We start from the raw sequence: 144,179 nt of genomic DNA, 5'->3' as shown, positions 1-144,179 counted from the left end.
GGCTCAAGTAATTGGGTCCCTAGTACCTACAGGGGAGTCGCAAATTGAGTTCTGGATCCTGGCTTCAACTGACACAGCCATGACTATTGCAGGTGTCAGAGGAAGTGAGCCAGCAATAGAAGATCTATTTCTCTCTCTTTGTTTCTCTGTCATTCTAATAAAATAAATAATAACTTTAAAACAAGGTATATTACAACAGGGATGAAAATGTGTGTGTGTGTGTAAAATGGACATTGTATAGATTATATAAAGAAGGTTTTAAAGTGTGTCTTACTGAGCCTGGAGCCAACTCAATGGGATGTGAAAAATTTGCCAAAAGTAGGTTACTATTTTAATTATTCACATTTTTGTAATGATTTGATTATATTTGACTTAAATATCTACTAGTTTATAAACTATAAATGCCTATTATAATAAAAGTCACCACTGAATATGCACACAAATGTAGATTATATTCCATTAAAGAAGAAAAACTATGGCTTAATTTTTTAAACATTTATTTAAAAGACAGAGTAACACAGAGAGAGGGAATGAGAAAAAATGAGAGATTCCACCTGCTGATTCACAACCTAAATAGCCACAAAAACCATGGCAGGGCTAGGCCAAAGCCAGGAGTCAAGAACTCCATCCCAGTTCCCCACATGGGTGACCAGGGCCCAAGTCATTCTCTGCTACCTTCTCAACTGCGTAAGTAGGAGGGTGGATGGGAACTGGAATAGCCAGGACTCAAACCGGCTCTCTGATGTGGTGTACCAGTGTGCCAAGCAGTGGCTTGACCCTCTATGTTATCCCTGGTTTAATTTTTAATTCTACAAAGTTGAAAACACAAGTACATTCCTATGCCTCAAAAATCAATGAAACATTTAATATGAAATAAATTTTTAATACAGAGTTCAACCATGGCCTTTTAGGGTTGTACCAGAAATACTTATCAAAAAATAATGGGGCAAAATAACCTGACAGGAAAACTCAAAATATTCTATTTTTTCAATGTAGACTCATCAGAGCCAATGAGACAAACGTTTTCCTCCTTTTCTCAAGGTCAGAGCTGTGGTATCAGGTCCTGAAATTCTTGTTATCTCTTTATTTTTCATGAATCAGGAAAACATAAAAGAATTTCCCCCTAAAGTATAAGCTAAAAATTTCATATATATGTGTATAAAATTTCATGAAAATAGTTTTCCAGTTAGATTTTGCATGTCCGGTGGTAGGGTTTAATTCATAAAATTCCCTTATGTATTATATCCTTGGAGACTGTGAGATGAACGGGCTTGCAACTGTGCAACAGAACATTCTAGGTGCTGTGGGGGAAGCCCAAGAACAGAAAACACTGATAGCAAACTAACTTAGAAACACAAAATTTCTGCTCCCCTGAACCCCCCATATCCACAGGATGATGTGGGAAGAGGAAAGTTTTCCTACTCATGCAACATCTTCCCATCAAGGCAAGAATTCCCAAATTATGACACAGGGAGCTGACTTAGGATAGCGGAACATTTCTCTCTCTCCCTAGAGAAAGATAAAGAAACTAATCTTGAGTATAAACAAGTCTCTCCTGGATTTTTACTAACTTCAAATGTAAGTTCATCAAAGGGAGAAATAAATACTTAAATACCTTGTTTTTGTGTGGTGAGCAATTCCAAAACTAACTTTATGTACATCATAGACTTCAGCAAATATTCAAATATAATTGTCACAATGAAAGTGAAGTATTTCCTGATAAGATATGGAATTTAGAATACAAAAAGAAAACCATTAGAATAAATAATGCAGAGTTGGATAGTAATTAGGGGGATCAATGTGAATTCATGCTTTCTATACAGATAGATCTATGGACACATCAAACTACAGGTAGTCATAAAAGTGTGTAAAATTGGTGTTTTATGTGTCAAGGGATTTAATAATGTAATATCCCCATGTAAATGAGCAAAACCAATGTCTAAATATTTATTTCTAGATAAAATTCTTCTTTAGTTAATAGAAGATTCCTGGGTGATACAGTCAATTTCAGGAATAGGATAAGGAAATTACAAAATGAATCTTGTGCTTTGTTTTGAAACAGAAGGTTAAAAGGGTCCAAAGAATCATGGAAGAGATCAAAGGGACATGGACGTTAGCAAGGAAGACCTTTCACTGGCCAACCAGTGACAACTCAAGTATGCAACAAAATAATGGCAGCCATGGTTTTAAATTAAGAATTGGGCCGGCGCTGTGGCGCCAGCACACCGGATTCTAGTCCTGGTCGGGGCGCCGGATTCTGTCCTGGTTGCCCCTCTTCCAGGCCAGCTCTCTGCTATGGCCCGGGAGTGCAGTGGAGGATGGCCCAAGTGCTTGGGCCCTGCACCCCATGGGAGACCAGGAGAAGCACCTGGCTCCTGCCTTCGGACCAGTGCAGTGCACCGGCTGCAGCGCGCCAGCCATTGGAGGGTGAACCAATGGCAAAAGAAGACCTTTCTCTCTGTCTCTCTCTCTCACTGTCCACTCTGACTGTCAAAAAATAAAAAATAAATAAATAAACTAAGAATTAACCATTCTTTAGAGCATACATATGTGTGTATACTGACTGATGAATGAATAAATGTGACAAACAAAATGACAAATACAAGATAAAGAATAAGAAATAATGTATATGGAAAATTCAATGTTTGATAAAAACAAGTGGGTTAAAGTTTGAAAAGTAAAGAAAAAAATTAATAGATGCAAAGTATATCCCCATCCTTACTTATTAAATGTAATTAGAAAATACTGCCATTTCCATGTATAAAAGTTCTAGCCACTACCTTAAAAAGTCTTCAAACTGATATCATTATTAGTAGCAGAAGACAAAATTATGTCCTGCCTAATAACATACACTGAGAAGGATAAATCGCTGAGATTTTGAAAAATTACTACCTGAATTTAATGAAGAATCACTATGCAAATAACTTGGCATGTGCTTTTCCAGTGACTTAAGAAACACACAGATAACTAGTGAGAGATGTTGCTACAGAGCACAGGAAAATAAAAAGACTTGACCACTCAATAAAATGCATAATGCTAAATAAGAACAAAGACCAGGACTGTTAACAGACCCAGAGGACATCAGTAGGAGAACCACCTCTGTCTATGTGTTGTGTTAGGTATAATGGATTATATCACTTATCTATTAAAATTCTGTGATAATATTTTGATAAATAACTACAAATTCATATCTATACAATAAAGTTTTATGATTTGATGTTTCAATCCATGTGATGCTCTTATCTGGTTAAAGATAAAGACCAAATTTCAAAGACAAATTTGAACAAAAATTTCCCCCAATAATGGTACAGATGGATGGTCCAAAAGAATCTGACATGCTAAAACAGGTTTTTCTTTCTTTTTGTTTTTGACAGGTAGAGTTAGACAGTGAGAGAGAGAGAGAGAGAGAGAGACAAAGAGAAAGGTCTTTCTTCCATTGGTTCACCTCCCAGATGGCTGCTATGGCTGGCACTGCGCCGATCCGAAGCCAGGAGCCAGGTGATTCCTCCTAGTCTCCCATGCAGGTGCAGGTGCCCAAGCACTTGGGCTATCCTCCACTGCCCCCCTGGGCCACAGCAGAGAGCTGGACTTGAAGAGGAGCAACCAGGACTAGAACCCGGCACCCATATGGGATGCCAGCGCCGCAGGCAGAGGATTAACCAAGTGAGCCATGGCACTGGCCCACAACAATTTATATGGCTCTAATTATATATCATATATATATATATATATATATATATATTAATTTCACAGTCTCTGGTGATATATGTTGATAATTTTTTTAAAAGTGCTATAAAAAGTGTTCACTATAATATTTTAAAATGATTACATGCAGTTAATAGCTTCAACCCATAATATGCCAACCATAAAGCTACAGTAATATAAAAAAGTCAACTATTTTTAAAAGAATATGACAATTAGTCACATTATGATTACAAAAGTAATCACAATGCTTTGGCTCACTCTTTACTTAATAATATAATTGCTAAATATAATATAATTTCAGAACAGATAGGGTTGTGAAATCATTGTTAATTATGAAAGAATTCCTAGAGTTATTCTGTGTTTCACCATTATTTGTCAGACATGAATTTGAGATTCATAAGACTTTATTTTTAGCCCCTTATAAATGTTATTCAATATTTAAGGAGAAAACAGATTTCCTCATTATAATAAGGAAATTGAGAGAAATGCCATTTTTGTCAATACTAACTAGATAAAACATTGGCAAAGGTAGGAACCGGACGGAACTGGATGGAAATGGATGGAACTGGATGGAACAGTACAGAACACGATTGAACCAGATGGAACAGGTCAGAACTGGATGGAACTGGACAAAACCAGACAGAACTGGATGAAACTGGATGGAACAGAAAGGAACTGGACGGAACCAGATTAAACCAGACTGAATAGGATGGAACCGATGGAACCAGATGGAACTGAATGGAATAGGACAGAACAGGATGGAACAGGACAGAACAGGATGGAACAGGACGGAACAAGATGGAACCAGATGAAACTGGATGGAACAGAATGAAACTGGATGGAACCAGATAGGACAGGATGGAACTGGACAGAATTGGATGGAATCAGATGGATCCGGACTGAATAGGATGGAACCAGATGAATTGGACAAAACTGGATGGAATTAGAGTGAACAGGATGGAACTGGATGCAACCATATGGAACCAAATTGAACAAGATGGAACTGGATGGAATCAGACTTAACTGGATGGAATCAGGTGGATCTGGACTGAACAGGATGGAACCAGATGGAACTGGACAGAACTGGATTGAAAAGGATGGAACCAGATGGAACTGGACGAAACTGGATTGAAAGGGATAGAACCAGATGGAACTGGATGGAACTGGTCGGAACCAATTTAAACAGGATGGAAGCGGATGGAACTGGACAGAACAGGATGGAACTGGATGTAACAGGATGGAACCGGATGGAACCGGATTGAGCAGGATGGAACCTGGTAGAACTAGATGGAACAGGACAGAACTGGCCAGGACAGAATGGAACAGGACAGAACTGGACAGGACAGGATGGGACAGGAATAACCGGATGGAACAGCACAGAACTGGACAGGGCAGGATGGAACAGGACAGAACCGGATGGAACCAAATGGAACAGGATGGAACAGGACTGGCCCCCTGCACCCCGCAGGAAGCTCCCGGCTCCTGGCTTCAGCCTAGCCCAACCCTGGCCATTGTGGCCATCTGGGGAGTGGCTGGCAGATGGAGTTGTTCCTCTCTCCATTGCTCTGCCTTTCAGAAGAAATGAGTAAATCTTTAAAACACAATAAATAAAATAAAAGCGGAGCTGGAGCCAAAATGTGTGTCCATGGGAAGGGGCATGGCCTCCAGGCCAGCACCCTCCTTTGTCCTGGCTAATATTTCAGTCTGCAGCAGTTGGTGGACAGCTGCCGGGGACAGTGCTGCATGAGACCTGGCTTTGCTGGGGGTCAGCACTGGGCCCTGACCTTTTCCATGCTGGGTGTGGCGGTCTTGCAGAATCACCTTGTGATATAACACAAACACTCCTCCCCAAAGAGTCACCATCCATTTCTCAGACTACAGGTAATGCACTCATTCACTTACTGTAAGAAATGGGCAGGGGTTGGCGCTGTGCTTAGTATGCTGGGCCTCTGCCTACAGTGCCAGCATCCCATACGGCTGATGGTTTGAGTCCCAGCTGCTCCACTTCTGATGCAGCTTTCTGCCATGGTCTGGGAAAGCAGTGGAATATGACCCAAGTGTTTGGATCCCTGCATCCACCTGGGAGACCCAGAGGAAGCTTCCGGCTCCTGGCTTCCGATCAGCACAGCTCCGGCCGTTGTGGTCATCTCAGGAGTGAACCATCAGATGGAGGCTCGCTCTGTCTCTACCTCTCTCTGTAACTTTGCCTATCAAATAAATAAATAAAAGCTTAAAAAATAAATGGGCAAGGGTACACCAAAAAGCACCCAGTGGGGGCTAGATATGTTACTCCCTGACTATGTTGTATGACAGCAGGCCTACATCCTACTAATTATCACAATTACATATGTTGGTAACCCCTTTTCTTACCTCTGGCTCCTTGTAGGGAGTCTAAAAGGCAATCACCTAGGACAATGAGCCAAACCAAAGGGACCACAGAGCCTTTATTTACTTTACTTTACCTTGGAATGGTGTGATAATATAAAATCAGTGCTGGTCTCAGAATGTTTAACTTTTCCCCACAGAATGGGACCAGATGAGAGTTGGGTAGATTAGCTCCGACGGAGGAGTGAGTCAGGGTGAAGAAGTGTCTTAGCCAGGATCCCTTCAAGAGGAGATGAAACAGAAGTGTCTCAGCTGAGGGTTGCTGGTGAGGCAGCCTCAGGAGGGAGATGCCTGGCCTAGGATACAGCTATGCTCGTGAGCCCGGGGAGCCTGGGTCCCTGACAGCAACATCCTCCAGAGAATGCTAAGATCCTGGACTGGCATTCAGTCTTCTGTGGGTAAAGTAGGCTTCTCACATGTAGCCTGACAGCCAAACACTTCATAATTGTTATGACTCAGTCTAAAAGTTCATATGGGACTTCGGCCTGAAGCTTGGCAATTCGTGAAACAGCACCAGTCTCTCAGAGATCAATGTCTTCCGCTGTTTCCCTTGCAGATGTATTTCTCCCACAGTGACACAGAATTTCTAATCCTGAACGCACATTTGCAGAGATAGGGAGTAAATATTCCTCCAGGGACTACCGGATTTATGATGAATTTGGCCGCACATCTTTATATGGGCTTCAGAATTATGAATTCTCTCTATCGTAGAGATCGCCCTGTATCATTTCTATGCTGCAGGGTATACACAGCATCCTATGAAAGTACCACACCAAAGTTGTCAGTTCAGATTTACCAGCAGTAGACTAAATTGTAAGTCACATGGTTCGACAACAACTGTCATATCTGTTTTTTCATATTCAAATTGAAAACTAGTACCCCTTGACCAATAGTGCCATTATCCCCTCACCCATCAGCTCTTGGTAACCACCAGTCTGCTCTATATGGCTACGAGTTATACTTTTCTTTTAGAGTCCACATTTAAGTGATGTGTCTGGCTTATTTCCCTTCCTTTATTTTTCATAGGTTTTATTCATGTTTGTGCACATTCCTGTAACTGTTCTAGACCAAAGTATATGACTTGTGTACTAGTATCTATGATTGTTTCTTAGGGTTTTCAAGGGAGAAACCATAGACAAGCATTTATGATTTTCTAAAATGGGCTCAGTTGTTTAACTCCCTTTGCTTCCTTGTCCTAAAGCTAGCTATTTATATGGATGCAATATGACAGTGGTTTCTTCTTCCACAAAACTGTGTAAATGCTAATTTTTTGGATATTCTTCTATTGCACTGGAAGTAACATTGAGCTGTTGGTAACAATTATCCACAGCATTGCTACACATCTTATGATACAGCATTTTTCCTGAATTATTCTTTCAAGGACATTTCCATGCAAACAGACTTGGAGGATAAAGACAGTGTCTTCCTCAGAGCCAGAGAACAGACTTACTTACTTTCAGGATAGTAGAGGTATATGTCCCTTTGAGGATGCAGTCTGGGCTGGTTTTGGGGAAGTGCCTTATCTAATATTAAGTGTTCTGATCTCAAGCTTCCTCAGGTGAGAGACAAACCCACTCCTTAGGCAAAATCCATCTGTGGCTGCCTCTGCTTTGCTTTGATGGGACTTCAACAATGTTGTTTACACCACATAACAAATTACCTGAAAGGTAGTGTCTTAAAACAGTATGCATTTAGTAACCCACAATTTCTATGGATCAAAAGCATGGGCACAGCATAGCTCTTTCATTTGCTTAAGATCTCAAAAGCTGAAATCAAGGCGCTGGTCAGGGCTTACGCTCTTCTGGAGGTTGGACTGCACAAGAATATGTTTCCAAGATCATTTAGCTCAATGGCGGTTACTCTGGCTATCTGACTCAGGAACCTGAATATCACGAGCTGTCAATCACAGTGCACCTGCTATTGATGGTTTCTAAAGCCACCTGTAGTTCTGTGTCAATGAGGAACTATTGGAGCGAGCGCCATCACGGCTCTCCCTTCTTCTAACCCACAAGATGAATCTCCAGCTCCAATCGTCTGAGGCAGACTTTCCTAAGATGACAAAATCACAAGACCACGATCTTCATCATATAATGTAGCCTAATCATAAAGGACCATCCCATCACCTTTGTCATATTCCCCTACCACACTTGAGAAAACGGATTGTACAAACGCATGAATATCAACAAATGGATATTATTGTGGGAGAAAGGGGTCACATTGGGATTTTTCTGTCAGAGGGTGTATGGAGAACTAATGCAATGATTGAAACTTTTGGTGCTTATTGTGCTGTGAGTAGCAAAGTCCTATCTGACACAGAAGTCCAGTATCTTCTGCCAGCATCTAGGAGCCAGGAGCAGGGTATTCGTAGGCTTGCAAGCATGGTAAAGTCTCAGATGATCTACAGCTCTTAGCTGACTTTTCTAGTCTGATACTGGATATCTACAGGCTCCTGTGAGGCAGGGTTATAATACTCTGACTCATTTTCCTCTCTAATGTTATTGTCCAGAGAAGCGTCATAAACTGATCAGCACCTTCATTCACAATTAGAAACACTGGGGAATTTTGTACTTCTAACCACAAATATATGCAGTTGGCCACTAGTACTTAAAAACGTGGCTTTAATGTTTAAGCCAGTCAATCTGGACTATACTTACATTTCCAGTTTACTTAAATTGAATGTTTTTAGATCCTTAGAGTACAACCGAAATGAGTTGTGGGAAAGGCAATACACCAAAACTCAGCCATGAAGTTTATGGCTGGCGACCTGAACAAATATAACTGCTTTTTTCTAAACTTGACAGATCTGACATCATTTTTAAAGTTTAACAATGTATAATATCCTACGAGAACCTATAAAAATACACCATCAGGGTGATTTTGAAATGCATATTGCTTAAAGAAATGTGCTAAAATGGCTTATTTTTCCACAGACTACTTAATGATATGAGTTCAAAGAGCACTAGTTGAATAGCCCAAAAAACATCCATTATGCTGTTTATATATAATGTTACTAAATGATGAATGTGACAAGTGAAATTATAGCTGGTAAATAGAGAAGGAATGATGTATTTGTAAATTGTAAGGATGCTAAAACTAATGAAAGTCTGGTGAGGAACATAATTACATAAATACAAATGTACCCATTAATGTGTTTTGTGCATATTTTCAACAATTTACATACACATGCATATATCAATTAATTGAATATTCCAATTGCTTTTATACATAAATTATAAAGATAGGTAGTTGTAAAGATTCTAAAGATAAGCTTAGCTCTACTAGTTGTCTGGTCTATCTATTCACTGAAATTAATAATGCATATATTTAGGATAATTGTATTTGAAATGAGATGATTTTGCATGTGTAATCTGTTTTAACTAATCTTGCTCAGAATGGATGAAAATCCACCCAGATGTGAACTTTCCACTTCACCATATCAGAGTCATGCTAATGAGAAAAGCAGTTTGAAAACTGTTGATATGAGAATAATAATTTCACTGATTAGTAACTTAAATACAATTACAAAGATAGTCCTTAATATTCAAAATGATAAAAACCACAAATATTTTCTTAGAAATGGCAAGGCCAGGCCCACATGTTGTTTAGAAAAATGTGTTCGCAGTGGAGAAAGAGATACACAGCAGATAGCATTAAATATGGAATTTGAAGTCACTCCGGGTACAGTTATCATTTTCATCCACAAAGATATTTGCAATTAGGAAAAAAAGTACTAACAAAGTATTCCTGTTTTTTTTTTGTGGCTGTATGCAGGTATGAGTAACCATATGTAGTTTGAAAGCAGTTTGTGTCGTGTAATTATCATAAATGATCACTTGCTTAAGCAAACAACAGATAAAGTTGGATGCTATGCGGACAATGTAGCTGGGATATTCAAGATGTATATATAAAAATTCTGAATAATTAATTCTAGTTTCATTCAATTCTCCTCATGCATGTCCATTTTAATCTCCACAGACACATTCATTTTGTATTTCTGATGGACAAACCACCACAATTAGCAGCTGGTCACAGTTTAACTGAATCCCCCACTCAGGGTCCCAGGTGCTGCAGTTAAGGAGTTTGTAGTCCTATAGTCTTGTTGGCACTCAGGGTCTTCTTCCAGGTTCACCTGGCTGCTGATGGAATTCAATTCTGGCGGTGACAGGCCTGGGGCCCTCTTTCTTGGAGGCTCTCATAGCCTCTCTCACAACAGGCAAGCTTCCAGTCAGAAAAATCTCTTCTCAGGGAGAGCACACCTCTTCCCAGTGTTCACTGATGCAGTCCGGCCCGTCCTCACTATCTGTGTGTGTGTGCGGAGTAATATAATATCTACTAATTCAGAATCCTACTCTCAACTGGAAAGCCCTTTTCCACCTTGTCAGCAGAAGTGACCTCCATCCACCCACAGGTACCGTTCCCATTCAAGGGGCCGTGGGGTATCCAAAGCTGCGTCCATTACAATATGGAATTTGGCCATCTTAGAGTCATGCCCAGAACAGGTTTTATATTTCTGAGTAATAAGTAATCAGAAACATAACAGCTTCACGCCTGTTTGTTAGCCCGCAGTTGCTCCCGGTCAGGAGTTGAGCACAGTGTAGCTAAGCTCTCTGCTCAGGACCCACAAGGGTATGATCCAGCAGGAAACTGGGCTGTTTTCATCTGAGATGTACAGCCTTCTTCCAAGTTGCCTGGTTGTTGGCAGAATTCAGCTGCTGGTGGTTGTAGAATTGAGGTCCCTTCTTTCTTCCTGCCTACTCTGTCTACTTTGTCTTCTAGGGACTGGTTGCCATTTCATACCACATAGTCTTCTCTACAACAGGAAATAATTTTCTCCAGCAAAGATAGTAAGAGAATCACTCTGACTCCAGTTAAATTCTTCTGCCTTATTTTCGGAGCTCATCTGACTAAGTCAGGCGCACCTAGATTAAGCACTGCTTTGATTAAATAAAGTGAACTGTTTAGGGCAAATTCCTTCAGTCATAATGTAAGGTAACATAAGCACATCATACACACCAGTTCTATTCACATTCAAAGGGAGGAGATTGTATAGAACATGTATGCATACCAGGGAACTAGAATCTTAAAACTTGATTACTCATTAAATATAGCAGATTTTTAGTTTTCTTCTAATGCAGCATCATACATATAAATACATTCCTGAGTGTATGAACAAATAAAATGTAAAATAATTACTAGGTGATTATTTGGCTACTTAAAAATTTATAATTTTCACTTTTGTATTAATCAGTTTTTGTCACTGTAACTAAATGCCTGGCACAGCCTACTTATGAAGAAAGCAGGTTTATTTTGGCTTATGGTTCGTAGGTTCACATGCCAAGTTCAGGCCAGCCCAGGGGACTGGGTGTCTGGGAGGCTGGGTGATAAAGATGGTGGAGCACACGGGGCAGAAAGATCACAGAGTGAGCCAGGAAGCACACGGAGAGCAGCTGGGCTCCTCTCAGGTTTATACAATCAACTTTATTCAGGCTTATGTAATCAACACCTCCAGTGACATGAAGATTTGCCTGTAGGCCCTTCTCTTCCACATCACAATGAATCACATCTCTATCCCAGTGCCATTAGCTCATGATGTAAGGGAGTCATGTCTGCCTGAGTGGAGGACTGAAATCACATTCAAGCCATAGCAACCACACTTAAGTCATTCCAAACACTAATAATAACGGGGGGATGTGCGTATATACATGCATATGAAAAAGAAAATTAACTCTGAGGGATCTCTAGAAACAACATGAAAAATGCACATTTAAAAAGCATGCATCCAAATTTTTCTAACAAAATAATCTTATGCTTTAATTGTATTTCTCCTGTGCTTTTTGAAGTACTCTCATAAATATTAAAAATGGATGTCGAGGGAAGTTATGGGAAGGGGAAGCCATTGTAATCCATAAGCTGTATACTGGAAATTTATATTCATTAAATAAAAGTTAAAAAAAATGGATGGCACAAATACATAAGTAAATTAATTAAGATAATAATTTTGCATCTTAACCAATGAATATAAGGCAGATATGTTTTGCTTGTGTCATGGTTAAAATGCTATGGGAAAACTCAGATGATTAATGTTAGATATTCATTATTATTTAGAATTAATCTTATGTAAGTTATTACATTTGTATTACATTTTCATGTAAACTATTAAATTTTAAGCCAGACTATAACTTGAAGCAATAAGTTCTAAATCCTCAATTCCATAAAACAGGGAGCAAGAATTGGAAACATACAGGCGGACTTTCAACATCACAGGACTGAGAAGCAGCATGCGGACCAGAACAGCTCAGTAAAAGACAGGAAACGATCGCTCCCCTATCCAGCCCGAGTCAATCAACTCCAGAGTGAAGACAACACAAGGCAACCCTCAGAAGCAAGCATCCAACACCTTACCAGTCAGCACAGTGCTCAAGCTGCTTTGCAATGAGGGAGGATATTAGGCACAGACATTAAGACGCTCTCTGGAATGCCTCGCATCTCTTAGCTGAGAGCCTGAGTTCCATTCGCTGCATTGCTTGCAATTCTAGCTTTCTGCTAATGTGCGCACCCTGGTAGACAGCAAATGATGGCTCAAGGGACTATGTTCCTGCCACCCATGGGGGACACCTGGATTGAGTTTTAGGTTCCTAGCTTTACCTAGCACAGTCGTGGATATTACAGGCATTTTGAGATAGAGAGATCTTCCATCTTCAACCAAGCTTCATATATATAACTCTCTCTCACTCCCTCTCTATATAAAGTGAGACATAAAATATATTAACATTAAATATATTTTATATGTATATTACAAATACTATATAAATATATTATAAAATAAATTTAAATGCTCCAGTGTGTTGGCTTCTCTGAATATTTCTGGGGACTTAGGTGTTCATGTTGTCTAATGGTGTTTCCCATGAATGAACTCTTGCGATGCTTGGCTTCTACAGCCTTGGCATATAACTAAGTTATGAATGATAGAGTTGTCAGTCAACTTTGTTATTGTTATTACAGATTTAGTCAACCACTTCATTTTTCAACTTTTTTTCATGCACTTAGGTTCCGACACAATCATCAGTGTTCCAGGGAGTCAGCTGGTTGTAACTACAATGCTGGTTCCTGTATTGGAACTGTGTGCTTGCTAAACTCACTTGCTCCTGTCCTCAGCCCATGCAGAACTCCTGAGTTAGATTTCAAGAGGAAGAATCTTGAGATCACAAGACACTGAGAAGAAGTTCACAAAGTGACAAAGGAAGCATTGAAAAATACAGATGAGTGGATGCTCACATTACAGGTCTGGTCACTTTGTTTGGGATAAATTCTGCCTTTACCTGGGGTAACCTGGTGAGGTAAATCTTTCTCCGAGAAGGTATTTCTCAGGAAACACTGACACCCAAGGAGAACCACAAAATGCTTGCAATGAAGTTTTTTACATCTTAGTTTCCCAATACACTGTGAAACACTGGGTTGCCTGGGAGAAAGGACACAGCAGGCTTCAGGTTGCTTTTGTGTCAACGTAAAGGAAGGAGGAGTATAAGGTATTAATGAAACTGTGAAGGTAGCTTGGTAGATCTAGTAGCCTGTGTGTGTGATAGGGACAAAGAAGACGGGAATGTTTAAACAGAGTGAATTTTTGTGCGATGGAATGAGGAAGCAAGCCCTGAAAGCAGGCCAGCGAGTAGACCTGAAGTCACTGTTGTTGTTCAGCAACCCTATTACACATGTTCCAGCGCTCTCCCTGAGGGCAGCTTGGGGGATGCCCCCTACCCTGCACCAAGGGGGCTGGTAGGTCAGATAACGGACTGCTAATAATGTCCTGGGAGGATTTTCGGGAACTCCACATCCAGAAACCCCCCAGCCACAATCTCCCAAAAGAGAGAGGATGGAGAACAAATGGGTATCCCTACTCATGTCCATTATAAGTCCAGTGTGAATGCAGCCCCTTCCTGAGACGCCTATCCTATCAAGTGTTCTCTCTTCATTGAACTTTACTGCCTCACTTACCACCTCTCTCTAGCTCACGTCTGAATTCCTTCTTGCGTGAAGACAAGAAGCCCTGAGGAGCTGATCTCTGGTACTAAGGTGCCTTGGAGAAATCTAGTTTTCTTTTCCATCTATGTTACCTTAGGGATCAGTCACATCTACATGGGATGGGAGGGCAGTATTGTCTGCTCATTAATTTTTACTCGCCCTGAGCCATCTCTGGAACTCTGTTATAAGCTGGGACACAGGTAGTTCCTATGCACTCTTTCTTGACCTCAGTAAGAGCACGATGATAACAAGCTATGTACTAGTTCAATGTTGTTTTGTGCTTGGAATCTTGTCCAGTCCCTCAGAAAGAATGTGTTACTGAGTCACTGTCCCACGCAGGCTAAACAGATGGCCAGCCCTTTACTAAATGGTGTTTCAGACAGAGTGCAAAGTAGGGAAAAATTAGAATAAGTCCCTGGTCCTACAACCAGATGTTCACAGTCTTAGAACCAATGGGACAAGGAAGAAAAACAGTGAAAGCCAGGAATCGAGGTCAAAGCAGGTGAGCAGAAAGCACCTTGTCCACTTGTGGCTGTCAGCTGCTTTAAAGGCTCAGTGCAGAAGAGCAAGCACTGAGATGTTGAAGGTATTGAGATAAGGTGTGTCTGTGGTTTATCTAATTCAAACACGCTATGAGCATTTAGTATGCAGGCTATTAAATGAATGCATATTGTGATACATGGGTATATATTTTATTTTCAATGAAGCATGGAACTAATTCAAATACACTACTTCTCATTTTAGTTTCTGAAAAACACCTATAGGTATTAATAAATATGAGAACTTCTATGTTGTGCATATTTCAAAAACACATAGCATTGTTGTCATAAAATCCAAGTGTTGTAAGAATTGAAAAGTGTTAAAAATAATTTTGTCCCTATAAATTAACAGTTATGAGCAACAGATAAAGCAAGTTGCATTCAGGCGCTGTTAGCAGGTACAATGATCCATTTATATCTTTGTCTGTTTTACATTTTCTTTCAGAAGGAAATTATGTAAAGGTCACCACTGTTTGTGAAAGAAACAAAATTTTACTATTATGCTATTGTAAATCCAACAGAGTGCTCAAAAGTTAATTAAAATATTTACCCCCTGGGCTGCTAGCAAATCTTCTGCACACAGTAAAGGAAAAAAATCTTCTAGGATTTGTGTGATTGATTAATGTGTTGTGCATTTGTGTAATTGGTACAACCGGTAGCCAGGGAGGAAGAAATTAAACTGAAAAAAAAATATGATATACACTGATATTTTCCACTGTTTGACCTTTTTAACATTTAGTATCTGTAGTATTTTTAATAATGAGCAATTAAGCTTACTGTTAAAAGCATGAGGCAGAATGGCTGAGATTATGCTTTTTCTTTCAAAAATGTCTCCGTTGTGATTAATGATTAATGAATCTTTCTAATATCTTTCTTTTTTTTGAAGTAAGCCCTTTTACTTTTTTTTTTTTTTTTTAATTGAAATACAGAGTTACAGAGAGAGGTAGAGAAAGAGAGAGGTCTTCCATTTGCTGGTTCACTCCCCAATTGGCCTTAATGGCGAGAGCTGTGCCGATCCAAAGCCAGGAGCCAGGAGCTTCCCCTGGGTCTCCCACATGAGTGCACTTGGGCCATCTTCCACTGCTATCCCAGGCCATAGCAGAGAACTGGATGGGAAGAGGAACAGCTGGGACTAGAACCAGCATCCATATGGGATGCCGGCACTTCAGGCCAGGGCTTTAACCCGCTGTGTCACAGTGCCGGCCCCTCTAATATCTTATTTTCTAACATCTTTATTAATGTATATTTTCAGTTACTCTGCAAGGATTTTGGGGGAAACATTAACAGTAACTTTGAACTATTAGGTAAAATTGTGAGGACTCAGACATACAAAAGTAATATTGGTAAACATATGTTCACAAATATTTAAACTGTGGAAGTCCCTAGTGAGCAAGAGAAAATTGGCATTCATTCAGGGCAGAAGAGTGTTTGCAAAACAGAAAGTTTGAGCAAATACCTCACAAGTGAGCTAACAGTAAGAGCTAAAACAATTAGAACATAATGTAGAACAAGAACTGGATTTGTCAAGGAGCTGGCACTCAATTAATGCTATAGTTGAATGAAGGAAAGGGCTTATACACATCTTGAAGTTGGACTACTAAGTAGATGAAAAGAACCTAGGTTGATTCTAAGGGGATGGATGTTTGGTTGACATTTATTCATGATTCTTGTATAAAACTGCTCATAAACAAAAATACAAAGGGAAGGGTAAGTAAGACATTTATCAATGCAAACTGGTAGAAGTTGGGTTACAGTAGTGACAATGGAAAGAAGTCATTCACATCATTGGTTAAATTCATTCCAAAGTATTTAAATTTTCACTTTTAAAATATTCTAGAATCTAAGTTTACAAACTTTTATGAACAAAATTATTTCTTAAAAAATCAGAAGACCACTAAAACACAAAAGAAATATTCACAATAAATTGGTATATAAAGAATTATAAATGGAAAAAAATATAGATATATATTTTTGATCCAATTTTAAACTAGGTATAAAACATTGGAAAAATTACAAAGTAAATAGGAGTGCAAATACAAACTAACACCAAAATTTAAAGGTTTTCTTATAAATTAATAGTCTAATCTCACAGACTTCTCTCTAGCTATTTGCCCAAGAAAAATGAAAATATATATCAAAATAAAAATTTATATGCAAACATATATGGTGATTTCTTTTGAGGAATAGGCTTTTTTATGATTTGCTGAATATTTTGGCACATTCACTTCAAATATAGGCATTATATACACACACATCAATACTATTTTTTTTCCTGAAAACATAGTGTCACAGGGTGAGGGATTCACGACAATAATAATTTGGGAAAAGAAAAGTGTATTGTCATTTACACTGTAGGATTCAGTGAAGCAATGTTTACAGCTGAGTGCCAAACGATATGACATCCACATAATTATTACCCAGTCTCTATACATTAACTTCCACAAAAAAGAGAGAACATGTGGTATTTATCTTTCTGGATTTAGCTTCTTTCACTTAGCATAATGATCTCCAGTTGCATTAATTTTACTGCAAATGTCAGGCTTTTAATACTTTTTTTTACAGTTGAGTAATATTCCATAGTGTATATATGCTACATTTTCTTTTTTTAAAGATTTGTTTATTTATTTGAAAGAGTTAAAGAGAGAAACAGAGAGACAGAGATCTTCCATCTGCTGGTTTGCTCCCCAAATGGCCACAAAGTTCTGAGGTGGGCTGATCTGAACTCAGGAGCCAGGAGGTTCTTCTGGGTCTCCCATGTGGATGCAGGGGCCCAAACACTTGGGCCATCTTCTACTGCCTTCCCATGCCATAGCACAGAGCTGTATCGGAAATGGAGCAGCCAGAACTCAAACCAGAGACTACATGGGATATTAGCACTGCAGGAGGTGGCTATACCCACTATACCACAGCATCGGCCCCCACATTTTCTTTATAAAATCATCAGTTGAAGGACATCTAGTTGATTCCATATATTTGCTACTGTGAATTGAACATCTATAATTACAGGTGCAGGTAGCACTTTCATATGCTGATTTCATTTTCTCTGGAGTGCAATAGTTGAGTCATAATGGTAGATTCATTTTTAGTTTTCATAGAATCTTTATAATATTTTCTATAATAGTTATACAATTTTCATTCCCACCAACAGTGTATTGTTATGTTTTGATTTTTGGATAACAGCCATTCTAATTGGAATGAAATAACACTTTACTGTGTTTTTTACCAGTATTTCATGGATGGTTATTGACTATGAGCATTTTTCATGTGCCTGTTGACCATTTGTATTCTTCATATCTTTGCTCATTTATTATTGGATTGTTTTTGCTGTTGTTGAGTTTCTTGAGCTTCTTATAGTTCCTGGATATTAATCATTTATCAGATACATAGTTTGCAAATTCGTTAATCATTTCCTTTACTGCACAGAAGCTTCTTAGCTGCATGTAATCCCATTTGTCTATTTTCAGTTTTATTCCCTGTTGTCTGGTGTCATCTCTAAGAAGCCTTTGCCTAGGCCAATGTCTTACTGTGTGTCTCCTATACTTTGCTCTAGTACCTTGATGGTTGCAGGCCTTACAGTTAGATCTCAGATCCGTTGTGGGTTGACTTTTGTATCGGGTGTAAAGCACAGCTCTTGTTTCAAGCTTCTGCATGCAGAAACCCAATTTTCCCAACACCACTTGCGGGAGATTGTGCTTTCCCTAGGGAGTGATTGAAGCTTGCTTGTCAAAGCTTAGTTGGTTGTGTGGGTTAATTCCTAGGGCTCTACTCTGCTCCATTGGTCTAAATGTCTGCTTTTGTGCAGTACCAGAGTGTTCCAACACCAAACACACTTAACAACAAAATAAAAAAGAGAACTATGGGCCAACATAGGTGCCAAAATCATCAAAAACGTACTATCAAATCAAATCCAACACATCAAAAAGATCACCAACCCAGACCAAGTAGGATTTATCCTAGGGATGTTTCAACGTATGCAAACAAATAGACCCATTACAGCACATCAACAAAACGAAGGAGAAGAACCATGATTATCTCAATAGATTCAGTCAAAGCATTTGATAAAGCATAAAATCCTTTCATAACAAAAAAACTTTAAAAATTGGGTATAGAAGGAACATATCAACATAATACGTATATAAAAAACCTACAACAAGCATCATATTGGATGAAGGAAAGTTAGAAGCATTTCTACTAATATATGGAAATACACAAGGATGACATTTCTCACTACTATTATTCAATATAGTTCTGGAAACTTTATGCAAAACCATTAGGCTAGAAAAAGAAATCAAAGGAGTACAACTTGGAAAGCAGGAAGTCAGATTATCCCTGCAAACGGATGAAATAATCCTGTATATAGAGGAATCAAAACATTCCACTAAGAGAATATTTGAACTTAGAAGAGACTGGCAAAGTTGCAAGATATACATCAACATACAAAATCAATAGAATTCTTATATACCAACAACATTCTTTCTGAAAAGAATTTATAAGACCAAATTCATACTAGCCATGAAAATTATAAATATATATATATAAATATAAATTTTAAATACCTTGGAATGAATTTAACCAATGATGTGAAATATCCCAACTTCGAAAATTACAAAACATTGAGAAATAGAAGACACCACACATGGAGAAATACTTCATGTTTGTGGATTTGTAGAAACATTATCAAGGTGTCCATAGCACCAAAAGCAATTTAGAGATTCAGTGTGATAACAAAAATTGCAAGAGCAATCTTCATGGAAGTAGAAAAAAATGATCCTAAAATTCCTAAGGAAGCACAAAACCCCTGGATGGCAAGCAGTATTAAACAATAAAATACACAGCTACGGATATCACAATACCAGATTTTCAGACATACTGTTACATGTTTGGTTATAACATACTGTTATAACCAAAACAACCTGGCGTGGCACAAAAATAGACACATAGGCAAATAGAGAGAGAGGTTTGTACACAAATCGTAAACAATCCAAATGTCCTTAGCTATCATTTTCATCACTATGAAACAATGCTAAGAGTATGAGTAAACAGCATCATTATTAAGTTAAAATTCATATAAGCTGTTTTCAGATTTTGTCTATAAACAAAAGCAACTCATAACATTTTGTATCAAACTAAAAATTGTACTAAAATGTGGGATATGCAATAATTATTCCCTCAATAGCTTAATACAAGTTTAGCTTTTCATGAGGAATAGAGTAATTCAAAGCATTAATATAAAGGCCTTGTTCTTTAGAATTTTCTAGTGATCAAATTAATGAGAACCGCATGTCTTGCACTTAGAAATAACTCTTCACAAATGGAGGAAAATGAAAGGAAATGAAAAAGAAAAGCCAATATTTAATTTTACATGGTAAAATGAAGGTCAGTGGTGACTATGGATTTTACAAATTAGAGTTTACTGCAGCTTGGAACAGCACTATTAACAACACATAATGCCTACCTTTGCCCACGTTTTATCTAGTTAGTATTGACAAAAATGGCATTTCTCACAATTTCCTTATTACAGTGAGGAAATCTGTTTTCTTCTTAAATATTGAACAACTTTTATAAGGGGCTAAAAATAAAGTCTTATGAATCTCAAACTCATATCTGACAAATAATGGTGAAACACAGAATAACTCTAGGAATTCTTTCATAATTAACAATGATTTCACAACCCTATCTGTTGTGATATTCTATTTAGCAATTATATTATTATGTAAAGAGTGAACCAGAGCATTGTGATTACTTTTATAATCATAATGTGACTAATTGTCATACTCTTTTAAAAATAGTTGACTTTTTGATATTACTGTAGCTTTATGGATGGCATATTATGGGTTGAAGCTATTAACTACATGAAATCATTTTAAAAATCATGATGATCCATTTTAAATATTACTGATAATATTAAAGTGAGCACTTTTATAGCACTCTTTAAAAACCATCAATATAAATCACCAGAAACTTGAAATTAATATATATATATATATCAAATAGAACACTATATATATACATATATATAGTATATATATAGTGTATATATATAGGATGTATAGTTAGAGCCATGAAACCTATTGTAGCATGTCAGATTCTTTTGGACTATTCATCTGTACCCTTATTGGGGGAAATTTCTGTTCAAATTTGTCTTTGAAATATGGTATTTATCTATAGCCAGATAAGACCATCACATGGATTGAAACACTTATCAAATCATAAAACTTCATTTAGAGTATATGTGAAAGAAAATTCCCATCACTTTAATATAGGGTTAAATAATATTTTTCATGGGAAGAATTATCTGAAGGAGAAAATATACTGATTGATTTTCCAGGAATTCCAGTCCACTGAGAAAGGCACGACTGGGTTGAGAGAGAGATCAGTATTAATCCTGTTTTAATAAAGTGAGAGGAATTATAGCTCTGGAGTTAATAGAGGAAAAAAAGATTGAGAAGGTCAATTAGACAATTCTATTCATTGAGTTTATTTGAGGACCTTAAAATGAAGTCATTATAAAACTCTGTAACATTTCCTCGTGGATTTTGCTAACACATCTCTCCTAAATTTAAAAATAAATATGTCATTATGTGAGAGACTAAATTATCAATCAAGGATGACTTTCTAATTCTGTTTGGTCCATTACAAAGTGAGACTACATGGAAATGATAGAAATCATTAAAAACAATGTGTTTTAGTAAAATCAAATGCCTATAGAGATCAGGCAGCCAAATTAAAAGTGGAAATCTGGCCAAATAAAAGAGTAGAAAACGTTCAATAGCAGGGCCTGGGCCAGGCCTAATTCAGGAGTCCAGAATTCCAACTGGGTTTCCCAAAATGGGTGTCAGGGGGCCAAGCTTTTGGATCATCTTCCACTGATTTCCCAGCTCGTCAATAGGCTGCAGGATTGGAAGTGGGGAAGTGGCATTCAAACCTGTGTAAACAAGGGATGACGATGTCACAGGCACAACTTACCTGTTGTGCCACAACACTGGCCCCACTTTTTCCATAGAAAAATTGTGATAGAAACATAACTCTAAACAAAACATTTTAAGCTTTTGTTAACAATAAACCAACATTGCAATTATTATCTTATACAAATATAGCATAAAGAGGCATTTTGATTTATAACTATGGTACATTAAGAATGGTCCTATGATAAATAACATTTCCTTTTAATGTGTTAATAGATTAGTGCTCTATGCTAATATTCATTATTTTAATACTTTGTTGGCTCCTATAATAATCATAAACACTCTAACGCCAGAAATATTAATTTTATAATGTACTCAAGAAGCATTAACTATTATGCTAATTGAAATATAAGTTAATAGACACTCATTTATGATCAACTATAAACTTCGTAGATTTTTCGCACAATATACTACTGTCAGCATTACATTATTTACTATTTATTGATTGTGCAATTTATTTTCTGAGCTTGTGAACAAGAATTGCCTTCTTCTTTAGGTAGTTACATTTCAATTATCTAAATGGTTATGGTTGATCTACCAGAAAATATCTCCAGTCAACTCAGACATTATGTTTTTTTTTTTCCTCATTGATATGTCTTCTTAATTTTTTTTTAAATTTTTGAGATGTTCTAGAAGGGTAATCACATTACTGAATTGTCAAATTGTTACATAAGAACCAAATCTATGCATAATAAACCTGGCACAAGACTAGAAACGGGGTTTGTGTCACACAACACCATCTAACATACAGCATCTAAATCTCTACAATTTGCCATCAAACATTCTTACAATTAATCAATTCACTTACTTTGCAGACATAGAAATTGATGACTAAGGTGTTAAAAACAAAGCAACTTAATGCTGCATTAGTAAATATTTAAAACACTTCAGCATAAGACTTTTAAAAGATCGGAAGAACTCTAACGAAGTGTACAGATATTTCCCTAACCAGCTTCATCAGCTAAACCAACTGAATGTGAAAAAATTCTTTTGCAAAGGAGATGACATAGAGAGACAGAAACAGAGAGGGGACATATATATGCCTCATTCTTTTTAAATGAGCAATTCTTTGATAATCTGTGAGGACCCATTGTTAGATATATAAATTTAAGGAAGTCGAACACAAATGTCCAAGAACAGAGTGTTAATTTTGACTGGTCAAAAAAGGCTTAGAAGTTACCAATCAAATACTAATGTTCTAGTTCTCTCAACAAAATTATAAGATGCAAAAATGACTCTCAAATATCACTGGCTACTTGTAAAACATTCATATTCTAAATTATATTTAACATTGGTAATGAAAAGTACATTTGAAAGTATGAATAAAATTCCTCAAAAAGAGTGCCATAAACATTGGCTGATTAGCCCATGTTAATTAGCATAAGGGAAAATTGTGTGTGTGTGTGTATGGAATTTAGAAAGCCCTTCAAATAAATTTTTAATTCTGAACACAATTTCCCCCAAAGCATGGTTTTCTTCTACTTAACAAGAATAAAGGAATTTATAATTTTCTTTGAACTACATGCATATTTGTTGCTTATATTTCAAAGAGGAAAACACTTTTTAGTTTCCAAAGTGGTTTTAATTGGCAGTCACTTGATTTAGAAAAAGGAAAGTAGCCATTATCTCGTCTTTCTGTATCATTTTTTCAGTACATTTTACATTTTCCCTTGCTATTATTAGTGCTATATGTGAAGGTATTCATGGTGCACCTGCAACTAATATCGTTATTGCAATGTATAGTTTTGAATATTTTTGGTGTGCTTTTACTTTAAATTTTTATCACTTTTTAGTGAGTTTGTTATTTACATGAAAGAGAGTTAGAGAGAAAGAGGGAGCGAGACTGCTTCCACAAGCTGGTTCACTCCCTAAATGGCTACAGGGGCCAGGGCTTGGCCAGGTTGAAGCCAGGAGCCTAGCGCTCCAACTGGGTCTCCCCCATGGATACCAGGAGCCCAAGCCCTTGGCCATCTCCCACTGCTTTGCCAGCGGAATTCACTGGGAGCTGGATCATTAGTAGAGCAGCCAGGACTTGACCCAGAGCTCATGTGGGATGCCTGAAGTATGGGTGTCAGCTTAAGTCACTGCAACACAATGCCAGCCCTGGTAGCTTTAAAAATTAGCAAACTCTAGGAATCTACCACCTTGTCTGTAAGAACAGCTTTGGTTCATTCATTTTTGATTTGGTGATTATCAATACATAAATCAAGAAAAAATAAGCTATACAAATAATCCCATTTGAAACATATCTTAGTATTCTCTATATACTTTATGCCTCATAAAATAATTCATCAAAATTCAGGACTTTTCATTGCATAATTTGTGTGCTCTAAATTTAAAATAAAAGATGACTAAATTATTAAGTTGGACTTCAGTGAAATGAAAAACATCTGTTCTTAAGAAATCAGAAAAACTCAAGCTAACAAAGTAAAGAAACTACTTTCAAAGTACATATCTGATAAAGAACTTACATACAAAGTATCTAAAGAATTCTGAAATCAAGAAGCAAATGGATAAATAAACTGTTACATCCATTCAGTGGGGTGTGATTTACAGATAAAAAGAAATGAGCTGGTACTGGTGCTGTGGCATAGCAGGCTAAGCCTCTGCCTGCAGTGCCACCGTAATATATGGGCACCTGTTAGTGTCTTGGCTGCTCTTCTTCCCATCCAGCTCTCTGCTTATGGCCTGGGAAAGCAGTGGAGGATGGCCTTGGTGCTTGGATTCCCATACCTGTGTGGGAGATCTGGAAGAAGCTCCTGGCTTTAGGTTGGCCCAGCTCCAGCCTTTATGGCCATTTGGGGAGTGAACCAGCAGATGCAAGACCTTTCTCTCTGTCTTTCCTTCTCAAAGAAATTAATAAAATCTTTAAAAAAAAAAGAAAAGAAAGAAATGAGCTATAAAGCTACAAAAATACATGAAGGTAATTTAAATGCAAATTATTTAGTGAACAAAGCCAATCTCAAAAGCTTACATCCTGTAAAGAATGCAAGTATACCATATTCCAGAAAAGGCAAAACTATGGAGATGGGAATTTTTAGGCAGTGAAACCAACTTAAGGAACTCTGAAATTATAAATTTGCTGAAGTTCATTGGGTATACAAACCAGAGCATAATCAAATGTAAAGTATTATGAGTAGTATTTATGTTTCAACATTAGATAAACTCAGTTATCAATAACACATGCAACATACATCCCACACTCAAGGAAAATATTAGTAGTAGAGGGAACTCTGGGTGAGGGGAAGTGGTACTATATGGGAAATCTCTGCATTTTCTTTTTATTTTTTAACCTTCAAACTTTTCAGGGCTGGTGCTGTGACACAGTGGGTTAAAGCCCTGGCCTGAAGCGCCAGCATCCCATATGGGCACCAGTTCTAGTCCCCGTTGCTCCTCTTCCAATCCAGCTCTCTGCTATGGCCTGGGAAAGCAGTGGAGGATGGCCCAAGTCCTTGGGCCCTGCACCTGCATGGGAGACCCAGAAGAAGCTTCTGGCTTCTGGCTTCAGATGTGCAGCTCCGGCCATTGCGGCCATCTGGGGAGTGAAGCAGCAGATTGAAGACCTCTCTCTCTGTCTCTACCTCTCTCTGTAACTCTGTCTTGCAAATAAATAAAAATAAATCTTTAAAAAATTCTAACATTTCTAAGAAATAAAGTCTATCAATTTTGTTAAAACCTCCCCAAAGGGAAAAAGGTCAAGACTAATCCCTGATTTTATGTTCATTTTATCAATTTTATTGGTCCAATATTTAAAGTGCATTGCTGTTCACATTATCTATCAATCATAACTGACAGCATTGGAATTTAAGTCTTCATTACTTTGTTTACATTTTCTATTAGCCCTTAAGAATTTAGTTATGTTTGGGCAGGTGTGTGGAATGGTAGTTAATACATAATTGGTAACACTCAGCCCATGTTGAAGTGCCTGGATTCGAGTCCCTGCTCCACTCTTAATTCCAGCTGCCTGCTAATATGCACTCCAGGAGACAGCAGTGCTAGATTAATACTTGGGTCCCAGCCACCCACTTGGGAGACCTGGATTGAGTTCCTGTACTCTTGACTTTGTCTGAACCAGCCCAAGCTGTTGGAGGGATTTGATGAGTGAACCAGCAAATGGAAGCTTCCTCTCTTTCTCTCCTCTTCTCTCCATTGCCTCTCAATAAATTGTTTAAAAGTATTTTACTACATTTTTATCTTCTCATTTTATTTGTCTGGTGACTCCATTTAATGATCTTTTAGATTTTTCTTTTTTTTTTTTTTTTTTTGACAGGCGGAGTGGATAGTGAGAGAGAGAGACAGAGAGAAAGGTCTTCCTTTGCCGTTGGTTCACCCTCCAATGGCCGCTGCAACCAGCGCATCTCGCTGATCCGAAGCCAGGAGCCAGGTGCTTCTCCTGGTCTCCCATGGGGCGCAGGGCCCAAGGACTTGGGCCATCCTCCACTGCCTTCCCGGGCCATAGCAGAGAGCTGGCCTGGAAGAGGGGCAACCGGGATAGAATCCAGCGCCCCAACCGGGACTAGAACCTGGTTTGCTGGTGCCGCAAGGTGGAGGTTTAGCCTGTTAAGCCACGGCGCCGGCCAATCTTTTAGATTTTAATGACAGAAAAAAATGAAAAGTTTGATAAAAATAGTTGACTTGTTTTTCAGTTCTTTCTGAATCTCCACTCCCAAGGCATTCGCTTTAACATGCCTGATATAAGTGCTCAAGTTCACATTAACCTGATAGCGTGATGTATGATAGGAAATAACCACAGTCTCTGTCCATGACTTTAATATGTCACAAGCCGTAGAATCTGATCAGACTAAGTCCTGAGCTGGGAGTCATCTTTAATATATGACGTCATTTTTGTAAAAAAATTGGTTATTATTTCTTCGGTTACATCCTTCACAACTTAAAGGCTGTGCTTCAGCTGCATGTTAGTACAAAACAAACGATCACAAATGCAGATGGACACATACCCATCTTACCTTACAGTTTACAAATGAGCCTGGGCACGCTCAGCCAAGTTCTCCAGATTCAAGAAAACTGCGGCTAGATGGCAGCCAGCTCATCCTAAGCCCACAGGCTGTGTCACTGAATTCATCTCCTTGTGGGGATAGGAAGTTTTAGGTCCCTATTTTCTCCCTGGACATTGACCGAGGGCCACCACACTTACGTCTCAGGAGTTACCAGCACTTTTTTGTTTTTTCGTTTTGCCTTGTGGTCTTCTCTGTAATTATTCATGACTGGACTGCTTGCCTTTTCAGGATCAACAGGAAAATCTCCCTCCTGAATCTTGAAGACAGAGTCTTCAACTTCAAAACACAATCAAGGCAGTGGTGATCTCTCACCTTTGCCAGGAATGTGACCTCATCCGTTACTGTAGGTTGTGTCCAGCCCAGTAGATTTCACAGAATACAGATGCTTCTCAACTTACTTGGGGTTAATCTCAATACATCCACCTTAAGATGGAAATACTATAGATCAAAAGTGCTTTTAACATACTTAGCGATCACACACCGTAACATAGCAACACAGTGCCCTACTAAGTATCACAGTTTCCTCCCCTGATTGGCACGAGCTGCAGCTCACTGCTGCTCCCAGAACTTGGAGAGAGGATCTGCATATGAGCCTGGAAAATATCAGAATTCGGAAATAGAAACACAATCTCTACTAAGGGTACTGTTTCCCCACCATCCAGTTGAAAACTCCTAAATCCAAATCTTGATAAGTTAGAGGCCATGTTTTATTTTATACTTAGATAAACCTGAAATCCACTGTTCACATCAGAGCATTCCAATGGTTTTAAAAGCATATTCACTCTTTTCAAGGATGTGCTTATTTAGTATTTTAAATATTTTTTAAAATTCATCAAAATTTAAGTATCACCTTTTCAGTACTTCTCCTTTGGGAGGCAATAACTAAACACCGGGTTTAGTGATGATTTTATAACCGCGCACCAAATGCCAAAATCAAGTCTGATTGAATAACATATCTTCTAATGATCATGCAAATTGTTAACATCACAGTATTTATTGAGCTTATTTCTGCTTTTTATATGTAATTAAATCACTGTCATTATACATAATAAGCATATTAAAATATTGATATCAAAATAGTCTTAATTATTTCATATGGAAATTTTACTATCATTTTACTGGCGGTGCTTCCGTATTGGTGAGATGTAACTGTAAAAAACTGTTGGTGGTGCTTCTATGTCATCAGAAGATAAAACTGCAAGAAATTCAGTGATTTGCTTTGCTCTCCTGTTAGCTAAACCGCTTTTATAGCATAATGTTTTTCACTTTCAAGTCATTGTCATTTGTTACTATTGCCAGCTGGCAATATTTATTTTGGTGCATACATTCCTCAAATGGTTCCATTTTTTAGTTGATGCCATCACTTTATTTTTTAGCACATTCCTTTTAGACAATACTGTGGTATTGGATTTTTGAAATGTATTTTAACAGACTGCATGTCTCTGGGCTTCGGGGGTCACTGCCGACTCCTAGCACATTATCTCTGGGTGGTTTCCCTTCTGAGCCTGTCTCCTGGATCACATACCATCTAGCTTTGTTTCCTACATTGAATATTTGGTCAATAATAAAAAAGCAAAGCATATTATTTTTCTAGATTGTCTATTTACCACTATCTAATTCACAACTGAGAATAATTCTTGAACAAGAAGGGAAAAACCCTCATTTTGTGTAAATTTATCATTTTTAAAAAAGGCTTAAAAATCTCTGGACTTCTAATTCTAACGCTGGAGTTTCATAAGTTTTTTGGACTGAATGTCTTCTATCATGTGTTTATTTTTATAGTTAAAGTATTTTCTCTCAATTATCTCAGAATATCTCCTCACATAAATCTATGTTGGAATCTTTCCATTAAAAATCAGTAAATTAGTATTTACAACTTTTTTTTATTAACCACAATGTCTTCTTACCTATTCATGGCTTAATACTTTAAAAATTACATCTTTAAAAGATAATTTATTGAGTCACCATTTTTTATTTTCTAAAAGTTTAGAAATTGAATATTCATATATGAAAACATAATTTTTATATTCATTAAGATTTACTTTATTTACTGAAAGGCAGAGTAAAAGAGACAAAGGCAGAGAGAAAGACATTTTCCATCTACTGGTTCACTCCTCAAATAGGCAAAACAGGAATGGGCCAGACTGAAGTCAGGAGCCAGGAACTCCATCCTAGTCTCCTACATGGATAGCAGAAGTCCAAGGACCCAGGCCAACCTCCGTGCTGTTCCAGGCAGATCAGCAGGGAGCTGGATCAGCAGCAGAGCAGCCGAGACTCAAACTGGGGCTCAAATATGTGATGCCGCTGTTGAAAATGGCTGCTTAGAGCACTGCACCCAATGTCAGTCCTACTTTTCATTGTTTGATCATGTTCCATTTATAAAAGTCATTTCCATCACATCATTAAAGAAAAAATGAGTATATACAGTGTTCCATATTCTACATGTGTAAGTATTTGAGATATCAGAACAGTGATTTCTTTTCTTGAAATAATTGTCAGTTCTTTCCTCCTATATAGAGGCAGTGTTCGTATATGGCGGTTTTCATCATGGCGAACTGTGATATCATGGAAGAAGACAGAGATTGGGCTAACCAGAGGATGAAGACGAGCAAAGATCACACGGGCCTCAGCCACTCTGAGATGAGGGAACTGATGACGGTCCACACGCCCTAGAAGCCAAGTTTGAATTAGCAGCCTGGAGGGCACTAACATATGTGAAGTTTAGAGACCAGTGACGCGTTTAACCCAATGGGATCAGGGAAATCAAACCAGGGAGAATGAATGACAGTTAACTCTCTTCCAAAGGTCAGCATTAATCTAGGGATACTGTTTCACCTTAATCCACAACAAAATGTAATTCATACAGTTCTTACCTAAACCCAGAAACTCTTTCAAATAAAGAAGAATATAGAGATTATCCAATAAAATTAGCAGTTCTGTAAAAGCTCAAAAAGTGTTTTCAGTAAAGAATATAATAATTTTCATATTAAATCAACTTGTAATTTTATAATATTCTTAGCATTTCCAGCATTTTCTTAAATTTTAAATTCAATTTATTGAAGTGAAAGGATTGAGATGTACTCTTCTTCCAGTGATTATGTAAATAACTTATTTTTAAAAGAGAAAGAAGTATTAGAGAAATACAGAATTGATTCAAATCCCAATTCAGATTTTATAAATAACTGAACAAAGATTTTCAAGCAACCAAATTCATTTATTTATTCTTTTTCTATAAAAGACTGCCTCTCAAAATGAGCCGTATGAAATGGTATGTGATTATGTTTTAGGATTAACATATGCAAAAACAAAATTTATTTTTGCTTACTTATCTTTGCTTTCAAGCAACATATATATTTGTGAGGATTAAATGAAATGAAAAGCTGAAACATCACATTCATAATTAAGGTAACATTTTCTAGAACACAAAATAAAGATTCAGATATATGGTTCCTATGTTGTGACTAAGAACGGAGCTGTATTTCTGTTGATTCATTGAGTTTTAGAATTTATTGTATGTCACCCAGTGCTAGGCAATGTTCTAGGCGCTGATTTGAATTTGGTCTTTATTTTTAATTACATATATTTTCTTTGGTCTCCAAAATTTATGGCAGGACACAAAAATGCCATTACTTGATTTCAATGAAATAAAACATTCGACAGAAGCGTGAACCAGTAATGAGAGGAAAATCCCACTCTATATTACACAGGAAATGTATGACACATTTATTCAGCTTGATGAAAACGCTTACGGCAAATTTACACATTTCCTTAGCGTCTGCAAATTCAGCAGTTTCTATTTGACATCCTCTAATTTACAAAAAGAGTGTAGTCATGACAAAGAAATAAAATGAAGATTGTTCATTTTCAGATAGGAGAGCATATGTTACTGCTAACATGTCACTCAAAGTCACGTAATTACTATATCCAGCGAATCTGATCTTTTACTAAGATACTTTTCTATTCTCTATGTAGAAACAATTTTTAGAATTGTGTTTTTCTTTTTTACTATTTATCTGAAAGGCAAAGTTACAGAGAGACGAGGCAAAGAGAGAGAGAGAGGTCTTCCATGTGCTGGCTCACTCCCCAGATGGCCACAATAGCCAGAGCTGACCTGATTCAAAGCCAGGAGCCAGGAGCTTCCTCCAGGTCTCCCATGTGGGTACAGGAGCCCAAGCACTTGGGCCATCTTCTACTGCTTTCCCAGGCCATAGCAGAGAGCTGGATAGGAAGTGGAGCAGCTGAATCTCGAACTGGCATCCACATGGGATGTCGGCCCTGCAAGATGTGGCTTTACCTGCTACGCCACAGCTCCAGTCCCCAGAATTATGTTTTGATTCTCAATAAACTCTGTACTGTCATTGGCATAAACCAATTTGGATAATAATATATTTTATGAAACACAGTGTACATCATTCATAATGTAGAACAATTCTATTATTACAAATCAATTTGAGGTTCAAGATTCTAGAAGTTCTTTTTAAAATGCATCATCTAATTAAAGTTACAGTATTTTCAGATTACATTTCTGCCTTTCAAATAACATTATTTAAAAATTCACAGGGTGGATGGTGCAATGGCTCAGTAGATAACTCCTCCACCTGTGGTGCCCGCATCCCATATGGGCACCAGTTCTAGAAATGGCTGCTCCACTTCTGATCCAGCTCTCTGCTATGGCCTGGGAAAGCAGTAGAAGTGGCCAAGTCCTTGGGCCCCTGCACCCGTGTGGGAGACCAGGAGGAAGCACCTGGTTCCTGGCTTCTGATATGCACAGCTCAGGCCATTGCAGCCCTTTGGGGAGTGAACCAACAGAAAGAAGACCTTTCTCTCTGTCTCTCCCTCTCACTGTCTGTAACTCTACCACTCAAACAAAATAAACAAAAAATCTTAAAAAAAAAAAAAAAAACTCACAGAAGATATGATTAGAGAGCATGTAAAGCTGCCGCGTGCAGTGCTGGCATCCCATATGGGCGCCAGTTCGAGTTCCGGCTGCTGCACTTCTGATCCAGCTCTCTGCTATGGCCTGGGAAAGCAATAGAAGGTGGCCTAAGTCCTTGGGCCCCTGCACCCACGTGGGAGACCTGGAAGAAGCTCCTGGCTCCTGGCTTTGGATCAGCACAGCTCTAGCCATTTCAGCCAATTAGGGAGTGAACCAGTGGATGGTAGACCTCTGTCTCTCTGACTCTCCTTCTGACTTTCAAATAAATAAATCTTAAAGAAAAAAAGCTCATAAAGGACATGATTAGACATTTTTCAAAAAAAATATACAAAAGTCCACCAAGTGTATGAAAAGTTACTCATATCACTGACCAGAAAATTCAAATTAAAGCCACAATGAAATACCACAACTCCCATCTGTTAGGATGGCTATTATTTAAAACTAATAGATAACATTTACTGATAAGGATATGGGTAATTTAGAACACAGATATATTTGCTGAAAATACTGAATGGTGAAGAAAACCTTGTGGAAGTTCCTCAAAATATTAAACATAGAACTATGTTATCCTCAAGTAAACCTGCTTCTGGGTATATACCCAAAAGAACTGAAATTATAAGCTTAAGGCTAATGAAATCCAAAGTTTGTTAGAGCGTAATTCACAATAGCCAATTCATGGAAAATACCAAGAATAGATGAACAAATAAAAGAGTTATATATCAACATATATAATCATATATATCAACAAAAGAATATTATTTAGCCTAATCTTAAGAAATAGGGAAACTATTCCATTGACAACAATTTGGATGACCTAGATATTATGCTCCATAAAGTAAGTCGATCATAAGACAAATCCTGCATGATTCCTCTTATATGACTTATCTGATATATCAGATCCACAGAAGCAGAGAATAGGAAGGTGGTTGATAGGGTAAGGAGTACTGGAGACTGGGGATTTGATTTTTGAGGGGTACACAGTTTCTTTTCTGCAAGATGAAAACAGTTCTAGAGATATATTATACAGAACAGTACCCATAATTAACATCATACTTTTACCCACTTAAAATGTTAAGCATATAGTCCTGGCTGGTGCCGTGGCTTACTTGGCTAATCCTCCACCTGTGGCGCTGGCACCCCGGGTTCTAGTCCCAGTTGCTCCTCTTCCAGTCCAGCTCTCTGTTGTGGCCCGGGAGTGCAGTGGAGGATGGCCCAAGTGCTTGGGCCCTGCACCCATATGGGAGACCAGGAGGAAGCACCTGGCTCCTGGCTTTGGATCAGCCGGCTGTAGCAGCCATTAGGAGAGTGAACCAACGGAAGGAAGACCTTTCTCTCCTCTCTCTCACTGTCTATAACTCTGTCTCTCTCACTGTCTCCCTCTCCCTCTTCTCTCCTCTTTCACCTCTCTCTCCTCTCTGTGTAACTATGACTTTCAAATAAACAAATAAATCTTTAAAAATATTTATAGAGGGGCCATTTTTGTTTTGCAACAGGTTAAGACATCAGTGTGGGACACCAGCATCCCACATCAGAGTGCCAGTTCGAATCCTGGATGCATTTACATCAGATCCAGCTACCATCAAATACACCTAGAAAGGCAGTGTATGATGGTGCAAGTGCCTGGGCCCCTGCCACCCATGTGACAGACCCAGTGGAGTTCTTGGGCTCCTGACCTGGGTGCTCACTCTTGTGGCCATTTGGGCATTTGGGACAATGAACCAATGGATGAAGATTGTTATATTATCTCTCTCTCTCCCATTGAAATAATTTTTAAAAGTGTTTATAGACTTCCTTAAAACCCTTTTGTAAACTAATATAAGATATACAGCTTTTCTTTTCAAGCTGCTTTTACTCTATGATGCACTGAATTTATAACTAATACCCTGTAAAGATGATATCTCTCAACTCCTCCCAAATTGATCACCAAAACTTTGTAGATTTCATGATTTCATCTGGTCAGTTTCATAACACAACACTCTCTCCCTCTGTGTCCATAGCCCCCTTGTCTTCAGTCTATTCATTCTCTCTCTCTCTCTCTCTCTCCCTCCCTCCCGCTCTTTCTCTCCTCACCCTGTGCTCTCCTGTCTGTGGATGGCTCAGTTTCTTTTGTTATTATAACTTATAATAGTCTTCTAGGATTTTTACTAAAATGAATGAAATTTTGAATTTCCATTATACAAAAAATAATGGCCTATGATTTTGATGATATTATTCATTTTAAGACCTCTTGAAAGTCCTTATTCTTTTCTCATTTGTTTCAGCTCTTCAAAAATAAAAAAGTACGTAATCATTACTATGCTTTCATCAGTAAGAATTCTCATAGATTTCTAATAATAACCTTAATCAAATAGAGTATAAAATGCCCTAAGTTAATCTAAGTCTATTATCAGTAATAGAGTTAATGCTCTTGGATCAGAACTGAGGCTTCTGTTCAATCACATTATACAGTTGCACTGGACCCACACTCCTCAGGGCTGGTATTGAGCTACAGGCCAAGGTTACAAAGGACAGAACTGAGTCGGTCTAATCCTTTACTCTCATGGAAGACAGGCTGATGCTTCTCCTAGTCATTAGCCTCTCGAAGCTCAGAGCCAAAAGGCTAGGGCCTCATCCCCCAGTGTAAACCTACTCGGTCAGGTTCTTGGACCCAGAATAGCAGATACCCACCCTGCTTTGCATCTTCAGCTATTTAACCACAGCGTTTGCCTTAAAGTCAGTGCCTCAAGCCCACAACCATTCATTCAGTTCAGTGAATACAAGTCCACTGGGTGATCTTGTCAGATCCGGGCCTCCCCGTGCATCTGTGGTCCCTGTCAATGGGGTCAATGATTGTGTTGGCCATTTCTCAGGTTTGGGGGAGTGGGCAGAGCACTGGCTGGTGTGTTCTACCTCTCCTTCAGCTGTCTAACATCCACCCTCATGCTCATCTGGATTTGCACACCTTGCCAAGGAAGCAGAGCAGCAAAGTAAGAAGCAGCATGCGTGGTCTCTTTGGGCCTAGGCTCAGATTTGGACAATGGCATGTCTTATTTTTTTAAAAAAAAATTTATTTATTTATTTGAAGACAGAGTTACAGAGAGGCAGAGGCAGATGGAGACAGAGAGAGAGCCAGCGAGCGAGCGCTCCTCTATGTGCTGGTTCACTCCCCAAATGGCTGGAGCTGGGCCAGTCCAAAGCCAGGGCTAGGAGCTTCTTCAGGGTCACCCACATAAGTACAGGGACCCAAGCACTCGGGCCATTTTCCACTGCTTTCCCAGGCACATTAGCAGAAAGATGGATCAAAAGTGAGGCATCCCGGACTTGAACCGGCACCCAAATGGGATTCCAGCACTATAAACAGCAGCTTTACCTGCTACACCACAGTGCAGGCCCTGAACAATATCATTTTTAACAATTCATTTTACATCACAAGTCCAGCCTGCACTGAAGAGTTAGGGAAAGAGATGTCATCTTTTGGTTGAAGAAGATGATAAAGTTTCCCTGTTATATTATCTATCAAATAGCAGGAACAAAATAGCTTCTGTTAAATGAATGGCATTAATAACTATGAATGGCAGACTCCATTTCATTGTATGATAATAGTTTAAATTGCTCAACACATTTTATACATATATAATACTCTAAATGCTTATTTATTTTTATATAAGTTTTTAATACACAATGACATATGCCTCCAGGGTACAACATGACATTAAATACAAGTAGGAATAGACAATGTATACTGTTGAAATCAGGACAATCAATGTCTCCATCTCCCCGTCACCACTGATGGGGACCCTCCCTCCCAGTCATTCACAGAAATATTCAAAATCATTGTGACCATCAATCTCCCAATTGTGCTGTAGAGCTCTATCATCTAACTATATTTTTATAGGCCCCACTGTCTTCCCCAATCCTTACCGGTCCCTAGTAACCACTAGACTACACTCACATTGAACTTTCCTGGCTCCCACATGAGTTAGACTCTGTCTGACTTACTTTGCTTAATTTAATATACTCTAGTTCCATCCATTTTCTGCAAATGATAGAATATCATTCTTTTATATAGTTGAATAATACTCCATCATGTACATGAGTCAGACTATGTCTGACTTATTTCATTTAACATCTTCCAGTTCCATACATTTCCTGCAAATGATGTCATTCTTTTTTATGCTTGAATATTCTATTATTAAATTATTAATTAACTTGGCCAGCGCCGCGGCTCACTAGGCTAATCCTCTGCCTGCGGTGCTGGCACCCCCGGTTCTAGTCCCAGTTGGGGCGCCGGATTCTGTCCCGGTTGCTCCTCTTCCAGGCCAGCTCTCTGCTGTGGCCCAGGAGTGCAGTGAAGGATGGTCCAAGTGCATGGACCCTGCAACCCATGGGAGACCAGGATAAGCACCTGGCTCCTGGCTTCAGATCAGCGCAGCGCGCCGGACTTAGCGGCCATTTGAGGGGTGAACCAACAGGAGGAATACCTTTCTCTCTGTATCTCTCTCTCACTGTCTAACTCTGCCTGTCAAATAAAAAATTATTAATTAACTTAAATTGTGAGCAAGCCAATGACATATAATTAATTAGTCAGTATTCAGCAGTTCAAGGGGACACTTATAATGGAAAAAAAAATGTACAAATGATTCTTGCCTTCTGGTTCAAAAGACAACAAACAATAACAGAAAAAGAAAAATCAAATCACATATGTGCTACCTAAGCCAAACCCAAACTAATAGAACCAAGTTAAAAGGAAAACAATGGTGTAGATGAAACGTCTGTAATTAGTATTAAAAAATGCAGTGTCTCCAGGAATTGAAGGAGAACATTATAAAATTTTCAAGGGACAGTTCATTAAGATACAATTCATAAATAAAATTAAGCCATAAAATGAATGAACTAAACAAGTTGAACATCATAGTTGGGGATTTCCAGACCTATCCTCTCTTTAATTGACAATGCAAAAGTGACAAAGAAGAAAAACTATAAAACTTGATATTTCTCCCACTAAGAGTATGATTCACAATATAATTAGGGAAAACTGTACATCAGTATGAAAACACACGTCATTTAAAATATATATGGACATTTGTTAAGTGAGACTATGTTCTGAACAACAAAATGAAATCTACCATATTTGGAGACAAGTGTTGTGGTGTGGAGGGTGAAGCTGCCACCTGCAACATTGGCATCCCCTGTGGGCATGCCTGTTCAAGACCTGGCTGCTCCACTTCCAATCCAGCTTCCTTCCTAGTGTGCTTGAGAAGCGGAGAGGGTACACCTGGAGCAGAGGAGAGCTCGAGTCCTTGGGCCATTGCACACACATGGGAGAACCAGAGCAAGCTCCGAGCTTCTGGTCCAGCCCTGGCTACTGTGGCCAACTGGGAAGCGAACCAACGAATGAAAGATTTCTCTCCATGTCTCTCCCTCTCTCTAACTCTACCTTTCAAATAACTAAAATATTTTTTTTAGAAAAATAGACCATATCTTTAAGTGATTAAACTTATTCATGACATCTGACTCCAAAAATTGCTGAATCAAAATTAACAAGAAATTTCCATTTTAAATTTTGAAAATGACATATAATTCTACCAAATAGCATAATTTAATAAAAAAAGAAAAAAGAAAATATTTTGACGTGAAAATAATACAAGATATTGACTCATTGAAGCTGTTATCATAAAGAAACTTTGTAATATTTTATGTTACAAATATCAAAATATGTCAAATTTATGATCTAGATATTTTTCCAAAATACTTATGGAATAAAGGAGCAAATAAACCATAAAGTGATGCCTAGGATGTAGAGAAAAGGAAATATCCATACCTTGTTGGTAATACTGTAAATGAATAATGCTCTTTGAAAAACAATATGAGGGCCAGCACTGTGGCTCAGCTGGTTAATCCTCTGCCTGTGACACTGGCATCCCACATGGGATCAAGTTCAAATCCTGGCTGTTCTGCTTTTGATCCACCTCCCTGTTAATGTGTCTAGGAGAGCACCTAAGGGTGACTCAAATGCTTGGGCTCCTGCACCCATGTGGGAGACCCTGATGAAGCTCCTGGCTCGGCCCGGCCCAGTTGAGACCATCTGGGAGTGAACCAGCAGATGGAAGATCTCTTGATCTGCTCCCCCTCTTCTATAGTTCTGCTTTCAAATAAATAATTCATTTTTAAAAAAGAAAAATGTATGAAAATGCAACAACAGACAAAGAATAGAATTACCAACTGGCACAGCAATCCTGCTGCAGAATATATAACCAAATGAAAAATGAAACAAAGTAAGCATCTTCAAAGATGGCTACACTCTCATGTTCATTACAGCACTGTGCACAGTAGCCAAGGTCTGGAAACAACCCACATGTCCATCACAGATGAATGGCTAACTAATATGATTACACACACAGGCGTATTTTTCAGCCTTAAAAAACAGGAAATTCTGACATCATTTATGTTAAACATGGATTAATCTAGACAATAAGACAAAGAATGCACACTCTTTTGTGGGATCGAAAAATGTCGAGGTATGGACGTTTTGCTTAATGGTTAAGCCGTCAGTCACAGTCATCACTTCCCACGTCAGAGTTCTCAGTTTCAGTTCCCAGCTCTGGATCTTGATTCCAGTTTCCAGCTAATAGAATCAAAGCAGACTCTGGTAATGGCTCAAACAACTGTGTTTTTGCCACCCACATGCGAGACTGCTTCACAAATAAATTGATCTAAAAATCCAGAAACTAGTCCCTTTAAACAACAAATAAATAAAAATGGGCCGGCACCGTTGCTCAACAGGCTAATCCTCCGCCTTGCAGCGCCGGCACACCAGGTTCTAGTCCCGGTTGGGGCGCCAGATTCTGTCCCGGTTGCCCCTCTTCCAGGCCAGCTCTCTGCTATGGCCCCGGAGTGCAGTGGAGGATGGCCCAAGTGCTTGGGCCCTGCACCCCATGGGAGACCAGGAGAAGTACCTGGCTCCTGTCATCGGATTAGCGCGGTGCACCGGCCACAGCGCGCCGGCTGCAGCGGCCATTGGAGGGTGAACCAACGGCAAAGGAAGACCTTTCTCTCTGTCTCTCTCTCTCACTGTCCACTCTACCTGTCAAAAAAATAAAGAAAAAAATAAAATAAAAATAAAAATGTTAAACTCATTGAAGAAGAGAATTGAATGGCAGTTACCAGAGGCTGGGAGCAGGGGTGGGCAACAAGGAGTATAATGTTTGGTTGCACAAGAGGAATTAGTTCTGGTGTTTTGCACTGCAAGATGTCCATCATTAATAATGATGTGTTACGTTTCAAAACAACTGAATGACAGACTTATAAATGATTAATTCTTACATGAATGTGGTATAAGTTTAATTTGATCATTATACAACTGACACATTTACTGAAATGTTATATTTTAACTACTATAAAACATCATTATTTGTCAATCCAGGAGAAAATACAGCTATGGGAATATATATTCGTTCTTCAAAATTGAGTGTAGTAATCAGAAGTGGGAACACTTCTAAAATGATTCTTTGAGGTCATCATTATCTTTAAACTTAAATCAGATAAAGACACAAGAGTAAAAAATTATGGAATGAAATCTGTCATTAAAGTAGATATAAATATTTTTGTCAAAATACTAGCGAATCAAATCCTACCATGTACAAGACTAACTACATCTCAGTGCCACACTGTTTTATGCTAGAAATGCAAGAATATCTCAACATTTGCAAAACAATCAATGCTGTCCAACACACCAACTGATCAAATAGCAAAACCCATGAGCATATCAATTGATGTCCCAAAATAAATTGTCAAAATTCAACATTCAATCAAGCTGAAAGCTCTCAGCAACCTAGAATTAAAAGAGACCCTTGAAACATAAGAAATTCTTCCAGGGTGAGTATTTGCTGCACTTGTTAAGATGCTTCTTGAATGCCTGTATGCCATAGTAGAGTCTGTTTACAAGTGACAGCTCTGCTTCTGATTCCAACATCCTGCTACTGTGTAGCCTAAAATGCATCAGAGGGCGGGTCAAGTTTTTGGGTCCCTGCCATTCATGTGGGAGGAAAGGATGGAGCTCCAGACAACTAATTTAAACCTTGCCCAGCCACAGCTGTTGTAGGTATTTGGGGAGAAAACCAGTGGATTAATAATTTTGTCTCTATGTCTCTGTCTCTCTCAAATAAAATAAAAAAATATATTTTTAAAAGTGGCTATCTAAATTTATGGTCAACATTGTAGTTAAAGCTGAGCAATGATGTTTTATCCCTAAGGTCAGAAACCAAAGCAAACCTGTCCTCTCTCAGCACTCTTATTCAACCTTGATGGAAAAATTAGCTTGTGGGATGATAACTAAAGGAAAAAGTAGGACAGATTGGTTAGAAATAAAGCTGTCTCTGTCTGTGTATGACATGATTTTGGATGCAGAAATCCCTAAGGAATCACCAGATTCTTGGAAGGATTAGATGACTCCAGCAAGGCCATAAGACACAAAGGTAATATAATTCATATACACAAATTAACTGCTCTCCTATATTAGGGGTGTCCAACAAGTTTATGAAAATGTGTAATATGGGAAAACTATACATGGATTTCAAAATGTTTGCATAAAAATATACTTCTCTCTTAGATTTTCCCACAAACTTTGAAACACCCTTATATAACAGCAACAAGCAATTCAAATATGAAAGTAAAGATAAAACAACCACCTTCCAATATCACACATACACAAAGATAATTTTAAGTATAAATCTAGATCCCAATGGATTAGAACATTACTAATACTTTAGAAGTTTGTTTTGGAGTTACATACTCATTTGCTAGCAATGATAAGGTAAACATTGTTGATAGATTCAAATTAGAGTGTATTAATATTCTTATCTGTTACAAACTCAATAGTATCACTTTATTTCTTCAACCAAGGAAGTCTTACAGTTACAAATTTTATTTAATTGTACTTTACCCTTCCTTTCTCAAGTATTCTAATAATTATTTGAACCTGTATGGGTTTTCATTGTTACAGGGTATGTTATATGACTCTAAAAGAATCAATCAGGCACCACTGCTCACTAGGCTAATCCTCCACCTGCGGCGCCGGCATACCAGGTTCTATTCCCAGTTGGGGCGCCGGATTCTGTCTCAGTTTCCCCTCTTCCAGTCTAGCTCTCAGCTGTGGCCCGGGAGTGCAGTGGAGGATGGCCTAAGTGCTTGGGCCCTGCACCTGCATGGGAGACCAGGAGAAGCACCTGGCTCCTGGCTTCGGATCAGCGCGGTGCGCCGGCCGCAGCACACCGGCCGCAGTGGCCATTGGAGGGTGAACCAACCGCAAAGGAAGGCCTTTCTCTCTGTCTCTCTCTCTCACTGTCCACTCTGCCTGTCCAAAAAAAAAAAAAGAATCAATCAGGACGATTAGTTGAAAGCTGTTAAGCATCCAAAAGCAACAAGTGTAGGCAAAAGGAGAATATGTTGCTTGTAGAAATCAATCATGGCAAGGGCATTTGCACATCAAATTTGTCTCACTGAAATCAGAAACTCCTCACTTGGACTCATTCTTTTCATCTCTAATCCTTGCCTCTGTTCCTGTGTCCATCTCATTTTAGAGGATACTTTGCCACATTATTGTAGGCATGACTGCCAATGTACAGTAACCCTGCATATAACACTGTTGACATCACAAGAATGGACAGACATCTTTGCTTAGAAAGATGAGAAAAACAATGGAAAATACTTTGAAAGGATTTTATGAAATCTCCAAAACTAAAATGTAATCACTGTGTATACATGTTTTACATTCATTTATTCATTGAAAAGCATCAGCTGAGTTCCCGTCACATCCATTGCACTTTTGTTCTCTTCAGGGATAAAGCAGCTAATGAAGCCACGGTCCTTGATCTCATTAAAAACTCAGTGGAGAACAAAGACAATAAGCAAAATCAATGTCAGATTGTAACAAGTTATCATGAAAACAAAGCTAAAATGCATGAAAAATGGAGAGATATGATGTGTAGTCTGGGGTGGGCAGGGGAGGTTTCCTTGATAAGGTGACATTAAGAAAAGATTTGAAGGGAATTATAAACATATGGTTCCCCATATGGTTGGAGTGGGAAGAAACAGGACAATCTTTAGAGAACAAAAACCATTCCAATTTGTGCTGGGCAGATTTTAAAATCATAGATTGACGATGCCAATTTATTTTGCTTCTATGTTTTCTTGGCAATTGCCACTTTTATAATATCATGATCTTTTTATGTTCAAAATTATCCTTTGTATATGCAACCTAAAAGTTTTTAATTTTTTAAAAGTTCAAAATAACTACTAGTCAAATAACTGATATTCCACTTAAAAAACCATATAGAACACAATATTCATTTTATTTTTTTATGATTATCACAGAAATATTTTCTCATAGATAATAATAAAATCAAAAAAAGGACCACAATGACTTGGCATTATCCTTTTCACTATATCCTATCAACATTTCATTCAATTAAGAGGTATGTGCTGCTTTTTCATCTCTGTACTGGACACATTATAATCACAGACTTTTCTCATCCAATAGGGCATCAACGTCACTTAGATTTATTTCAGTTCCTTTGTGTGTATTTTGTAGACCCACGTATTTCATGAATTTGATATAAGTTGGGTGAAGATAGACAAACAAGGCTTCCTATAAAAGCAAACCATGGGTGGTAGCAGTGATGGCTCAAATAATTGGATTCCTGCCACTTGTGGGAGAATAGGATTGAGTTCACAGCTCCTGACCTTCCCCTGGGCTCAGCCAGGGCTTTCTTGGATATTTATGGAGTAACCAGCAGATGAGAACATTCTCTCTCTCTCTCTTTCATTTTTTGGTTCCTTAGCTAATATATAAAATAGGTAACATCAAATTTCATATCTATACTATGAAATTTTGAATCCACAGTTTTTACCATACAGAAGTTATTTTTGAATATTTTATTTGGAGAAGTACAGGAATACAGTAATACTTGTAATATTAATAATGCATGCCTACTTTTCATAATATATATTTCAGATTAACTTTATGATGATACCTCTGTACATGGATTTTAAAGAAATTTGCAGAAAATTAAATTTGTAATTAATTCCATTTTCCATGAATTTTTTTAAAGTACTCTTGTATGTTTTGACTTTTATAATTAAGCACAGCATTCTATACTAGTTTTTAGTTTGCTGCATAAATAGTTGTGAATGGATTCCTTTGCACCAAACTTTGTTGAGTGATCTTTCAGGGCCTGAAATGCTACCGTTTTGGTTGATCAAACTTCCATGTATCAATTAGAATGCTCAAATGTTCTCTATTTTTTATTATCGTGCTTGTAAACACTATGATCAGATAGATATAGTCCTCAGTACTTTCACTCCCTGTAACTGTGCCACTCAAAAAAATAAATAAACTTCGAAAAAAACAATTCACACTAGAAGAGTTACATCAAATTTATAATTAAAACTTCTATGAAATTATGATCGTTCAGTTGTATCTAATTTTTATTGTTGCATATTTTGTGTACTTATTTTGTTTTTGTAATACACTTACCACTGATTTATTACATTATTATTGAATGATTGCTAAAGTTTTCTTATTGAAACATTTCCAGCAATTTCTGTGAAATCATCCAATTTTTAAAATTTAATGATTCAAATGCTTTTTACATTGTTATGAGTAGTGGATATTCTTACCTGCTTCTTTAAATTTCATACCATTTTCTTCTTTTTCTCGCTAAAATGTGACAGAGGATTTTATATTCATCTTTTCAAATAAATAATTTTTAACTGTGTTGATCCTAAATTTAAGTACCATCTATGAAATTTGTCTTTGAAATTTGTATTTTCATATTCCCGCTCACTTTAGGGTTGTTTTATCGTTTCCTTACTTTCTTTTCTTTTTTAAACAATATTTATTTATTTATTTATTTGAGAAGCAGAGTTACAGAGAGGCAGAAGCAGACACAGAGACAGGTCTTCATCCACTGGTTCGCACCCTAAGCGGCTACAATGGTCAGAGCTGGGCCAGGCTGAAGCCAGGGGCCTGGAGCTTCTCCAGTGTATCCCACAGAAGCCCCAGGGCCACTTCTACTGCTTTCCCAGGCCACAGCCAAGAGCTCGATTTGAAGTGGGGCAGACGGGACTCTAGCTGGCACCTATGTTGGATGCGGGCACTGCAGGTGGCGGCTTTAACTGCTAGGCCACAGTTCCAGCCCCTCTTCTCTTTTTCCTGCATCTGAACTCAGTTCACTACTTTTTAGCATTTTTCTTATATTCACTTGCTAACCATTCTGCACTGGTTTGTTTTTACTCCATCCTGATTGTTTTGTATAATTTTATTATTTATTTCAACATTATATATCATATGTATATTATTTTCCAATATTATTATGCCCCATTTAAAACTCAAGCTTTTTTTTTTTTTTGGTTGTTGTTACAGAGATGGTCAAGAGAAGTGTCTGTTTCAAAAATATATCTTATTTCTAGCTTTTTTGTTGTTGTTTATTTCCTCTGGGGATTTTTTTTATGTTCTTGGAAACTCTGTTATGCATTTAAATGATATTTTATATCGTTCACAATATTACTTGCTATTTTATTGTAAGAGACTTTTAAGGCCTTCTAGTTCACAAATTGCTGGAAATAATAGCATTTTCTATTTATTTTTGCTCCATTACTTATGCCCTGTACCCCACAATTCTAACAGTAAGGCTTCATAAACTTTTCCATACATCATGTGCAACTGTTACATTTCCATATTTGGCTTACACAAACCTACAATTTATTTTTACGAGTGACAATATTTGCCCTTCTTGAAACCCTTCTCTTTTGTTGGCAGAAAAATATTTTATTCATCCCTGTTTTCTTGTTCCTTACACATACTCCTGCACCATCCATCTCTCCTAAACTCTAAATTTTGCAATTCTAGAGATCTTATTGCCAGAATTACCTTTTTTGCTCTTTGAAGTTCAATTTCTATTATAACTTAACAGTTTTACCATACTGAACTATCAACTAAAATCTTGCATTTCTAAATGCCAAGTGTAAATTTTTATTAGTGTATACCATTGGTGTCTTCAACATATCCTGTACACATTTCTAGTTAGTAAAGGTCATCACCAAAAACCTAGATGAAGACATCTATGCTTTTAGCACTTTACAGATAAACTCCAAGTAAGACAGTAGTCACTGAGAACAACCAGAAAAACAGATTTGAAACTGAAATACACGTAGGGACATCAGAATGCTAACTAGGGAGCAAGGGCACCAGATTCTTAGAACCTGAGGAGACGGGAAACAAAGTATCTAGTTCTATTTTTATCCTTAGGCTTTGGACTGGAAAACAATGCAGCAGAAAACACCTAGACTTAAACTTATGGATAAAAATGTTTGGAAAATCAAAAAAAAGCACAAAATATGAGGACGCTTCAGAAAATTCATAGAAAAGTGGAATAAAACTACAAGTTTATTTTGGTACAAAAAACTTTTTGAAATTTTTATGTACTTTTGATAATACACATTTCTATGAACTTTTTGAGGATTCTTTGTACACATGTATATATACAAATATTAATTTAAAAGGATATTTGAAGCAATAATAATGTCGGAGGAATCTAAAGTATGTACAGAACCAAATTCATGACAGTTTCTAGACCTCTGTGATTCAATTAAGATAATTGCTATTTTCCTGTATTACCTAAGGATAGACACATGTTCCGAAGTGTATCCACAGGCAGTGTTGCCACTGTGGGGCCACACAGAGGGCACTTGCACAAATCTAGACAGTACAGGCCAACTGTGACGGACTGTGGTCTCTCATGCAATGAAGAGATCAGCACACACGAGATGCATGAAGCCGCTGCTGGTATTATGTGGCATACTGCTGTACAGTAAATGTTTCTTAAATCAACAGAAGTAGTACGCTCTAAAGTACCAGTGCGAACTATAGTGAATACATAAGACAATGAAACAGTTGTGCATTAACACCATCAAGCATCACACACCGTGCCCACCTGTAGGCACAATAACGTTGTAGGACTGAAAGCTCAGCAGATTATTGACATCACCACAAACACTGAGGAAGATGTTGCCCTGTGACCTTTGGATGAGCAAGACATTGCTAGGTAACAGAAGCTGTTCGGTCCCATTATCGCAGGAGGCTGCCACTGTTTCTGTGGGCCATTATTGACAGAAATGTAGTTGTGCAGTAAAAGACTATACTTTCACTTTCACACATTTAACAATTTTAATGTATTTCAACTCTAAGTTATCTCATGAATTTTGGGCTGTTTTTCTATCAGTAATTAAGAAAAAATATTATCAGTTTTCCACTTTGTGAATTTGTCTCTTTCTCCTATATTTTGTCCTTTTATTTTGACTCATGATACAAATTCTGTAATTTTTTCTGGTACTGACATTAATGAGATATTCCTTCATCTTTAGTAATGAATTTTATTTGTAAGTATATTTATTTTACTGTGAGTACAGCTGAAAGAACATTTGGTGGACATCATACTTAAGTATAATACTTTTTAATCCTAGATATTCAAGTCTTCTTGCAAATATTTAGAATATTTCTTATTACCAGTGAAGGAAACTTCAGTAAACAGGTGATCTAGACAGTCAACTGGCTAACCCTTGCTGACCGCATAGTTTGTAAACTCAATTTAACTGAAACACAATCCTGCTCACGCTGTCATGTATTTTCTAAGACTGCTTTCATGCCTCCTCGTTAGATTTGTGCACTCATGATAGAATGTCTTCAAAGAATTCTAAAATAGCATTTGGTTCTTTACTGAAAATGTTTGTCAGCTGCCCTTCCAGACTGCAATATTTTTAAATAGAGGCATTAGTATTTTTATATTCAATGTAATTATTAATAATTCTACAATTTTACTGCAGGTTTAATAATTCTCCCATCTCTTCCGTGTGTTCTCTCTAAAATATTTGAACTAATAAAATGTTTTATTTGTCGTTTGTTTTCTATTTTCATGTTAGCTATATACTATTTCATATTCCTTCTGGGGTTTTATGTTATAAAATTCACAATTACTATATGAAAAATATTTTGCATTAGAAATAATGATTTTATAACTTGCTCTAAAATGTTAAGAAGTGCGGAACACTTTTGTTGTGTCTACATTCTGCCCATGTTTTATCCTATTTTATCTACTGTTTCAATTTTAAATTCATGTAAGTTCTTAGGCATTATTTTAATGTAACTTAAAGAGGGTTGATTGACACCTGTACACAAAGTGAGTTGTAATATAGGAAAACTCGAGTCTTTCAGAGGATTTCCTGGCACTTGCTTCACGCAAGACATTTTCACTTCATACTGAGCAGTAACAAGCCTGCCCTTGTCCAGAGGGAGACAAGATCTCTATATTCTAAGACTGCCCACTATAGGAGCAACTTGAAAAGATTGTTTGAAACAAAGAACAATCCGTGCCTCACTCACCAGGTCCACAGAAATGCAAGAAATCCACGGAGAACCATCTCTTGACGGAGTCTCAGCATTACCTGAGATCAAAACCTGACAAATATTTAAACAAAAGAGAAGTTCGTTAATACAGATGCAAAAACCTAAACAAATATTAACAAGCAGAAAGCTGACAGTATCTTAAAATGCTAATATATTATGACCAAATTGAATTTATCCAAGGAGTAAAGAGGTTTATCATGTAAAAAGCAAATAATATAATTTGTTCCATTAACAAAATAAATTAAAAATTTAAATTATAATTCTACTAAATGTAGGAGCAGCATTTATTAAATTCAGAACCAATTCATACAAGAATAAAGAACCAACAGTGAAGAGAAATTTTATAATCTGGTGAAATATATCTATATAAATTATCCCTAACACTTAGTAGTATTTTAATGTTCTATAAATTTATATGTATCTTGAGCAAGTAAAATAATTTGAACCATCAACTTGTAAATTACTAATATGTGACTCCAGTTGAATTATTATTCTAGTACCATCACCCTCCGCCCATTTTTTTGCTACCAACGCTTAAGTAAAAACTTCAGCACATTGCAAAGAACAAAAGGATTCTGGATTAGTCACTACCTTCCCACTATCCAAATATATAACTGGGAAGAAAAATGTTACCATCTCTAAGTTTAAAACTCAACACTTTTATAATGCAAATAATGTATATTCCTTATCAAGCTTTCAGATTTCTATAAGATTGCATATTAATAAGTCTATATAAATTTCTTGGGAATTTAAAGTGATATGAAATTATAATGTGATATTTTAATTTAATAAAGTCTCAGTAAACTAAAGAAAGATAAAGCCTTATATAACCAAAGTTTTTCCTTTGTAGATTTACTTTCTCCATTCATTTATATATTTTGATTATATATGTCATCTTAAACCTAGAAAATTGAAGGAAAGACAAAATCCCCACTATTACACAGTTTATACCCTCTAAGGGGGAGAGACATTCATTTAACAATTATCTAATGTTAACTGTGGTTGCCTTTAAAAATATATACTTAAAATGAAACCCCGGGACGGGGCCGTGGCTCACTTGGTTAATACTCTGCCTGTGGTACCAGCATCCCATATGGGCGCCAGGTTCTAGTCCTGGTTGCTCCTCTTCCAGTCCAGCTCTCTGCCGTGGCCCGGGAAGGCAGTGGAGGATGGCCCAAGTGCTTGGGCCCCTGCACCCGTATGGGAGACCAGGAGGAAGCACCTGGCTCCTGGCTTTGGATCGGCACAGCGCGCAGGCCTTAGCAGCCACTTGAGGAGTGAACCAACGGGAGGAAGACCTTTTTCTCTGTCTATATCTCTCTCACTGTCTAACTCTGCTTGTCAAATAAAAAAAAAAAAAAAAATGAAACCCCTACAGCAGGTTAATCCTCCTTCTGCGGCGCCAGCATCCCATATGGGTGCCTGTTCTAGGCCTGGCTGCTCCTCTTCCTATCCAGCTCTCTGCTGTGGCCTGGGAAAGCAGAAGATGGTCCAAGTGCTTGGGCTCCTGCACTTGTATGGGAAACTGGGAAGAAGCACCTGGCTCCTGGCTTCGGGTCGAAGCAGCTCTGGCCGTTGCAGCCATTTGGGGAATGAACCACCCGAAGCAAGACCTTTCTCTCTCTCTCTCTCTCTCTCTCTCTCTCTCTCTCTCTCTCTCTCTCTCACTGTCTGTAACTCTACCTCTCAAATAAATAAATAAAATCTTTTTTTCTTTAAAATAAAGAAACTCCTTGATTTGAGACATGCTAAAAATTAGTAACTCCTTTGGGACTACTGTAGTGTTAACCTACATTAGTGTTCAAAATCTTATATCTTGTGCACATACATACTTGGACTATTGTAATTATTGATTTTAATCAACAAAACATTTATATTTTAGTGTAATTTTGGTTTTCATGACAATAAATTAAATAGCAAATATCCAAAGGATATTGCAAGAGTTAGCTAGCAAAAGTCTATTAGCTGATTTAGTCTATACCTATAAAACAAATTTCATGAAGAAATATAAAATACAGGTAGAAAAAGTATAAACTTCCTTCATCATATAACATCTCATTTGCTCATCACTAGTGTCGGAAGCAGAAACATTGGAAAGACTGAAATGATACAGAATTAGGATAGAACATTTTAGGTGACACTTTTTTAGAGGACTTTTTACCTTAGGATATTATGAAAGTTACAAAAAGTTTTATTGAAAATAAGTGAAATTAAACTGTACACATATTGAGCAATCTCTCCTAAAAGGAAGGAAGAAATGACTCTTGTTCTTTGTAACTGCAGCATACTTCTGCCATGTGCTAGACATCTTTTTAAAAATTTTTCCTGGGGGGCTTGAGATCGTACATGTTTTTGATCTTGGAGTCCTGAGAGTCAAAGTGTCAAGATTCAAATTGTAGGGGCTCGGTCTTTGGCGCAGGTTCAGTATGTCATCCTTATGTGCTACCTGAAGCTCCGCTGCTTTTCAATATTTATAGAACATGGGGTAGCATACTACCTAAGGCAGCCAGTGTTACGGATTAAGCAGAACTCGCTCCTCAAACTCATTTGCTGTTTTAACCCCAAAGTCAGAAGTCAACAGTCAATGGACTAATGCTAAATGGTTGGTGGGTTTTGTGAAAATCTGACTTAATTACATCATCCGAGAGATGGGTCTGATGGGAGGTGTTTTGGTCATTGGTGGCCTGCCATGCCAGGGTAGGTGGTATAAAAGCACAGAGCGCTTCCTAGGTCTCTGCTCTCAGAAAGGCCATGTGACCATTCCTCTACACAAGCACTGTCACTGTCAGCCTCCTGCAGGCACTAGACTATCAGGGCTGTCTGATCTTGAACCGTGAACCTCCAAACCCTCTGAGGTTCTTGGGTTCAAGCAGTGAAAACAGAGTCAGTGTCTAGTAAGTATAATTTATAAGAAATGCTGGTTTTTGATGTGCTGATAACTAACATCTAAGTCTTTAGAATTCCTTTTTGTCATAATGAGAGTACATTTTCACTGGGATAAATTCCATGAAACTGAATCCTATAAACGAAGAGATATTTTAAGTCCTTCTCAATGGGAAGAGATAGATGTCCTTTGAGGCGTAACATGAAAATTAATTTCTTGTAACAGGATATCATAATCTCTTCTATTTAATTTATTAACCAGAACCTCCTGTGCAAACAGCAGTATTACAGACAAATGAAGCATGACAGGATGCATGATTAATTGCATCATCATCCCCTAGGGCTATTGAAAATAGAACCAGCTTAATTAGTCCTGGTAAAATTATAACTAGAAAAATAACTAAAATAAGTATAAATTTTAGAATTTATTTTTGGTATTCTGAAATCCAATACTCCTTCCTTACAAGCATTAGGAAATAAAATTAAAAGAAAAAAGGATGGTTCTATATAAAGATAATAAAATCATGTTACATCTATTCCCAAATGGATATTCTGCATATTTAGTCTGAATTGGAAAGTCAGAGAAATTTTTGTATTTGAAGTCTGTTTTCAAATAAATTTGAAAAAAAATGTATATTATATTTTCCATAGAAATTCAGAATGGTTTTCTTTATATTAAAGACTGAGAAGTTTTGCAATAAAGAAATGTGTTTAAGACAAGATTTTCTGACTGCAGTAGAGAGATGTTTCTCATGGGATCTGAGAGTAGGAAAATAGCACCACTCAGTGTGTCGGAGGCTGGGCTACTCTGCACTGTTCAGTCACTCAGATGGATCCCGATGGGAAGAAAAGTCCTTGATAACAGCAGAGTCTCTTTCTTATATCTTTGGTTTGTCTACCTCTAGGCTCCTGTCTGAGAGACACCGTTTGTGTATTGGATTTGGTGAACCTTCTGTTAAGAAAGCTGAAACCTGCCCTAAACAGCAGGTCTCCCAGAAACTGGAACAAAATAGAAGCCTACCAACGGTCAGATTTTATGAAAGGAGTATCTTGAATTCAGCATACTTGTTCTCAAGGTGGGTTTGCTGTTAGAATAACTTAAGAGTTTTCTGTTGTCATAGGAGAAAGCGAAAATATACAAATGGGATTTTATTTTTTATCAAACTAAAGAGCTTTTGCATAGCAAAAGAAACAGTCAACACAGTGAAGACAGCCTTCAGAATGAGAAAACATATTTGTAAACCATCTGACAAGAAGCTAATATCCGGAATATATAAGGCTCTCAGATCAACAGCATAAATATAGTAATATAATTTAAAACAGGGTAATATATCTAAACAGACATTTCTCAAAAGAAGAGAGAAAATTACTAGCAATTCAGGGAAAAATGCTCAGCATCACTAGTCATGAGGTAAATGCAAATCAAAACCACGAGCTGTCACCTCCCTCCAGTAATATTGGCTATTACCTAAGTGACAACAGATAACAAGAGTTGTGAGGATGTAGATAAAAGCAAACCCTTGCACAATGCTGGTTGGGATGTGAATTAGTTGAACCATTATGGAAAACAGATCGGAACTTCCTCAGGAAGTAAAAAGAGAACAATCATTTAATCTGCAGTGCCACTCCTGGGCTTCAAATCTAAGGAAAATGAAATCCACCTGTTGGAGACATTTGCATTCCCGTGTTTATTGCAGCCCTACTCACAAAAGCCTAGAAACGGAAACACCTTTAGTGTCCACCCACCAATGAATGGATATGGAAAAATGTGGTATGTGTACATAAGGGAATGCTACTCAGCCATGAATAGATGAAAACTTCATTTGCAACAACATGGATGGAACCGGAAGACATTGTGTTAAGGGAAATAATCCAAGAGCAGTAAGATAAATATTATGTTATCTCACTTGTATGTGAAGTTTAAAAAATACTGATCTCAGAAGTAAATAATATAATAATGGTGATAAGAAGCTGGGAAGGTAAGCAGGGATAGAGAGATTGGGAAAGGTTGATTGACAGACTAGGTTATAGCTAGATAGAAGAAAGAAGTTACAGGATACTGTTCTACAGGAAGGTGATCACAGATAATGTTCTATAGACTTCTGATTTTATATATATATATATATTGCATTATATATACTATTATATGTCTATATAGAGAGAGGGAGAGGGGAGAGGGAGAGAGAGAGAGAGTAAACAGGATTTGGGATGTTTTTACTATAAAAAATGATAAATGCTTGAAAGGAAAAGTATATGTACCCTGGTTGGATATTATATAATGTGTACCTTTATTGAAACATGATATAGTACCATAGAAATAAGAAAAACAATTATATGTCTGTTAAAATTTGTTTAAAGAAAGAAAAGGGAAAAACTATTCTACTCTAGAAGTCATCTGAAACCTTTCATCTCCTTTGGAAAACTGCCCTCAAATTGGTATTTTTTTTTAAAGTTCTCTTGGTGATTCTAATACCCAGTCACGGTTAAAGCCACTGTTCAAGTGTTTCATATTTAACTGAGCTGAAGCACCCTCCATAAATCTGTAGTTCTCTGCTTCTGTCATTTCCGTTCTCATTGCACACTTCATAATTTACTGTAGTCTCTGTTGAAATTCCCAAGGTATGAAATCTGAGTGACATGAATATTTTACTTCTCCCTGTTTACATGATTTTAATGTCTGCTTTTGAAAAATTGTTTATTTGTGTGCTTCCACACTAATTCATCTCTTAATTTGGCCAGTACATGGGTTGTTTTGGGTCAGAGGTTTCTGTGCAGCCAGGATTTGCATCTATTGGTGTTAGTCACCAGATGAAAGCAGAAAAGTAAAGCAAAGACAAAGAAGAGGAAGCCGGTCCCTCGCCATGTTTAAGGAACGGACAGTGAATCAGGAATTGACCATTCAGTAGGTCCTAAGTAAAGTAGCTATTCTTTGTGCTTTACACATTGCACACCTTGTTGTTAGAAACACTAGGTATTCCTTCAAAACACAGGTTTTCAAACAGTTATCTCTAGTAAGACCTAACGTTAACAAATATCACAACAGACGCATTCATTTAATCCCTTTCCAGCAAATAATCCAACACAATTTCAAAGTAATTCATCCTACATTTATCATAAGGCCAAGTTTAATTCTCTTTGAAGAGCCCGAGATTCACAACCTCCAGTTTTCCATCTTTTTTCTAGTTTTATTTTGAGCTCAACCTAGATACTATTATTAGTATTCTTCCATTTAGGAAATAAATGCTACACACTCAAGACTGACAGACAGACAACTCTTGATGCCATTTCTCAGGCGGTAAAGGTCAAAACACAGAAAACCTCTGTGCTGCTGTGACTTCGTATTGATGGTGGGCCACAGCATCCCCATCAGCCTGCATCGGTTTCCTGTCCTGCCAGGCTCAGCACAACCACTTGGTATGGTGATCCTGGTAAACCAGTTGGCACTTTAAAACCAAACACTTCTGCATAGTGGGATGTATGATGGGACTAGACTTTGACTATATCATTTTTTATTTTTAACATTTGAGTTTCTAAGTCAAAAATGCAATTAGATGGTGAAAGTCTAGTCCCATGAGTGCTAAAATACTATTGCAGTCTGTTTCGAGCTGGTGAGACCCACTAGGAGAACTCCTGAGACTCAATGTTAGACTATTTCCTCCTGTCTATGGGGTGCAGCATCATACAGTAGCATTTTACTCCTTTGGTAAGCACATACCTGAGCATTAAGGAAATATACGGTTTTATTAGTAGCTTTGTTGATGCAAAGTTTTCAACGTCTATACTCCATGTTGAACATAAAAAATTAACTTTTTTTTCTCCTTATAGTGAAGATACTTCCAATTCCAAATTCTCTGTATTTGGACATATGATTTTCCAAAACCACCATAAAAAAAGCAAAGGCTTTGTTTTCAGTACTGCTATTGTTATTTAAATATATGCTATATATATATAATATTTACTGTTTATATATATATAAATATATATATATATAAATATATATATATTTACTGTTTCATGACTACTTCAAGAACAGGACACAGTATTAGCAGATATAATATAAGAAAGCATGGGAAGTTCAAATAAAAGGGCTTTGAGAAGATCAAAACTAAACAGCAAAATTCAAGGACGCATTACTGCATCAGTCAGCTTATTTGGTACTGTAATGAAATACTGTGTCATCCTAGTTGATAATAGGAAAGATCAAGGCCGGCATTGTGTCCCTAGGTCTGGGGGGATGTACCCTTAGTAGAAATTCACGTGGGGCTCCTTAGCAGTTGTCCTCAGAGGACTGATAGAAATGCTCAGGTTTGGACCTACCCTCCCTCTCTGCTTCCTGCCTCATGGCCTTCCTCTGTGAACACCATGCTAACTGCCCTGGGCTTCCCACCAGGCCCCACCCCCTGAGGGCTGCACAGCTTCCTAATGAAGACACCCTGGAGAAGAACACAGGGTTTCTGTTGGACATGCAACAACAAAGCCACAGCACAAACTCCTTTAGGAATACACCACACCAAGTCACTCCTCTCTGTCATGTGTTTCTCTGTATTTAATGAACTAAAGCATTCACTTCATATTCACAGTCTTCTCAGAGATATTGCGTTGTCGAGCTTACTTCCAATGTTGTCTAATATTTTTGGAGGGTACACCTGCTAGATCAAGACTTTCAACTCTATTCCTCTTAAGGAGTATGTTGGCCTTGTCCATCTATATTTATGTGATAAAATATACTTGTTCAATTCAACACATACACATGCACAAACATACTATCAGTTCACAAAATTGACACTGAAAATGTCAGATTCTACAGATTAATTTTGTAAACTAAATGTTTAACAACCCTCTCTATTTCAACCAGTGGATGGATATTCTGATTTATTTTAGACTTCTCTCACATCTCTTATTATTTTCTCCTGAAAAGCCAAAACATGTTTTTTAAATGTATTTCTGAATCCCTCATATTTTGATGCTTTTCTAAAATATTTTTATTTAATTTATTTGAAAGAGAGATAGAGAGTGTCCTCAACCACTCTGCAACAGCTGGGACTGGGTCAGGCTGAAGCTAGGAGCTGGAAACTCAACTCTCTTCTCCCACGTGAGTGGCAGGGATCCACGTAGCTGAGCCATGCTTCTTCCTCTCCAGGTGTACAATAGCCGGAAGCACAGCTCAGTGTGGGATTCAGGAACTCCACGTGTCCTGAGTATCACCTTAATACCTGTGTCAAATGCCTTCCCCAAAAATGTATTTTTAGAACAACTTTTCTAATAGATTACTGGTAGACTATACATCTTACTATTCTAATACATTGATTTTATAATTCAATGCTAAAGTTCTCCTTTAATATAATAATATTCTATGCTTATTTTGTCTTTGATTCTAATTTCTGTGTTTATTTTGTTACATTGGATAGAAAATCCAATATAATTTTGAACTAAATTAATAGGCTTATTATCTTACTCAACTCAAATAATTAATGCTATTCAAAAACCCTAAGGCTGAGGTTTACAACTTTTTTTACATAACATTTACCAGATTTTAAAAGTTCAACTTTGTTACTAGTTTGCTTCACATTTTTATCATTAATAGATCTGAGTATTATCATTTTTAATCTATTGATATAATCATATCTTAATCTCTTTTTCTTTCCACTCTAAGTGTAGTCAGTTTTTAAACCAACCATGGGTTCATGGAATAAGCTCCTCGTTGGGAAGCAATGCATTGTTTTTATTATGTATGTATTACTGAATTCATTTTCTAAACTTCCTTGTTCAATCCCGGCTAGGGGCTTAGTGAACGTAAGTTACAGCCCATATCCACTGTTTCTTGATCTCCAGATAAGATGTTGTTGTAGACGTCACTGCATCCATCCCAAAGGATGCTATTTCCTGGCAGCCGGGACTGGCGAGTGGCTGTGTTCTTGTCAACCAGACATGGTTTATGGAAGTTCAACAGAAGAGGCTGAAAAGAACTTCCTTGTGATGGCAGAACTTCTTCCTTTTTCTGGCTTTAATGAACGAGACGACACGCGTGGATTCCAGAAACTGCGCTGCACTAATGCCTCGAACATCACAACAGAAATGCAGGTAGCATCTGAGATCCTTCACGTGCAGGAGATCGTTGTCAGCCTTCTAACGCCTGTCTTTGGACATCGTGTATGGATAAGATCAACTTTAGGACACTGGAATGTGGTCATCAAGTCAATAAACCCACCAGTCTAATTCAGTGCCTTATTAAAATAAGCCTTAGACAACACCAAATAGGTGCCTTCCTGGGTGTCTGTACGGGGCAGAGAATGGGAAATAAAATTTTCTTAGAGATAAGCAAGAGGAATTTAAGCTATCGAAACAGAGAAACACTAAAAGATTCAAACTCACAGGCAAAACTCCGTTCACATTTCTTTTATGTTCCTGGCTACAGCCACAAGGAGAGCTGTTTAACTCAACTCTAATACTTGCTAGTCTTCCAAAAGAACAGCAAGTGCCAAGAGTAAGAACATTTTATTTATGGCTAAAAACACATTAAAAATGGCATATTTCTCATTAATTAGTATGAAATAAAAGTGTTTTAAATTATTTATGTGGATAGAGAGAGAGTTGTTTCACATGGGGGAAAAAAAAGGAGGTGATGTGGCCACTATGGTACAGGAGGAAAAGCTGCCTCCTGACACTGGAATTTCGTATGAGCACCAGTTCCAGCTCTAGCTGCTCTACTTCTGCTTCAGCTCCCTCCTAATGTGCCTGAGAAGGCAGCAGAAGATGGTCCAAGTACTTAGGCCCCTGCCATCCACGTGGGAGACCCAGATGGAGTTCCAGGCTCCCAGCTTCAGCTTGGTGCAGGTATGGCCACTGCTGCCATTTGGAGAGTAAACCAGCAGGTTGAAGCGTGCTCTCTCTCGCTCTCGCTCTCTCCCTAACTCTGCTTTTCAAACAAATAAATCTTTTTTTTTTTTTTTTTAAAAAAAAGCAGTCATTTAAGAAGAAAAATGGTGGGTATACTTATATAGGACACAAAATACTAAAGTTTGACAACTGTAATGTCCACAAGAATTACACTAATTATTCACAAAGTATGTGCAGACCTGTGTGAGAATCTCAAATTTAAACTTTTGTTATAAACAAATTATGAATAACAGAAGGGTAGCATTTTAACACAAAGATATAATTTGTGTTGTGGCGTGAAAGAAAGAATAATTCTATTAGACATCAGCCAGGAAAGATATTGCAGGGATATCTTCTAATTTAGGCACCTACGTGAATGAGACAGTTATTTACATCTAGCCATGGGAAGGATGGGAAGGAAGTCATCTGAAGTAGCTATTAAGATTAAATAGTTTGGGCTGGCACTGTGGCTCACTAGGCTAATCCTCCGCCTGAGGCACCGGTAATCCAGGTTCTAGTCCCGGTTGGGGAGCCAGATTCTGTCCTGGTTGCTCCTCTTCCATTCCAGCTCTCTGCTGTGGCCAAGAAGGCAGTGGAGGATGGCCCAAGTGCTTGTGCCCTGCACCCGCATGGGAGACTAGGAGGAAGCACCTGGCTCACCAGCTGTAGCGGCCATTTGGGGGGAGAACCAACAGAAGGAAGACCTTTCTCTCTGTCTCTCTCTCTCACTAACTCTGCCTGTCAAAAAAAAAAAAAGATTAAATAGTTTGATTTTTGTCATTCCTTTGAGATTATTTTTGTGAAACTTCCTTCAAAACATGTTGTCCTTTGACCTATTAAGTACAAGGGTTTTTTTGAATATGTAGATTACAGGTTACAGGCGTTGTGTCCATCAAGACTTGAAGGAGCAGCAATGATGATATCCTATGCCTACTGTGTTGCTCCAGCAGCTGCCCCCCCTTTGCAAGGATTACACCTGCTCAGCCTGATGTGCAGGAAGACAGGAGTGTGCCCGGTGATGTCAGCAGCACTGTCCTATTTTAAAATCCAAATGAAGCAATCACAGGACCTGCTCAGTACAAAGCAGGGAGTGAGGCAGAGATGAGGCTAATGAGAGACTGGCAGGGAGCAGGCTGGGAGGCTGGAACAAGCTTGTTAAGCATGGCTCACATCCATGAAAAAAAGCAACCTTCCAGAAGTTCTAAAGCAAAAGCTATCTTTGTAAGCTCTAGCTCGCATCAGGAAGAAGTACGTGAGCCAAGCGCTCATATATCATGTATAGAGAGGAGTTCATTTTTTGTAGGCTAAAATTTTAATGATGAGATATAAATAGGACTTTGAAATGCTTCAGCAATCCACTTGAATTTTACCTGGAATTTTCAGTTTTATAATGCCTAATGCCTTCACTTTTATTTTCTCCTCTCAAATTTTTCCATTTAATGTCATTATCCAATGGAAAAGTAGAAATTCTTATGAAAATAGGTAAAATAGAGTAATTCTATTTGTAATTTATTATATTCCAATTGAAAATGTAAGTTTGTTACTTCTTTCAGTTTTCATTTCAGTTCCCATAGATAATTTATGCTTTAACATTCAGATCCTAAATTAAAATGTATGTTTCATTAGTTGTAGCTATCACATTTATTATAGTTTTTTGTATTTCTCATAACATGTAATATGGAAGGCTTTATTTGTCAAAATCTTTTTAATTTCATGCTCTATTCTTCAAATTTCTATCTAAAGAATCAATAAGCAAATATGTAATTGAATTCTTTGATATGCCCAGCTCCATCATCATTTATAAATACCAGTGCAGAGCCGCCCCCATTAAGATGAATGGGTTGGTAGAATGCTCATAATTAGGGCATTTGTGGCCTTCAAAATTAAAATCAGGTACACTGTGTATTGCTCTGTTTTTCTACGTACGATTTATTATTTGAACTTTAAATGTTCATCAATCCCAGTGAATATACAGTGGTAACTAAAACAACTTCTTGCTCATCCTCTTGGTTTATATAAAATAATAAATATTCAGTAAGACATATTTCAACAAGTGTTTATGTTAATCTTACAAAGAAATGAGATGGATTTTATGTTAAATATTATCTATCTGTCTCTATGCATACTAAATCATCTTTGTAAAATATATTGGGAAAATTGTCATGAACAAAATATTTCATGCAATACTACCAACCGCTATTCTACAAAATTCCAGGAAAGTGTGAAAGTTAAGAGATTTTATACTTTAGGGAAATTATGAATACTCTTGACAGGGGCAATTGTACTCTCTTATGTGATCCAAAATTATTTAAGTACATTTTATATCTTGTATGTTTGACATAGGTCCAAGATTTCAAATAAAAAGCCTTGATTATCATCTCTAAGAAATACTCAATAATTAACAAGATTCTATATTCAGTTAACAGATCAAGTGTTTCCTATATTCTTCATAAATTATCCATAAATTTTATGAAAATATATCCATAATATATACACACACACATATAAAATATTCTGGTGAATAATTTTACATGACACAGATATTTTTATCTCTTCCCTCTACCTTGGTTCTCACACCTTTTGTACATTTTTTGTTTCCCTTTGGGTCTCCCATTGATAGATCATTTTGGGACCCTCCTACAGGAAGTAGTTAGGGCAACAGTATATTCTATCTGTTTCTACACGTGCGTCTCTGATTCCTATTGCCAGCTGAGGGGTGGTTTCTGCAGGGGAAACAGACTAGTAATGCCAAAATATCAGTTCTAATCCTAATTAGCAGTTTTTGTCGAAATAGGCAACCCAAGTTTGCAGCTCAGTTTTCTAAATGTTTAAAGTGAATTTTATAATAGAATCACCTGTTCCCTGCAGTTACAGTGAATACTGAATTAATATATTAGATATAATTCTTTGAAAGTTGCCCAAAAAATTAATCATTTGTATAAGCATTAGCTATCCCTATATAATGTATATTAGCAGTTTTTAAAAAATGTATTACATCCAATAATATTTTAGACACCATCTATTCTAATATCTTTCTAGTGGAACATTTTTAAGTGAGAGCATGATAGATGACCATGCTGTATTTTCACTCCATTGAATGAGTCTGTGTCAGAGTTCTGACAGCCAATTGAGGAATTGGCCCTGAATCTTCACTATTTACTGATACACACGGATCTACGAGCAAGTTGCATTATGAGCCAAAAATATATTTGAGCCAACTATGAATGTGAAATATGCTGCTAACAGGTGTAACTAAACTTTGTCTCCTAAAACTGTTCTATTCTCCCATTGGAAGTTTCCAACATTTAACAAATATCTCACAGTACTTTTCTAAACTTCGGGATTAGAAAACATTTCTATTGAGTTAAATAATTATAGAGACTACCTTTGAGAAATAAAAAGGTGCTCTGAGGAGGACAGCAGTGGATGGAGATGTGACACACAGCAGACCTTTAACGCTTGCCTGTACAGAGCACACATTAGTCATCAGGAACCAAAGAGAACAACGCATCAGGAAAGCTCCTGAGACTCCAGCAGCTTGTTGTGCTGAGCTGCGCGCTCGTGGTGCTGCTCTGTCGCCTGTTACCCCTTTCGAACCGCATTTTCCAATCCAGCTGCATTTGCTGTATTAATGCATGTGGTTCTTGATTGACCTGTTTGCACTGTGCTCGCTGGCAGCTCTCGCCTGCACTCCACCCATTTGCCCGGCTGAGCTCTGCTACGCAGAATCTTGGGTGGCTTTGTGCACCCTCCCTCCACCTGCCCTGCACTCTCCTAGCAGGGCAATGGCCTAGTGTGGTGCCTTCCATCACCACCTCCTCCGTACCACCTGGCTCCTTTGCCGCACCCCAGAAGCTGTACTGCCTGTTTGTTCCGGGACATACTGCAACCATTTAGCTGCTCTGACACCTTAAGCAGGCCTAGTGATGAGGCAGAAGACAAATGGAGGCTGTAGAAGTAAACACCAAGGCAAATTTATAGAGTTAAGATCAGCCCTGGAGAGCTGAGACATCCATTCCACTCCGGATAAAAGTCAGTGGGTCGCTGATCCTGGCCTTCTCTGACCTGGTGTATTTCTAGCTTTATGTGGCTACTGAAATCACAGACATTTGCAGGTGTTTTGAGATAGGAAGGAGAACACAGTCCGATTTCATTTATTCAACCTCATCTATCCCTGATTTTGTATGTGTCATTTATTTTCACCACTTGCTTGTTGGCTTGGTACTAAAACAAAGTCCAGATACATTCAGCTAGGTCTGAGAAGTCGTTGTCACAAACCCTCACTTCTGGCCTTGAGGCACTGGCTTAATGCAAGCACTTCAACTCAGAAAGTTCGAGTGCTCAGACATCCCTTAGAGAAAAGGCAGTATGATTTACATTGCACAGAAAGCAGATGTTACTATACATAAATGCCACGTTTAATTCACTTAGTCTATAAAGTTTAGATAAGTATTTAACTTTTTTCACTACAGCCTAAGGGGAGAGTCATTTTTTAATAAGCAAGACTTCTCAGAGAATTTCTAATTTTCTGAGCTTATCTACCTAATAAAAAGCAATACCAGACCAACACCCTAGTGATTACTGATCTAATGAAGCTGTGTTTGGAAATAATCTCACTATCTATCACACTCACGGACATTCTTTATTCCTGTTGAGGGAAATCTCTCTTTGTGGTCTTTAGCGTAGTGATGGTGTTTTTGGCAGGTGAAACAATTTCTGAATGCAATGCTGCACCTGTCTAAATCAACTTTGTATGTCCTGGCAAGAGAACAGGCTTGTCTGAGGCATCAGACACATGTTTGTTGAATGCGAAAATAAATAAACAAGGTAACAATGAGACACACAATATATTGGAATCATCTACAACAGAGAATACAATTTTCTATTTAAAAGACTAAAGAGAAGAAAAGACAGAAAATATACTATTGAGTAGACAGATTATTTGCCATTTTAGTGGCCATTTTTGAGATATCGAGAAAATACTTAATATGTTTGGTTTCTAAACATGGTTATTTTGACTGTAATTAGAATGGCTATCAGAATATCTAAAATAAGCTGTAATCTGATGTTCTTCGTGGCATGCCTTCGTACCCCTTCATTTATTCTATTCATTTGTTGATACACATTTTATCTGTACTTCCTTTTGAATATAAAATACTGAAAAGAATTGAGAGCCATAATTTACAATAGTTTGTTTTCTCTTTAACATGCTATTTTAAATAATTAATAAACTTCCCTGAAACACCACTTAAACTGGCCTTTGGCAAATATGTAAGATTAATAATCAGTAGATGATTTCTCTATTCAGAGAATTTAATAGTTTTAGCAATATTACAATGTGGATATAATGAGAACACAACACTAAAAGCATGTTCTCTCTACCAAATATATCTATGAAATCATTATGTTGTGATTAATCATCTGGGATACTAGTTTAGCTTCTTTTGTTTAAATAGCTAAAATATGTAGTTAATTCAATATTTCTTGTTCTACACCTAAATATCTATATTTAGATATCACATACTAAATGATTTATTAAATATCTTGAATTTTGTTTCAAACATCCATGAAGATATTCAATATTATTATATGTGTTTTTAAGAACATGTATCTAAAATATTAGTTAGGAAATTTAACATAAACATGAAAATTATATTGGGGAAATCATGGTGTGCATTTTAGGGATGAACAATTGCATTTTTCTTATCTGAAGAGTTCATCTATGCTTATTTTTCTGAGCTATTTTTCCATTTGTGGGGTCATTGCTCCATGTCATTCCTCTCTATTTTTTGTGCATCAAGCCATATTGAAACTGACATATTGGATCTGGCATACACACAGTTCTGAAAACTGCTATTTTTAATCTCGACATCATCAGAAAGGATTTCCTCTGGCACTCCACCTCTGTACTGTTGCAAACTGGTTGATTTGGGGAAATGCACCTCACAGGGTCTATTTGAAACTGAAGGAAAACGAACATTCAAAGAAATTCAAATTATTTTTTCCCTCTGAACTTAAGCTTACCTGTTAATTTAGGTTCCCCTATATGAGCTTTCTCTCTCTCAAATTCTCTTTCAATTCCCCTTTTTTCTTCCTTTTGGTGAAAGTAATTTAAAAGAATAAATGAAAAAGCTCTTCATATATTAATATGCCTTCATAATTACCAATAAATGATTGTAAAATGTGTTTCTGAAAAGAACAAATGTCTCAATGTTTATGTATTTCTCTTATTTCCCAAGAACAAACCTTCATTCATTCCTTAGCAGATTTCACAGAGAAATGCAGTTATATATACATTTCCAAATATTTACTTAAGAAACGTCAAATTCAAAGGTTGTTGGCACATATAAAGTAAATTGCATTGGGACTTTAGTAATGTTTCATTTATCTTTCATCAATTATTGTAATTGTGTATGATAACTAATTTCCTAGAAATATATTTATTGTTTATATCAAAAGTAGAATGGAAATTTTAAAAATCATCTAAAAACCTATCAGTTAGCTACAGCCAAGGCATACCGGTCCCATTACATAAAGCATGCAGGCACCCACATACTCATACACACCTTCACTTGTAAACCCATCAAGACTTTTTCACTAAACTCTTTTATTACATAGTCCTGGAAAGCAGAAATAACCACCCTCTGTAGTCATCGGCAGTTCTAGAACACAATTTTGAAGATTATAGATTCTTGACTGCCAATGTAATTTGGCACCCAAATACCTCAAGTTTTTTAAACAAGACTGACATGCTAATATTTGAAATTCATTATAATTTTTGCTTGCAATATAAAAAATTCATTTTATGTATAGTCCCTAAATATTATACTATTAAATTCTATACATTTTAATGAAATATGAAATTAATTTTACTTTTCTTGCAAATGTGCTTTAAAATCATGTCCTCAACATGTCTAAAATGGCTTGTCTTTCTATACATTCATGAGTCAAAAATATGGATTATTCTGAACTGAATTTCAGAAAGGTCTTATCAGCTTTTAGGCTGAATGCACACCGAAACATTTTTCCAGAATATACAAAATTACTAACACTTGGCTTAACAGTCATATTTAATTCAAATACCTTCATTTAGGAAACAAGAATATGTCAGCAATTATCACCAGATCCCAGGGGAGATAAATGAAGGACTTTAACATATTTAAAAATATTTTTTCATTTGTCATTTTCAAAATAACTTGATGTTTCATTTCTAGCAACATGTAAAATGAGATATTCTAAGAAATCTGTACTACATAACACTTAGGAACGTTGCTTTAAATATAATAGTGTAAGAATGGAAATATAAACCAAAACTTGCAAAACTCTACCATAACTTAAACACTTCCTGAACGAAACCATGAAGACCAGGACAAATGTGTAAGCTCAAACTCGTTTAAGCAGCTCTTTCAGAACCTTGTATCTGGAAGAATATGGGAAGCTGATCCAATAGCAATTTATCATAGCATCATGGAGCCCACGGACTGCTCAAGAAAGCCTCTTAGGTCTTCCACTTACCCAACCTGCCAAAACACTCATTGATGGAGTCGAATTCTCCACATGGTTTAATGGTTTTTTCCTAACTGCTTCTCCATTGAGATATTCCCCAGTTCTCCACTGCTTTTGTAAGCAAACACTAACGCTGAGCTGAGGTGTGCCTCAGGTGGCAATATTCTGATGGGATTTCAGAGAGCTGAAGCTTCAAATGTGGCTGAGCTGCTCACTGCTACACAGTCAGTCACAGGGATTGCGTCCAGAAAGTCTCAGCTTATCCAAGGCCAACTTCTCCATCTCAAATGAATGATAAGCAAAGCAGACTTTTGGGTATCTCACTTAGACTTCAAGGCGGTTCATTTTCTGTGTTTAAAGAAAAAAGCCCATTGGACAGTTTTTATTGTGTGGTAAGATTTACACTTATTTTTCTTTACTTAATGCCTTACAGGGGTGGGGAACATCTGGCCTGTTTGCAGGATAAGACCAGCAAATCAATTGGTTTGGCCCTGACAGAGCAATTGTAGGCAGTACTTAAAATGCAGTAAAAGTCTAGCAGGTTAATTTTTAAGTTGATAACGTGGTAAGGCCTGAGAATGATTGCATCAATATCCAAATGGCTCTTGGCAAAAACAAAAACAAAAACAAAAAACTCCACACCCTTGAAGGAACAGTGTTTGGCCACTAAGATTTCTCTCTTCCTGCCCATTGGCTACACTGCTATGTGTCCTGGAGAATAAGTTCCTATGTTGGCAGACCGATATAGATGCAATACATCAGCGCTCCGAATACATCTCAAGGGATATAGAAGTTCCCATCAGAATAGTATAATTTGAGCAAACTGCCTAAGGAATATTTTCAAAACTTATAAAAATGTTGCCACCTATCAACTGTACATGAGAATTGGGCTTTGGGATAGAGCTTCTTCCCATTTTTAACTGACATTCTCACAAGGCATCGCTTTTGGCCATCAGTCAGCTCTCTATGGGATCCGTCAGCTGATACTCTCACTTTCCCCTGACAGCATTCTGCTTTTTATCTGCATTTGGTTGTTATGTTCCCTCATCTCTGTCTATGCAATTGGTGATTATATATGAATTATTATCCTGTGGAAAATTATATAGAAAGCATAGCCTAATCCCTAGTCCTAAAAAACAAAGATTCTTCTAGACAATATAAATCACTTCGTGATAACAACCATCCAACTTTAACTATAAACACAAGCTTGAAACAGGAGCAAGAACAAAGTTCACAGATTCAGAATGTCAGCTCAGAAATGAATTTAAATCTCAGTGCAGACAACTACTTGTCAGGTATGCGAGCCTAGGAAATAGATTTGGATTTGATTTAACATAATACACATCCTTAAGGGGCAACATACTGCTTGGGGTATAGTAATACCTCAGGAAGTTCGGTTTGCTTTTCCTTTCATTTTTTTTATTAGGCAGAGTTAAACAGTGAGAGAGAGAGAGAGAGAGAGAGAGAGAGAGAGAAAGGTCTTCCTTCTGTTGGTTAACCCCCAAAATGGCCACCATGGCCAGCGTTGCACTGATCCAAAGCCAGGAGCCAGGAGCCAGGTGCTTCCTCCTGGTCTCCCATGGGGTGCAGGGCCCAAGCACTTGGGCCATCCTCCACTGCCTTCCCAGGCCACAGCAGAGAGCTGGACTGGAAGAGGAGCAACCGGGACTAGAATCTGGTGCCCATACGGGATGCTGGTGCTGCAGGCGGGGGATTAACCAAGTAAGCCATGGCGCCGGCCTCTTTCATTTTTTTAATCAAGGTCTGTTACATAATATTTTTGTAAGTATCTTCATTTTATTTTTTGTATTTGTACTTGTTTGTCCTAAGTAAAATATTTTCCTTTTATTGCCAATTTTTGTCTATTAATCTAAAATGTCTATAAGTATTATTTCTGTTGATTTCATTAACTATTCTCTGAAGATCTAAGATTTTCACATACCATTGAAAATAATGCAACATGTTTTGTCTCTTTTCACATTTGCAGTTGGACTTAGTTTTTCTCATGCCACGTTTGACATCTTTGTCCTTATTAGCACCAAATAAGATGCTGTTTAACACAAAATGTATCTGGTACACATATAAAAATCAAAAGATTTTTATTTGATTATGGTGCATGTACCTCTAAGTGAAAAGAAAGAAATGATAATGGCCTATACAGTATAGGGATCAAATATTTGATAACTCCAAAGAGAATGCTTAACAAAAAGCCATTTTATAAAAATAATAGAAATTCTGAAACTTTTATTTGCTGTAAGATATATTATGGGCCGGCACCGCGGCTCAACAGGCTAATCCTCCACCTGTGACGCCGGCACACTGGGTTCTAGTCCCGGTCAGGGTGATGGAGTCTGTCCTGGTTGTTCCTCTTCCAGGCCAGCTCTCTGCTGTGGCCCGGAAAGGCAGTGGAGGATGGCCCAAGTGCTTGGGCCCTGCACCCCATGGGAGACCAGGAGAAGCACCTAGCTCCTGGCTTCAGATCAGCATGGTGCGCTGGCTGCAGCGCGCTGGCCGCGGTGGCCATTGGAGGGTGAACCAACGGGAAAGGAAGACCTTTCTGTCTCTCTCACTATCCACTCTGCCTGTCCAAAAAAAAAAAAAGCTATATTATGAAGTTTTATACTGGTGGTAATATATAAGCAAGGAATTAAATGCCTCATTTTCTAACTGTAGCAAAGCGAACTTTATTCCCACATTCTGTGCTTAAGATTAGAATGACATTTTATGACATTCAAAGGCCAGTTACATGTGGTCACGATGTATTTTAAGCCATCTACAAGGGCGTCTTCTTTAAAACACATTCCCTTTTGCCCTAATCAAAATATCCAGCACTTTTAAAAAACAACTTGCTTTGCTAACACCAGGCGCAGAGCTGTTCATGTTGGAAAGCGCTGCAGGGCCATACTCAATGCAACCTATTAAGCTAACAGCATTCAGAGGCTTTATCAGAAAAAATAATGTTATTAATCCATTATATTAGTTGATTACTGTGTATCTCAGAAGAGTGCAATTAATTCTCTTCACAAAGAACACGTTACACTAGAAAGCCTTTCATACTTATGAACCCAATTCAGAAGAACCTCCTCCTTCTACTGTTTCAATAATGGACCATTTTGCCTCTGTGCCCAGCAGTTATGTCTACCTAGCAGTGTTATCCACATTCATTTGACACAGAAGCTGTGCTGGTTCATGTTTCCTCAAAGCTCACGCTCACTGTAATATCCATCTTTGCATATTTATGTGTGTGTATCTATAACTGAAAGGACATTTTACTTATCCAATAGCTAATTATTTTAGAGTAACACTGTCGATGTCACCAGCAGTAAATGGTGCATTAATACATTTTACATCATTCCCATTATGTCTTCATTATACCTAGAAAACACCAAAGAATAATATCTTAAATACTAAAGTAGAAGCGTAACATTCACATTCCACACATCTGCCTTATTCCCTGTAGCTCATTTAATAATAAATTGATATAAAATTACATCTCCTACTGTATTGTTTTGGCTATCTGGCTCTGCACTTAGTTGCACCTTTATGTTTTTAATTTAATTATTTTAATTGTACGTATTACCTATGAGGCACAGTATGCTTACTCCACACAGATACCTGGTAAGTGAAGACCAAATCAGGTTAGTCAGCTTTCTATCCCCTTAAGCATTTTGTGAAACGCTTTGGTCAGCACTTGGCACTTGCTGTATCTATGGGATATGGCGTTTCTGACCTCCCCTTTGAAGCAGAAGTCGCTGTCTTCTGTATCCTGACATCGCTCTACTATTTACACTAAAGTTAAAATCTTAGAAAGTCATGCTCAAAGTACTTGGTGAAACTTTAATAGAAAGTTGTTCTATAAAAGAATTGGAGGAACCTCCAGGAACAGATGATCTGGCCAAAGGAAGAGACTGGAAGAGGAAGCAATGGGTGACTTCATTGAAGGAGGACAGCCAGGAACAGGTCAGGAGGACCACCCCCCCCACCCCGCCCCGCCCCGCCCCAGCACTGTCTGGTTGCTCTCCCGCTCCACACCTGCACTACCCATGACCACATCAGTCTGCTGGCTAGAGTGGCATGGCCTCGGAAGGGTGAAGCAGAAGGCCAAACTCCCAGAAGTGACAGCAAGAACGTGGACACAATCAGTGCCCATGCAGGGAGGAAACACTAGTTCATCTGTGGTCAGTTGGGTCATTCATACTGTACCCATGTATTTCATTATTTGGTGCCCCACAATAATATCAGTCAGATCATGTTTTTACAGAATGAAAATCCTTCCTGTTTCCAAAACTCAACCTGTACAGGTGGCCCCTGAAGTTTTCAACTTATCGATGGTGGGAGAGTGGCACCTATTCCCTCAAAACCGTATTCTGAATTCTGATCTCCCCCTGGGCCAGCAATGCTGAAGTGGCAGTGACTCCCAGCTACCCAGCACCCACGTGGTCATGAGTGCTCAGCTCACAGCCTACAGCGTTCTGGGCTGCTAAGTTACCATGCCGGGTAGGGTAATGTGCGGAGTTCACCTTTGACTCCGGATGCTTGCATTTTCAAACTCCAGCATGGGTATTGACATGTAACCTTGTGTTAGCTCAAGGACTTTCTGTACTCAAACGAGGTTCAACAAGGACTAAAACACTGACAATGGGGCCAACACACCTCAGGCACCAGTGACTTTTAAAAAACAATGCACCATGTACTGTGTTTGTGAGAAACACATGTAATTATTCTCCCTGAAGATTTCATTTTTAATTCAATATTTCCAATGAAATTTTAAATACGGTTGTAATAATAGTTATATTAACCGTATATGTTAACAAAACTTAAAATCTAAAAAAAAAACTTTGTGGCACAAATCTTTATTACATTTTTAGAAAATTGCATTAATAATGAGATGGGAAATTAAATGGATTAATTATCAGTGAAATTAATTAAAACATGCTTGTATTATAAGTTAGTATGTTCACCACAGTGATTGAATAAATATACTGTTACATAAAATTCTTATTCATATCTTTGATGTATATTCACAATAATATGTTACAAACAAGTATCTTCTCCTGTAACATGGTTACAGATATGGTAAAAGGCTACTACTGAAGAAAAATTTAGGATTACAATAGCAATAACAAGAGCAGAATATTTAAATTTGGTTTGTGGCTGCTAGCAGATGCTAAAGACATTTTGTTTTGAATTGTTTTATTTATTTTAGGAAAACATTTTACCTGACACTACTTGGCAGTAAGTAAATTGCCTGGAAAGATTCCAGGGCTAGCAGAAGCAACCAGGATAAATTATTCTGGACAAAAATGAGGGACACCTAATTAATTCGTCTGATTTTTTTTCATAATTCCAAGAAAAGCAAACCTACACCAAAAGCAAAGGAAAACAAACCAAAAAAAAAAAAAGGCTAGATTAGTAAATTATAAATGAATATCATTAGCAAAATGATACTTTACATTGTAAAGCAAATTTTCAGATATATCTTTAGGGAAAGTAATGTTATTGATGACACTAATAATGCGCTAACAAAAAAATGAGGAACTTAATTAATTGCAATCCGATCTATTTGGAGAGTATGTCACTTTTATCATACAAATCAATTTGCCTTGGATCCCAAAAGTACAAAATAAGAGAAATATTATTTTTGTGACATAAATATTTCTTCAATGTTTATTAAACAAATTATTCTCCTTAATATTGAGGATAAATTTTCATATTTAAATATATAAAACTGAGTACAACCTAACAACATAAAAATACAATAATGCAGATTTCAACTGAAACTCTTCAAAAACAAATATTACATAGTGAAATTAAGGTACTTTAGGATGCAAATTTGGATTATGTGCCATTGCCGATATAAATAGCATAAATTAAAATGATGTGAAAAGTATAGCCTAATTAGTAGATTTCTCACTGATTAACATTTCTTACTCTGTTCCATTTCTATATCAACCATTTGCTGGTTTTTTATTTAAATAAAAAATGTTCGTGAATGCAATTTAATACTTCATTTACTAAATGTCTATAAATTAAATCATAGCTTCAAAATATTAAAATAAAAATAAAAAATAAAAATAAAAATAAAAAAATAAAAATGATGGTTCCCTGGAAATATAATCCCAAATGAAACATCAAATACAAACTTGCTGAAGGTAAATAAATTTTATTATTGCTTTAGCTTGTTTCTAATTTGAAATGGTATTATTTACAAAAAGAAATGATTTTTCTGCTTAAACAGTATCTCTCATTTTAAAGAAAACAAAGGAACTAGCTAATACATTTTGCAATTGCAAGGTAGCAATAGGCATTTTGGCAAATTAAGTGTACACATATATAATGCAGGTATGGATTATGTATGGAAGGGCACTTTGAGCTATGTATTAATGAAAACGGAAAAAGTTTTCATGAGTCATCAAAAATACATGAGCGCTTTACACTAGGAAATAAGTAGATACCATGAAGTCAATAGCTCCATAAGAAAGAGTAGAGAGGGCAACAGGTTAAGCTGTAGCTTGCAGCGTCTGCACCGCATATGGACACCAGGTAGAGTCCACTTCCAATCCAGCTCCCTGCTAATAGTCCTAGGAAGGCAGCAGAGGATGACCCAAGTACTTGGGCACTCATGTGGGAGACAAGGAAGAAGCTCTTGGCTCCTGTCCTCAGCATGGCCCAACCCAGTTCCAGCCACTGCAGCCATCTAGGGAAGTGAACCAGCAGATGGAATCTCTCTCTGTGTCTGTCTCCCCTCCACCCCGCTCTCTGCCCCTTCTCTAACTCTGCCTTTCAAATAGATACATAAAATCTTAAAAAGTAGAGGTAATACATTGAGTTGGTGATAAAATTGTACATTACAATGTTTCTCTACATTTCTTTGAATTTGTACTCAAATCACTGAGTTACTTTCTTCAAAACAAATGCAAAAAAAAATTTAAGAGTTTTATTTGACTTATTGAAATTATCATAAATCTTAAATTTAAGTATGAAACATATATATACAACTGCAATGTGAAGAAAAATTTGGGGGAGATCCAAGATGACTAATCTCAGCCACAGAGAGATACCAGAAGAAAACAAAGGAAGGACCAGATGATCAGGAGACCAACTCAGAGAAATTCTCAGTAGACAGCCCACGGGATATAACTGGCTTCCAGCTGGAAATGGCCATTTTGCCAAGAAAAGGTGGAAAGAACACCCTGCGGCCCCCACCACAGGCAGCCTTAATGAGGGAGCACTGCACATTCTTCACAGACTGCATGTCCAATCTGGGGTTCTGGTAAGGGTCAAGCAACTACTTTGCTCTGCAAATGAAAGCCACAGTGACTCGCCCCCTTCCACCCACAAAAATGCCAGACTTTGTTTCTGTGGCACAGTTGCGGCTGAACTCTGGGCAAAGAAGGCAACCTTGCTGCTGTGAGAAGCACCAGAAACAGACAGAATTTACAGGGCAGAGAGAAGACCCCTGTGCCCTGTGACTTTGGGAGTTCGGGGGTAAAAGCCAGAGGGGTCAGAAAAATGCTGGTTGTGGCTCAGTTTGCGCGCTCTAACTCATTCTGAAAATAGATTCAGAGGTCTACGCACAATGAGGCTAGATCTCACAGTGGGGACAGTGGACACATTTCAGAGTGAGACAGTGTTCTGGACACTGTGGATATCTGGATGGGTCACTGTGCTGGCACCATTAGTTCATTCAAAGCAGGGAATCAGCTAGTTCACCCAGGCACAGAGAAAATCAGGGAATGAAAAAACACAGTGGCTATTCCAATATACCCTCCTCCATGAACTGTACCAGAGGGGCTCTGCCATGCCCATCTTGGGCATCACGTCTGACTATTGCGCTTCCCACAATCTGCGGTCAGAGCTCCTTGGAACCCCAGCACACACACATCTGAAGCTCACATGTAAAACAAAGGTGCTCCACCAAGTAAGTCTCTTAGGCAAAATTCCAAGAATAAAGCCCACAGGGAAAAAAAAATTATCCTGAAGAGAAGAAAACAAATGATGCCCCAGATGTGTACAAATCAACATAAAAACACCAGCAATGTGAACAAGGGAGGCAATAGGACCCCTCACAAGAAATTTATCTTAATTACGAAACCAGGGAAAGGTACAACAGAAAAGAGAACTACAGAGCAATACCCCTGATGAACACACACAAAAATTCTCAACAAAACTAGCAAATTGAACCCAAGAACACATCAAAAAGATCATTTCCTGACCTAGTGATGTTTATCCCAAGGGAGCACGAATGATTCAATGTACACATATCAATAAACCTGATCTATCCACATCAACTAAATGAAGGAAAAAATGCCTTTTATAATCTCAGTAGATGCAGAGAAATCATTTTATAAAGTGCAACACACTTTTATGGTTAAAAAAAAAAAAACTCTAACTGGGTTGCAGAAACAATATACCTCACAATAGAGCAATAAAATGGCAAACCCACAATCAGCATAATACTGCCCAGAGAAACACGGGAAGCATTTCAGTTAGGATCTGGAACCAGATAAGAATGTCCACTCTGACTATCATCATCCAGTATAGTTCTAGAAGTTTCAGCCAGAGACATTAGGCAAGAAAAGTAAATCAAATTGATATGAACTGCAAAAGAGCAAATGAAATTACCTCTGGTTATAGATGACAAATCTTTTATAAGATGAACCAAATGGCTCAGAGACTATTAGAACTCAAAAAATTCAGCAAAGTTGTAGGATATAATATCAACATATAAACATCAATTGCATTCTTATACAACATCTGTATTCTATCTGAGAAAGAACTTGTAAGATCAGTCCCATTCAAGAAGCTACAAAAAAATTAAATGTTTTGGGATAAATTTAACCAAGATTATAAAATATATTTATAATGAAAATTTAAAAAGTAGTGAAACAAATGGAAAAATATATAAAATATAAATGAACCTTCCTGGTTCATGGACTGCAAGAATTAATACCATCAAAATGTCCAAACTACCCAAAGAAATTCAGAGCTAACACTATCATAACAGAAATTATATTCCTCACAGAATTAGAAAAAAATTATAAAATTCATATTGAAACACAAAGGACTTGAGTAGCCAGAGCAAACTTAAGTAATAAAAAAGGTGGAGACATCACAATACCAGATTATAACACATACTAAAGAACTGTTGTGATCAGAATAGCCTGGTACTGACACAAAAATGGACACGGAAACAATGGAACAGAATAGAAACTCCAGAAATAAATATGTGCATGGACAACCAGCTGATATCTGACAAGTGAGATGGAACCATTTCCTGGAGAAAGAACAGTCTCTTACATAAACAGTGTTAGGAATTGGATTTCCACATGCACAAGTCTGAAACAAGACCCCTCCCTTACACAACTTACAAAATAAACTCACAACGGGTCAAAGACCTAAATGTAAGACCTGAAACCATCAATTTTCTGGAGGAAAACATAGAGGAAACACTGCAAGACACTCCTTAGGCAAAGACTTCTTGAATAAGACCCCAGAAGCATGGACAATAAAGACAAAGACAAATGGGATCACAGCAAGCTAACAGGCTTCTGTACAGCCAAGCAGTGAGGAGGAAACTGACAGAATGGAAGAAATTGTCAACTCTGCATCCAATAGGGATTAATATCCAGAAGGTACAAGTAGCTCAATAATTCCATTGTAACAAATATTCCAATTAAGAAATGAGCAAAGGGTACAAACAGGTATTTTTCAAAGATGAAATGCTAATGGCAGACAGGTACATGAAAATGCTCAGGATCACTAGGCATCAGAGAAATGCAAATGAAAACCACAATGAAGTTTTACTTCACCCTGGTTAGAATGGCTGCTATCCAAAAATCAAAAACCAGTGACAGCCTGGTTATGGAGAAAAAGATATACACAGTTGGTGGGAAATGAATATTGGTACAACCACTATGGAACACAGTGTGGAGTATCCTCAGATAGCTAAAAACAGACCAATAATGTGACCCAGCCATCCCAGCCTGAGAATATCTCCATATGAATGAGTTAGCTGCACTCCCGTGTTTATAGCATCTCAATGCAAAATAGCTAAGACATGGAATCAACCTAGATGTCCATCAACTGATGATCAGATAAAGAAAATGAAGTTTATGTATGTGATGGAATACTACTCACCCATGGATAATACAAAAACCATGGGAAACAGTGAGGAAATTGTCTAATGAATACCTCACTACCAATACCCAATGTGGAGACCCCATCCTTCTTGGTCTAAACGTTCCAGTCAATGCAATAACACCTGAATCCTATGTGGCAGCCCCAATATTTGCTGTGTTCTGAGGGATAAAGCTAGCTACTGCATTTCTGCTTGATCTTTACACTCCATCCCTTCCCAGGTAGACCCCAGACTCCTAGGGTCCTCTACTGGGGAGGTATTTCTTCAGATGGGTAAGATCACTTGGTTTAGAACAACTCAGTTGTGTAGGATCTAGGTGTTTCTAGGGGCCTGAGACAAAAGCAATAAACTGGAGAGGACAGCAGGGTGGGGAATGGAGAGGTTTGTGATACTTGAGGTACAGACAGTGGCAGGCCTTTAGAACAGGGAATGCTGTCATGACTGGAGGGTGGCTGTTGACTGATCTATGACAGCAGAAAGTTTGGAGTTTAGGAGTTCTGACTTCTCTTGCTTGTCCCTACCAAGTGTCCTCACCCTGCAGCGTGCATTCTGATGTGTCCGATAGGTTCAGCTGCAGCCTTGCAGCACATGAACAAGGCATCAAAACTCCAGGCTCAGTCCGAGGTTTTGTGCCAATGAACACTTCAACTGAGTAACTTAAATTGGCCAGGAAGACATAATCTGACTACTCAGTAGAGACAGATGCCAGAACTCAGTCTGAACTCAACTCTTGAAGCAGAAATAATTGGCTTTTAAAAGCAGGGGTGAGAAAGAGATCTCGCTCCCTTGGGTTTTCTTAAGTGACTCTCTCCAAAGGAAAATTCACTTTCTCTTATCTTTAGGATAGGAGGTAGGGGATTATTTTACAACCTGGAGTGAGCACCCTGCTCCTTGCAGATGTTGGGCTCCTATGCACCCACTCAGATTGGGAGAAAGGGCATTTCTTTCTTGATTATTACTTTTCAAAGGCTCTCAGGGACTTGGAAAGACCTTCCTGAGTTGTAAAATGGCAAGAGGTTTTAAAAAATTTACATCTCAAAGGAAAAAGAAGGGATTTACAATGACCCATTTTCTATAGCAAACACTCTAAGATCAAGAAGGTCAGGGGCTCAGAGTGAAGAAAGCAGTGCAAGTGGAAGTTAACCCAAGTGGAGGCAGATGGTGCGGTCCCTCTTGGTCATGTATTTTCATAGTGTTTTTCTTGTTTTTGTCTTATGTTAAAATGATGTTTTATGAGTCCAGGCAGTGTGCACCTGTTTTTGCCCATTATTCTATGATTGATTCTAAAATTAAATTAAATTAACTCCTTGCGTCAGGAATTTAGACCCAGTCTGTAGAATCGCTTCAAATGCTACTTGCGGCACACACTACATTTTGTAGATTATTGAGACTATGTTTACAGCTAATGTGCCCTTCTCCTAAGATGAATGTTCATGTTTCACTAACATTCAAAATTTTGTATTGCACATTAGTATTATTTCAGGACAAATCATCCCATAATGTAGCATTCCTACAGTCTACATAGTTCTAGGCTGCTGTAGAATTTTTTCTGCAGCATGGAAATTGGAATGATTCCAAAAACTTTCTATTCCGTTTGTACATAAACTATCCAGGCTTTTATTTGAATTGTACTGATTGTGTAAGTGTATTAGGGGACAATTAAGCTTCCTATTCAGGAATAGGTTTGAGATACAAATTGTTACCTTAAAACAGTTGAATCGCATAGAACTTTTCTGTTTTCTCTGTGGAGCGTTTTCTGTTAAAAGACAACATTATAAAACTTTAAAGATCATAATTGATGGAACAAAGACATAAACCTCAGCCATTCTGGCTCACTGCCTGAAAGACAGATAAATAATGGGATGCGTTCTTTGCCCTAGAATCTCAATTGGGTCTCACACCCTTTGGCCTTCACACCCCACCCCTGCATTCTTTCTCAGGTTCCCAAGGACCAACAATGCCACCTGAAACACCAGTTCTAGGCATTCAGCCCCACCTGCTGCTCCTATCCCCATCCCCATCCCTAGCCCTCCTAAAATATAAAAGGTTCCCGACCTTGGGATGGGGCCTTCTGACACATGTTCTATCAATGTGCACACCTGCCCTGGGTCACCCATCTCTATAAATTTATTTTCTCTGAATAAATTCGCCCTGGCTGTAGATTCCTATACTGCCTCCTCTCTATGCTGCATCTCTTTTCCTAATAATAGGCTTTGTTTTCAAGACTCAAAATGCCCCTACAGGTAAACAGTTCACATCTCCATTACTAGCACACATCACCTGCATAATTTTCAAAAATCAGTCTGTTTGTAAATTGAAATGTATTTTGTTGTCTTTCATTTTTGGAAGTGTTCGTATACATGAAAACATTATTTATTCTAGTTTAAAAACATACAATCTTTCATCACTACATATATAGCCATATTTCAATAATAAAATAAGCAGTTAAGATGATTTTATCTAGCTTCTTTGAAAAGTAAACTAAAAAACAATGTGGAAAGCTCTAAAAGAAGTCCCCATAAATTACAAAAGCAATCTAGAGTAAATAGTAAAACATTATTCAAACTGTCAGCCAAACAGCTGCTGTACTAATGAGTAAAGGAGAATTTGATGTACAGTACATCTGCATTTCTTTTTCTGATCATAATTCATTAGTGGATTTCAACCGCTGACACCAAAAGCTACTTTTTTAAACTGATAGATGCAGTTAAAATGAAAAATTAAAAAAAAAAACAAAGCTGAACCTAAGATGTCTCACAATAGTTCATACGACATTATGAAGTGGAATTAGCCAACCGTATCTGTTGAGTACTATTAGGTGTCTTTGTTTCCTGTTTTTAGGTCCTCTTTGCATTACTAACATAAAGTCTCTGTTTTAATCACTTGTAGAAACTGAGCAATTAAAATTGACTTTGGCAGTATAGACTACTTTTTAAATTTTATTTTTAATTGACAAATAAAAATTATATTTATGGTGCACAAAAAAAAAGAAATATTAACCATATAGTTGTTTAGAATTAAAAAGTTGCACAGGGTTTTATATACATAAGATGCTGTAATATTTATGTATGGGTGGACTTAATAAAATGTAGTATAGTCCTTTTGAAGCTATGTAATTATGTAATAATTACAGCAATTTTAGAAATAACTGTTCCTTTGTTACTTGGGTTTGGTTAATTGCATTTTAATATGTTAGTGCAGTGTTGTTGATGCTTCCTTCATCAGAAAGGCAATTATAACTCACCCATTTTATAACTTTTAAAAAATAACACAAGATATTATAGTTGTCTTTCAAGACTTTAGAATAGCTCACAGGGTAAAATACCATGAAATAACGACTGTTTTCAGCAACCCCAGGTGCGTGTCTTGGAACGCCGTCCTGACTGCACTGTGCCCTGGTGTCATTATCCCCCAAGTCCTCAGGTTCTTTACATCAGCTGTGTTGTACCTGTGTTGCTGAATGCACTTTACAAGAACAGTTATGTGCAGAGAGCACGCAGGAGTCTGCTACACACATTCTCTGAGATAGGGCCTCTGCCTGTGTTGCTAGTGCTATGTGAATGTTTGTTTGAAGGATGAATGTCCTTGTCAGTTTTGGAAGCTCTGACAAATATGACCACCATGAGATTCTCATTTCTCCCAGTCCAGAAGCCGCAAAGTCTGAGACAGGGCACCAGCATTCCCGGGTCCCGGGAGTGCCCTTCCTGGCCGCAGACAACTGCAATACTACACAAGTTCACCTGGTAGTAATGAAGTCGGAAAAGGCCCCTAAAATTTACCCTGAAATGTGGCCCCTTAAAGTTCCCTAGAAATGCTATCCCGGGTGCCACATGTGCTACTGGAATTTGGGGTGCCTTACGATTTCACCACGGGCTTATTACTAAATCCCTGATATTAATAAGCCCGAGAAGGTTCTTGCCTAATATTTAGAGAAGAATTCTAAATACCGGTACAGATAACGGAGGCAGCATGGTACATTTTAAGCTTTTATTTAGTAAGAAAGATGCATAAGAGAGTGAGAGCTTTATTTAGGGGAGAGAGGTGAATGGGAGTTCATACCGAACACCAGGAACCAGCCATGTGGATGAGCATCTAGGCCAGGAAGCCTAGAGCACATGGCCCGAAGGCCACGCACCCTGGAGGCGCGGGGCTACAGCAAGCCCCTTCCTAGCAAGAGGCCAGGGAAAAAGAGCAGGCTGGGCACACTGTGCCCCAGGCTTTTAACCCACTCCAAAGGGGAGTGGTCAATTAACCAGATTGGCTGGTGGGCACCTCAGTACGGCCAGGTAGGGGAATGAGGCCACACAAGGGCGTGGCAAAGGCATCAGGTAGGAGCATGAGGTTACACAGGGGTGTGGCAAAGGCGTGGTCTTCCAGTTCACAAATCTGATCAATTTTAACCTGTATGCCTGCCTACTTCATTCCCCCCTCAGAGACTCCAGACCTTAATCTTAAGGGGATGTTGATGGGCGTTGAGTCTCCATCTTCCGTAGCTACTTCCTGCTGATTCGGCGCGCAGACCCTGCCTGTTCTCGGTCTGGAAGTCTCTGCCTATCTCATCTAATGAGTTCACTTCGCGAGCTGGTTCTCTTTCAGTCACTGCCATCCTCAGTGTCTCCTGAATGGTCATCATTATTCTCAGAAGCTGCTGGGTTCTGCTGGGTTATTTTAGATATAAATGAAGGTCCATTGTCACTCTGGAGTGGCCATGGGAGTCCAAAGCATGGCACGAGGCCTTTTAACATGGCTTTAAGCACCTTGTGTGCTTTCTCCGTTTGGGTCAAAAAGGCCTCTATCCATCCTGTAACAATAACAATAAAGACTAGGAGGTACCTATAATTACTGATTGGGAGCATATTGGTAAAATCAACCTGCCAATCTACACCTGTTTGTTCCCTTCCCCTGCACAGGAGTCAACAGGGGAGGTGGCCTTACATGGGGAGGGTTATTCTGTAAACACAGTGGCCAAGAGCGAGTCATTTCCTTTATGACCGTATTTAGTCCCTTTCCTCCAAAAGCTCGGGAGACCAGTTGTACTAAGGTATCTCTTCCCAAGTGGGTAGAGTTGTGTATTTCCTTTATAATTTTCCATTGAGTGGCCATTGGTAGCATAATTCTATGATTTAGCATCCACCATCCATTTGTGTTTTTAGTATAGCCTCGCTGTTGGGCCCATTCATCTCAGGCTCCGTATAGTGTGGTTCCTTAACCACTTCCACAGATTGAGGTATAAGGGCCATTTCCAAACTTTCCTGTGTAGCTGCTCTATCTGCTAACGCATTTCCCTGGTTAATATAATTATCTCCCTTCTGATGTCCCTTGCAGTGGATCACGGCTGCTTCTAAAGTCTCCAGTACTTCCTGAAGTAGAGCCAGTGTCTCTTGCCCATATTTAACAGGGGTCAGTAAGCCTCTCTCTTTCCAGATTGCTGCGTGTGCATGTAACACAAGGAAAGCATATCTAGAATCCATCTATCTATCTATTGATCGATCTATCTATCTATATTAACTCGCTGACCTTTTCCCAGTTGTAAAGCCCTAGTCAATGCAATAAGCTCCGCCTTTTGGGCTAAAGTATCGTGTGGTAGTGCTTGGGCTTCTATTGTCTGCCTTTCTAACTCCTTCCTTATACAGCTGCTGCCATCAGTAACCCATTCGGCACCTGGATTTTCCAGGGTCCCGTCTCGTAGGTCTGGCCTGCTAGAGTACACCTGCCCACTTCAGTAAGAAGGAGCTCTGCTGTCCCATTAACCTCACCGTGGGCCCTCTCCCAGTCCTACAGTTTTTTACATTATACATAATTAAAACCTGCTTTCTCTAGAAAATACAAATCATTAGAAATGATTTGTATTAGAGAATTTAGCTCTACTTCAAATGAAATTTAAGACTAGTGATCTATGTATTTCCAACCAATTTAAATTAGGAATCTGCAAGGTTTTATTTCACTCTACTTTGTAACATGCATCACATGGTAAGGGTGCCAACTTTGAGAATCTTGATCTTTCGACTTCATGAGCTTCCTACCTGACATCTTGTCTTAAAATTTTATGACATTTTGAAAGCTTTTATCATGATAACATTCTGAATTGTTTTAAAGAAATAATGAAAATGCTTTTTAAAAATCTGCCAAGGACAATTTAGGACAGAATATTTTTGAAAAAAATTAGAAATACAGAATCCCTTCAATTACATATCTTTTTTACTTTGCTATGTCATATTTTTCCTAATGAATTCAAAATGTTAATCTACCTTCCTACAGAGATAGATTTAGGAACTCCCTGGATTATCAACTCTAAAATGGCATTTAAAATATATGAGTTTGAGATTTTTACATTATTATTGATGTTACCAAAGAAACTACATCCTGAAAAAATTACTACAGCAATTTTACTGTTTTTAAAAACAAGCAATAAAGAGAAATGAGGAATACTTTAAGTACCCTAAATTTCATTCTTGTGTACATGTTAACAGAGTTTAGCTCCTGTGAATTTTTATAACACGGAATAAACAACACAACAATGGCATAAATAACGGGTGGAATTTAAAAGTGGCAAGAGAAAATAAGGAAAATCAGGAGAAACAGAGTCAATCCACTAGAAATTACAGAACGTGGATTGGAATGGTTAGGATGTACGGCATGGCGGATCTACAGTTACTATAATAGAAAATGTCACTTTTGCCTTTCCTTTTCTGTGGCACTAACTCATTAAACCATGTATTTTACTGAAAAAAAAATTATTTGAAGGATCCTTACTCAGGATGCAATGATTAACCACTATCCTCAAAGGTTCCCATCCCAGAATGTGGGACCACCCACGTAGGACACATGGATGCCACTCTTGGCTTCTGAATGGCCCAGTCCTGGTCATTGTGGCTATTTAGAGAGTGAATCATTAGATGGAAGATCTATGTCTCTCCTACTCTTTCTGCTATAACTCTGCCTTCAAATAAGTAAATAAAAATCTTAAAAAAATAATTTGCAGAAAATAATTAGAAAAATAATTTGTAGAAAAACAAAAATAATTAAAATAAAATTAAAAATAATTTTGCAGTAAAGTTTTTAAATCCATGCATGATTGTTTCATAATGCATATTTTCATGATTTTCTTAGACCTCCTCATATATCCAATACTTTAGCCATATGACAAATACTAATGTTTTTTAAACTATATAAACATAGTATTTTCTATTTGTTTTAAAATTTGAATACTAGCAAAATAAATGAAGTCGGGATCAAGGTACAGAAGAAGACTGTTGTTTTAGGAACTCAAGATATCAAGGCAGTGCTGATAGTGTTAACCTGCATAAAGCCCGATGTTTACAGGGATTCATTGAAGAAAAATTAGTACTTAGACAGTAGTGGACTCTAAATGTAAGTAACCAAAAGAACAAAAATTAGAGCTAGAATTTGACCCCCACTTTCATTATAAAATCTCTAAAAAGCAAGAATTCACAAAGCAAAAGGAGAGATTCTGTCGACTCTCATTGTCTTTTGCAAAGAGATGATGTTGTATTAAGAATTAAGTGTTCTTTCTTGAATTTATCTGTGTAGGTTAATCATTATTTCAAACTTATTTACAGAAGAATCTATAAAAACAAATGGTACATCTGATATACCAGTATATAGTTATCAAAATTAACTTCTGTAATTTTCACATTTATATATGAAAAAGGAATTCTCCTTAGTACAGGCTGAAAGTATTGCCAGCAACCTTGCAAGGACAAAGGACAGAAGAATTTTAAAAATGGAAACCTAGATGTGTCACTTACAGATATTAAAAATTAGAAAATAATTGTGTGGTTAATAGGAAAAAAGTTTATAATTCACTACTTTGACAGGCAGAGTGGACAGTAGAGGGAGACAGAGAGAAAGGTCTTCCTTTTTGCCGTTGGTTCACCCTCCAATGGCCACTGCGGTAGGCGCGCTGCGGCCAGTGCATTGCGCTGTTCCGATGGCAGGAGCCAGGTGCTTATCCTGGTCTCCCATGGGGTGCAGGGCCCAAGCACTTGGGCCATCCTCCACTGCACTCCCTGGCCACAGCAGAGAGCTGGCCTGGAAGAGGGGCAACCGGGACAGGATCGGTGCCCCGACCGGGACTAGAACCCAGTGTGCCGGCGCCGCAAGGCGGAGGATTAGCCTGTTAAGCCACGGCGCCAGCTATAATTCACTACTTTTAAACTCAGCTTTATGACATAAAAATTTTGAAAACAAATATGATTATAGTCACAACAATGGAATAATGTAACACCCATGTACATTTCCTGAGAAAATAATTAAATACATCCATTTATGTAAATAGATAGATCATAGTAAAAAATTCTAGATTCAAAAAAGTCATACTCTAAGCACAGGAAGCAAAAAAAAAAGTCAATATATATGATTAATATGGAGAGAAAACAAAATAGAAAAGATATTTTTCAACAAAATGTATATTAAAAATTCAATATTCAATTTTGTTTTAAAACCTCACATGAATTCATCAAGCAAAACTGCTTGAGAATACTACCGCAAATAAAGGGCATAAATATTTTCAAAATGCATGTGTGACTATCAATAGATATTGATACATTCTTTATTTGTCATTAGAAAATTATGTAAATGCAGGTACAATAATTTAAATTTTAAAATCTACAAAACATATGATTTTCATATTGCTGAAGAAAAACAAAAGAAAATTATGTTTACAATTTTTCGTTTGATAGACCAGTCACACTTCTTTCTTAGCAATGACAAACCATTTCTTATGTCTTTTCAATTTGTATGAACATTAAATGTAACTAAAATATAACATGTTGAACACTCTTTCAAATATATATATTTATACAAAAGAAAAAGAAATCAAGAACATGAAGAAAAATTGTGATGTAAATGTAACACCCATGTTTTGCCAACAAAGGTGGAATGAATTTTCTACTAACAGAAAATATTTACAACAACCACAAAGCTCTGTGGTTTCAATAATAAAGACACCTGTAATACAATGACCTACACTCTATAGACCCAACAGTAATACACAGACCTTTAATTCTCCCTGTAAATGATAACACTGTCTCTCAGCGGCCTATTCAAGAAACAAACTAGAAAAAATGGGAAAAAAATAATCTTGATGTTTAAATTCTAGCAAACTACTAGCAGAATAAGTATTTCAGGGGCAAATTCTTAGAAAGAAAAGGAAAACTGAGATGAAGACAATACTTGGTTTCATTTCATCCACAACTTTTTTATGAATTCTGCATGACTGTGGAAAATCTTAAAAACTGAGCAAAGTTCATGTTAGTTCTATAGGTTTATGGGGACAAAACTAGAGTTCAGGACCCACTAAAGAAAAAGCACCTGGTAGACACCACAGAATTCTTGACTGGAAAGCAATAGAGCTTAACTTACGCTAAAACTAAAAACTAGCTTTGGATAAATTCATTCTGACTCAACTAAGTATATCCTATCTCTTCTTTAGTTGCTTTCTAAAATCAGATGAAACTATGACCTAGAATAATATAACCTCATCTCAGGTTTGAAATTATCTCTACATAAGATACATGTATATATATATCAGTGATGTTCTCCCCTGAATACCTAATAAAAATAATGGTTTGGAATGGTAAGCATTGATTAAAAAAATAGAAAACCAAACAATAAAAACCAATATATGAGTTATACTCAATGATTAACACAACTATGATTAATTATCCAATATAATAGAAAATAAAATTGAGAAATTGAGAAGAAATCTGTAAGTTATACAAAGAGTCAAATTCAACAGAAGCTAAAAACTCAGAAGACTGCTATAAGAATCTTATTAGACACAAAGATAAATTTACTGAAATGGAAGACAGATGAGGAAAAAAGTCTAGATTATCATGAAAATAATGAAAAATTTGAAAATGAAAGAGCTTCTGATGTATGTAAAATATGGTAAGTAGTGATAATATGGTTTATTGAAGTCCTAAAATCATGGAAGAATTAATTGAATAGAAAGCAATACTAAGATATAACAAATTTCATAAATTTTTTCCAAAACTGATGTCATGCCATAGTGTTTCTTGAAATCAATATTTTCAGCGAAAAGGGAATTAAATAGAAAACATATATAAATATACATTATTTCATTAAAAAGAATTCAAGATTAAAATTGTAAGAGAATATAGAAATATAAAGATAGAAGATCGATTTTCTTGTCCTCATGTATTCTGAACACAATTAACCAAATTACCTGGCATAGCATGAGCCCCAATATATTTTAAAGAATTGAGACCATATAAAGGAAGTTCTCTAAGCAGAATGAAAGCTAACTAGAAATATTTTTTTTTCTTTTAAGGTTAGGAAAACCTTGAATAGAAAAATTAGCAATATATCCAAAATAACCCAGAGGTGATGGAATGATTCAAGGAAAATTTTAAACATATAACATACTAAACATTTGAAACAAAAATAAATTTATAATCTGATACATTAGTCCTCCCTTAACTGAAAGGAATACATCTGTTCCATTCTCCATCCTTTCAGGCCTTCATTGGAGCCAGAACTGCAGATAGTACTAAACCCCACGAATGTCATGTCTGTTCCTATTCATCCGCACTGTAGTCTTAGGGACAATGGCATACATGCTTTCCTTCCTTATTCAGTTGACAAGTTTAACTTTTTCACTTAAAGGAAACCCTTTTACAGCATTGTGACTCTTGTACTTTGAGACTATTACTGAGTAAAATAATGGAAATGCTGATATCAATATAGATCTCACACTCAGTAAAATGTAAGATATTATACATAACTACATTTTTTTAAATTTGAAAATTTAGACAACAAAATGCATGACAACTGAAGCAAGAGGTATATTCTGTGTGCTTTTAAACCTAGATTCAAAGTAATGAAAACATTTTCCAAAAAAGGAAACTACGGAAGCAGATGTTTTCATTGAATTATTTCAAACATTCAAAGAATTTTCAGAGAAAAAAAATCCCTTCCAATACAGTTAATATTCTAAGGAAAAGAACAAGGAAAGAGCCGGCACTGCGGCTCAATAGGCTAATCCTCCACCTGCGTGCGGCGCCAGCACCTCGGATTCTAGACCCAGTCGGGGCGCCAGATTCTGTCCCGGTTGCCCCTCTTCCAGGCCAGCTCTCTGCTGTGGCCCAGGAAGGCAGTGGAGGATGGCCCAGGTCCTTGGGCCCTGCACCCACATGGGAGACCAGGAGAAGCACCTGGCTCCTGGCTTCAGGTCAGCTCAGTGCGCCGGCTGGAGTGGCCATTGCGGGGGTGAACCAAGGGAAAAGGAAGACCTTTCTCTCTGTCTCTCTCTCTCTCTCACTGTCCACTCTGTCTGTTAAAAAAAAAAAAAAAAAAAAAAAAAACAAGGAAAGAAGCAATCTAAATTATTTTTGTTAAGTCAATATAGCCTTAGTCTAAAATTGAGATAGCCATGCCAAGAGTAGTAATTCTTAGGGTTAGGTGTTTGGTGATGCCATCTCAAGGTGCCTAGATGAGAGCATAAGCTTTACTTCTGATTCCAGCGTCCTGCTAATGCACACCCTGGGAAGCAACAGGTGACGGATCAGGTACTTTGGTCCCCGCCATGCATGTGGGAGATGCAGGCTGAGTTCTGGACTCCCAGCTTCATTCTGGCCCAACTTCAGTTGATGTGGGCATTTTGGAGGTGAGCCAGCAGGCTGAAAATCTCTTTATGTCTCTGACTCCACTTTTCAATTAAAATGAAAATACATAAATGAATAAGCAAATAATTTAAGAATCATATACTTTTTTAAAACAATAGTTCTTCAAACAACCTCTCATAAACATTGACACATGCATAAGTCCTCTTAACTGATACAAAAAAAAAAAACACCAAAAATTTGGTGTTTCTTATGAAAACAGAAGTTTAGTTGGCATATATCAGGCTAAGCAGTCCAAGGTTACAGTGTTAGGAGATCTGGAGTATGATTAGGGTCGACTTTCGAGTGGACAGATGTCACTTTCTCCTCATGTTCAGATACATGGGAAGAGGCCACTGTGGAAGTATAATGAATTTTCAGGAAGTTTCTTAAAAGACACTACTCCCATTCACGAGGGCTCTACCCCATGACCTAATCACTTCCAGAAGTGCCCACCCCTAATATCATCACTTTGAGGGTTAGGGTTTCAACATAAGAACTTTCTGAGGTTAAAGGTATTCACCATCACACAAAGCAAATTAAGCAATATCTGAAAAAGAATATATTACAACCATATTTGGTGCATTTCTGGAATTCTTAAGGAATTCTAAAATTCAATGAAAATAACAAAATTAACAATAAAATTTAAAAATACAAAGTATGAAGAAACCTAATTTTAGAATAGATATTATGTACTGTTAAAATAAACAAATAAGAAGCTCCCAGCAAATTAAAAATAGAAAAGAACACACTTAACCTGGTTGAGGATTTCTGTAAAAATAACAGATGGAAAACATTTTCCTTTTTTTTTTTTTTGAAAAAAAAAAAAAAGAGGCAGAGAATAGAAAACAGAGTAATGAACAGAAGAGCTCTTATCTATTATTTCATTCCCCAAATGCCAAATGTGCCTGAGCCAGCACAGTCAGCCAGAAGCTGGGAATTCAGTTCAGGTTTCTCGTGTTGTTGGCACTGACTCAATTACTTGAGCTACCACCTGCTGTCTCTTGGAGTCGGCATTAGCAGGAAGCCAAAGCCAGGCACCAGATCTGGAAATCAAGACACCCTGGTTGGGGACACTAAGCCAAGTGTCCACTCCAAGACATCACTCTCACTGGTTACATTTTGAAAGATCACGGACAGCTAAGATACTGAAATATGTATCCCAATACCCTAGACTTCTTTAAGACACAATGGAGATCATAACCTATAAAAAATGTAAAACAATCCCAGTAGTGGTGAAAACTACTATAGGTTATAATTATAATAATTATTATGGTAAATAATAAAGATGAGAAGGAATAGTCCTAGAGGCAGTATCCTATAATGTCATCCTGATCCCCAATGTATAAAGGTAGACAAAGTTATGCACCACATAATCATATTTCAGTCACAGAGAGACCAGCACATGACAGAAGTCCCCTAAGATTATAATGAAACCAATTGTGTGAAGACACTGTACCTGTGATAACATCACATTACTCCCACATTTGTTGTACTGCTGGTGCAAACAAACCCACTACATTCCCAGTCATATAAACGTAAAGCAATGAAATTATGTACAGTAATAACAAGTGACTATGGAACAGGTTTATTTACTATAAAATACATAGGATCATTTTCTTAGCATCTAACCCTACTTGTATATATATTTCAATATATTGTATATATAATATTAATATATTACTGTGAAGCAATATGTTATGTCTCTGGCAGCAGGTTCACACATCGTGTGTTTTTCCTCTGCCCTTGATTCCATCATGAAGCCACCTTGAGCTATTGATCTACATTATGTAAGTTGATGTAAGTGCATTCTATGATGCATGCATAACAAGGAAACCACCTAACCACATAGTTCTCAACACCTAGCCCCATCATTAAGTTATGTATATACTATAAAACAACACTTAGAGTAAAACAAAATTTGAGTGGATTGTATTAAATCTTTTGCTCTTATAGGTGATATATTTTTATAAGTAGGAAGACTAAAAAATTAGCACAGAATATTTATTATAACCAATAAAAGATGTAAACATGTATGCTGGCTGTATGTTCAATATTTAACAGTATTTTTGTGTATCAGAAAAACAGAATAGAAAAGCAATGTCCAGACAACATTAAACATTTCAAATTAACTAGAAAGACTGCACAAAACACTGATTTACAATAAAGTATATATATTCACAAGGAATCAAAAAGAACCTTAAATATATTTTGTGAGAAACTGAAAACTATGGTAAAGAGTACGAGGATTCAACATTGCAAAGATACCAATATTGTCCAAATCAGCAAATAATTTGAAAATATGTTAGCAAAATTCCACCTGTTCTAAGAACTGTCAATGGGTTTCTTGAATGTCTATGGAGGAGGGATCCAAGATAGCTGAATAGGGTACAGCCAGACTGACTTCACCTGCTCTGGTATACGAAAAGAACTCAGGAAGAACCGTGTTTCCAGGGGTCTGACTGATGGAAATTTTCAACAGGGAAGTGAAAAATGAAGATCCAGGGTACAAGAAGAGAGAAGAGAGAAACATCACTGCAGAGAGCCACAATGCACAGCAAGCAGCCGACGGTGAGCCGCCATCTCACCACATCAAGCAAGGTAGGAAGAAATGGTGTGTCCTGCTGCTCGCAGTTTTCACTGAGAGAGATTTAAGAGTCATCTACTGACTTTTACCAGAACCTGGGGAGCAGACTGGTGTCTGACACCTGCTGGGCTTGGAGCAGGGCGGCCATTGATTCCCTCCCCTCCCCCACGCCTGTTGCGAACCAGAAGGTCGAGAAGCAGTCTCTGTTCCACTCCCGCCAGACTCCGAGTCACCCAGGAAAACATGTGGGGCAAGTGATAGACCCCCCTTCCTCCTGCAACTGTGTGATTTTGGGGGTGTTAGCCCCAAATTGTACTCACACACTCTACATGAGCCAGGGATATTCACCTGTGCTCCTGGGGGCTAACACCAGAAGCTGCCCATGAGAAGCCTGATGCCACCCTGGGAGAGCTGGGTAATGACCCCACTTTACCCTGCACACCAGGACTGTAGCAATTAGTTCTACATTTCTCAAAGCCACTGGAATCTACTCAGTGGACTGAGGGTAGAACCTACCTACATTCTACCTCTCTGGACGCATATCCTACAAAACATTCTCTTGTATACCTTTTAGTCATTTTGTACAACTGAAACAGGGTTCAGTTCACATCCCCTAGTCCCAGGACTGGGTCCATTAACAGGAAAGATACAGGGTTCAAAATAATGATTACAAGGGAACATAATGAAAGAGAATACAGATTGACTTAAAAATGAGGAAATCAATGAGTGACATGAATATAATATTACTAAGGGGAGAGAACTGATTAAGAAGAACCCAAGAAATATTTTGGAGATGAAATCTTTAATCAGTGAAATATATGTGTGTGTATGTGTGTGTGCATATATATATATATATTCTAATGAGTGCAGAAAAAAGCATCTATTTCATTATGAAAACCTTAAGCAAATTGGGTATAGAAAGAACATATAGAAGGAACATTCTCAGCACAATTGAGGCAATTCATGACAAACCCGCAGAAAGCATTTTAGTGAATGGGGATCACTTGAAAGTGTTTCCACTAAGATCCAGAACCACACAGAAATTCCCATTTTCATTGTTGCTATTCAATCAACTTCTGGAAGTTTTAGCTAGAGCCATTTGGCAAGAAAAATAAATCAAAGGGATTCAGATTAGAATGGAGGAAAGCAAATTATCCCTGTTTTCAGATGACCTGATTCTACATATAGGAAAACCAAAAGATTCTATTAAGACACTATCAGAATTCATAATAGAGCTTGGTAAAATAGCAAGATATAAAATTAACACACAAAATCAATAGCCTTTGTATACACATACATTGCCATAGCTGAGAAAAATTTATAAGATCAATACTTTCACAATAGCTACAGAAAAAAATTAACTACATTGAAATAAATTTAACCAAGGAGCTGAAGGCCTCTACAATGAAAATTATAAAATACTAAAGAAAGATAGCACAAAAAAGGAAAAATTTCACCTGTTCATGATTAGAATTAATTTAAACAAAATATTCAGACTACTGAAAGCGATTTAAATATTCATTGTGATCCCAACCAAAACACCGACATTCTTCTCAAATCTAGAATAAACATTGCTAAAATCCACATGAAAATATGAGACCTCAAATACTTAAAGCAATATTATACAACAAAAACAAATCCAGAGACATCCCAATATTAAGTTTCAAGGCATACTACAGGGCAGTTCTAATCAAAGTAGCCTGGTCTTGGCACAAAAACAGACATGTAGGCCAATGGAATAGAATAGAAACCCCAGAAATAAATCCACGCATCTATAAAAACTACCCTTTGGCAAAGAGCTAAAATCAATCCCTGCAGAAAGGACAGTCTCCTCAGCAAATGGCTTTGGGAAAACTGGATCTCCACACTTGATAGTATGAATCAAGACTCCTATCTTACAACAATCAACTCAAAATAGACCACGGATCTGAAAATACAAACTCATACCATCAAATTACTAGAAGAGACCATTGAGGATACTCTGTAAGACATTAGCATAGGCAAATACTTCTTGGAAATGACCCCAGAAGCACAGGCAAAGCCAAAACTAGACAAATGGGATTACACCTAACTGAGAAGCTTCTCCACTGCCAAAGAAACACTCACTAATGCAAAGAGGCAACTGACAGAATGGTAGAAAATATTTGCAAATTATACAGCTGTTGAGGCATTAATATCCAGCAGGTATAAAAAACAAGAAATTCAACAACAACAAAACAAACAATCCAATTAAGAAATTGGCAAAGGACTTGAAAATGCATTGTTCAAAAAAGGAAATTCAGATGGCCAACAGACACATGAAAAAGCATTCAGGACCACTAGCCAGCAAGGAAATGCAAATCAAAACCACAATGCGGTTTTTCCTTACTCCAATTAGAATGGCTCTGATACAGAAATCAATAAACAACAAACGATGCTTGAGGATGTCAGGAAAAAAGTACTATAATTCATTGTTTCTGGGAATGCAAATTTATAGTCAATGTGGAAGGTACTATGGAAATATCTCAGAAAGCAGAAAATATATATACAATATGACCTAGCAATGCTACTCCAGAGAATTTACCTAAGGGAAATGAAATCAGCATATGAAAGAATTATCTGTATCCTCACGTTTATTCAGCTCAATCCACAATAGCTAAGATATGGAATCAAGCCAGATGTGCATCAACTGATGACTAGATAAAAAAAATTATTGCATGGTACTCTATGGAATACTACTCAGCCATAAAAAGGAATGAAATCCTGTCTTTTGCAACAAAATGGTTGCATCTGGAAACCATTATACTTTGAAATAAGCCATTCCAAAAAAGACAGATACCATATATTTTCTCTGATTCAAGATAACTACTACAGTACCTAAAATGTAATGTATAGGCACGAAATTGACATTTATTTTGAGCTTCAATGATTGTTTACAGGCCTTATCTCTACTACCGAGGAACAATATTTTTTCTTCATACTATTTGTTGAACTCATTACTTAGTATGGGGTTAATTGTATGAGTATACATAAACTGAAAGTAGATCTTTGTAAAAATTAAAAGATGGGATAGGAGAGGAAGGTGGAGGAAGGGTGGGAAATATTACCATGTTCCTAAATCTATATACAGGAAATTTGTATACTTCAAGTAAAATTTTTAAAAAATAACATTTATTTTCTCAGGACAAGACTTTTGGAATAATCCAATCAGACAAAAGTAAAGAGAAAAGAACTTTAAACAATGAATAAAATCTATACAAAACATGGAATATCATTAAGTGACCAAATATTTGTATTATACATATTCTTGAAGGAGAAAATTAGGAAATAGTCAGTGAGTACCTGCTAAATGAAATAATACCTGAAAGTTTACCAAGTCTTAAAAGAAACATGTACATCCTGATATAAGAAGCTCAAAGAATCCCAAATAGACTCAACTAAAATATACATTCTCTGGTGCATATTGCTATCAAATTGTCAAAAGTTAAGGACAGGGAGAGATTACTAAAGTCAGTAAGAGAATAGCATCAAACTACTTATAAAAGAAAACCAATTAGATTAATATGAGACTTCTCAGCAGAAACCCTACAGATCAGAAGTGTTAAAAAGGAAAATAAAATTCCAACCAAGAATAGTATTATATTCAAGGGAAATATCTTTTAAAAATGAAGAAACAACATTTAAAAGTGAAGCAAAACATGAGAAAATTCACCACCACCAGACCAGCCTTATAAGAAATTTTAAAGGATCATGCTGCATTAGAAGTAAGCATCATGAAAACACATGATACCACCAAATTAACTAACAGAGTAGGTAGAATCAATATCCAATCAACAAAATGGCAGGTCTTCATTCAATTTATCAATACTAAACTTGAATGTAGATGGATTAAATTCACCAACCAAAAGACAGTTGGCTGAAAGGATAACAGATCAAGTCCTCACTCTATGCTACCTACAAGAAACTCCCTTCACAACAGATTCACACAGACTAAAAATGAATGAATGGCAAAAGATACACGAGGCAAAAAAGCCAAAAATGAGCAGGAGTAGCTATCCTGACATCAGATAAAATAGATTTTAAACCAAAAACTGTAAAAAGAGATAAAGAAAGACATTACAGTTTTATAGAAGGTTCAGTTTGGCAAAAAGACATAACAATCACAAATATATATGTACCAACACAAGGCTACCTAGATAAACACATAAAATAGTATATATCTGAAGGAAGAGATAGATTCTAATATAATAACAGTGGGTGACTTCAAGGCTTCAATGTTATTAACAGATCATCCAGACAGAAAATTAATAAAGATGTATCAAATTTAAAAGATACTATGGATAAAATGGACCTAACTGGCATAGGACGTTTCAACAGCTACAGAATACATATTCTTATTATCATCATATAGAACATTTTCTAGAACAGACCACATATTGGGCCACAATCAAGTCACAGCAAATTTAAAAAGATTGTTTTGGAAGGGGGAAGCCATTGTAACCCATAAGCTGTACTTTGGAAATTTATATTCATTAAATAAAAGTTTAAAAAAAAAAGATTGAAACCATAAAATGTACCTTCTCAGACCACAAAGGAATAAAACTAGAAATCGACAACATTCACGAATAATTGGAAATTAAACAAACTACTGAATGATACATGGTTAACTGAAAAAATTAAAATGGAAATCAAAAATTTTATAGAAATAAATGGAAATAAAAACACAAAATATCTAAATCTGTGGAATACAGCAAAAGCAGTATTAAGAGTGAAGTTTAAGCCGGCGCCGCGGCTCAGTAGGCTAATCCTCTACCTTGTGGCGCTGGTACACCGGGTTCTAGTCCCGGTCAGGGCTCCAGATTCTGTCTCGGTTGCCCCTCTTCCAGGCCAGCTCTCTGATATGGCCAGGGAGTGCAGTGGAGGATGGCCCAAGTCCTTGGGCCCAGCACCCGCATGGGAGACCAGGAGAAGCACCTGGCTCCTGCCTTCGGATCAGCGCAGCGCACTGGCCACAGCGTGCCGTCCGCGGCAGCCATTGGAGGGTGAACCAATGGCAAAGGAAGACCTATCTGTCTGTCTCTCTCACTGTCCACTCTGCCTGTCAAAAAAAAAAAAAAAAGAAAGAGTGAAGTTTAGGAGCCAGCACTGCGGTGCAGCTGGTTAAAGCCCAGGCCTGAAGTGCTGGCATCTCATATGGGCACCAGTTCTAGTCCCAGCTGCTCCTCTTCTGATCCAGCTCTCTGCTATGGCCTGGGAAAGCAATAGACGATGGCCCAAGTCCTTGGGACCCTGCACCCGTGTGGGAGACCTAGGAGAAGCTCCTGGCTCCTTGCTTTGGATCAGCACAGCTCTGGCCACTGCAGCTATTTGGGGAATGAACCAGTGGATTGAAGAACTCTCTCTCTGTCTCTACCTCTCACTTTAAATAAAATAATAAATTAAATCTTTAAAATAAAAAATACTGAAGTTTATAGCATTAAGTGCAAACATTAAAAAAAGAAATGTCTCAAATTGAAGATCTAATGATGCATCTCAAAGACATATAAACAAAAAACAAGTGCTAAATCATCAGGAGTTGAAAAATATGGATCAGAGTAGAAATAATTGAAATGGAAACTAAAAAAAAATACAGATCAACAAAACTGTCAGTTGAGAAAAGAAAATAAGATAAATATTTGCCAGACTAACAAAGAGAATGAGAAAAAACTCAAATAAATAAAATTAGAGATGAAAAAGGAGATAATATAAACTACAACACTAATATAAAGAACTTTATGCTACTAAACTGAAAAACCTTGAAAAACAGATAAATTTCTGGATTCAAATAAGCTACCAAGATTACATCAAGAAGATATAGACAATCTAAACAGACATATGGTTAGCATTAAGACTGAAACGATAATCAAAAGTCTTCCATCAAGGATAAGTCCACAACCTGATGGCTTTAATACTGAATTCTAAAAAACATTCAAAGAGGAAGTAACTCCCATACTTTAAAACTATACCAAATATTAAAGAGGATGGAACTCTTCCAAAATCTTTTTTTGTGGCCGATGTCACTTTGATATCAAAACTATAAAGACATGACAAAAGAAAACTACAAATCTATACTCTTACTAAACATAGATGCAAAGATTCTAATAAAAATACTAGCAAATCAAATATAAAACCATATCAAATAGATCATATAACACTATCAAGTGGGATTTATCCCAGAAATGCAAGGGTGGTTCAACATTTACAAATTAATAAACGTCAAAAATCACATCAATAGAATGAAAAGCAAAAAACATTTGCTCATAATAAATGTATAGAAAGCTGGTAGAATCAATAAACCAATTCAGTAAAATTACAGGATACAAAATAAAAACACAAAATTCAGTAGCTTTTTTAAATAATGATGAACTCACTGAAAGAGAAATCAAGAAAGAAATAACAATACTCTCTCTCTCTCTCTCTCTCTCTCTCTCAAATATTTAGAAACAAATTTAACCAAAGAAATTTAACCAATGAAAATTATCAGATTGTTGAAAAAAATCAACATCACACTGAAAATTGGGAAGATAGTCCCTGCTCATCATCTCAAAGAATCAATATAATTAAAATGTCTTTACCACCTAAAACAATATACAGATTCAATGTAATCCTTATCAAATTATCAATAACCTTTTTAAAAAAGATTTATTATTTATTTGAAAGACAGAGGTACATAGAAAGGTAAAGAAAGAGAGAGAGGTCTTCTATCCACTGGTCTACTCCCCAGATGGCCGCAATGGCTAGAGACACGCTGATTCGAAGCCAGGAGCCAGGAGCCTCTTCCAGGTCTCCCACATGGGTGCAAGAGCCCAGGGATTTGGACCATCTTCTATTGCTTTCCCAGGCCACTGCAGAGAGCTGGATCAGAAGAGGAGCAGCCAGGACTAGAACCAGCGCCCATATGGGATGCCAGCGCTTCAGGCCAGGGTGTCAATAACATTCTTTACAGAATTAGAAAAAGCAATAGTAAGAGTCATATAGACTCAGAAAAGATGCAGAATAGCCAAAGTGATACTGAGCAAGAAAAATCAAGCTGAAGGCATCACAATACCCGACTTCAAAAATACTACAAATCTATAGTAATTAAATCATCATGGTACTGGCACAAAAAACAATATAAAGATCAACTGAACAGAAGAGAGTGCTCAGAAATTGATCCACATACATAGAGACAACTGATTTTTGACTCAAGTGTTCAGATCACTTAGTGGGGTAAGAATAATCTCTTCAAAAAATGCTGATAGGAAAACTGAAATTTCTATATTTTAATGAAAGTAGAATCATACCTTTCACCATATGCAAAAATCAACCAAAGACCTAAATTTAAGACCTGAAACTATGAAGTTGCTGGAAGAATACATATGGGAAATACTCTAAGACAGTGGTGTAGGGAACTTCTTGTCCAAGACCCCCAAAGCACAGGCAACAAAAGCAAAATTAAACAAATGGGACAATATCAAACTCAGAAGCTTCTGCACAGAAGAAAGAAAATGATCAACAGAGTGAAGAGACATCCAACAGAATGTGAAAAAAAGTATTTGCAAGCTGTCCATGAAATAAAGAATTAATATCTAGAATATGTCAGTAACTTAAAAACAGAAATTCTGACAACAAAAACAACAGATCCAGCTAACAAATAGGCAAAGGGCCTCAATAGACAGTTCTCAAAAGTAAGAAATACAAAAGACCAAAAAAATAGGAGCAAAGCACTCAACAACACTAGCGTCTGGGAAACACAAATCAAAACCACAATGAGATAGCAACTCAGGACTATCAGACTGGCTAAAACGCAAAAGATAGCAATGCTGTTAAGGATGTGCAAAAAGGGGAACGCTTACACACTATTGGTGGGAATGTAAGTCAGTGTAGCCCCTGTGGAAAACAGTATGGAGAGCTCTTATACTAGAAATAAACTTGGCATATGATCCAGCAATCCCACTATTGACTATATACCCAAAATATATAAGTGTAATGTATCAAAGACATATCTGCAACATCATGTTTATAGTCACACTGTATATAACAGCCCAAACTTGGAATCAACCAAGGTTTCCATCATCAGAAGAATGGAGAAAGAAAATGTGGCAATATATATATACAATGGAATATTATTTAGCTTTAAAAAAAGAGTGAAATTCTACCACTGTAGTTAAATCATTGCAACTGGAGGACATCAATTGAGTAAAATAAGCTGGAGAAATTATTGGGAAAATGGTGCAGTTGTATCTATGGCGCGATCTACACCTTGACACCATCCTAGGCTCTACCCTCCGCCGCCACTGCTGGAAGCCAGGTGGCCACATGGCCATGTTCTTTATATGTGGAAACTAAAATTTTAAAAAAATTAGAAAAAAAGATTTTTGTCTGTTTCTGCAAATAAAATTTTGTAAAACTTGGTTTTATACATTTGTGAAATCAATGGTTAAGAATGTTATGCTACTACACTTTTAATGATCTGTGATTATTTTAAAATTTACTGTACCTAGGTTAAATGGGCATTTCTGTTTCAATTATTGCTTATATCTGCTGTCTACAATCCCACAAAACTAGGGTCTTTCTTGCTTTTTAGTTGTTGAACTTCTTACTTAGTGAAGCATTAAGCCTATTTTACTGTAATGTAAATTTAAAAGATATTATCTCATAAACTAAAACAAAGAAAGGGAGATGGAGCTGTGGAGCAGGAAGGAGAGAGAAAAGGAATATGATTATGTTTTTAGAATTGTATCTATGAGGGGCTGGCGCCATGGCACAGTAGGTTAATCCTCTGCCTGAGGTGCCAGCATCCCATGTGTGTGCCGGTTCTAGTCCTGGCTGCTCCTCTTCCAGTCCAGCTCTCTGCTGTGGCTTGGGAAAGCAGTAGAAGATGGCCCAAGTCCTGGAGCCCCTGCACCCACGTGGGAGACCAGGAAGAAGCTCCTGGCTCCTGGCTTCAGACCGGCACAGCTCCAGCTGTTGCGGCCATTTAGGGAGTGAACCAGCAGAAGGAAGACCTTTCTCTGTCTCTTCCTCTGTCTGTAACTCTACCTCTCAAATAAATAAATAAAACCTTAAAAAAAATAAATTATATCTATGAACTATATTGAATCTGCTAAAAAGCTAATTAAAAATTAAAATAACATTACAAAGAAAATGCATATGGAGCTAAGAAGTTACAAAAACAAGAAATTATGGCAAAAAAGAGGGAATTAATATAGCCACTTATCAAAGCACCTGATAAAGCTATGGAAATTAAGAAAATGTGTTTTTGTTTTGTTCTGGTAAGGCTAGGTGGGACAGAATAGTTAATAAATACACCCACTGCAGACATGTGGAATCAAGTTATTCCAAAGATGATACAGCAGAAAATTAAGGAAAGTTTCTCAAATGGCCAATAAATTAGTGAAAATGATTCATTTTTAGTAAAATGTGAATCAAAACCAAAACAAATTAAAATTATGTAACCTTTAAAAAAGCTAAAATAAACATAGGTAGATTGGTAGATAGAGGATGGGGAAGGCATAGGGAGGGAGGAAAGGAGGGAAGAGACCAAACTAAACATATCAAGGGTGGACAAATTTGGCTTCTCAAAATTGTTAGTGTGTCTAATTTTTATAAACATTTTGCATGAGTGTGTATATGTTTCTATTATTAACAATGATTCCCATAGTTGCCATTAGATGACTTATAATTTCATACTATTTATGAATCTGTAACAATATAATTCCTTTACCTTTAGTCCCTTTTGGGTTCTTTTGAAGTAATCTTCTACTGCTAGAGTAGTGAAGATATTTTCTTCTATTATTGTCTAAATTATCTTACAGTTTTGCTTTTACATGTCAGTAAGTTATCCAAATTTACAATATAATCCATATAGTAATAAAATTAATAAAGGACATAATGCCTGGTTGAATCTAAGAAATCTGTAAATCCATTTGTACAAATCTCAGAAGGAGGTAAAGCCATGTGTAGTGTTAGCCTTCAGAGTGGTAGTTATCTCTGTGTTGAATACAGGACTCTGTAGTTCAACACAGGCATTACAGGGTGCTTAGTCACTTGTTTGAAAATATATTGCACTGCTTGTTCTAGGTGATGGTTACATGAGAGCACTGTCACTTTGTTAAAATCGTGGAGTTTTATTTCTACCATTTATGCGTGTTTTAGTTCTACACGAAAGTCTAAATAAAAGTAAAATGAGGGAGCTATCGCTTCAACCTGACAGCTTGGGCACTTGTGTTTATTTCCTCATTATTCCTAGCGGCAGTTAGAGCAGCACTGAAAGGGGTCTCAAGCCTCTTCAATAAAGGAAGTCTTTCAGAGGCCATGACTTTATAATACACTTGTTTGTTTAGTTTAGCAGTCATCATAAACTCTAAGTGACTTAAATAAAGTATGGAATTATTTATCTGTTACTTAGACCCTGGCCGTTAGCTGTTTAATGAAATGACCTTGGAATGAGACGAATGTAACTCACTGCTCTGCTCTCCCTGCAGCATGGCCCTCACACTCCAGATCCAAGATGTGGCTCCACTGAGAGAAGAATCCAGCCTCATATTTATATGTCAAGCATCGACTAAGTGTGTAACAGTTATGCACTATCTGTTTTTTTCACCAATTATAAAATGATATTTATGACTGTATTGGCAGATGCTACATGGCCCAGGGAAGAAAAATAATTTGTGTCACAGTTATTAAATAAAAATACATTTATGAAACATATAACAAAATGAAAAAAAAAAATGAAGACAAGACCAAAGCTCTATCTTTTCTGACTCAGACTTCACAGCAATTCCAGTTAACCTTATTGACCAGAACCCATTCATGCAACCATAAAAGGCTGCAAGGAAAGTAGAATAGGCTGCCTTGTAGCTGAGCAGAGATAAAGGAGGGGCCTGCGCTGTGGCATAGATTAAGCCTCCTCCTGCAGCGCCAGCATCCCATATAGGTGTCGGTTTAAGTCCCAGTTGCTCCACTTCCAATCCAGCTCTCTACTAATGGCCTGGGAGAGCAGTGGAAGATGGCTCTAGTGCTTGTGTCCCTGCACCCATGTGAGAGGCCTAGAAGAAGCTCCTGGATCCTGGCTTCAGATCAGCCCAGCTCCAGCCACTGTGACCATTTGGGGAGTGAATGAGCAGATGGAAGACCTTTCTCTCTGTCTCTCCCTCTGTCTATAACTCTGCCTCTCAAATATTTTTTTTAAAAAAAGGGAAGAATGATACTTGATAAGCAACTGACAGTAGGGAAGCCTCCCTAGTCTGTTTGAGAAATAGTATATAGAGATATAATGCAGAGTGGAGGAATACTGAGCTAAAACAATTTCTAGAGCTTGACATCAAAGGGAGAACCTAATCACCCTGCAGAGCCCAGGAGAGCTCATGTCTTATAAATATGTGACACAGTAGGTGGTAAAAATACAACCTAGGATTTAAATGGAAGATTTCGGTATGATAGGTATTATATTAAACAGTCAATCCTTCACTGTTTCTATCTCATTTCACAAAGCTGCCCACTAAACATTCATTTTGTCAAAGGAACTGAATGAACTGGACCTATCAAACCAGAATAGTGTCCATACTGGTTCTCCCACAGCCTTCTGTATTTTATTACAAGCTGCAAGATGAGTAAGAGTGACTTCCCATCTCTCCAGAACAGTATGTGGACATGTATCAGCCAAACAGCACAAGCCACTTGCTCTGATCTCTCACTTGGTCTTCAGATCCCAACCATCCCTGCTGGTTTTATTTCTATCTTCATTTCTCACGTCATGTAAGTGTCTTTAGTGCCCTCTTCTTTTCTAAGTTCAGGGTCCCATGTTGGCCCCTTCCAGTTCCCACTCTACCATTAAACCACTGTGTCATATCTGATCACATCACTTCACTTGCTTGGAAATTCTAGTGTCTTCCAAATCACTTAACGTGCTATTTTCATAGTTTGCATGGCTCAACGAGCTTGGACACTGAAACTTTTTCAATATTATCACTTCAAGGTACTTACTCATTTTACCCTACTACTACTTCACCTGAAAACCCACTCTTTTTTGATCCATATTAGCATTTGGTGAAATCAATAGACAATATAATATCCACCTGCAAAGATATGCAGTGTGCCTGAAATGTTGGCTGCTGGGTCTTAGTCCACCCTTACAGGATGGACTGGGTCCAAGGAAAGGTAAGTGCGCCGCTCGCCCGTTCCCCAGCCTCCCGATCCTGGAGACAATCAGAGGCAGCGGGGAGCCAAGTCTAGCAAGGACTCATTTACCTTCTGCATAATAGTACCTTTTATAGCACAAAACTGCAGAGTCATTGGGGCAGGGCTAAGGGCCAACCAATCACTTAAAAAATCACCTTATGGGGGGATTTCTATAGGACTAGCCATATGTCTATACACTTGTTACTAGTTTTGTTACCTCCCCTGATGTTGCGCAGCCAATTAGTTTTAGTGGTAAACAACTTTGGATTCCGCCCATCTTACTTCCTCTGGGCGCCACTCTTGGCACATTTCCAGTACATAGTACAGTATTATTAAATATCATCATCATGCTGCGTATTCTTTTTTATAAGGGAAGATATCTGTGACCATCAGATGCCTGGGTTGCCCTGCCTTATGGTGTAGGGAATACTATACATCGTAGCACTTAGCAAATTTGTCATCTCTTCATCAAATGGTAGGTTCCGGACCACTAAGTTAAGCTTACCTGTATAAAACTTATATCCTTACTTGACTTGTGGCCTTTAGTTTATATTTAATTAATACTCATTAACCAGCACAATCTGACACAAGTCTTACTACAATGGAAAAACTCTCTCTTCTCTATAAGGCCGGTATCTGCAGTTTGCCATCCAGTTCCGCTACGAGTATCTGTGTTCCTAGGAAGTGGGTGCAGCACTGTGGCAGAGTGGGTAAAGCCGCCGCCCACAGTGCCTACAGTGCTGGCAGCCCATATGGGTACTGGTTCAAGTCCTGGATGTTTCACTTCCAATCCAGCTCTCTGCTACGGCCTGGGAAAGCAGTAGAAGATGGCCCAAGTCCTTGGGCCCCTGCACCCACATGGGAGACCCAGAAGAAGCTCCTGGCTCCTGGCTTCAGATCGGCACAACTCTGGGTTGCAGCCATCTGGGGATTGAACTAGCGGATCAAAGATATTCTCTCTCCCCCTCTCTCTCGCTCTTTCATTTTCTCTCTCTCTCTTTCTCTCTATCTCTCTCTCTGCCTCAGCCTCTCTATAACTCTGCCTTTCAAATAAATAAATCAATCTTGGGGGAAAAAAACTTCATAATTCCATGGAACTAAGTGAATGGACCTAGGGTAGGTTTTGAATGTTTAACATGCCAACAATAAGACACTGCTGATCATTCCCTCAAGTTATTCGTAAACACAAGAAAAATAAAAACAGATAGATGTTTGTTCAGACCAAGTACATAATGTGCACACTCGAAACTGGAGAAATCGCTGCCGGGTGACTTTAAGGTCTCACCCAGGATATCATTTGTTCCCACAGGGCTCTAAGACAGGATTGCCTTCCACAGTCCCAAGAATAAATTTATTTAACAGCCAGTATTAAAACAACTCCAAATATTTTATAGGTTTGCTTTTTGCTTCCCCTGGGCTACTGTTGTGTAAGTAAATGACCCATTTCCAATAGGGCAAGTAAAAAAAAAAAACAAAAAACACTTGATATATGTATTTTGTAATATTCATTTTGTTTTAAAGGAGAATTTCTTCCATGTTTCCAACTTAAACTCAAACATTAATTTAAAAGATTTTGAGTCTAATAATGTCAGATATGATTAGTATACAATTTTTCTTCTGATCTACCGTCTGGAGTTTTCTGCTCATTCAAATGAAGCAAGGCATGATAGATGTTGCATTATCACTAATTGTATTCATATTGTATAAAGCTCATCTGATTATTTATTCATTTATCCAACAAATACTTGTGGGGAATCTCTGTATTCTGACCACTCTGGTAAGTGCAAGGCATAGACTATTTTTTTTTTTAGCAGTCCCTGAATTGATAGGGCTACTTGCTGATTTTTTACAGATAGAATACTGCATGAATAATCATTCTACTTGCTCTGCACCAACTGCTATTAAACTTTGCCACCTCTAGATGTACAAATTTATAGCAAACTATCAGGCAATAACACCCAATTAGACATTATTAATCTAAAAATGATTACCAGGTGAGCTGCATTAAAACTATTGTAACAATAGGAGTATATTTTTATTCATTATAAGTAAGCAAATGGATAACATGATTTCTTAAGATATGAAAAATTTAACAAATATATTTTATCTATAGAAAAAATGCATTTAAAAAGCTACAGAAAATATTCTTTGTTTAAATATTGCTTTCAACTAACAAATGGCTTTATGATTTAATGAAAATATTTTGGGTATCGCATCATAGGCCCAAGAATACACCTATCAGTAAACAAATCAGTATTACTAATATTCTCAATGAGGACCACATATGAACACTTGACATGCAACACTACTCTTTTGCAGATGCATTGCTCTATTTGATTCTGTTAGGAGAGGCACTTCTTTGGCTTATGGGTTAGAGCGTTAGGCTGCGAGCATCCTATATTGGCCTGATAGGGCTTGATGCTAGGCTCCTGACTACAGGTTCCTGACGATATGCACTGTGGGTGGCAGCAGAGATGGCTCTAGTTGGGTTCCTTCTACCAATGTGGGAGACCTGGATTGAGTTCTCTGAGTCCCAGCATTAGCCTGGCCCGGTTGCTGCCATTATTAGAGATTGAAGGAGTGAACTAACAGGTGGAGGATCTCTGACTCTGTATCCCTGTATCTTAAAAAAAAAATAAAAACTAAAATTTTGTTAGAAACTGAGTGAGCCATTCAGATATTACAGATTAAGCACCTGAGACACCACTAATATCCTATTGTTTTTTAATAGACTGATAATGCATATTGCTAATAAAATTTCATTATAGTTTTATCAGAAACCTTCATAAAATTGGAGTCTGCACTGTGGTGCAGCAGGTAAGAGCTGCTACCTGCAAAGCTGGCGTCCCATATCAGCGCCCATTTGTGTCTCAGCTGCTGTACTTCCAATCCAGCTGCCTGCTAAGGGCCTGGGGAAAGCAAACAAAAGATGACTCTAGTGTTTGGGCCCCTGCCATTCCCATGGAAGACGAACAAGAAGCTCCAGGCTCCTGGCTTCTGCCTGGCTGAGCCCTAGCTGTTATGGTCATTTGGGAAGTGAACCAGCAGGTAGATCATCTGTCTGCTTCTTCCTCTCTCTCTGTAATTCTGCCTTTCAAATAAATAAATAAGTCTAAAGAAAGAAAGAAACATGGAGAAAATAGAGCAGCTCACATATCTTCAAAAAAATTGGAACACATGAATAAGATCGAGTCCCCAGGAAATAGGTTGAGTCCCAGATACCAGTGGTATCTATTACAAAAATGCCACTTAATTCTTTATGTCCATTCGCTTGGATTTTAACCTATAAAATGGAGAAAATAGATCATGTCTTCATAATCTTGATTAAATTCAGTGATAAATTTACATAAAGCATGTATGCAGGGAAAACTTCATATTAGATCCTCATTGTGTTTAAAATTGAGCATAAAATTATATTTTTCTGAGTGTGGTAGCATAATATTTACTAATAAAGTAATTTGACAAATGAGAAAAATAGCTACAAAAACACTATAAAATCCTGATAATTATCTAGAATGATGCTGCAAACTCAAAAGTGTTTATATTATTTATCTCCTAAATGTGAAATTGAATTATTCCTTGGATTCAATTAAGTTGTATATTTTAACCAGCAGCTAACATTGTGAAATAAACATACTAAGCAAAATTCTATCACCTATTTTTATATGAAACTTAAAATGTGTATACTTTTTTTGCTTTGTACCGAAGGAAAACGGGGCCTTTGACTTTTGCAAGAAAACCAATTATGTAGCTAAAATTATACTGCGAATACACATCACAGATAAACATAACAATGAATTTGTCCAAAACTGTTATTTTTCCATACTCTTAAAGAAAATCCAATTTACATTTTAATGACATTTTCTACAACTACCATATGCCTATATATTTTAATATTATAATATATGTCTTGCTCTGTGTGTAAAGTAAGTACTTTTATTTGTATTTTATCAATTCTACTTACATTTTATAGGTTGTCCTTTGTATGTAAAGATGGAATTATAAAATGGACATCAATTGGTCAACCATATGTTATTGTTTTGTCAGTAACATAGAACGTTTTGCCCTGGGCAATCTTAATTCATACATCCAAATCCTTTTATGAAAAAATAGTATACCTTTTTGAGATATGAAGATTTATAAGACTATGACTAGATAAAATGCATTGTTATTTAACTAGATTTTTATATCTGAACAGAGAACAATTTAAAAAGATAATAGTTACAGTAAGTAGATTACTCAGAACTTTAACTTATAATAGAGCTATATTAACTCCCAATTGTTGAAAAGTAATTGCCATTTGTAGTTGGTTTTTTTTATGACAGTTTACCTCACGAAGAACAAATATGACTCACAGACAATTTTTATTAGGTCTTATGTTTCCTGCTGTCCTATGGTACTCTGGAGGCTTAGCACACGGGGCTAATTGCACATATTAAATAACAGAAAAAGCTTTGATTTGAAATAATCCTCTGTCAAAGTGTCAAAGCTATTATAACTAATTTGTCCATTATTTAGCAGACAATTGAGCCTTACTAAGTACAGAAGAGGTAAATATGAATTATACCCAGAACTAAAGACACTGCAGAACTAAAAACATAGGAGCAAAATTGGCATGTCTATACATGTACCTAATTATCTAGTTCTAACTACTCATAAAAATCCTATATATTTATACCAATGATTAAGTAATTAAATGTTCTGTACAGATAAGGAACAATATGCAAAGGATTGCCATTGATGGAAACAAATAAAAAATGCAAGTAAGATTGGAGAGTTAAAACAGCATTATGTTAAGAAATGAAAATTTTGGGCAGGCTCTACGGCTCACTAGGCTAATCCTCCACCTGTGGCGCCAGCACTCCGGGTTCTAGTCCTGGTTGGGGCGCCAGATTCTGTCCCGGTTGGTCTTCTTCCAGTCCAGCTGTCTGCTGTGGTCCAGGAAGGCAATGGAGGATGGCCCAAGTGCTTGGGCCCTGCACCCACATGGGAGACCCGGGGGAAGCACCTGGCTCCTGGCTTCGGATCTGCGCAGCACTCCAGCCATAGCAACCAAATGGGGGGTAAACCAATGGAAGGAAGACCTTTCTCTCTGTCCCTCTCTCTCACTGTCTAACTCTGCCTGTCAAAAAAAAAAAAAAAAAAAAAAGAAAAAACAATTTGGATTTCTTCCGAGTCCCAGTCACAAATCAGAATTCAATAAAGTCTGAGAGAACATATAACAGATATGAAGAATGACCTCTGTTACTTGAAACAAAACCTTATTTCAACCGGCGCCGTGGCTTAACAGGCTAATCCTCTGCCTTGTGGCGCCGGCACACAGGGTTCTAGTCCCGGTTGCTCCTCTTCCAGTCCAGCTCTCTGCTATGGCCCAGGAAGGCAGTGGAGGATGGCCCAAGTGCTTGGGCCCTGCACCCGCATGGGAGACCAGGAGAAGCACCTGGCTCCTGGCATTGGATCAGCGTGATGCGCCAGCCGCAGCGGCCATTGGAGGGTGAACCAATGGCAAAAAGGAAGACCTTTCTCTTTGTCTCTCTCTCACTATCCACTCTGCTTGTCAAAAAAAACCAAAAAAACAAAAAACCCTTATTTCAAGTAAATGTATGGTTTTATTCAAATTATAAACATTTGAAAAAATACTCAGTGAGCAAATTCCAATTGCTTACGTAGTTTAAATTAAAATTCATAACAGAGTTTACTAAAAAGGCAAACAGGATCAAGTAATACAATTGCCTAAAATCAAGATTGAGAAAATGTATTTGGTTGGAAATGTTTTTCAGAACCATACTATACATTCAACACATGTAGTAGAAAGTGTGGTTATTTGAGAGAATAAAGTAAACACTGCCTAACAGAACTTACCTTCTACTACAAAAAATACTAAAGCAAATTAATAATCTAACAGCAGGAAGTGATCAACACAGATACAAGAAGAAAGGAAGACATTTAAATATCTTTCATGGATGTTTTGAATGTCGTTTTCCATTCTATAATTCATACAGCAACTTTAGATATTTTGAGAATGTTCTTATTTTTATTAGAAACATTTCACTTCAAACATTGATAAAGCTATTTGTCATTGAAAGAAATATTTTGTGTAATTCTTAACCAGTTATTATTTTTCTATTACTTAATCTTCAACTTATGGGATTATTTCCCAAGCTGATTGATGAACAGCAAAAAAATATTTATTTGGAAAACATATACAGTGATAAAATATACCTAACATACACTAACCATTTTTAAATGTGTGGTTCCATGACAGTCATATGCTGATGTTGTTTTGCAACATCAACACATTCCTCTGCAGAATTTTCTTATCTGTTGGGAACTCTGCATCCATTAAGTAACTCATTTCCACTCTCCCAGCCCTTAGCAGTAGTAACTATCCTCTCTGTCCCTATGAGTCCAGTTATTTTTTTTACAGTATGTAAGTTGAACGGTGTAATGTATATTTTGAGTAACCAGCTTGTTTCTCTTAATATAATGTAGTCAATTACACTCATAATAATCATAATGTACTTTGTTTTTAACAATGGGAGCCGGCGCTGTGGTGCAGTGGGTTAAAGTCCTGGCCTGAAGCGATGGCATCCCATATGGGTGCCGGTTCTAGTCCTGGCTGCTCCTCTTCTGATCCAGCTCTCTGCTGTGGCCTGGGAAAGCAGTAGATGGCCCAAGTGCTTGGGCCTTTGTACCTATGTGGGAGACCAGGAGGAAGCACCTGGCTCCTGGCTTCGGATCTGCGCAGCTCCGACTGTTACAGTCATTTGGGGAGTGAACCATCAGATGGAAGACCTCTCTCTGTAACTCTTTCAAATAAAATAAATAAATAAATATTTAAAAAGAATGAATATTGTTAAATGTCTATATTTAGAACTACATTTAGAATTCTATATACATAAATATCTTATTTATCTTTGGATACAGGTACCACGTTTTGATTATTCATTGATCCATAATCGGAAAGGCAGATGGGTTTCTTTTGATTATTGTGAATCACTGCTATGAAAATGGATATACAAATATCTGTTCAAGTTGTTGTTTCCAGTGGCTTGGGGTATACTTCCATAACTGGAAATGCTGGGTGCGTTATGTGGTAATCTACGTTTACTTTTTCGAGAAACTGCCACATAGATTGCCATAGTAGCTGTACAGTTTTACATTCCTATAAGCAATGTCAAAGGTCGCAATTTTTCTACATTTTTGCCAGCATGTTATTTTTTGTTTGTGTGTGTATGCATCTTGCTTTATTTTTTAAGCTGCTATTTTGTGTTTCTCAGATGATTAGTGATATTGAGTATATTTGATGTACTTGTTTGCCAAGATTTTAACTTCTTTGTAGAAAAGCCTATTTTAATTCTTAGCTTACCCCTCCAGCTTAGCAAGATATAATTAAGAAGTAAAATTACATACATTTACAATAGACAATGTTGTGATTAATTAAATCAAGCTAACATATATCCTATTATCTTGCATGCTTTTTTGTGGTGAGGAAATTTAAGATCTAGTATTCTGACAAATTTCAATTAAAGAATATAGTTAAATGTCACTTCATGACAAGGTATGAGAAATGAGTCATTAGTTAACTTTAATATTGTACAAGCGCTGCAACATAATCTTAAGGACCTATTGTTGTGTATGTGGTCTGTCTTTGAAGTGTTATAATGTGGCTTATGAGTGTACATTATAATTATAGTCACCATTGCCATACAATAAGAAAATCTCTAGTAAATGGGCCTACTTATTAATTTGGACATTTTCATTGGTTTGTTAGTTTTTCAGGCTGTTGAATTGTAGTTCTTCACTTTTCTTGAATATTAATCCCATATCAATTAAATAATTTGCTAATACTTTTCCCAATGTGTAGGTTTCTTTTTCATTCTGTTAACAGCATCTTTCATTTGCAATTTTTTTTTTTACATTGAAATATAGTTTTCAGTAGTTTTTGGTCAATGACATTGATAAAATCTTGATGGAGAGATTTAGAGAACTCCTGTTTTTGGCAGTAAGAGCTCTCATTAGATTTGAATTTACTTTTTTTGAGAAGTATCTTATTTGTTGTTTGCTGAATCCACCTTTTGGGGAGACTCTTCCTTTTCTCAGAATTTTCTCGACTACACATTATAGGGGTCAGTAAAGAGTCTTCCTGGGAGGTGTACAGTTGTCTCCCCCTGTGTAAAATCAGTGTAAACCTTGGATTGTGAATGTTGTGTTTCTAAGTCTGCCTTTCCCAAAATTGTTGAGAGGAATTTTGAAAGAGTGCCTAGAATGTAAAAAGCAAACAATCATTGTCTCCTTTCCATCATTTTCACTGAGACTGTATAACTGTATTATCCTTAAGAAGTTGAAAATGGGATAACAGGCTGTTTTCCTATCTCGCATCAGTCAACATTCTGCAATCTTATTTCTTGTTTCAAGACAGAATTCCTACAATGTACATAAGCCGAACTCCATTTAAATACCAGCATGCTGTGATACTTCAGCAAGATGAACTATAACAAAAAGCAATAAAAGTATGATGAGGACAGGCACTTCTCATAGAAAATTCTAATCTTTATACTGTAGTCATGGGTGAGAAAGAAATTTTCTAGCTCTTTTGCAACTTTGGCTAAATTTATGGCAAGTAGATCTGAAATTGTAAATGTCAAAAATTTAATAGGTATCATTGAGAACATACAAGAGTAACGAAAAAATGAATAAAACCAACCTGTGAAACGAGATGCATTATTTTCATTTTAAAATTGTGGTGTCCTGATAAATATAAAACCAGATGTAAAAACCCAAGAAAACACTGACATGATGTTTATAAAAGTCGCTGCACATGAAATATTGGACTTTTCTATTTGTAATTCCTCTGTGTTCCTATGAGGTTTCTCATTATGCTTCTATTGCCATTCAAGCAGCCAACTAACCTCACTTATTAGGTGCTTTGTCCACAAAAATTCCCTCTGCTTTAAATTTAATTACCTTTTCCTTTTCCAATCCCAAAGACACAAGCTTTACAAAATAAGGGCAAATCACTATCTGTGTGAAGTTGAAAGCATATATTTGACACAGAATAATGAATACATGTATTTCATTAAAGCATTATCTTAGTTATCAAAAATAAATAAAAAGAAAAGCAGCTCAATCAAAACATCAAAGTTAGCATTGGATAGCTTCCTTACCCCAAGAAAGAAATCTAGGGAAGTACTTGCAGATGTGAAACTGTGTAAATGCATCAGGAGTTTTAAGAACACATTCAGCATGAAACATTTTATTTCATGCAAAGTGGTAAAGACTCATGGCTACATTTTTATAAAAATAGTGGTGTCAGGATACTAATTAGGAATCCAAACACTTATAAGTACATGGGACCCCTAAATATTTTTCTATGCAACACATCATTTTGAGAGTAACTCTGGGTCAATTTGAGGTCATTTTGCAGCCTACTGCAGCCCTCTATGAAAAAGAGTTTTTTGTCTTATTTATTTAAATAAAGGGAACAGATTTCATGTATTTCACATGTATAGCTTTAAGAATATAATGATGCTTCCCACCATTCCACCTTTATTCTTTTTATTTTTATTTTTATTTTTATTTTTATTTTTGACAGGCAGAGTGGACAGTAGAGGGAGACATAGAGAAAGGTCTTCCTTTGCCGTTGGTCCACCCTCCAATGGCCGCCGCGGTAGGCGCGTTGTGGTGGGTGCACCGCGCTGATCTGATGGCAGGAGCCAGGTGCTTCTCCTGGTCTCCCATGGGGTGCAGGGCCCAAGCACTTGGGCCATCCTCCACTGTACTCCCGGGCCACAGCAGAGAGCTGGCCTGGAACAGGGGCAACCGGGACAGTATCAGTGCCCCGACCGGGACTAGAACCCTGTGCTGGCGCCGCAAGGCAGAGGATTAGTCTAGTGAGCCGTGGCGCCGGCCTTTTCTTTTAATTTTTATGATGACACACTACAAACAGTAATCAAATCTCATGATGTCAGTTTCACTCATTTATATGTTACTTTTTTGTACTCTCTTAATTAGTTAACATGAATCAGAGAAAACATATGATATTTGTCTTTTGGGGACTGCTTTATTTCCCTAAGCATAATGATATCCAATTTCATTCATTTTGTTACGAAAGGCAGGATTTCACTGTTTTTATAGCTGAGTAGTATTCCATTGTGTATATACAGAAATTACTTTATGCACAAAGTTGTTCTCAGAATATTTACAGAGGCACCATAATTTTTCTGAAAAAATAATTTATGTATCTTCACAATGTGAATTATATAATTTGATTTTAATACTAAAGCTACCTGTAATAAATTTTTTGAAATTTGTTGATGTTAGCAAAAACACTTAGAGAATTAATACATAAAATGTTTCAATTTTTTTTCAAGCAACAGTTCTGACTTCAGTATACAGAATCGTGTGTTCATATATGGAACAATGAAACAGCAAGTAAGCTCTTATGGGAGTCAGTCGTGAGAGACTGGATGTGTGTTAGCACAGAGGGGGAGAAAAAGACTACACTGGTAAACTGCTCAGCAGTGAGAACTGATGTGGTGTTGTATCTGCTAAAGGTGTCGAAAAGGGACAAAATAATGGAAACTTTCCAAACCAGCTTTCAGAACTTGCTGGGCAATGGTGTTTGGTTCATTGCAAGGACTTCATGAGAAAACTTTTTATGAGAAGGAAACTGATTAAGTTGGTAAATTGGAACTGAAGATCATCATAGCTATTTATCCCCGATATGGTCATGATCATCACGTGGGAAGATTTATTTAAAAAAAAATCTGATTTAATATTTACTGCAATAGACCTCAATTATCAGTAATTTTAATAAATTTACAAATGATATAATCGTTATGAAACTTTGAAAAATATCTAATATCTAAATATCTGAATTAAAAGTTGTATCATTATAAATTTTCCAATATATTATGCATTAAAATCTATCAAAATACAGTAAGAAGTAATACAAGCATGAAGGATTTACAGTTTATCTAACAAACAACTCTTAAGTCTATACCCAGCATTTTAATTAATATGTTAATTTTTGTCAATAGAGGAATTCTGTCAGAGTATTTCAAACTATTTTCCTCCATTGTTAATGTTGAATATCATGATTAATTTTACATGAATATATCTCTGCACAGAGATGTCTTTCTTCTCTGGCATTAATCTTTGTTTTTTTTCCACTCCAAATCTAATTTTCCTATAATCATTATTCATCAATGTCTGAATTATTTACACATATTTCAGAAGGTTCAAGATGGCTGAACAGTGAGAAGCCTCATTGATGTCACACTAAAAATACTATAAAAGTTAAGGGAGGACAATGTCCCCAGGGACTGATTTGAGAAATCCCAGTGGAACATGGATGGGATTGAAAAGAGACTCCGTGGAGCAGCCAGGAGTGAGGACAGACACAGCACTGCCTGCCAAGCTGCCAGCCGCTCCCGCACCTGTAGACAGGCTGCTGGCTGTGTAGCACCGAACTGCCAGGTAGTGGCGAGCCGGCTGCTGTGTCCACTGTCACTGGTTGCTTTAATTGAGGGAGAACTCCATAGTCCCCACTGGCTTCCCGACTGACCTGGGAGCTGATGGGTGTCTAGGCAACTACTTTGCTGTGTGAAAAAGAGGTTACATTCCCTGCCTCTCCCCATCCACCAAAGCACCAGACTTAACTTGCTGTGGTAGAGATGGAGCTGAGCTCCATCCTGTGTTTAGGAACCCTGGGCAGTTCTGCCAGTGCTGGAGGTCACCGGGGCTGGCACCTTGCAGGATGGAGAACAGAGCCCTGGCCCCTGACTGTGGGAGTTCTGCACACAGTCCAAGAACTGAGGGGCCCAGGATTGTGCTGGGTTCCGGTGCACTCAGTATGTCTGACGAGGCACACAGAGCTCCCTGCAGACGGGGGACAGATCTCATGGAAGGGTGGGAGGACACACTGAGGAGTGGATCAGTGCCCTGCACAGTACCCACACCAGCATGGGTAAGGTGGACTGGCACAGTGAGCTTGCTACAGGATGGGAAACAGCCGATTCGACCTGGATAGAGAAGGGCTTGTGAACAGACTACTGGCTCCAATTTCCCCTCCCCGCACTGACTCCAGCCAAGGGTTAGCCACTACGCCCATTTTGGGTCCTACTCTGGACGTTTGTGCCAACCACAAACCATGGTCAGAGCTCTCTGGCCTCACCTAGCACAAACCATTGGAACTTAAGCCTTGGGCATAGTACTAAGCCCCAGAGGCACTGACCCAGGAAGAAATTCTTCAATTAAAAAAAAAAAAAAAAAGTCTTCCAGAGGATACAGAAACAAGGGGTTCTCCAGATGTGTAAAAGTCAGTGTAGAAATAATAAAAAAAAATAAAATAAAATAACCTGAACAAGTCAGGCAAAATGACTCCCCCAAAGGAAAATGAAGAAGGGGGAGGTTGAGGGAATGTCTGAAAGATAATTTTAAAAAATGATTATAAGTTTACTCAAAAACAGAGAAACAAGGAAATCAGCACATGTCAGGGATAAGAATTTCTGAAAACAGAGATACTGAAGAAAACTCTAACAGAAATTTTAGAAATGAAATATTCAATAAGTCAAATACAAAATGAAGCAGAACGGCTTAACAATAGAGTTGGAAAAAATACGTAATCCAGAAGAGAAGTTTTTTTGATATATCTCATTCAGACAAAAAAAGAAGAAATAGAAAGAATCAAAACAGTGTTCACGATCTATAGGATATCATCAACAAATCAAATCCACAAGGCTTAGGCATTCCAAAGGAAATAAAAAGAATGACTTACAAAATCCATTCTATGAAATAATAGCAGAAAATCCCCCCGATCTGGAGACAGATGTGGATATCCAAACAGAGGAAGCACATAGAACCCCAAATAGGCATGATCAGAAAAAAAAAATCCTTACCATGACACATTAGAGTGAAACTTTCAAAAGTAAAATGTAAAAACAATATCCTGGCCAGCGCCGTGGCTCACTAGGCTAATCCTCTGCCTGCGGCACTGGCGCACCAGGTTCTAATCCCGGTCGGGGCGCTGGATTCTGTCCCTGTTGCTCCTCTTCCAGTCCAGCTCTCTGCTCTGCACCAGGAAGGCAGTGGAGGATGGCCCAAGTCATTGGGCCCTGCACCTGCATGGGAGACCAGGAGGAAGCACCTGGCTCCTGGCTTTGGATCAGTACGGTGCGCCGGCCGCAGTGGCCTTTAGAGGGTGAACCAACAGAAAAGGAAGACCTTTCTGTCTGTCTGTCTGTCTCTCTCTCTCTTACTGTCTACTCTGCCTGTCAAAAAAAACAAAAAAAAAAAAACAAAAAAAAAAAACAAAAACAAACAAACAAAAAAACAGTATCCTAAAATGGACAAGAGAGAAATGCCAGGTGATTTTTAAAGAAACTGCCATCAGACTAACAGCAGATTTCTCAACAGAAACCTTACAGGCCAGTAGAGAATGAGGAGATACGGTCTAAATCCTATAAACAACAACAACAACAAATCCAACCCAGAAAATTTTTGTACTGAGCAAAGCTTACATTCATAAATGAAAGTGAAATAAAGACCTCTCAGGACAAGCAAAAATGGAAAGAATTCGTCGCCACCCACCCAAGTACAAATGATAAACCAGGAAGCATTACAAAGAAACAGAGGCAGGCAGTCAGCATCCAGGAAGAATGTGAAGGCAGAAAACCTCCTAGTAAAAAACAAAGGAGATTCAAAACAAAGAATAGGATTATTTATGGAAAAATGAGTCATTACTTATGGATCATAACCTAGGACTGAATTCTCCAATGAAAAGATGCAGACTAGCTGGGTTTTTAGGATAAAAGAAGACAAGCCACATCTAGATGCTGTCTGCAAGAAACATATCTCATCAATAAAGATAGAGACTGGAAGTGAAAGGATGGAAAAACGGTATTTCATGCCAAGGGAAGTTAACAGCAAGCAGAGAAGTCACAATATTCTTATCTGACAAATGAGACTTTGAGACAAAAACTGTCAAATGACAAAAAAAAAAAAAAAAGGTTATGTAATGATTAAGGGATCAATTCAACAAGAAGATGTGACTATAATCAATGTATATGCACCCATTGCAGGGTACCCAGCTTTGTAAAACAAATGCTAATGTACATAGAGAGATAAACTCCAGCATAATATCCAAGGGGGAGTTCAACATCCCATTTTTATCAATGGACCAATCAACCAAAGAATTAAGAAAGAAATGGGGCTAATCTACATTACCAAGTGAACCCAACTGGTATCTAATAAACCTTTCATCTCACACATGCAGAATACACATTTTTTCATTAGTGCATGGAACATCCTCTTCCTGAGGCTAGACCATATGCAAGGCCATAAAACAAATCTCAACAAATCAACAAAATCCAATAAGTTATTCTTATTTGTCCCATTCAATAGTGATCTATACTTTGGGACAAAATTACATATACCTGTTTGGATGAAGTACTTTTTTTTATTTTTTCCTGGCACATGCATGTATGTGATTTATCTTGTTAACTACAAAATAATAGAAAATTGATGCTATGAAAAACTTATATGGCAATATTTCTGGATCAAGTATAACTCAAATGACAAAACTTCTAAAAGTCTATGTCATTTTTCATGATTTTCATCAATACACATTGGCAATGCAAATTCATCATCAAATATTAAATCAAATAAAATTACAGTGCTAACTCTAAAACCCACATTTTACAAATATCCCACTGCTGTTTATGAGGCACTAAGGAATCAATCTTGGTAGCACCACCATAAATGCAACTTCAGAGGAGCGGAGTCATAAATTACCTTCATCACATTTATGAGGCTAAACAAAGAGTGGATAGGATTTGTGGAGGCTTGACATTATATGATAAGAATTTCCTCTTTAATCTATAATGAAGTATATTAAAGGAGAAATAAAGTGTTTTGTTAAATTTCACTTCAAATAGAAACAAAAATCTGTCATAGGAAATAAATTTCTCAATCTATAATCCAATTTCATTATCTCTAAAACAATATTGGAAAATTATACTAATTTAAGGATGAAAACCTTAAAAATATTGCACTTAACATTTAGAAACATGCTGTATCACTCCATTGATTTAAACTTCAGTTTATGGCACCTATCATCTAATATCATCTTATTAGAAATTCCTAATTATTTGTTGCTAATTTATTTTGAAATAATGTTAACTGTGTTGTTATTTAAAAAGGGATTTTAGAATATCTGTTTTTTTTTCGAGATTTATTTATTTGAAAGGAAGAGTTATAGAGCGAGAAAGAGAGACAGAGAGAGAGAAAGTGACAGGGAGGGCGGGAGGGAGAGAGAGATTGTATATCTGCTGGGTCCCTCCCCAGATGGCCAAAACCAGGGGAGAAGACCTCGATCCAGGTCTCCCACATGAGTGACAGGCAGGCTGGGCCATCCTCTGCTGGTGTCCCAGGCACATTAACAGGAAGCTGGGTACGCAGTGAAACAGTCAGGTCTCAAACTGGCGCTCCTAGGGGATGCTGGCATTGCAGGTGGAGGCTTAGCCCACAATGCTGGCCCTATTCTCATCACGTTTTTAGGCTATGAAGACTGAATTTAATTTCTTGTATGCACTTATTTAATTTTTTGTACACTGTCACAAGATTAACTTCCTTCAGTTCTTAAGTGTTCTGGTTGATTTTCTTGTAAAACTATCACAACTTCTGGAAGCAATGGTACGTTTCTAAATTCTCTCACATATGTGTGTGTTTGTGTGTGTAGAAATACACACATACATATTGTTATTCCATTTTTCTTTAAGTGAGAGAACAGTGTCCAATAAGATTAATACACATTGCCTTGTATGTGACTTTGTAATGTTATTCTGGTTATTAATTGCTGCATAACACATCACCCTAAAACTTAGCGGTTCAATAAATAATTTCATGGCTTCAACAGTCTGCGTGTGTCTGGATTGGAATCTGTAATGTGATTGCAGTCAGACCTCAAATGGCAAGTGCTAGACTGCAGGTGGGGCTAGCTGGGTCTGCCTCCTGGCCCGTGGCCTTTGCATGTGGTCTATCACGGGCTAGATTAGGCTCCCTCCAGGCCTGGCATCATCTGTGTTGAGATTGTTCGCTTCACTTGAAGGCTTCCAGACCAAACACCACTGGGAACAAGGCAGGTTTTTATCGCTTTTCATGACGGGGATAGAAAAGCCAGATTGTGTCACTGGCTCTATTCTACTTGCTGACCAATGTAACATTCATTCTCACCTGTGGGAAGGAACCTATACGTAACTTTGATGAGATGGTTGTCACATAACTGATAGCCACATTTCAGAAACTCTTCTAGCTTTTGTGTAAGAGTTTCTGCTGTTTTCTTTGAAGACTCTTTACGCTTCTGAAGAAATACCGATTTTAAAGTTCATCTTTATGTTTAATTGGAATTGAATTTTTTTTTTCATTTTTGACAGCATCCATCAATTTTACCAATAAGTTACTTTCATTAAAAAAATATCTATGGCCAACCACGCATCAGCCTCCAAGCCAGCTGCTAGGAATACAGAACCATGTGAACGAGAGAGATGCAGTGACCCCTGGTCTCACCTGCTGTCCCAGACCATGAGCCTTGGGCTAGACAGAGTGATGCTTGACTGAGAGTCAGGTTTGACTGAGCAGGTTTCTCTCAGACTCAGTTTTTTTTTTTTTTTTTTTTTTTTTTTTCAGTTTTCTCTTTCCCCTGACCTCAAGCCCCCAGACCCCACTCTCCCTATGGAAATGGCCATGCAGTACCACTGACCCATGGTTCACCCATGCACTCCCTGCCCCAGTCTATCTCCCTCAGTTGCAGTGGATTGATTCCTTCTACTCTATTTCTGTACTAGATCCCATAGTTTCAATCTACTTAAAGAATCTGCTCCTCCAATTAATTCCAATCTTTCCAAGAATATAAAATTTTCTCTCCTCCAGGATCCTTCATAGCAGAATAGAAATATAATATCACATCCCCAACTTCTAGATAAAATTCTAAAACTTGGGACATTCCATTTCCTGCCATGATTCTCTTTACAGCAAAATGCTTTGAAAGTCTTTACTAAACTCTAGGCGTTGACCTCCTTTGAACACATCCCCTTTAGGTCTGTAGATGCCTGCATTTTCCATCACAATTTTGTGCCAGTGAGCTGAATACAATATTTTTCTTAGTCCTTGCTTTAACTTAGTGATCACCTAAAGTATCTTCCTTCACAATTTTAAATGCAGCAAAATAGATTCATTTCTTGTGAACTTAATTGTTTCATCATCTACTAAAAATGTAGGATTTTTAAATTTGTTGACGTACATTCTACAAATTATTTTCTATACAATTTGATTATCAGGGAAAAATTATACTTAAGCATAAATACACTCAAGGGAAAACATTTTTATTTGTAAACCAAAACACAGTTAATATTTTTCCCTATTTTTAGAATTCTCTCCTAGCTTTCTGTAGTTAGATATATTTATGCAACAGTCTGCAGGAGAAACTTTACACCCAGGTTCATCATTTTCTCTATTTCTCAAGGAAAGCAGATCGCACACTTATTTAAGCATTCAAATGCTGCATAAGCAGAAGCATGCATGAGACTACAAGCTTGACTGTTGTGTTTTCTTTCTCAGTTGTGTGATGTTGTTGTCAGAACTTGCTGTTGCAAAAAAGATCGCATCATAAAATCAATTAGGAAGCTTTCTGTCAATATTTCCAATCATGCATAGTTTCACTAATGTGGGGATTGCCTGTTCTTAAAGATTTCCTAGGACATTTCAATATTGCTTCATGGCAGGGAACAAAAGGATGAGGGCTGGTCCCATAATTCATTCTCTCCTTTATCAGGGAAATCCAGAGAAAGCAAGACAGAGGAGCCAGTCAAATCCACGTGGCAGAAGCTAATGGCGTATCTCCAGGAAAATGAAGGTAACCTCATTTACTCTTGGGAACATCTTATTTGCTCTTTTAATTTGAATATTTTGAAAGAGCTCAGAATCTATGGACTTATGGGAGGTGGCTCTTCTAAATTTTAATGAAAGCAGTATAATTGCAGTAAAAACAGGAGGTGTTTCCTAAGTGAGATAGATCCCCAGGAATTGCACACACACAGACACACACACGCAAAGATTTCAAAAACTTCATGGAAACTAGAATTAAAAGATGTTTACTTTAGTGTAAATTTTTTTGAAATTAATTCATAATTTTTTTTTATTTATTTATTTTATTTATTTATTTTTTTTTATTTTTGACAGGCAGAGTGGACAGTGAGAGAGAGACAGAGAAAGGTCTTCCTTTTGCCGTTGGTTCACCCTCCAATGGCCGCGGCGGTAGCGTGCTGCGGCCGGCGCACCGCGCTGTTCCGATGGCAGGAGCCAGATGCTTATCCTGGTCTCCCATGGGGTGCAGGGCCCAATAACTTGGGCCATCCTCCACTGCACTCCCTGGCCACAGCAGAGAGCTGGCCTGGAAGAGGGGCAACCGGGACAGGATCGGTGCCCCGACCGGGACTAGAACCCAGTGTGCCGGCGCCGCAAGGCGGAGGATTAGCCTGTTGAGCCACGGCGCCGGCCTAATTCATAATTTTTGCATAACACATATTTTCATGAGCTGTTTTGAAATCTTTTAAAAGTACTCATGAAATCATAGGCCCCTAAAGAATTTACTCTGTGCTTACCACACTCAAGGATAATGTCTCATATAACCACATTCTAAGAATGAAGATCAGAAGTTTTATGATTAATATGTTACTAACATTTAATCTATTAACTCACAAAATTCACTCTATAGCCATAGGAAGCACTTGAGACGTTTTTGATGTTAGTAAAATCAAACCTTATTCATGGCCGATGCCATGGCTCAATAGGCTAATCTTCCGCCTGTGGCGCCAACACCCTGGGTTCTAGTCTCATTTGGGGTGCCGGGTACTACTCCTGATAGGTCCTCTTTCAGTCCAGCTCTCTGCTGTGGCCCGGGAGTGCAGTGGAGGATGGCCCAAGTGCTTGGGCCCTGTACCCACATGAGAGACCAGGAGGAAGCACCCAGCTCCTGGCTTTGGATCGCGTGCAGCGCTGGCCGTAGCGGCCATCAGGGAAGTGAACCAACAGAAGGAAGACCTTTCTCTCTGTCTCACTGTCTATAACTCTCTCTCTGTCTCTCTATTTCACTAACTCTGCTTGGCAAAAAATTAAAAAAAAAATTAAGGAGCACAAAACTCTAAAATTTAGGATGCTCCACCCAGTCATAAATTTCAGGAAAAAAAAAAAACAGTTTTACATAGGAATTTCCATGATGAAGCAAGAAAATTGCTAAATTATATTTTAGTGCTTGCTTAATACGTGTCTGCTTAATACTCCGTGTGATGTGATAAAGCAGGAAACAGGTTGAAGCTGGTCCAATACATAAAGAAAAATGACTGTCTTGAGAAACAAACAAGAAACACTTGTGCATCTTTTAAAGCAGGACAGAAGTAGCTTTTTTTTTTTTTTTTTTTTTTTTTTGACAGGCAGAGTGGACAGTGAGAGAGAGAGACAGAGAGAAAGGTCTTCCTTTACCGTTGGTTCACCCTCCAATGGCTGCCGTGGCCGGTGCACCGCACTGATCCAAAGCCAGGAGCCAGGTGCTTCTCCTGGTCTCCCATGTGAGTGCAGGGCCCAAGCACTTGGGCCATCCTCCACTGCCTTCCCAGGCCACAGCAGAGAGCTGGCCTGGAAGAGGAGCAACCGGGACAGAATCCGACGCCCCGACCGGGACTAGAACCCTGGGGTGCCAGTGCCACAGGTGGAAGATTAGCTTATTGAGCTGCGGCACCGGCCGGAAGTAGCTCTTTTTTAATGAAACACATTTTTGCTTGGAAACGTCCATGAAAACCCAACTATGGTGTTTCTAGCTTGAGTAACTGGTGACCATTTTCTGAACAATGAGTGAAGTGAGCCTGTCATTTCAAGGAAACAACTGGTGATATGTGTTTCCAATGATAAAATTCAAGGCTTGAAGATGACAGAATTTTTGGAATCTTGAATCGACCACTGTGGCTTTGGCAGACTTCAAAACTTAAGGACTTGTCAGAAAAGACAAGTAATGATATTAAATCTGTATAACAGCATATATCAATATTGGGGGTATTTGAAAAACTCAGCCACTCATTTACCAGTTTAACATATGCTCTCTTCTTTCCACTTGTTTCATCTTTTTTTTTTCTTTTTCAATTCCTCCTTCTGTCTTCCTTAAGTGATTTTTCTCATTAGCCATTTGATTTCCTCTGTTGCATGCTTATTACATCATGTTGCATGTAATTTTCCACACCAGAATATATATCCCTAATTTATGCTACAGCACTCAATCATTTGAAGTGCAAGTACTTACCCTCTGACTCTTTGGGCTATTTTTGCAAAACTTGTTCCATCTCCAGGAGTATTATATATAAAATACGGTATAGATTAAATAGAGAATACATAGATACATATAATCTCTATGATAAACAATATTGCAGACACTGAGTTTTCAGAGCATGCAATGCGGATTTAAATTTAACAATTAGGGAAACCATTTAATTTAGAAATGTAAGAAACAATTTATTCCAAAAGAAAAATGCTTTCATGCTTTGACAATATAATGCTAATAATTCCTTATTTAGTGTTTACATCTTGCTTATCTAAGGAACAAAAAATAATTGTAATTTGGTAGAAATAAGGAAATGTCAATAACTGAGATAAATAAGATGTAAATCTGACAGCGAGTTGAAGTGATAAGAAGGTAGAGGGTTAAATTAGAATGATATATGTATTTCAAGCAGAAGTGATTAATGATACTTAATGAGCTTAATGCACTAAGAAATATCAATCTAAACAAGGATGAACTACAATGCTGCGGAATTTTCAGGAAAGAAGAGATAATTGGAACTGGAAAATGTGTAAATCTTTTAATCTTCATTTTTACTGCTATGCACTGCTTCAATTAGGAAAATCAACTCATAGCATCAGAAGATAATAGTCAAAGCTTTGAAAATGAATATTAGTAAAATCAAAAGAGAACTGATCAAAAGAAAATTACCTCTAGTAGTGGAGCTGGAAATAGGGAAGCAGTGGGAGATTGTTATTTTGTCTTTTGCTAGTGATTGTAAAAATATCTTGTATTTGCATTATTTTTCTGTTGGTACTATAACAAGTAATGCTAAATTCCAGGGCTTTAGAAAACACACATTTGTCATCATCTACATCTGCAGTTTAAAAGGTAGAACTTTCTTAACCAAAGCCCAGCTGTCAAAGTGACTGCTCTCCCAGGGATTCAAGGGAGAACTTGCTCCTCTCCCTTTTCCACCTTCCGAAGTTGCCCAGGTTCCTGGTTCAGGGGCCCCTTTCTCAACTTTTCAAACACAAAACGGTTGCACCTCGCTGAATGTCTGCAGTCCTAGCTGGCTGTGACCCTTCTCTGCCTTCCTGTTCCACTTTTAAAATCCAACTTAACACAATGCAGTCACCTGCACAATGCAAATACTCTCTGTATTTTAAAGCCGGCTCCTTGGTAACTAGAGTTCCCTTTGCCAAGTAACCCGACTTCCTTCGATGATTCCGCCATTCTGCCTACCTCAGTATTAAAACCAACGTGAATTTTAAAATCGTGCTATCAAAATCATTTGCTTAGATTACTAAAAAATTACACATAACTATTTTCAGATTATCCCACCACTTATTTACATTTGCTCTGCAAATTACCTATGTTAAAAATCACTTCTTGTTATCTCAAGTTTCTGAGCCCAAATCCATCCCTAATGAGCAAGAATTTGATGATAGATTTTGGTCATCCAGGTTTTAACAAGTACCTGAGTAATTTTACTGCATAAGAAAATTAGAGATCTACCAGATAGTGCACTGAAAGTTAAGCAAACTACATGGGCTGCAGAATGTAAGAGGTACTAGAATAAGAGCTAACTTGTAATGCTCATTCTACATTGGCTGAGGAACATAAGAGGTACTAGAGTAAGAACTAGAATTATTTGTTCTTAGACAACTCAAAGTATAGGTGGTCAGCAATTTACCCAATACCAAGCTAATATTTCCAAGAAGAATATAAGAAAGATCTCCGCGAGTGAGATCCCAGTGGAAAGAACAGGTCATCAAAGAAGGAGGTACCTTTCTCTGAAGGGAGGAGGGAACTTTCACTTTGACTATGACCTTGTCTAAATATGATCAGAGTCGGTGAACTTGGAAGGCTTCCATAGCTTTGGCAACTCATGACAAGAGCCTCGGGTGCTTACTGATGACATAAATAAGAGTGTCAATTTGTTAAGTCAACAACAGGAGTCACAGTGCACCTACTCCTCATGTAGAATCTCTGTCCTTAATGTGCTGTACATTGTGATTTAATGCTATAACTAGTACTCAAACAGTATTTTTCACTTTGTGTTGCTATGTGGGTGCAAACTGTTGAAATCTTTACTTAATATATACTAAACTGATCTTCTGTATATAAAGAGAATTGAAAATGAATCTTGATGTTAAGGGAAGGGGAGAGGGAGCGGGAAAGGGGAGGGTTGCCAGTGGGAGGGAAGTTATGGAGGGGGAAGCCATTGTAATCCATAAGCTGTACTTTGGAAATTTATATTCATTAAATAAAAGTTTAAAAAAAAAGATTTAATTTTCCATGAACTTTGTGAAGTACTCTCTTAGCAGGTATAAAAAGATATTTGGAAAAATGTACATGTGGAAAGAGAAAACAGTCCTTATTTATGTTAAGAAAATAAAAGGTTTGCACAAAAACAAAAAATAAATAAAAGAAAAGAATGGAAAATCACATAAAGGATTGTTTTTAGATGTTGAATGAATGAATGCTGAATTATGAAATAACTGAAAAAGAAAAGTGAAACAGCACAAACAGGAGACTCTCAGGAAATATGCAGATAAGAGAAAGATAAATTTGATTATATAGATGCAATTGATCTTAATATAAATTAATAAGACACAAATTTGTTCTGAAAATTATGGGTCCTTTTTAACATTCAGAATATACACTTTAGATGGTAAATATACACTACCAAGTTGCATTTATGTGAAACACAAAATATGTATAAATATATATATATATTTTTTAATTTATAGAAGGGAGATTGTGGAAATCTGAACTGTGATATTTGTGTTCCCACTGTTCATGCATGTGAAGTCTGGCCACAGTAACTATACTTAATGAACACTCATTAATCACCCAGTGGTAGACACAAGCAGTAACGCAGACCACGTGGGAGGAATTGCGAAGTGACTCTGAGAACCGCCCTGAAAATTTTAAGTCCTCGGAGCTGATGCAAGATATCATAAAGTCACAAAAAAAGCTAAAAGTCAGGTTTTAAAAGGATTCGTAAATGAAATGTGTTTCCTCACTGATACTTTTGAGACTCCTAAGCTCTTACTAAGAGGGGCTCCCTGTATCTCTGGTGCAGAGCTTATAACAGCTTTGAACTGCAGAATCTGAGCCTAGGTCTCATGGCTCCTTCTGCATTATTTTCTGCTTATGGGCAGGGATTATGCCATCCACGTTTAAATGACTCTACAGCCCAGGAGAGTCCTCGGAGTTTACTAGATGCTGAATAACGGTCTGGTGTGTGTGAGAGGGTGTGAGCGTGTGTGTGTGTAACTGAAATAAAGGGCAGAGTGGCTGGCCATTAAAAGCTCGTTTCTAAAATGACTTCTGAAAAAATAAAGTTCATTTATCCACAAGGCATCTGCTGTGTTCTTGTTACTGGTTTGATTAGTGGTCATTATGCCCACTGCAGAATACTGTGAATTAACTGAAGGCATAAGTTAATAATTATATAAATGCAAGAGGAGTATTTCCTTCATGAAACCATTGTTTGCAAAAACATTAAAAAGTTTTATTTAATATGTGCATTGAAGGGAACAGAATCATTTTAATGGTAAAGACTCATGTTAAAGAAAACAATATATTGCTAATTAGGATTTGCAGAAATAAGCCTAATCCTGTAAATATAATTCCAAAGAAGCAAAAATTAGAACACTCGGGATTTATAAAAATGGTTATCAGAAATTCATGGCACTAATAATCTATGGAAACGATTTTTATGAAACTAATGAATTGCTAAAGAATAATATTTATGCTAAATATTTATATATTTAAATTTATAAAACACTAAATAATAAGAGACATGTTGAGAGATTTATGTTGCATTTTATTTTTTTAAAGATTTATTTAGTTGAAAGTGTTATAGTGAGAGAGGGAGAAAAGGCGATATCTTCCATCCTCTGGTTTATTCCCCAAGTGGTTGCAATAGCCAGGGCTGATGATCCAGACCAAAGCCAGGAGCAACTTGGTCTGCCACATGGGTGTCAGTGGCACAAGCATTAGGCCAACTTCCGCTACTTCCTCCAGACCTGAGGCACAGGCATCCCATATGGGTGTCAATTCAAGTCTTAGCTGCTCTACTTCCAATTAAGCTCCCTGCTTATTTGCCTGGGAAAACAGCAGAGGATGGCCCAAGTACATGGGCCCCTACACCCAAGTGGGAGACCCAGAAGCTCCTGGCTCCTGGCTTCAGACTGGTCCAACTCTAGCCATTGCAGCCATTTGGGGAGTGAACCAGCCATGGAAGATCTCTTCCTCTCTGTCTCTACCCCACACTCCCACCCTCACTCTATAACCCTACCTTTCAAATAAATAAATAAAACTTTAAAAAAAAACTCTAAACTGTACAGCCATAGAATAGGAAGACATGTTAGGAATACTCAACTATAGTATCTATCAGTGTTTAGTTGTTTATTAAATATGCATTCAGAGTCACTATAAAATGTTAGGAAAACATTCAGCCACTGCCAATGAATGAAATTACATTAGCTAAAGCAAATGGTATCCACAAGGACCAAAAATTAAAATATGAAACTGAGAAAACTTAGGAAAATCAATGAAATACACAAGGGTGCCTCAAAATTTTCATGAAAAAGAAATCGAACGATAAGTTTATTTTGGTACAATTTTTGAAATGTATGCATGTAAGGATTCCCCAAAAAGCTCACAGGAATTATGTATTATGGAAAAAACCCATACCAGAGTTCACAAAACTTTTACAACAAAATAAACATCTCTTAATTTCATTTGTCCATGAGCTTTCTGAGATACTCTTGTATTTAACAGGCTGTTTGACCAGAGGCTGGGGTGAGCATGGGGAGTGAGGAGATTCAGTGAGGAGACGTGACACTGTCTCAGTACTAGGTGCACACTTAAATTGCTGCTGGTTGGTTTGGGTATGGGACTGGTTTTCCCAAGGTAGTCTGCTATTTTTAGATACGTTATTTTTAAGTCATTGAGAATTGTGTGTCTCTTCCATTTATCTCTTATCCTGCCACAGTGACACAGTGTTCAGATGGTAATGTCATTGTGTAAAATAGTCTGGATTTCTAAGTCACCAAGAACACGATGGTCCTATTAACTCCTCAAATCCTGCATGAGCCGGGAATAAATCTGTACTAAAACCATGCTTATGAACATATATGGGAAAATGTTAATAAACATCATTAAATATTAACCCACTGAGGTGGATTCTGGTTGTACATTCTTGGTTTTAACACTGGGGATCATTCCAAGGTATTCACAGCATTACAGGAAACAAACAAACAAAGCAAATAAAAGCTTATATGAAAGATGAAGAAAATTAATTTGACTGCAACTCGAAAATCACAATTCAGAAAGCAGCCTCGCGGGGCTGGTGGCATGGTACAGCAAGTTAAGTGCTGCCAGCCACCACAGCATCAAATACCTCAAAGCACCAGCTTAAGTCCCAGCTGCTCCAGTGCCAATCTAGCTCCCTGTTAATAAGCCTGGTAAAGTATCAGAAGGTGGCCCAAGTACTTGGGCCCGTGTCACCCAGGAGACCAAGTGGAGCTTCAGGCTCTAGACCTTGGCCTGGCCCAGCCATGGCTGTAGCAGCCATTTGGGAAGTGATCAGCAGATCAAAGATTCTCCAACTTATATTCATTCATTCATTCACCCTCTCTCCTATCCCTCCCCCATTACTCTCTCCAAGTAAATCTTCCAAAATATTATATAATAATAAATCTTTCAAAATATTATAAATAAATAAAAAACAGCCTGGAATCATATTAGAAACAATGGGGAGATTCCTCTTACAATTTAACCTATTTGTGAAAACCTCTTGCAAACCATCTGATCAACAATGAAATATTGATTAATGGCAGCATCCAATATAGGGAGAGAAGCAGAGACACCCACTGTTTTCTACACTTTAATGGAGGCTCTACCCAGTATGATGGACCAAGAAAAAAATCACTGTCACAAAAGTTTAAAGAAAGAAATATTTCCAGATAATACAATTAGATAACACCTAATAAAAACACATAAACAAGCTTCACAGAATAAATATATTACTTATGAGTAGAATCAGATAAACAGTCAGCAAAAATAATATATTTGTAGATATTATCAATAAACAAACAAAATACCTCAAAATGCTGTTTGCAAAAGGATTAGAAGCCATTAAAAGCCTAGAAATACTTCATTTGTTTATTTATGAACGATGCAGATAGACAAAGAAAGGCAGAGAGAAAATTCTTCCAGCCCACTTCCAAATGCACACAGTGGCCAGGACTGGGATGGGCCAAGGCTGGAAATGAGAACTCAAATCAGGCCTATCACATGGGTGGTAAGAAACAAATACTCCAACCTTTACTAGTGTCTCCTAGGGTTTGCATTGGCAGGGAGCTGAAGTCAGGAACTGGAGCCAGGTTTCAAACTTGGGTAGTGCTATATGGGATGTGAGCATCTTAATCACTATGCTAAACATCTGCCCTACAAAAGCTTAGGAGAGAGCGAAGGAGGACACCAAATGGCACAACAATTAAATCAGGACACACAGATATGTTTATTAGTGGAAAACTGTAGCCGTTCCCAAAGTTATCTACAGAGTCAACACAACCCAAAGCTTTTAGTTTTAAAATAAAAAGCTCGATCTGAAAATCATGCAAGAAAAATAAAAAGATTAACATTAGGGAGCTTGCAGTACCAAGAGCCACTACAAAGCAATAGTAAAAGACAAAGTTGGAGGACAGAAAGGTGGACAAATAGACCAACAGATAATACAAACAGAATCATACATATACCACCTGCTTACTGACAAGAGGAACACAATGGTGAACAACGGAGGGCAGGAGAGAGGAGAATCAGATGGGGATCAATAGTCCTTTAAATACACGGTCCTAAGTCTATTGGCTAAGCATATGAAAAAGCACACTTCCCCTAAATTAAATGATGTGCATTCCAGATGCCCTGAAGATTCAAAATTGACAAGATCCTGAAATTTCTAGCAGAATACACAGGGAGAGGCTGGTGCTGTGGTGCAGTAGGCTAATTCTCCTCCTGTGAAGCTGGCATCCCATATGGGCACCAGTTGAAGTCCCTGCTGTTCCTCTTCAGATCCAGCTCTCTGCTGTGACCTGGGAAAGTAATAGAACATGGCCCAGCTCTTGAACTCCTGGATGCACGTGGGAGAACCAGAAGAAGCTCCTGGCTTCTGGCTTTGGATCAACTCAGCTCCAGCCATTGCAGCCATCTGGGGAGTGAACCAGCAGATGGAAGACCTTTCTCTGTCTCTCCATCTCACTATCTGTAACACTATGTCTCAAATAAATAAATAAAATCTTAAAAAAAAAGAATATGCAGGGAAATACCCTTTGACTTAGGAATATACAATGTTAAATCAATGTCATAACAGAAAAGTATTACAAATTAAATTATATTAAAGTAAAAATTTGAATTTATCAAGAAGATAAGAAAATGAAACTCAAGTCATGGAAGGAAAGCATCTCTTTGTCCAACAAAATGATAAAAATAATAAACTTAATGAATTTCTATAAATAAGAAGGCAGAAAACCAATAATAAAGTGGGCATATTTTTTGAAAACTACTTCACATCACAATGATACCCAAATGGCCAAGGAACACGTGGATAGGTGCTTTTCCAAGAAATATTATGCCACAATGTAATTTCAGTCCACTCTTCCAGATTGGAAACAACTAACCCATAAAATGAATAAACTACCAAATGTTGGTCAAAGCAGGAAACAACTGACATGATCATTCACTCCCAACGAAAGTGTCAAAGTGCTGCACCACTCTGGGGAACTGTTTGGCCATATATAGGAAAGCTTGCATGGATGTCTATTCTGCTGTGGTGTATGAGTTTATCTAACAGAAATGCATATACATTTGCTTTCTTTTCTTTTTTTTGACAGGCAGAGTGGACAGTGAGAGAGAGAGACAGAGAGAAAGGTCTTCCTTTTGCCGTTGGTTCACCCTCCAATGGCTGCCGTGGCCGGTGCACCGCACTGATCCAAAGCCAGGAGCCAGGTGCTTCTCCTGGTCTCCCATGTGAGTGCAGGGCCCAAGCACTTGGGCCATCCTCCACTGCACTCCCAGGCCAGAGCAGAGAGCTGGCCTGGAAGAGGGGCAACCGGGACAGAATCTGGCACCCCGACCGGGACTAGAACCTGGGGTGCTGGTGCCGCAAGGCGGAGGATTAGCCTATTGAGCCATGGCGCTGGCCCCATACATTTGCTTTTAGATGAGTGGCACCTTGTTAACACCTTGCTAGCTGCAAACTAACCAAATACCAACAATAGAATGGATAAGTACCTTACAGGGCACTACTGAGTATCAGAAGCACAAAATCTGTAACTACATGGCACCATGTGGATATTTCTTACAAATACATTGTTGAGTGGAATAAGACATCAGAATTAATTCTATACGATTCAATCATACAATGCACATAGCAAAAGCTATGTTATATACATCAGGATAGTGGTTATCAGAAGCAGTAGTGACTGAGAAAGAAGTAGGAAGTTTCCCACATAGGGGTAATGTTCTGATTGATTTTTTTGGCTGAAGCATAGACTTAATGTAAAAAAATATTCTGGAGATTCAGCCCCGTGGTGTAGCAGGTAAAGTCACCGCCTATACTGCAAGCATCCCATATGGGTGCCAGTCTGAGTCCCAGATGATCCACTTCTGATCCAGCTCTTTGTTACAGCCTGGGAAAGCATTAAGGATGGCCTAAGTCCTTGTGCCCCTGCACCAGCGTGGATGACCTGGAAGACCCTCCTGGCCCTGGCTTCAGACCAGGGCAGCTCTGGCCATTGCAGCTATTTGGGGAGTGAACCACTGGATGGAAGACCTCTCTCTCTCTCTCTCTCTCTCTCTCTCTCTCTTGCTCTCTCTCTTTCTCTCTCTCTGCCTCTGTAACTCTGCCTTTCAAATAAATAAATAAATCTTTAAATGTTTTTGTTCTGGACTCTTATGATACATGAAGAATTCTTCTCTATCAAAATTAAATTATTAAAATGTTTTGCTTCATTTTTAGCTGTTCATGTATTCTTTAATTCTTCAATCCATGCCAATGCAGAATTTAACTGTTGCTACATCCAACTGAAATGTTGCCATCTTTCATTAGGTAACATCTGTCTCAATCATAATCCAATAAAATTGATACTGCTGACCAGTACTTCATTTTTAAAGAACTCCATTAAATTCAGTTCCATTACACCAAACATCACCTGGTTTACTCTTATGTCTTCTACTTGATTACAAAGAATAGGTGTACCTAAAGACATATTCCAAGTTTATTTTCTTATCTGTAATATTCACTTAGGTAACCTACACTAAAATATGTTGCTTCAACCACCATTGATCTAAAGCACAAAATCTTATGCACTACTCATAACCACCCTTTGAATATACAAAATCCCTCAATTTTAGCCTTTTCAAATTTTCTCATTATTTTTCCAGCAAACAGGTTCCTTTCTAGCATTCAAAATTTCAGGAACTGTCTAAACACATTACTCTTTTGTAGGCCAGAAACTATGTCTTTGATCTCACCATCTCTCATTCTCTAAATCCAATGTATCTCTACCAATATGCTGGAGTTCAAAACCAATGTCTCACACTAACAGTTATTCTCTATTTCCCCTTCTGCCATTATCCTAATTCAAACTTTGACTACCTTTGATCTGAATCATTATATTACTCCCACTGGTGTTTCTGTCTCCACTTTGACAATTAATAATGCACTTTTTTTTAATATATTTTTTTTAATTTTTGACAGGCAGAGTGGACAGTGAGAGAGAGACAGAAAGGTCTTCCTTTTGCCGTTGGTTCACCCTCCAATGGCCGCCGCGGTAGCGCGCTGCGGCCGGCGCACCGCGCTGTTCCGACGGCAGGAGCCAGGTGCTTATCCTGGTCTCCCATGGGGTGCAGAGCCCAAACACTTGGGCCATCCTCCACTGCACTCCCTGGCCACAGCAGAGAGCTGGCCTGGAAGAGGGGCAACCGGGACAGGATCGGTGCCCCGACCGGGACTAGAACCCGGTGTGCCGGCGCCGCAAGGCGGAGGATTAGCCTGTTGAGCCACGGCGCCGGCCTAATAATGCACTTTTATACTACAGTCAACATGGTATTATCAAAACACAAATCCCAGGGCTGGTGCTCTGGCATAGTGGGGAAAGCTGATGCCTGTGGTGCTGGCATCCTGTATGGATACCAGTTCGACCCCCCAGCTGCTTCACTTTTGTTCCAGCTCTCTGCTATGGCCTGGGAAAGTAGCAGAGGATGGCTCAAGTACTTGGGCCCTGCACTCTTGTGGGAGACCTTAACGAAGCTCCTGGCTCCTGGTGTTGGATCAATCCAACTCTGGGTGTTACAGCCATTTGGGGTATGAACCAGCAGATGGAGGTGTCTCTGTATCTAACTCTGTCTTTCAAATCAATCAATCTCAAACAAGCAAAAAAGCCATGGATCCATTCTGTTTTGTGGTGAGCCTCCAAAATGCATTCTTTTCCACAGAAACATCTAGGAGATACTCCCAGCTACTGGGGATAGCTGCTGCTTTCAGCACAGGGTCAACTCCCTCTCAGGTCATAGCCTCTTATCTATGAAAGTGCCACACCAATCTTGGCAGCCCCACCCAGGGTGCCATCCTAGACACTGCTGGACACCACGCTCAAAGACCCTCACCTCTTGTCAGTGGTTAGCACAGCAGGAAGGGGCTTTGCAGATACAAATTCTGCTATAAAGTAGGCTGTGACAACACAGGGCGCTGTGTGGTAGATCACTAGGCTGTGACAACACAGGGCGCTGTGTGGTAGATCACTAGGCTGTGACAACACAGGGCGCTGTGTGGTAGATCACTAGGCTGTGACAACACAGTGCGCTGTGTGGTAGATCAGTAGGCTGTGACAACACAGGGAGCTGTGTGGTAGATCACTAGGCTGTGACAACACAGGGCGCTGTGTGGTAGATCACTAGGCTGTGACAACACAGGGAGCTGTGTGGTAGATCACTAGGCTGTGACAACACAGGGAGCTGTGTGGTAGATCACTAGGCTGTGACAACACAGGGCGCTGTGTGGTAGATCAGTAGGCTGTGACAACACAGGGCGCTGTGTGGTAGATCAGTAGGCTGTGACAACACAGGGCGCTGTGTGGTAGATCACTAGGCTGTGCCTACACAAGCCTCATTGTGTGGTAGATCAGTAGGCTGTGCCTACAAGCCGCATTGTGTGGTAGATCAGTTCTCCTCTTCCCCATCCTGCCAGCCCCTTTTTACAGAGCCTACCACAATAAGCAATCTAAACTCTCCCAGTGTGCTTGTTTCCAGGAAACTGTTCTGACATCCTCAACTTCCAAGATGGAAACTGGTTTCAGTAAACTTTTAAAAAGTAGTAGACTCTCTCAGTCTGAGGTATGGTGTTTGGCAGGGACGACTTCTTGACCGTATCTCTGAGTTGGAACTCCGGTCGCATCAGTGAGCTCAGTTTTTCAAATCAGGATGGCCTGTTGCAGCACACTGCTTGCCCCTCCTCCCTCAGAACGTTGCTAACTCCTAGTTGTTCATGTCTCACCATTTCTTGGTGAGGATAGATCTATGGCTAGAATCTAAGCCAGGCTAGTGATCTCTTCCCCATTCATTTTTTCCATGGCTGCACCTCAATTACATACTGTATCCTAGGAGTCAGCAAACTGTGGCCCATAGACCAAACCCATACATCACTCATTTTTGTAAATACAGTTCTTTTTTTCTTCAAAATAAAGAAAGGTGTGTAGGTTTTGCCTACAGCTGCAGATAGGAGTGGCTGCTAGAGAGCATAAGGAAAGAATAAAATATTTACTGTCTGACATTTTGCACAAATGTTTGCCCACCATTGCTGTTCTCTGGACTGTATTATTTCTGTAACCTTCATGTATTGTGGTTTGCATGCTTGTATACTATGCATACAACTCATCTCAATATAAATTACTGCTTAGATGACACCAGGAAGATACTTCACTACCTGTGCCAAAATGACCGTATCTGAGACACAAGGCTGATAAAAATGCAGGAGTAGTACAGATGGAACAGTGTAAAGCCATCAAACAAGCATACTGCACAAGCAGTCTTCTACTTACCAAGACCATGAGCTAAGATATTCTGCTCAGTACTGAGGTGGTATATGTTTGTTATCAGTTAGGTTTTCTATCTGCAAGTTATCTCTTCATTTGTCAGTTTAATACTTGTGGATCTTGCGATGTTCTATGCAATTATAAACAATCTTTACTTGCATTTAAAATGGTATGGCCAAAATTTTTACAAGTTTGAGTATTTTCCATCATCTTACATATCTATTTACTTTAGTGTGGATAAATGATTTTAGGTTCTTATATCCTAGTCCTCAAAGGCTGATGTGAGGAAAAGCAATTTTCTGTATTTGTAATGAGAAATTAGTCATTTAATATAAGGCAGCTTTTCAACAATGACAATAGGAACATTATTTATTTAAGTCAGAGCATTAGTTATATTAATGTGCTGTTCAAGTCAAGAAATGACAGAAATTATCAACAGACTAAACTTGCTCTGATGAACTACTGACGGGAACTTTCTAATTCTCCCTTAATGGGACTTTTCAATCCAAGAAGCACAATATGTCAGACAGGAAAGCTGGGTACTGAATGAAAATCTGTAATGCTAAGGAGAGAAAAATAGGGGAACTGAAAGTCATTCATCATTGTAACACTTCCCTGTAGACTAAGTAGAGATAAAGGGTTCTGTTCATAGGAGAATTTCCAGTTTTTGAAAGCCGCTCTGCTCATCATTTGCTACGACATTATACTGAACACATGGAGTGTTTGCAAACACAAGTGACAGGGCTTGGGAGCTTAAGAAAATAGTTTCTAAGATCGCCATGATTGAATCCTACATTTTAAAGATGTTAACAATGCAGGATATTTTCTTAAAATACCCACAAATAGTTAACCTGTAACTGATACATCTGACCACAGCAAACCGTGAGAAAACTATGAAATAACGTTAGCAATGGTTACCTAAACTATAAAATATGTTTCACTTATGTGTTTAATTGTGGCTTTGTTTTAGTTTTATGTGGTTTAAATTCACATTTCTGTTTCCAGTGAATAGACTTTTCCAAATCAGGTTAGACTCAGAAGCCAAGAGACCAAATTTAAAATTTTCCTCCTTTTCCGGAAGCAGATTTCTTATGCAACAACATTCGCATTTGCTGTTCATGCTTCAGCATAAGCAGCCCTCGATCTCTGAGCTTTCCATTTCTGAGTAACTTATCTATGGAAATACACCGTGCAGGCCCTGGATGTCCCTCAGCTCTTCAGGACTTAGAATTCTGCAGGCATGATGAAGTTAAACAAGTCCTTAAAATAATGAGCAAAAACTTGAGAATTTTACTAGTTCACAAAAACACTGTAGACAACAAAGAGTGCTCCTCTGCATACTGATATATTTTTCTCAGTTCAAAGAACATAGCCCAATAGGTCCAACAAAAGTCAGCGAGAGTGTCACAACCCTTGTGCATTAAGGCGTCATATAGAGTAAATAATATATTTAATAAGAGCTAATTAACAAAAATTATTTGCATCCTACAGTTTTGTCCCTTAAATTGGCTATGGTTTGTTGGCAGATTGAAATCTCAGAATCACAGTTTTGAAGTTCAAGTCCATCTCTGGAGAATTTGTTTTGAATGTAGATATTTAGCTGTAACTGATACACTAGCAACATTTGAAAATGTAAGAACAAAATAATGCAAAACATTGAGATAGATGCAGCAATTCAGCCAGTCCTCTAGTTCATATGGAAGTACTTGCGACTTAAGCGAATACAAGAGAGACACTTTCTGATTCGAAATAAGATATTAAATTATCCAGAACTCTCAGGCCACTCCATTCTTGGATGAGAATGTGGTCCTTTCTGATAAGCTTCTTATTTGGGGAGGGCGGTTGGTCTGTTCTTTCCCTTGCCTCCTGCCATTTGACTTATGTAGTTTGCTCCAATTTAGAGAAAGTTCTGGGTTAAGCGTATTCTAAGAGCTTGGAGCAAAAGCAAAGAGGCTTAACACTGCACATCCCTAGCCTGCAAGCAATTCTCTGGAACTTCCCCTGGTTATTCTATAGGTCTGTTCATCTTGAATCTTGTATTGACTCTGTATAAAAACGAAGCCTGAAGTAATCAAATTGATCAGATGGATTTATTAATGCAGCACTCTGCAGAGAATATTGCAGCACATTCCAAAAGTGATAGAAAAAAAATTCAGCAGAATGTCCATTTTTGTTTCTTGCAAAGAGAAAGAAGAGTAGATATAGATGTAAGTATATATACTGCTAGATAAGCCAACTATCTATTAATCTAAAGAGAATTAGAGGGCCTGTGCCACGGCTCATTGGCTAATCCTCCGCCCATGGCGCCAGCACACCGGGTTCTAGTCCCAGTCGGGGTGCCGGATTCTGTCCCGGTTGCCCCTCTTCCAGGCCAGCTCTCTGCTATGGCCCAGGAGTGCAGTGGAGGTTGGCCCAAGTGCTTGGGCCCTGCACCCCCATGGAGACCAGGATAAGCACCTGGCTCCTGGCTTCAGATCTGCGCGGTATGGCACTGCACGGCCATTCAGGGGGTGAACCAACGGCAAAGGAAGACCTTTCTCTCTGTCTCTCACTGTCCACTCTGCCTGTCAAAAAAAAAAAAAAAAAAAAAAGAGAGAGAGAGAATTAGACATAACTATGAAGGTATTTCTAAAAGATAATCCAAAAAGCTATATATGATGAAACACAAATGGATTTCAAAAATTTTGCAACAAAATAAGCCTATTTTATTTCACAATTTTTCGAAGTACCTGCTTATATTTAGATCTTCATTCTTTATCTGTTTATTTACCTATCTACCTACCCACCCATCCAAATGTATAATAGCCAGACCAATCCACATAAGAGCATACAAATAATTTAGGTAAACACTTGAAAATGGGTGAGACACTACTACTTTTTACTTTACAGATAGGTGAAACATTGTAATGATAGAGGATGTCTAGGAATACCTCTGGACATAACCCAATTTACTCTTAAAAGTCAAGCAGGACTTAAGCAAAATATGGGGAACAGTCTTGGCTTAAATCACAGTTTGTTAAGAGGAAGTAAACACATGGAACTAAGTCACAGTTATAAGTTATACTGCAGCTGAGATATTTAGTACAAGATATCACACACTCGTGGAAACATGCTGGTTGCAACAATGATAAGGGTAAAATTAGTGAAAACTATGAAGTAAAATATGTTATGCTTTCTTAGAAATCTTTTTTGAACAGCTAAAACATAAACAGGTAAAAGTAAAAGACTGAGATACCAAAAAAAAAAAAAAATAGTTCTTTCTCAGTCTGAAAGGTACTGAAGATTTTGTTACAGTAAATAAACAGGGTAACTTAGATCCAGCCTCCAAGAATTAATCCATCCATGTGAATACTAAAGGAAATACAAAAGTATTTTTTTAAAAAAGATGCATTTAACTTGCTCAAAAGGCAGAGATACAAAGAGAGCTCTCCCATGTGAGCGGTAGAGCCTCAAGTACTTGGGCCATCTTGCAGTGTTTTCCCAGGAGCATGAGCAGGGAGCTGGATGGGAAGTAGATCCATTGGGACTCAAACTGGTGCTCACACATGATGCTGGTGTCACAGATGGAACCCTAACCTGCTGCACCACAACTCTGGCCCCGATATACAAAGGCATTAATTCAAAAATATTACCGTAAATGGGTTGGCTTAGATCAAACTGTGTACAAGATGTCTTTTGGGGATGGAACATTCATATAAAACCACAATCAAAATCATTCTGAAGACAGTAATCACAATAAGGAAATGCATACAGCACAGCTTAGATGAAGTAATTTGGCATCAAGAAGTCTTACAAAGGTATGTGAGGAAGGATATGAGGATTATAAAAGAAATGCAGAAAGATGGCAGAGGAAGTCAATCAAGAAAATTAAACTATTATACAGGTAATGAGAACCCGAGATACATTTTTAGCAGAGATTGATCAGAGACATGCTTGGGGAATCTGAGTAAATTCATTTAATAGAAAATTTGGCAAAGAAAAGAACAGGCTATGGAGTGTTTTGAAATTAATTTATATTGCCACTTTTCCCAGGGAACCTTCACTAACTTTGTCCATATACCACAGGGCTGTCATTTCTCCATTATTGATCCCTATATTCTAATAAATTATAATTATTATGTAAGGTTTTTTCTCCCAGAACTAAAAAGTTCACTTTTTTTCATACTGTAGATGCCGATACCTTACATAAAGTTTAACACACAATTAAGGAAATAGTAATAGATAACAAAGAATATTTGTTCATAAGTCAAAAGAATGAAGCAGAGGCGGCTCAGACACGCAGGGCGCCAATCCGACTCCGGGTATAGAAGAATGGGAAAATACAGAGAAAACAAAATCATGCAATATCTTATCTAGAGGTTCACTGGCGCTGGGCAAGGGTACAGTCTACACCTCAGAACCTGAAGTCAGAGTAGCAGAGAATAACCCAATCAAGTTGCCCTGCACCTACTCTGGCTTCAGCAATCCCCGTGTGGAATGGAAGTTTGCCCAAGGTACAACCACCAGTCTTGTCTGCTATAACAGCAGGATCACAGCTTCCTATGAGGATCGAGTCACCTTCTCACCGAGCGGCATCACCTTCCGTTCCGTGACCCGGGAAGACACTGGGACGTACACATGCATGGTCTCTGAGGATGATGGCAACAGCTATGGGGAGGTCACCATCCAGCTCATTGTGCTTGTACCTCCATCCAAGCCTACAGTCAACATTCCCTCCTCCGCCACCATTGGGAACCGGGTGGTACTGACCTGCTCAGAACAAGATGGTTCCCCACCCTCTGAATACACCTGGTTCAAGGATGGGATGCTGATGCCTACAGATCCCAAGAACAACCGCGCCTTCATCAACTCTTCCTATACTCTGAACCAAAAGTCAGGGGAGCTGGCCTTTGATCCCAGTGTCAGCCTTCGATACTGGAGAATACAGCTGTCAGGCACAGAATGGATTCGGGACACCGGTGATGTCAGATGCTGTGCGCATGGAAGCTGTGGCGCTGAATGTAGGGGGCATTGTGGCTGCTGTCCTGGTCATGCTGATTCTCCTTGGAGTCTTGATCGCAGGCATCTGGTTTGACTATAGCCGAGGCTACTTTGACAGAACAAAGAAAGGGACCTCCAGCAAGAAGGTGATCTACAGCCAGCCCACTGCTAGAAGTGATGGCGAATTCAAACAGACCTCGTCATTCCTGGTGTGACCCTGGTCTGGCTCCCACCTGGTCCTGTGCTTGCCTTACTCCGGTGCTACTAGACTCTAACCCCTGGTGTCTGTAGTTTTCACAGGCCCTCCACTAGCATCTCAGTTAGGATGTGTTTTTTTAATGATGTCAGCTATGTGCCCCTTCTCCCTGTACATACTCTCTCTCAATCCTGCTGCTGCCGATTGGCCTGGGACTCTAGAAAATTTGTATTCCTCATCCTACGAGGGGTCAGACAGGAATCCCAGGTGTGCCTATTAACTCCCTTCTAAGTAGAGAGCCAGAGGGGTGGGGCTCCCTGGAACCTGCCTTCGCTACCCGACTGGGCCGCTGTGGCTTCTGAATCAGTTTCCCTCCCCACGGAGGGCCAGCACCAGCCATTCTGGAGTGGGGATTGGAGACTGGAGCGGCTGGAACAGTTGTTTGCTGATGACGTCAAGTCTCCTGCATCTCTGGAGCCCACTGTTCTGTCTCCTCACTGGAAGTGCCCCGGGGTCCTGTCCTCCGTCTGAACATAAGCAGACGGGCGCTGTGTCCGTAGGAAGGCCGAAGCACAGCAGACCTTCAGGGGACGCGGAGTGGAAAAGATTTAAAACCACTGCTCTGAAGAAAAGCTGGAGCCGGTAGCCCAGGCCGTCACCTTTCCCTCAGCTGGAACAACTGCACAGAGCCCTCTGAGACGTGTCTGTGGGGCTGTGTGTGGTAGCGCTGGCTGAGCCTGTGTGTGCGTGTGTGTGTGTGGTCTTAGCCAAATGCTGAAATTGGATGGATGTTGGAAGGCATCTTAGCTCTTTGTCTTAGCTGGATGTTGGAAATAAAAAATTGACTTGTCAAAAAAAAAAAAAAAAGAATGAAGCAATTGTCTTCCCTCCAACTGTTCAGAATCATCTCTTTAATTTCATAGGTGTGCCTATTCTCTCCATTCACAGAGTATATATTTATAAATTATATTTTTTTCTATTTTCATCATTCAGCTGTTAATGTGGCTGATTTCAGCACAATGCTAAAATTTTTAATGATTTAGTATCCCAAATTATGTGTATTTTTAACTGTTTTAAAAGTTTCTAGTCCATTCTGAGAGTATTTGTAACATACATACATGATTACGTACTTGTAAAATCATATTAAGGAAGCGTATTTAGGTTTTCTTTATGATTTATTTTGTTTTATCACAAAGGTAGAGTTACAGGGTGCGGGGGAAAGACAAAGAGAGAGAGATTTCCCATCTGCCAGTTCATTCCCCCATTGGCCAAAATAGGCAGGTCTGGGCCAGGCTGAAGCCAGGAGCCAGAAGCACCATCTGTATCTCCTACATGGGTAGCAGGTATCCAAGTACTTGGGACATTTTCCACTCCTTCCCCAAGGTGTTAGCAGGGAGCTGGTGGGACTTGAACTGGCACCCATATGGGATACCATCATTGCAGGCAGTGCCTTGACCCCAACATTCAGTTCTAATCAAAGTGTATCTCCCCTAATGCTGAACCACGGTCATACAAAGACTAGGCAACTGGTGGGAACACAACACATAGTCTGTCTCCCCAGGTTATTAGTTGCTACTGACATGAGAAATGATCACCTATGAACGAGCATGTAAAGTGCAAGATACATAACGCACGTTATGATATGTAGAGCGCCAAACTATGATGCAATCATTTAAAAAATTTTATTCCCTTATTTTTACTTTATCTGAAGGAGGAGGAGAGAGAGAGAAAGAGAGAGAGAGGAATCAAAGAGCTCTACCCGTTACTGATTCACTCTCCAAATGCCTGCAACAGCTAGAGTGGGCCAGGTGGAAGCCAGGAGCCTGGAACTAAACCCACATCTTTTACAGAGATGGCAAGAAACTTGAGCCATCAATGCTGCATTATCAGGAAGTTGGAATAAGTACAGCTGGGGCTTGAACCCAGGCACTCCAATACAGGACATGGGGTACGCTCTATGATGCTGTAATCTTAGACCCAAAATGTTCTATTACTGTGCGAGGATATTTCAAAAAGAACTAATTTAATGGAAAATGGAATTCAAAGTTTATTTGGTGTACTTTTTAAATAATCCATGCATACAGTACAAGAGGCTTTCAAAACATTCCTGGAAAAATTCACATGATGAAAACCTACATATGGATTTCAAAATTTTTCTGAACCAGATTAATTTGTCTTTTAATTTTATTTTCCATGAACTTTTTTAAGTATGCTGTATATTTCCTACTTAGATCCCTTATTTATTCAACTCTTTTTTGTTGAGTTCTAATCATAGACTGGATACTGTCCAGCACTAGAAGTAAAAGAATGAAGAGGATGTGGGAGTGTGTTGACCTCAAGTAGTTTATATACTCTCAGAAGGGTGAACAAATGAAGAGCTCATTATCTTAAAGCCCACTGAAACTTGTGATAGTAGAGATTGCTCTGCGAGAGGATAGAGCGTGAGCTAGAATTGCAATAATTTAAAATTGCATTTCTTTGATTAAAGACAAAAGTGTTGTTTTCATCATTTCATTTGAAATTTTTCTCATTAATCATGTAGAATTTAGAATCAGGATTAGTGATAAAATGTGAAACTACAAAAATCTTATTATAATCTTTTTTTTTAATTTTGTGAATTACTTTACCTAGGAATTAGGCTAGAACTTGCTTCTGAGAAGTTACAAATAAGTTTAATGATTTACACATGAGCCATACTTGTTGTTAATTGACTGTATTGTTTTCATCAGGCCTCATGAAATAAAAAGGACACCCAAGATACACTGGCTCTCTCCGGCCAATCCACTGCTTTGTCAATACTGATGACGAACTCTTGCCTGAGAAATAAAGTGAATCTTCCATCCTCAGTACTAGATAATTACTAGCATTTGTAATATTAATAATCTTGCAGTCAACATGCATTTTTTTACCCTCCATGGAATTGCTGAAGTCCAGATCTACAAAGAGTGTTTGAAAACTATCTTGAATGAAATTATATGTTCTTCTACAAGTTTTGGATAAATACATGGGAAATGAAGGGTCCATTTGTGAATTTTAAGCAGATCTGATTTGTATATGGGAAAGGCAAATGGCAAATATAAAAAGGAGATATAATTTGCAAGGAAACAGACAATGGAAATGAAAAGGAGAGCACAACGTTTTAAAAGATGTTTGTAAGAAGCACAGACACAGTGAGATTACTGATCGGATGTGATGGCTGAATTGTTCTGTCCAGAAAGTGCTATAAGTAGAGCCATGATTTCATGCCATCTACATGGAAAAGGTCTCACTGCTGATTATTAAAAAATGGAAAGGTACTCTCCTCAGTTGGTCATGATATGTTTTTTCTTTAACTTTTTACTTTCTAATGTGATCTACTTACAATTCAGCATAATATTATATGCTGTCGTGACTACTCAGTATGAATGTACAAAGTTTTTAGTAATTAACAATGTGGAAAATAATGTTATATAACATATTTTGGGATCTACAAAGGCAATTGAATGTATAAAATTAACAAAAGGGAAATACATTTAAAATACTTAAAATAGAACCTACGCAAATTAATACTTCACACTAAAATATAAACGGCTCTAATTCTAACTAAATCTTAAGGAAAAATGACTGTTTAGAGAACTTATTTTTCTTTATTGCTCTTATGAAGAAAATGCATTGTTTGAATTTCAGTGGGACATACTTTTGAACAATTTTGTTAGAATAAATGTTTGGAATATAATTTAAATTGTTTTCTTGTCATTCATAAACAATTTATTCCAAACTCATATAATTTATGATATCAGAAGAGATTAAATTATAGCCTTGTGTTCTCCTGGAAACATTTATTAAAGATAATCTGACACCACAAAGCAAAAAACATTTTTTCTAATATAGGATAATTGCAGTTTATCATGAAAGGAAACTGCTGCCATTCTCAGTTTATGGAAAAAAGTACTATGTGAAAACTCAAATGATTAAATAAAATAATTAATTTGAAACACAAATGCTCCATAACTTTGCTAAAAAAATCTCCAGTGAAATAATAAATAAGTAAAAATGGTAAAGCAATCTTCTATTGTATTTTAAAATGTGAGAATTCTGCTTGTTTCTAAACAAGTCACTTCACAGTTTAATTGACATGTTTAAAGTATTTTCTGTAACAGCAAAAATCTGAGAATAAAATCATCCAGAAACAGAAATATGTATAATTAGATTGGAACAAAATATTGTCTTGAAAATGAGTAAAATATAGCCACTTGCCATTGCATAAATCTTTTAAAAAAGATATTGAGTGAAAAAGAAACATTATGTGCATGACTTTGTTTGTTTTAAACATTTAGTTATTTATTTATTTGAAAGACAGAATTTAAGACAGGGAAAGGCAGAGGCGAGAGAGAGAGAGAGAGAGAGAGAGAGAGAGAGAGATATCTTCCATCCTCTGGCGCACTCCCCAAAGGGCAGTTTAAAATGACAAACACTATAAATGTATTTTAGTAATATGTACACTTTTATGAAACTGTGTGAAGGTCAATGAGACACATACAGGAATATAAAGCAAAGATAAGCAAATATTAAGGGTAATTATGCAATAATTATTTTTTCAGAAAAAGAAGACAGGGAAACTAGATGGAAGAGAAACACTTGGGTAAGTTCAATTTATTTTCACAGAAAATTTTCATCTTGGTAGAAGTGTTAATGGCTGGTTATGTCATTGTGACAATTAGATTAATAAATATGGCTATGATTGGACAAATTGTGATGTGAAGGTAGAAGCTTCGTAAATACTTAAATTTTGTACATAAATGTTAAATAAATGTGTCCCTGAAATTCAGACAGTACAGAGGAAACTGGAGACTTTTGCTTTAAAAACATCATTAAGACAATAAACTGTGTGGGTCAGTGAGTGGACAGCATTGTGGCTGAGCAGGTTCAGTCCTCACTAGCCATGTGAGTACATCCTACATCAGAGCACTGGCTCAAACCCAGCTGCTTCACACTGATCCAGCTTCCTGCCAATGTACCTGGGAAGGCAGCAGGTGGTAGTACATGAGCCCGTGTCACTTATGTGGGAGACCAGGATGGATTTCCTGGCTCCTGGATTCAGCTTGGCCCAGCCTTGACTCTGTGAGCATGTGGAGAGTGAACCAACAGATAGAAGATTCTCTCTTTCTGTCTCCTGTCTCTCTCTCTTGCCCTTTCTAATACATAAATCTTACGAGAGAGAGAGAAAGAGAGAGAGAGAAAAGGGCAAACCAACCATGTCCAAAGATTTCTTCTTACATCTGAGAAAATAATCACATTTTAACCATAATGAGGTATGCATTTCAAGCAAGTGTAGATTAATAAATGACAAAATCAATTTAAAAGTGTATAAATGTAATATCATCAATTGCTGTTCTAATGAATATGAGAAAACCTTTTAACCTAGTAATAATTGTATAATTTGAGCTGTGCTGTCTTTGACCAAAAAATTCCACGATTTAGCTTATATAGACCACAGTAGTCTTTTATTGGGCTCAATAACTGAGATTGCTGAGATTCTCTAAAGTATATCTAGGTATAAATATGTACAAACAATACACACATTTTCAGAAATTCAACTTTCCTCTATAGTTAGTTCTAGCATCTACCAGCCTGATAAATGGCCATTAGACCCTCTTTCTATGACCTTTTGTTCTGTGTATGTGTCTGTTTATGTGTGTGTTTACATCATCCCTTCATTCTTCAATAGCCAGATGCACTTTAGAAAGAAAAAGACATGTTCCTC

The 144,179-nt window shown here is 37.8% G+C and overlaps 1 protein-coding gene across 1 annotated transcript; it reads left to right on the top strand.

Moving 5' to 3' along the window:
- Window positions 1-72,072: 72,072 nt before the first annotated feature.
- Window positions 72,073-138,680, top strand: LOC133773365 (junctional adhesion molecule A-like). Its single transcript, XM_062210735.1, is given in 5 exon segments — window positions 72,073-72,192; window positions 74,633-74,684; window positions 74,938-75,064; window positions 137,617-138,154; window positions 138,156-138,680. Coding segments are annotated over 5 exon segments (1,137 nt in total). The 3' UTR covers window positions 138,456-138,680.
- Window positions 138,681-144,179: the final 5,499 nt, after the last annotated feature.

This window comes from Lepus europaeus, chromosome 14, assembly GCF_033115175.1.
Source record: "Lepus europaeus isolate LE1 chromosome 14, mLepTim1.pri, whole genome shotgun sequence".
Taxonomy (NCBI): Eukaryota; Metazoa; Chordata; class Mammalia; order Lagomorpha; family Leporidae; genus Lepus; species Lepus europaeus.
Note: the sequence above shows the minus strand (reverse complement) of the source record. Positions and strands in the feature narration are given on the sequence as shown.